General features: G+C 34.9%; 1 protein-coding gene across 1 annotated transcript; it reads left to right on the forward strand.

Annotated features, from left to right (window-relative positions):
- Nucleotides 1-22,247: 22,247 nt before the first annotated feature.
- Nucleotides 22,248-115,407, forward strand: LOC126968218 (uncharacterized). The gene is made up of 9 exons (XM_050813086.1): nt 22,248-22,397; nt 64,975-65,216; nt 82,105-82,313; nt 85,783-85,918; nt 106,099-106,232; nt 106,692-106,997; nt 108,963-109,086; nt 112,617-112,680; nt 115,061-115,407. The coding sequence occupies exons 2-9, from the start codon at nt 65,174-65,176 to the stop codon at nt 115,071-115,073; spliced, it is 1,029 nt and encodes a 342-aa protein (XP_050669043.1). The 5' UTR covers nt 22,248-22,397; nt 64,975-65,173; the 3' UTR covers nt 115,074-115,407.
- The last annotated feature ends 28,772 nt before the right edge of the window (nt 115,408-144,179 follow it).

Here is a 144,179-nt window from a genome sequence, read left to right on the forward strand (position 1 = left end):
CTTGAGTGAAACATGGATCCATTATATCGTCGTCTATTAACTCTTCTACTGTTGCAGCTGTTTGTCGGGTGTCTTTATGGATTCGCTCATCCAGATCCTCTTCGTCATCTGGAAAGAAGGTTAAAGTCAACATTTTCACGGATTCGTACGGGCTCATTACTCTGTTGTTCATCACAAGGGGCAAGTCCTCGCACCTGCTGCCAGTTTTCCTCATTACCCTATATATCCCATCCCACATACTCTCACCATCCTGCTTATTACAAAACTCTTTCCAGCTGTTCAGTTGCGCCTTCTGAGCTTCCTCCTCATATTTTTGTTTTGCTTTCAGATATTGTTCAATGCCTTCTTCGCGGTGCTGCACAGGATATTCTGCGCTTTTTTGTCGCTGTCTCCTTTTTCAAACCCTTTTCGCTGTCTCCTTTCTCCTTTTCCAGCTCCTTATTCCACCAAGGTAAATTACTTTTTCTTTTATTTTTAATTTTGGGTATGGTTTCTTCGCTTGCTTTAGTTACACATTTAATGTACATATTTACTATTTCTTCTAATTGAGTCTTTGATGTCACACTCTGTACCCTTTCTCTATTAATGTTCATTTTCTCTAGTTCTGTTTTAATTGTGTTTCTAAATTTTTCCCAATTTGCTTTCCTTGTATTAAACTTTCTAGTTGACTTAATTTTTCTTTCATCTTTAGATTTGTCCAAATTGAGAGTAAACTTAATGGTGTTGTGGTCCGAGCAAATGATGCCTTGATTGACTTCCCAGTTTTGAATATGGCACAGAATATCCATGCTACATGCTGTAATGTCCACGTGGCTAGTGTATCGTTTTCCACCTCGTATAGTATCGAAGGTGGGTACATTTCCTACATGTAAAATTTGTAGACCCATTTCTTCCAGAGCGCCTGATAGTGCCTCGCCTCTCTGGTCTTCGGTTATGCTTCCCCACCACATGCTCCAGGCGTTCACATCCCCACCAACTATTAAGTTGCGCTCTTTTACTTCTTCTGTGACCTTTTTGAGATGCTCCAGGTACGGTTCTATAGGCTGTGAGTCCTCAAAGTAGATCGATACCAAAACAATAGTCCAGGCTGCGCATTTTATTGTTGCGACTACAATATTTTCTGTAGTAAGCATTGGATGCTCTATTATCTTTAGTTCGTCATTAAAGACCACGATTGCTGCTTTGACAGGTTTCAATCTATTCCGAAAGCATTGCACCACCCTTGTTCCTTTGTATTGTTTGGTTTCTCCTATTGCATCCACATATGGCTCCTGGATAAGGGCGAAGTCCACTTTGTTTTTTATAGATTCGAGATGGAGCTCCTGCGTGGCAAGTTTTTTGCGTTGTAGATTTGCCTGGAAGATTTTATAGCTTTTCCGTCGTGTATCAGAAACTCCAGAGACTATATTTCTAGAAGTCATATCGTTGCCTTCAGCCATATGCCACCGAGGATCTTGCTAATACCTCCCATCTTTTTCGGATCGGGCATTGTTGGTCGAAGGCGTTATGGTCCACCCTCTCATATTTGGCGTGTTGGCAGTTTCTACACTTAGCCGCGTCCCCCGTTAGGTAGTCGGTGCAATCAGCACGCAGATGTGGTCCGCCACAGTGGCTGCAAGCCTCTCTTTCCTCCTTGCAGTACTTTCTGCCGTGTCCGTATGCCAAGCATTTAGTGCACTGTACCAATGGAGATTGGTCTTTAACATCAACTCTTTGCAGATCCACAAAGATCTTTCCTGCAGATGTTAACCGTTGCCACACAGATGATGAAACTTGCATTACTACGTGGTTTGCCAAGGCGTTTCTTGCCTTGCGCCTGTACTTAACCACTAATCTTTGTTCGTCTGGAGTGATGTCACCAATTAGATGACCATTTTGTTTTTGTAATGCCGTAACAATATCGGAGTCAGTATTGTACCCCAGCACATCCTTGAGAATAATGAGTGGCTCTTTATTTTTGATATTTTCCACTTGTAGTTTATTTCCTGTTTGTTTTATCTTCTCTGTTATTCTGTTAATATCTTCTTTTGTTTTACAGCCTACTATAACCTTCTGATCTGAGTGGATAGGATTAGAAAGGCTCTTACCTTTCTAATCCTATCCACTCTGATTCCCTCGTTTTTAGCATCCATCGCCGTTTTTATAAGCTCCATCACGTCACTGCTGGTGTTTATTTCATCCGCGGAGGAAATCACTATTGAGTGTAGAGGTTTCATTGAGGCTGCCTGTGCATATGTCAAATTTTTTCTAACTACTCCAACGTCTGAGGTAGCCTTTATCTGTTCCGTAAATGCAATAGTATGCCTCTTGCAGTCGGACACCACTCCGCTTAACTCTGTTATTTGAGCCATACTCTCTGCAAGCAGTTTACTATGCATACCAAGAAGAGAAGAAATTGTCGTTTCTGTCTCCCTATCCCCTGGTGGCGGTACCAGCTTGGCTAATGACGTCCCTGCCGTTCCTGCAGCCGCTGTTTCTTTCACAAGCTGATACAGATGATCTACCGCTGTTAGTATTCCCTGCTTCAGGTCCGACTTCAGGTTCCGTGATTGGCCTACATAGGCCTTTGCCCTTTGAACCCAGATCCGTGCCTGGGATATCCTGTCTCCCGACCTAGATAGACCCGCGGGTATCTCTGGAGGGACCGCATCTGGCTGTGAATCCTTTTGTGTAGGTGATTGCATTTTTGACGTAGCAGTTTTCGTGGCCTCCCACTGTCCAATGCTGCGCCTCACACTCGTCATTTTAGTTGGAGAAGGCCCAGCCTTCGTTGTCTCGGATTCGGGTCTCAGTGAGGTTTCGGAGCTGTACCACATTATTTTCTTCGTCGGAGTGCGACAGGTTGCCATGTGACGGGAACAACGTCAAGAAATAGTATATTTAGTCAAAATGTAAAATGTATAAAGTAAATTGTAAACAAAAGAGAAAGTATATTTGATATATAATTGAAAAGTTTGTACTATGTACAGCGTCAACAAATATATATTTTGTCAATAAATAATTATAAAAGTGTAGGTATAGAGATGATAATATGTATATAGAATACGTATACACACTTAGATCTTGAGTCAAATTAGAGAAGTGGTGAGGGTTCTGACTCTATTTAAAACTAAGTGAACTGGTCAAAAAACACAGTAAACGAAATAATTGAAAAGACTTTTTTTTTAAATTTTTTTTTCTCTACCAAAAAAATAGAGACAATCTTGCCTCTAAAGATAGAGTGTCCTTAGCAAAGCTTAACAGTACAAGCCGCGCCCCGCTACGACGTCTGGAAGACGAGATACAACGTTTTTAATTTTTTCAATATGGCGGAAAATATGGCGGCCAAAACAAAAAGTTTGTGTATCTTGACTTCCAATCGCCGGACGAAGTCGTGCGAGGGCTCTCCTACCTCGGCGTAACTTACTCTATATGTAAATAATAATAACTCTACCACGTAGAGCTGTCAGTTTTATAATCTTAAAATGTGATTACATTCACAGGGCAAGCTTGGAGAACGTCAACAAAACAAATCGCAGCTACGTAGGACCACGGGTTCCAGAGTAATCAAGCTTTAAAAATTTTCAAAATGGCGGCCAATATGGCCGATATGGTCAAGATTTTCCTGTACTTTTGTCCTACTGAAAATAGGATTACCGTGTTTGGACTTGTTTGAAAGAGAATTTTGAGGCCTATTTATTATTGAAACTTAAACTAAATTTTTCTCCCCCTCCGATTTGATATATCAGAAAATATGTGTTTTTAACATTAAAAATCAATTAAAAAATATGAAACTGCTGTCAAAAATTTGGAAAAAGTTTAAACTGAGTAACATTCATTAGTTTAATTTTTTGGTATTAAAATGAATTTCGTATATAATCCGGAACTACCCCCACGTGTCAAACCTTAATTTTCAAAAAATTATAACTCGAAAACTACCTGATGGAAAATTTTGAAATTTGGTACGTGAATTCAATTAAATAGAAAGCATAAAAAACAATAATTGAAAAGTAGGGTCATTGATCTATCCACTGAGATATAATTTTTTGAAAATTGGGCAAATTTTTTAAATTGTATATCTACAAAACTGTTTGTGATTTCCAGATTCGGCAACCGCCGAGCGTCTGGGGTCACTTAGAGGCACCGAACTGCGCCACACGATCAAGTCCAACACACGCGCAAGTGTGACCACGCTGCCACGTGGTACTTCTTTTTTTCTTGTTTATTCCTCGCTCGTCGACGGGAAAAATCCAAAATCTCTTCTAGAAGATAGATCTCGTCGAGGCGAATCCAGCAACACCAAAAAACAGGTTTCTTACCGCGCTTATTCGCGCAGCGTATTTTTTTGAAATTTTTATTTTCAAAAATTTTCAAGTTTTATCTCACTCCTACTTTCAAATAATTTATTTAAGCGCTAAAATTAACACAGTCTTATAGAATGCAAAATTACGCAACTTTTGACGTATCGCACTAGTAAATACGCACAAGTCTTACCACTTTTCCGAATTTTTAAAACTTTTATTTTGAACTAATTGCACGGATCGAACTAGGTTAAACTGCGCGCGTGTGTTCTCCTCGCTTCAGAGGGTGAAGGGGAAGAGGGGTTAGGTTAGGTTAGGTTAGGTTAAGTTTTTTTTTTTTTTTTTTCTACTCGGCCTGCCCCCCGACACTCGTGGTGCGGGTCGTTGAGCTAGCTACACACTCTTCTACCGTTCATACTTCTCTTAATAAAACAAGAATTTTCTTTTATTTGTAGAATCCTTCCTACTTAAAACTAAAACTTAGCCTACTATTTACAGGATATGATACATACGCTACGCACAACAGAGCGCCTGCACTTCACCGGCAATATTCTCGATCAATATTTATGGGCGAGCGGGATTTCGCTGTTCTGCGGGACCCGCTGCACCTTCGCTTTTGTTTAGTTTCTTCACATATTGTATTATCTTTTCGCAATACTTCTCCAGATGCGATCTGTGACTGGTAAGTATTTCGGGTAACCTCTCCTGAGTAACCCTCATTCCATCCTCGTGTTCCAGATCGCACCATGCGATGATGATCCATCTGATGATGTAAATATTGGGCAGTCAAGAAGAAGGTGTACTACAGTCTGTTCACTGTCGTCGTCACAAATGCAGTATGGGTTATTTTTTACTTTGAATCTGCATAGATATTGTGCAAATGCTCCATGTCCAGTTAGAATCTGCACCATCTGGGGGGTGAAGCGCTTCTCCTTAATTAATTTATATGCTGATCTTATGCTTTTAATAAATATTTTTGTCACATGTGCTGTTTCACCTCCCAGATAGCGCTCATTCCATGTTTCCAAAGTTGTTAGTCTTATCTGTCTTTTTATGTATGACAACGGGTATGCGGTATATTCCATGCGTGTCTTAGATTTGTCGGCCGCCTCCTTTGCTAGCATGTCTGCTCTTTCATTTCCCGGCGTGCCGACGTGTGCCTTAACCCAAAAGAGCTCTATTTGGATATCGTTGTACCGACATTCTTCTAGTTTCCGACGAATAGCCGTCACCTGGGGGTCGAGACATTGTCCACTCGCTATGGCCTCTAGCGATGACATTGAGTCACTATATATTTGTGTGTTACATTTTTTGTGAGTGGCATGTGTGACTGCACTTCGCAGGGCTGCTAGTTCAGCTTGGTAGACGGTACAGTATGGTGCCAGTTTTATTTTCCTACTTGTGACCTTTCTTCCGCCTTTCCATTCCGACCAAGCTGCACCCACCCCTGTTTCAGTTTTACTGCCATCCGTGAATATTTGTGTGCCACCACGTCTATCTATTTCACTCGGATCGTTTGTCATCGAGTACGTACCCCGTATTTGTTTTGCCGGATGCGGGAGATCTATGTATGGAGTGGGTTGCTCCAATTCCTCGCTCTCTATGGGAGATATACCTTTTCTCGCTGCATACACCTCCGCAGCCTCTTTGATACGCAGATCGAGGGGAAGTATTCCCGCCAGCAAAGTGGCGCCATTCAAAGAGACCGTGCGGTAAGTTCTGGCAATCTTCTGTGCGAAGCTTCGTTGTATGCGATTGAGGTGTTTTTGCATGCAAAGCTTCTTTGCAGCTGGGGCGCCCAAACAGCCGCGGCGTACAGCATTATGGGCTCAATAATTGCGATGTAAATGGTCGCAATTATTTCTGAGTTTAGACCCCAGTCTATTTTTGCGGCTTTGGACACCTGTTTGTATATATTTATACATTTTTGGCATTGATTTTTTATATGCCTATTGAAGGTAAGTCCTGCGTCAATGTCTACCCCTAGTATTTTTATATGATCCTCCATGGTGATGGGGGTTCTGTCCATAGTAAGGTGCGGAGTGTCAAACTTAAGCTTCCTAGTTACTACCATGGCTTTGGTTTTGTGGGCAGCAAATTTCAGCTTATTTGACACTCCCCATCGATGAATACGAGCCAAGACTTTGTTTGCTTTATTCTGGACTTCCAGCCCCGTTTCCCCATCGAAGATCAGCAGGACGTCATCCGCAAAGGCTTGAACGTAATCTTCAGTGCTTTCCAGGTCTTTAAGCAGTGGGTCTAGTAATAGTTTCCACATTATTGGTCCCCCGATGGACCCCTGCACACAGCCTTTTGTTGTTTGCTTCTTAATTGTATGACCCGCGTAGTTTAATTTGATACTTCTTCTGGAGAGGTAACTGTCCATTACTCTTCTGATGTTTGTAGGGCATTTCTCTTCGGCGAGTCGGACTCTGATCTTTGGCCACCAGGCATTGTCGAAGGCGCCCTCTATGTTGAGTGAAACGATCGTGACTATTCTTTTTAGCTTCAGCTGTTGGCGTGTATGTTCGACTGCTGCATAGAGGGCGTCCTCGGTACTGCGTTGTGGCATGAAGCCGTATTGTCGCCTACTGGTCCTTGGTAGGAGATGCCATTTCAAACGTCCTATAATATTTTTTTTATACACCTTGCCCAGTATAGGTAGTAGGCCAATTGGTCGGTACGCCTTGGGATCGGTGTAGTCGGACTTTCCTGGTTTTCTGATGACTTCCACAGATGTCATCTTCCATTTTTCTGGAAAGTACCCTAATTCGAGGCATTTGTTCAACAGCGCTAAGTATATTTGTAGATTTATTGCGTATTTATAGCGTTCACGCATATATCAGCTGTGAAGCCATCTTCCCCGGGTGCTTTTTTCGGGTTGAAGCTGTGAGCTGCACTCAGGACTTCCGGCATGGTAATGGGGTCACAGGCAAAGTTGTAGTCCCCTCCATTAACCTCTTCGGCTTTTTCCCTTACGAGCCTATGCTCAACAGTTTCCCCTTCTTCGCTGTCATCTGGAAAGAATGTTTTGGCCAGTAGTTCAGCAGATTCCCTTTCGTCTCTGTATCGTCCGTCTTTTAGTAATGGCAGATCTTCCTTTCTCTTCTCTGTCTTTCTTATTATCCTGTGTATTTTATCCCACATCGATTCTTTTTCCTGCTGCGTACAGAATTTCTTCCAGCTTGCGGTCTGTGCATCTCTGGCTTCTTTTTCATAACTTTCCTTCAATTCTAAATATTCTGCTATGACCTTAGGCTTTCTGCTATCTGCTGCGCATCTGATTATTCGCTTCATAGTGGCGACTCGTTTCTTGAGTGTCTCTAGCTCTTCTGTCCACCATGCCATTTTCGGTTTTGAGTTTTTCCCTATCTTTGGTATAGCCGCTTCACAAGCCTCTGATATAATATCTGTAAATTTTTCCACTTTTTCTTCCACTTCTGTTGTATCTTGGATGTTCTCAATTTTTTCCTTTGTTATCTGTTTCTCAAAAAGTTTCTCTATGATTTTTACTCTAAATGTTTGCCAGTTTGCTTTCTTTGTATTATATTTCCTCGTTCTTCCTAAAATTTTGGTCTTGTTTGGCTTGTTCAACTTTATTTCGAACTCGATGGCATTGTGGTCAGAAGAGGTTAGATCCGGATTAACATTCCAATCTTCTATATGTGGGAGGAGGTCTTCCGTACATAGGGTGACGTCGATGTAACTGGTGATCCTCTTACCACCTCTTACTGTGTCAAATGTTGGGTCTTGTCCATTATTCAAAATATGCAAGCCAAGCTGATTTATTTTGGTTTCGAGGACCTCCCCTCTCTCGTCAACTACAGAACCTCCCCACCATGTGTTTTTGGCGTTTGCATCCCCGCCCAAAATCACTCTGTTTCTCAGTGTAGCAAGGATATTTTCCATCCGGTTAAGGTACGGGTTAATATCTCTCAAATTTGGCTCTATGTAGCAAGAGACTAGAGATATGTTCCATTTCGTCGTCTTAAGTGATATTGGCACAATGTCTGTTGTAGTTTGTGCAGGGTATTGGGTAATATCAATACTCTCATCAAAAACCATGACTGCGGCTCTGACGACTAGTTCTTCCGGAGGATTATGGAACTGTACGATCCTTACACCTCTATAATCCTTCAATTTCCTAATCGCTCCTACATAGGGCTCCTGTACCATCGGCACTGCTATATTTTTTGAGCAGGCTTCTATTATCAGCTCTGATGTTACCAGCTCATTCCTCTGCAGATTAGCTTGTACCACTTTATAGTGCTTCAATTGTCTAGCTGTTGTTGTATCTGCAGGTACTACCTCAGCAATATGCTACCTTGCTTCTCGCCAGAATATCCCATCTCTTTCTTATTGCGCATTCTTCGTCAAACGCTCCATGGCTTTGCTGTTCAATGCCTGCTTTCTTACAGTTTATACAGGTAGGCTTTTCCGCCGCTTTGTACTTGGGGCATTCCTCCCTCATATGCCTTTCCCCACAGTAGGCGCAAGCACAAGTCAGATCTACGTCCTCTTTGCAGTGTTTGCGTCCGTGGCCATATCCCAAGCACTTCGTGCACTGAATCAAGGGTGACTGGTCCACGACCACCACCCTCTGCAAGTCTAGGTGTATCCTACCCACTCGGGTGAGTACTTGCCACATTTTTGCGCTGGTTTGAAGCACTACGTGGCTTAAACGTGGGTTTCGTGCTTTCCTCCTATATTTAACTGCTGCCTTTATGTCTTCCGTTTTCAATTCTTTAAAGAGATGTTTATTTTGAGAATGTAAAGCCTCTAAAATGTCTTCATCAGTATTGACCGCTAAGACATCTTTAAGTTTGATCAACGGATCCTTATTGCTTGCACAGCTTACCATTAACCCTTCTTCTTTTCTTAATCTTTCCGCTATTTTGTCTATCTGGTCTCTTGACGTGCTGCCCATTATAACCTTTTGATTGCTAGCTTTACGTATTTTGTCGACATTTATTCCGGTCTTTTTGGCATCTAGGGCCATCCGTACTCTTTCCAGGATCTCTCCACTTGTTTCGTTTTTCGATGAGGCCACAATAATCGAGTGCGTCGTGTTTCTTTCCTTTTTGTCTGGTTGACTTGTTTCTATTTTAGCCCCTGCGTTGGTTTCTCCCGCTACTACTTTCGCGTACGTCATTTTCTCCATGCCATCATCGATTCTTTTGATGATGGATTCTGTGTTCGATTTGCTTTCCTTTTCAAAATGCTTGAGCTGCAGGTGGTTTTCTCTTAGCCTGTTTCTGTTTTCCTCCAGGATTTCTGTTTGTTGATCTATCTTGGCTAGGAGAGGTGAGGGGATAGGTGTGATGTCCTTTTTCGCATTTTTAAGCTCTTCCTCACTTTCTTTCACCAGACGATAAAAACGCTTAATGGCTGTTGTGACTTCTATCTTAATTTCCGATTTAATATTTTTCGACTCCCCCAGGTGTGCCATCGCCTTGAGAAGACAGTTTTTAGCTTCTTTTTCTCTCTGTTCATTTGGCTCCGCGGATTTGCTTGTTGATGGCGAGTCTTTTGTCATGTCGGAGTCTTGGCTTGCGGCCTGCTCCCACTCGCCTATACTGCGTCTGACCCCCGTGATTATTTTTGCGTTATCAGGGTCTGTTTTGGAGCCCTTAGCTGGTGTCCTTATGCCAAACATAATGAGGTGTCGGGTTTTGTCAAGGCTGTCAAATAGGTAGGTCGAGTATCGTCAAGCCAATAAAATTCAATAGAATAATAATTGGTTTCCTTAAAACTAGGGTCTAGGTCAAATTTCTTGGATACATCGTATCAAAAAACGGTATACAGCCACCAGAAGAAAAGATTAAAGCTATTACCGAATATTCAAAACCGAAAACTATAGAAGGTTTAAGACGATTTCTAGGCATGTTAAATTTCTATCGTGACCACATACTGAATGCTGCATCAATACAAGCTCCGCTAAACGCTTATCTACACCATGTCAAGAAACGTGATAAAACAATAATTGAATGGACCGACGAAGCATCACAATCATTCGAAGAGTGCAAGAATAGTATATCCAAAGCTACCTTACTCGCTCACCCGTCACATGATGCCCCTATCGCAATATTCTGCGATGCGTCTGACAATGCAGTAGGCGTCGTCCTACAACAATACATCGAAAATAATTGGCAACCACTCGGTTACTTCTCAAAGAAATTCTTAGAGGCGGAGAAGAAATACTCAGCGTATGACAGAGAACTCTCGGCCGTCTATAAGTCAGTGAAACATTTCCGTAAGATGTTTGAAGGACGTGAATTAATTATATTCACAGACCACAAACCCCTCACATTCGCTATGAATAAAACACATACTGCAAACGAAACGCCACGCCGAACGCGCCAATTGTTATTCATCAGTGAATTCACAACCGATATTCGACACATCAGTGGAAAAAACAATATTATTGCCGACGCATTAAGACGCATAGAAACAATAACCTCATCACCTACGATCGACTACAGCGAGATAGCAATCGCACAAGAGAGAGACAGCAGCATAACACAACTCATTCAACAACCAAACTTAACCTTCAAGAAAATAAATGTACCTAACACGAACCTAGAATTATATTGCGAAACATCAACAAGTCATATACGTTCTTACATACCTACAGAATTCCGCAAACAAATTTTTAATAGTGTACATAATATTACTCACCCAGGAATACGAACATCACGTAATTTAATATCTCAAAAATTCTTTTGGCCATCAATGAATATCGATATCGGGAAGTGGAGTAAAACTTGTATAAATTGTCAGAAAAGTAAAATACAACGCCACACAGTCAGCAATTTAATGTTTTGACGCAAGCGATCGTTTTCAGCATATACACATAGATATTGTTGGACCTCTACCTACCTCTGCTCAAGGACATCGTTATCTGATAACAATGATCGACAGACATACTGGTTGGCCTGAGGCAATCCCTAGCGACAATATTACAGCCGAGACAATTGCAGATATCATATACAATCACTGGATCTCAAGATTTGGATGCCCAGCGACACTAACAAGCGATCAAGGTCGACAATTCGAAAGCTCTCTGTTTACCAACCTTATGAAAACTATGGGAGTTAAACGGATACGAAGTACTAGCTATAACCCAAAGAGTAACGGAAAGGTAGAACGCTTTCATCGTTGCTTAAAGACAGCCCTTCGTTCAAGGTTAACGAACACCTGTGCATGGGTCAATGAACTACCAACCGTATTATTAGGCCTGCGCGCAGTCCTACGATCGGACACAGGCGTTAGCGCCGCCGAACTAACATACGGCTATAACCTTCGTCTACCAAGTGATTTCTTCGACATAAACACACAAACATCATCTACCTCATTGGATCATACCTACGTTGATAAATTACGTACCCATATCGCAGCTAATAAACCACACTCACCTACTTCACATCGTAATAACAAACACATATTTGTTAATCAAGACTTACATACATGCAGTCATGTGTTTATTAGAATAGATTCAGTAAAACCACCATTACAAACACCATATGAAGGACCGTACCGTGTTATCAAACGAAGCGGTAAAGTTTATACCATTCAGTTACCAGGTCGACAAACAAACATATCAATCGACCATTTAAAACCTGCATATTTATTAAATGAAACTGAAGAAAACAATACATTATATTCATTACCTTTACCTGTACAAGTTACCAAAAACCTTACCGATACCATACCTAACAAACATACCACCAATACCCAAAATACCACGTTACCGGACCCTATGAACAACTTGACGTCCCAGCCTATCAAAATGTCAAGGACAGGCCGACACATCAAGTTGCCGGTGCGTTTTACTTGAAGGGGACTCCTGTAGCTGTACCTACAACCAATAATATCAATTAATACAAATGTCTAATACCTAATTTGTAACGTAGCATTATAGATCGTAGAAATAGTAATCGTGCATAATAACTGTAATAAGCGTATGCCGAAAGATTCGTTCTGACAAGAACATTTTATTTTATATAACGTAGTATTAGCTCTGATAAGAACATTTTATTTTGTATAACGTAATATTAGCTCTGATAAGAACCATTTCATAATGCTGTACATCAACTCATAGAATCATACAGATCACCAGTAGTCATCGCAGTGAAGTTTCAAGCATCGTACTTTCTCTCGACGATCGCAGACATACTCACGTGATCAGTCATATGCTCCGCGTTACACAACCGCACAGCAAGGCCGAGCATCCTCGAATGAAGCGTCGGGACCCGGGGGTCGGTCGCTATTCATGCGATTTTAATCAATGAGCAACAGCCGTAGGTGCGGAATGCTCATTGACATCGTATGATCGAGGTTCGACGCGAGTTTACACAAACTGCGATAGCATTAGTTTTAGAGCGTGATAGAACACATAATATTATTCTCAAATCTTATTGAATGAAACGTTTTACTATTGGTTAAAATGTAAGCTCTAGTATTGGTGTGTATTTTCTGAACTTGTAAATATTTTTTAAGTAACGATTGTAATTGGGTAACTAGTTTTAAGGATTTTGTATATATATCGTGTAACTTTTTAATAAATCGTCACATTCTTGTTCTTGGCCCCCGCGCCGAGCAGACTACTACACGCGTCTGTGCTCACGCCCCGCTACGCCGCCACGCTACACCCACAGCTACGCTACGCAGCTCCGCTACGTGTGGTACGAGGTATACTACGCCAAGTTCGACTGGTTACGTCGAATTCGTTCCGGCCCGCAGCTTGGTTACAGCAATTTTTAATGTAGTAAGTGAGTTGCGTGTCATCGCGGTTGAGCTGAAGGATACCTAACGGTGACAACTAACTCGGCTAACGTTGACCCGGTGCGTTTCTCAGGCCTCCTGACCTGAGAGAAACCGGACGACCCGATCCCATTGCGATTGGGCTTTCCCAAGGGTGACGGTTCGCGGCTTTAACCATTAGGGATAGCCGCGCCACTTCCAACCCCCGTTGCTCCCTGCCCTCGGCGGGGAGGCTTCATCAGCATGGCCCCATCAGCGGACCATGTCAACGCCGTTGTAGTCCAGATTGTGGCTTTGCTTAAAGCCGCAAATCTCCATTTCGACCAGTCACTAGTTGATAGCCTCTCCTCCGTGTTCAACACTCCAAGTCGGCCCCTTGCTGACTCCCCCGGGTCCCCCGATGAGCCCTCCGCTCACAAAACTACTCCCGAGGACATGGAGTTCTCCGACTCCGCCTCCTGCGGCCGAAAGTGGCCAGTCCAGTCCTCCTCTGAGGACTCTGACAACGGAACTGTCACTGGCTCCGTTGTTAACACCTCCCGACGTCCCTCTGGAGAACCTTTCCAACTGGTTCAATCCAGGAAGAAGCGCCAGTCCAAGCGCTCAGCCACCTTCACGGATAACGTACTCTCCGCCCCAACCCCTGCCCCTCTAATGTCTCTCGACATTAGCTTGCCCGAGGTCTCTGTCACCTCATCTATGAAGCCAGCCACGCGCTGCACGCCTGTCCTCCCTGCAAATAAGCCCCCACCGCCTATCTTCATCCGAGACAAGGCAAAGTGGACTTATGTTGCACAGCTCTGCGCCGACAAAAAGGTGCAATACACCCGAGCTACCAACACGTGTGAAGCCATCCGCGTAGTCGTCCCGACTACGGAGGACTTCCGAGTCCTCACTCGCCTCCTCACTCATAAGAGTGTCGCATACCACACTTATGCGCTCCCGTAAGAGCGCAAAGTGAAAGCCATTCTACGTGGCGTCCCTTATGAGCTCCCCAGTGAGGTCATCCTGGAGGACCTGACCATGCAAGGGTTCAAGGCCGAGGCTGTACACAAAAGGTGCAGCCGATCCGGCAAGAAATACCCTCTGGCTCTGGTTATCCTAACCAATGTCCCCGAGTCGAGGGAAATTTTCAAGAGAGAGCTCATCGTATGTGGGCTCTCAAACATCCGAGTAGAAGATCCACACAGACGGGGCTTCCCAGGGCAGTGCCATCGCTGCCAGCCCTGCCTAGGTGCGTCAAGTGCCTAGAGCCTCACACAACCAAGGAGTGCAAACGCACCCGCGATGCGGAGACTCCTCCCACTTGCGTCCTTTGTGGGCTGGAAGGACATCCCGCGAACTACAACGGATGTCCCCGCGCCCCTCGTCCCTCAACAACGAAGTCTGCTAAGAAGCAGTCTTCAAAACCAGGGCCACCTCCGGCCACTGGCGCGAACTTTCCTCATCTGAGGAACAGGACAACCGGACCTTTACTCTCCACTTCTTGGAGACAAGCAGCCCCGGTCTCCCAGACATCTAATGTCAATTCCCGCCCCGAGTGGCCGCAGATGGGCAACACCTCCTCAACCAGACTCAGGAGTGCATAACCCCCTAAGTTTCTTGACGAATGGAGAATTCGACATTAAAGAATTCAACATTCTAGCCAACAAATTCAAAACAGCTAGGTCTCCACATGAGCGCCTTATTGCGATGATAGAGCCCCAAGACTTGGTGAATTCTATGTACTAATGTCCCAATCGCGTAACGCTTCATCACAAAACATGGGGCGAGTGAAGCCTCAGGGCGTATCACTTGCCTCATTCAATACGCGCGGCCTGCGCACCAACCTCCCAGAGATTAAGGAATTTGTTCGCAATAAGGACATCGACCTATTGCTTATCCAAGAAACACTCCTTAAACCCGACGCTTCAAAGGGATTATCGATCCCTTCCTACTCTCTTGTACACAATGGCAGAGCCGATGACCGTCGTGGTGGAAGCACAGCCATTTACTACAAGAGATCCCTTCATTGCTCACAAATCGCTACTCCAGTGCTTACCAATATGGAAGCAACCGTTTGTCAGTTGGGCATGTCAGGACATCCGTCTCTGATCATAGCCTCAATCTACCTCCCTACTCTCAAGATCCCTCGCTAGAGCGACCTTGAGACTCTTCTCTCACTAGGTGACTCAGTCATCTTGTTTGGAGATTTCAACTCCAAACACACTGACTGGAAGTGCCTATCCACAAACGGGAATGGCATCAAGCTCTGCCGTCTAATTAGGTCTATGGACTTAGACGTCCTAAGTCCCACCTCTCCAACACACTACCCGGATAACGTAGCACACTCTCCCGATATTTTAGACATCGCCTTGGTCAAGGGTGTCGCTCTTAATTTAAGGGCGATTGAACCACTCGATGACCTGGGCTCCGACCATCGTCCAGTCTCCCTCAAGCTCGGGCCCCATGCCCCCACCCCTACCACCACTCACCCTAAAACCCTCACCAACTGGGAGGGTTATAGGGAGTCTCTTGCATCAACTTTTGATGCCCCCAATTCACCATATGCAATCTCGTCCAACTATTTCGATAGTACGGATAAGATTGACATCACGGTAAAAGCACTTACTCAAACAGTGCAGTCCGCTCTCCATGACAACGAGCGGGTGGTTAAGGTTAACAACCATAAGCTCCCGCTTGATGTCATGAACCTCATTAGAGCCAAGAATGCAGCTCTCAGAAGAGCCGCCAAGTACCCAACGCCCAACTATAGGTCACGCGCTAACTTCCTCCAGAGCCAAGTTAGGTTACGTCTCTCCGAATTGAGGAATTCCAATTGGGATTCACTCATGGAGAACATTTTCCCTTCACACCAGGCGTATTACAAAGTGGCGAAAGCCCTTCGTACTGACGCAATATTCCACATGCATAAAGGCCTTTGATACGCCCCGACGGCAGTACAGCTTTCGAGGACAGGGATAAAGCGGAGTGTTTTGCTGAAAGCGTTGCTTCACAATGCTCACCCAGCACTTCTTCTTTTGAACCCCTCCACGTAGCGTCGGTGGAGAATGAGGTCAGCCGTCTGAACTCAATGCCTCTCACCAACGATCCCATTCCAACTACTGTAGAGGAGGTTAAATCCATCATCCGTGGATTAAAACCTCGCAAAGCTCCAGGAGCCGACGGTATTTCCAACCTGGCGCTCAAACACTTCCCCGAGCAGGTGATCTTCTTTCTTGTCCTCCTCTTCAACGCCTGCCTCGACCACTGCTTCTTTCCAACCGCTTGGAAAGAGGCCATAAATATAGGGATTCCTAAACCAGGGAAACCCCTCAATATCCCCTCCAACCATCGCCCCATCAGCCTCCTCAAAGATATGGGGAAAGTCTTTTAACGGGTTATTCTGTTCCGTATGAGAAAGCATCTCTTTCCAACGGACGGCCCTCCCTTAATAATACATCAACAATTCGGCTTTCGTGCTAAACACTCTTGTCCTCAACAAATCCACCGCATTGTAGAGTACATCTACAGCGGGTTCTATCCCAAACGTAAAAAGACAATCGCTGTCTTCTTCGACGTCGCCAAGGCTTTTGACAAAGTCTGGCACGAAGGCCTAATACATAAACTCCACGCTCTAGGCCTCCCATCCCGATTAGTCCGCATAGTGGCTTCTTATCTTCACAAACGTACCTTTCGTTTCAGACACGAAGGTGTCCTCTCCTCCCCTCACCTGCTCACGGCTGGGGTACCACAGGGCTCAGTTCTCTCACCACTTCTATACATATCGTATACCAACGATATTCCCATCCCTAGAAATGGAGTCCAACTCTCTCTCTTCGCTGACGATACCGCTCTCTACGTCCAGTCCCAACAGATATCTTCAGTCCTCTCCAGGCTCCAACGCTCAGTTAATGAGCTAGGTGACTGGTTTAGGAAATGGCGTATTGAGGTCAACCCGGATAAAAGCTCCGCAGTCCGTTTTGATTTTAAGTGCAGACGCTTCTGCCGGGATCGACCCATTCATCTATTAGGCTCCCCTATCCCCTTCAGGTCCACAGCCAAGTACTTGGGTGTGACCCTCGACTCCCAACTCACCTTCAGGCCTCACGTCCAGAAGGTGACCGGAACCGCCCGCTTCTATCTGTACCGCCTAAGCAGTATGTTAGGTAGGCACAGTAAAATGTCTTTTAGGAACAAGCGAACACTCTTCAAGGTTTGCATTCGACCGGTTATGACTTACGCCGCTCCAGTTTTCGCTCATGCGAAACCCAATATTATAGATAAACTCCAAACAGTCCAATCCATTTTCTGCCGTAAGGCTGTCAATGCCCACTGGTGCGTTAGAAACGCAGACCTTCTCTAAATGCCTCTAAAATTGATCTGGTATAATTTACAATTCACAGTTTGAGGTCACAGTTTCGAACCTCGAGATTCATAGTTCTGTAGCTCAAGATATATAATATAGCTATTAAATTGTATATAGGTATACATATACAATTTTACGAGCGCACCCTGTGAGCGTTACGACTCTCTTGTCGGTGTCATTCACCTCGAAGAAAGTAATTTGAAACTAGATCTAAAGTGCACCAATTATGTTGTTACACATACTTAAATGAAAATGTTAGATCCTTTTCTAAAATAAATAATTTTTATATTTACATTACAAATAATATAATGTCTAAATGATTTGAGTTTTCTCTAGTGTTAATTCCGCCAATATTTGTTTTGTTTGCACGAGACGATTTTGTGCCAGATTTTGGCGAGTCAAGACGTCCTGAGGATGCATTGCATAAAGGCGAAACACGTGTCGAATTGTTTAAAGACAAATATTGGCGGAATTAATACTGGAGAAAACTCAAATCACTTGGATAATTATGGATTTCCGCAAAGTAACGCCTACTTCAATAATATAATATCTAATCCAAATGCTCAATGTTGCTTAGCGAGATATAAAGACTACACCTCCAGATGTATAATAGTAATAATAAAACTGTATGTTAAATACTTATTAGAAAATATACTCGAAGCATTTTATACATAAAATAAATGAAATCTACAAGTTTTAACGATGGTGTTCTGTAATGCGCTTGCTCTAAACAGAAACATAGTGCAGGCTTTTGTTCTTGGCTCGGAGCTCGTTAAATATTTTAACTTGAAAGAACAGCTTTTAGTAAACCTCTGGTAATATTCTTACCAGTCTTATCATTATCCCACTATACATTTTTAAAACTTTTCAAATGTGATATTTGTGTTAAGTTGAAAGTGGAAATTACCTTCAATTAAAGAATAAAAAAGTTACTTATATAAATTGATATAATGGTTAACCAAAATTTTGCAAAACTTATAGATCCAAATCTAAGACTCCACAATGTTGGTGAATTATTTATGGGGTAAAGTATAAAACTATTTTATAAATTGCCACATAGTATTCTTGACTTGTCTGGTAACATATAAAAAATTACCTTATGATAAAGGTCTACTACAAAATGGAGGATTGTTTTAATGATAAAAATATTTAGACAGGCTAATAATGATATACTTATCTACATTTTATAATTTTTAATGTTTACTTTAAATATTTTTCTTAAAGTATGACGTGAAAAATGTTCTCCTTGAAATCTACTCAAAATAAGAGTTAAAAATTTGAATTTCTGATCTATTGCTCATTAAAAGATTTTACGTTAAATTAAGAAGAAATAACGAAATTACGAAACGTTTATATAGTTTAAGTATTACAACATAAATGACTTTCTTAGTGGTACCACAAATTCAAATTCAAATATTTTTATTCAAAATAGGATTTAAAATCACTTATTGAACGTCAAAATGTACCACCCATTCAAAAGAGACTGCCTCAGACCTGAGAAGAATGGGCGCAAGAAACTCAGCGGTTTTTTTTTTAATATAAAATATGGATTACAATGTCATATCGTACAATAAACATTTTTAATTAAAGAGCCTGAGGGTGTTCGCTTTATTCCCAGTCCGTGGTGTCATTAAGAAAATCGTTTATGCTATAATAACCTTTCCCACACAAACGTTTTTTAACAATTCTTTTAAATTTAGTAAAACATTTGTTTTGTAAATTTTCTGGGATCATATTGTAGAAGCATATACATCGCCCAACAAAAGACTTACTAACTCGACCCAACCGAGTAGTAGGCATAACAAGTTGATACTCAGATTGGTAATATGTAATAATAAGTTTAATAATTGTACGATATTACATTGTAACCATATTTTTTATGAAAAAAAAAGGAGCCCGCTGAGTTTGTTGCGCCCGTTCTTCTGAGGTCTGGAGGCATACATTTTGGAATGGGTGGTAGTTTTTGACTTTCATTATGCGATATAGTATCGTATTTTGAATAATAATATCTGAATTTTTTACTATAATCATAAAGGGAACGTTTAATAAGTGTCACCAGAATCACAAATGTCACATTCCGGTGTGTGTTCCACTTAAAAGCAAATACCGAATACAATTCAAATAATGTACTCCCCAAACAAACTCAAAGGGTTGTCTGTGTTCATGACTTAATATGCGGGCGTTAAACATTTACATGTTTTTGTGTTATTTTAAATGACTAATGAAATTCCTTTGACATTGTTCAACCAAATAGATGAAAATGCTAAGGAAAGTCTTTACAAGAATGCGATTACAACCACTTTGGAAAAGATTGAACAGTGAAAATGAGAAGAAAAAGCATGAAACTGCCTCTCTTAACACAATATTCACAGCTTGTTCTTCAATCTTAAATTTAGTTCAATAGTCTAGTTAAATCGAAAATAAAATAAATTTCAAAAATTTAAGATGCATCAACCCATACAGGCTTTATCTAGGTATTATTTATGTACAGCGTGTGTGAGGTGTTTTTTTTATATAAGAGGGGGCAAATAGGCAAGAGACTCATCTGATGGGAAGGTTAAGGAACCATTTTGAGTAAAACCAGGTGTCAAGACATGCGTTGCCAGCCTTAATATGAAGTGTAAATAACAATAATTGTTATTATATGTAACTGTAAGTCAATTTGTAAAAAAATTACCAACATAAAGGTAATGATTTTCTTGATATATAAGTAAATATATAATGTATGTAAAAATAATAGACTTAGAGTATAATAGAATAATATAAAAAAATAACAAGATGTATTTTATGACAAAAATATTATACACCTATGAAATTGGGGAACAGCAAGTAAGAAATATGTTTAAGAACAGTATTCAACAAGACAACAATGAAGAAAAAAAAGTAAATTATTGTTTTGACAACGAAAATTTGAACTCTCCTAAAAGTAGATTTTTTTTTAAATTGATTTAAACTATCTTAAAAGTAGAAAATAATTTTCAAATGAATGTTCGAGGAGTTCATTAAACAGCAATTTAAGTTCTTTTTAAATAATGATAAATCAGAGAAATTTTTAGCGCTAGTAGAACGAATAAAAGAAAAAAATTGTTTGCCAAAATTTTATAATTTTGTACTATTATATTATATACCAGTAGGAGGCTCCTTTGCATTTTGGAGGCCGGCTAGATTATGGGTACCACAGCGCCTGCCATGAAGCAGTAATGTGTAAGCATTACTGTGTTACGGTCAGAAGGGCGCCGTAGATAGTGAAATAACTGGGCAAATGCGCAGTTGTAGTGCCGCTCAGAATTTTTGGGTTTTTCAATAATCTTGAGCGGCCCTGCAATGTAATGGGCAGGGTGATTCAATTACCATCAGCTGAACGTCCTGCTCATGTCGTCCCTTATTTTCTAAAAAAAAAATATTGCATGAAATGTACTTATTAAGGCTCCATTTGTTTTTATATCAAATACGCCAGCAAATCCTCAAATAAATTGTACTTGTTGAAGTGGATGACAGTCACATTCAAATATTGCGTCACATATACTATACATACAGGCAAACATAATATTAATCTTTAAAAAAAAACACGTAAACTATGCTATTTAAAATTAAAATTCGGTGTTAAATCTTGTATTAAATACAAGCGTAAAGTTAATTAATTTTAAATGTTTCAAAAAGATCTTTTATATAAAATTATGAAGGTTAAACACAACATTAAAGTTTTACACATATATTGGTAGTTTAAAATATAGTGACCGGCATTTAAAAAGGTTATTATATTCAAATTCACTACCATTTGAATATATTAGAGTAGGATTTAAAAATACTTATTACAGCCCATTCAAAAAATCAGTGATACCGGATCATTACTTAAATAAGAAATAATCAAACAGCCATGAAATCTAAAACGTTGATGACCCGGATCTAAACTTTACACACCACGATTCACTCAGATTATCTTATTCATCTTTCTGCCATTTCGTTACCCGTAATGAAATTCATTCAAAGGAAAGAAAGAATTTAATTTAAGTCACATCAGAAAGTATTCAGCTGCCGCGTGCTAGTTATAAATCATTTGAATGCTAATAAATTCGACTAGCTTCTGGTCCCAGGTGAAAACAAAATTTCCTCTCGCCATCCTTGTTTTCAAGAATAATTGAATATTATTATAATATTCTTTATTATTAAATTCCTCTGCAAAGCCGAGGCTTTGGGGTTTACTTTAATATCATAATGGAATTTAATTTGTCTTAAAACTCGACTTTGTGTAACTTTTGTTTAATATTATTTGTGGCAGTTGATGGGTATAAACGAGAATGTAAGTACTCTTAAAACTACATTATTGTGAAAACATGGTATGATATTCCCTATATAATTTTATACCTCCTGAAATTCCCCATCCTACTTCCTTTAAGTATCTCTGGTGTTTACTCCATTTGTAAATATTTTATAAGATTAAGTTTTAAGTAACATTCTTATATATATTGTAATATGTCTGTGTGTTCTTTTTAAGTCATTTACTAATTTTACTAAAAGCTTGTGTATTTGTTTCAGATTTAAAATTAAATAATAAAACTGTTGTATATAAACACTGATTATTACCGTTAAATCTGGAACGCTCTTCAATACCGTACCTTTACTCATTACTTCGTAGCCTACCTCAACCTGAGATTGGCTCAGTTGTGGTGACCTTTCCACAAAAGCCACAATTTAAAGAAAATAATAGAATGGTACGATATTTCTTATTACAAAGTTAATTGGTTGTGATTAAGATGGAAACAAGCTTTGCGAAGGTTCATTCTATGCATCCTGATGTTCCAGAGAGGATTTTGCAAGCAACGCAGCCTTAAAGCTCAGTTTGACGTAGCGTTTCGATGAGATCGCTCGTATGTGGCGTGGTGTAGAGTATGGGCGGGACTTGAAACTGTGACTGACGTTATGTTATGTGCTAAAGATATTTAATAAGTTCAGTGAACTGTTTTAATATGTGTTAAACGTTTGATGGGATAGGATTACACCAATTAGTAAGTTGGAGTAAATTGTTAATTTTAATAAAATTTTGAAATTGTCACTTAAGATTGTATGTATTAGCATTGTAAGTTTTATTAACTGGCTTATATGAGATTTTGTAATGCAACTTATACATTAGATTCGTCTAGCATTGCTTATTTTAGCCCTTATTTGTGGCCTTTGTGGGTTATTTTTTATTGAAGAGCAGGACAAATAAGCATAAGGGTTATTTGATGGTATGTCATTAGCGCGGCCTATGGAGTGCTGCCGACTTTATAAAACTTAAAACTCATTAATAATTGGTGAGGGTTCAACCGTGGTCACTGTGGTGAAAATACAAAGGTTCTCTACCTTTAGCGCTTCGAAAAAACTCAGTAACATTCAAGTTACACATTTTTGTTTCTTGTTTTTCTAAATGCCTAAAATTTGGTTACAAAACTAGTGAAAAAGAATACTTGATAATTCTTGCGCACTGCTACTAAATTTACATTATTTGGTGTTGTTCATTTCAGGTTGTGGAAACTTGATTGGTTAAGGAAAAACATAATTTTTGTTATTTATATGTTATTATTTTTTTGTAAGTTTCCCTTAAAAATAAAAATAAAAATATTTGATTTTTCTTTGAGAACTTTAAATGTATTTTGTTAGATTTGACTTATTATTCTTACTACACTGACTACTACTGACTTACATTCTTAATTAAAAGTAATATGAAAGAATATACTCTTAAGCTTATATTTTTTTAAATAGACGCAAATTTATGATCAATTAAGTAATTTCATTTTAGGGCATTCACAATATTGAAGTGGTATCAGTGTGACTTGAATGCGTAAGTAAATGGTGAAAAATAAAAAAAAATATATAAAATACCCTCTTACCCAATCACAAGTAAGAGAGATAGCAAATGCTCAAAAGCGTCAAGAAGTAATCTTTGCAAGCGCCTTGTATCAATTGTGTAAGTCAATGAAGTTCTAATCTAGTATTTTTTTTTATGGAATAGGAGGACAAACGAGCGTACGGGTCACCTGGTGCTAAGTGATCACCGTCGCCCACATTCTCTTGCAACACCAGAGGAATCACGAGAGCGTTGCCGGCCTTTAAGGAAAGTGTACGCGCTTTTTTTGAAGGTACCCATGTCGTATCGTCCCGGAAACACCGCACAAGGAAGCTCATTCCACAGCTTTGTAGTACGTGGAAGAAAGCTCCTTGAAAACCGCACTGTGGAGGACTGCCACACATCCAGATGGTGGGGATTATATCCTAACTTGCAGCGTGATATGTGTTAATAAGTTTTTGTTACAATACAGTGAAAACCTACCGAAAAAAAAAATTACTTATTAGTTATTACAAAACCTTTACATAAAAATTCATGTGTTCGTGACTCATGAGAATCAAAAATATATTTTTGTGCCGTGTACCAAAACTTTAGCTATCTTTTAACTTAAGCTGAAACGAAGTCACCACTTAAATCAATATAATATATTATTTTAACTTTTTTACAATTAAGCAATATACCTAACTTATTAACTTAAATATTACGTCGATTAATTGGCAAAACGATAAAAAGAGCAAAAATCTATAACAAAAATTTTTGTCAATATAGTTTAAACTGTATATAAGCCTGTAATTTTTTTGTGAAAACATAAATCTTATATCATCAAAAAACCTAACCTCTCTATTTTTAGTAAAAATGGACTTTCACTTCACTAAATCCGATATTTTTACCATAAATCTGATATCTTTTTTTATGACAATAAGGGACGAGACGAATAGGACGTTCAGCTGATGGTAATTGATACGCTCTGCCCAGTACAATGCAGTGCTGGATTATTGAAAAACACAAATGTTCTGAGCGGTACTACAATTGCGTTAGTCTCCTTGAGATATAAGATGTTAAGTCTCATTTGCCCAGTAATTTCACTAGCTACGGCGCCCTTCAGACCGAATCACAGTAATATTTATTCATTAGTGTTTCACGGCAGAAATAGGTGCCGTTGTGGTACCCATAATCTAGCCGGCAAAGGAGCCTCCCACTGGTCAACTACGAAAATTGTCGGTGATTACTCGGAATAAATTCAGGCTACACAAACCATTACTTTCTCTCAAGTACAAAATAAATTAAAACAACTAAAATTGAAAATTAATTTATACGTTATTTAAAAACTGCGTAGGCATTTGTGGCTCAACGTCTAAAAACTAAGCTTAGACAAATCTATAGTAAATTAATTCCCTGAGGGCCTGAAAGCTCTCAGCGATCTCATTTTGTTCAATTTTATTCAAGAGAATAATATTAAGAGCTAGAATAATTCCCATAACTCATTATAAAGTTCATAATATTTGTAGTCAAAGGTAATATTAATATTTGAAATGTGTACTGATTAGAATTGTTTTTAAATATAAAAAAATTGGCAGTTGTAGAGTCTGCGGATAGAAGTGAGAACTCATAACTTTTAGTATTAAAATTTAAAATTTCTTTAGTTTAGAAACAATTAAATTATTAATTTCAATTTATTTTCGAACGTTTTTATCAATAATACGTTAATAAAACAAAATCACAATATCCTCAATACACAGTATGTAAACTTTGAACTTTTCACTAAATCGTAAATACGTCAGCTGTATAGCTACAGATATACTGCTATAAGCAATTCGGTAACGTGAACCCGTAAGATTTTCCCCTACCAAAAAGTGCCCAACGCGGCTAAAGAATTATTCCTTTATAAATAATATTCTAATAATATTATTAATCTCAATAATAAAAAAACGTTTCATTTCACAACGAAAATTTATTAAATTTATTTTTATAATTATATATATTATTTATTTCCATTCCTTACTGAACTACAGATTTTTTGTACCTTATCTAGTTATAGCTATTAGTTACCTTATTAAAGCCTAACAAAGAGAATTAGTTTTATGTGTATTCGTTGCTATTTTTAGTTTTAATTATTAGTGATTATATGTTTCCCCCCTTTGGGTGAAGGCCTCATCCATTTTCTTCCATAGCATAGTATTTCCCAACAGCAGCCGGTTTTTTCCGTCAGGTTCGAGAAAAAATCGATAGCTACCATCAATTAGGTAACGATTATCTTCAAACCGGAACATGATAATTCTTGCTCATTACTGCAGGCAGAAAAAGATGGCGCTGTGGAAACCATCTAGCGGACATCCTAAGCAAACAAGGCTATGATTCTTAGAAACACTCTATAACTCATGCATACCCCCTTATCTTGTCTTATATATAAAATTCTCGTGTCACAATGTTCGTTCCCGTACTCCTCCGAAACGGCTTGACCGATTCTCATGAAATTTTGTGAGCATATTGAGTAGGTCTGAGAATCGGCCAACATCTATTTTTCATACCCCTAAATGTTAAGGGTGGTCCACACGAATTTTTTTTTAATTTTTTCTGACATTTCTTTTCAATTTATTTGATTATGAGTCAGCATTAAAAAATACATACAACTTCAAATTTTCACCCATCTACGATCAACAGTTACTTTTGTATCGCGATTTTAATATCGGCAATACAACGTTTGCTGGGTCAGCTAGTATTATATAGGTGTCACTGATAGTGCCCTATGCAGAGGCTGCCTAGAGGCAGAATGAATACCCGTCCATTTTGTGATGGAGCACTTGGGCTCACTAGGCGCTCTTCAGGAAGTCTTCGGCAATTTTACGAATTTGGGTGACTTCCTGGAGATGCATGGCTGGTTTGAGTAATCTTAACAACCATTGCACGCAAGGGTTGAACATATGACGTTTAGTTGCGGAAACCGCCCGTGAGAAGAAGAAGTACCTCTATTCCATAAAAAGTCGTTTTCATAACAAGAGAAACAGTCAACTTATAAACTAAAAATAGATTTTAAAACATTTCTAGTAAAGTTCAGATTTGGTTATAGCAGTAAATTAATAAATTAATTGATAGTAATAGCTGGACTGTACGGCAAGCTAAAACAATGTATTTCTAGAGCGGTTACCGTAGCGATAACATTCATGGCGAGAGTTTGTAATATATCTTGTTGACAAGCCGGGATCTCATATACGTCACAGAAACTGTGGCACTGAGTTAGCAGATTAATTTGTCACAGTCTGCTTCACGCTTTTACCCTTTTAACACAACAAGTTAAGAATATTATTATTTATTTAACGCTTTATAAAACGTTATTTACTCAGACGTTTAATATTAAGGACTCAACGAAGGGTTGGTGTCATACGCCTTGGGAAAAATATGAAATTTTGTGTTAAAGTCCAAGCATCAGTCTCGTTTCAAAATTCGGCAAGCCAACTTCTCCTGAAGATGCCTCGTGTATAGGCGAAACACGTGTCAAATTGGTAAAAAACAAGACAAAACAGCAGAATTAACACTTAAAAAAATATCGTTAAATTTGGATAATTATGGGTCTCCGCACGCTTTATTCATTTTTTTATACATTTACCTATTATTCAATTGGCAGATTCTTTGTATAGGTACTATGCCGGCTAAGTAGGTATCAAGGGAAGTATTTTTGTGCCGTGAAGTAACAACGTCCAAACATTGTTGTGTTTCGATTTAAGGGGTGGGGGAAATTACTGGGCTAATTAGAATTAGCATCCTACGACACAAAGTGATCTTGACTCCAAACAACAATGGGAGATATTGAAAGATTACTTAATAAACTTACTTCTTCAGCATACGTGGTTAAAAAGGTTAGACAAATAACTGACATAGATACGGCGCGACTAGTATACTTTTAGTTATTTTCATAGTGTTATGTCTTATGGTATATAGCTATGGGGCAACGCTGCCGATATTAATACAATATTTGTGCTGCAGAAGAGGGGGGGTATTCGCGCTATTTATAACCTAGGTCGTGAATAAACATTAAGGCCATAATTAAAACCATTTTAACTGTTGTCTCTCAATATATTCTACGTAATGTTATGGTGTGTACATAGGTGATATATGTGAATTTCGACTGTCATTTTCATTAGGGACTGCTAATGAACGCTTTTGGTTAAAACGCTTTCGTGATGGAAATTTTGATTTGAAGAACAAACCACGTGGAAGACGGGCAGTCTTACACACTTATACAATAACAATGAATTGAAAGAGATGGTGGAAGCCAATCTGAACCAAACTACCCAGGAATTAGTGGCATAGTTTAACGTAACCTTACCAACAATAATGACTTCCTTGTTGAATCGATACAGAAATGAAGGAATATTGGATAGAATTGTGACATGCAATGAAAAGTGGATTCTATACGATAGCCGTGGTGCGAATAATGCAATGGCTGACCCCAAGTCAAACGACGCAACAGTGTCCTAAAGCAAAGCTTACCAATAAAAAGGTAATAGCAACTGTTTGGTGGTCTCAACATGGTGTTACTCACTATAGCTCCAATCTGGTCAAGCAATAACGGAAGATATCTACTATGCTGAACTCCGAACAATGATAGCGAAACTAGCAGTGAAACAGCTCCGACTCATGAATCGATCTTCACCAATATAGCTCCATGATAACGTGAGACCTCACACAGCACGAGATACCGTTTTAACTCTACAGGAACTGCAATTAGAAACCATTCGTCACCCTCCGTATTCGACAGACATTGATCCAACCGACTCCCATTTTTATCGTCATTTGAACAATTTTCTACGTTATAAAATCTTATCTTCTCAGGAGGCAGTACAAAATACTTTCACACAGCTTGTCGAATCAAGTTCTATCACAAATATAAACACTATAAAACGACCTTCCTGTTAGAAGGTAGCAATGTATAGATAATAATAGTAATTATTTTGATTATATAAATATGCTAAATAAAACTAAACGAATTTCAATATAAACTTAGAATTCGGCCATTAAAAATACTAATATGAACATTTAAATGAACACTCTAGAATTATCGAGCTAAAACAATTTGGAATGCATTATGCTTAATTTAAGCTAACACCAAGTGATAATATTGTTTTAAGCTCGCTGACATTAAGTGCTTGATTTCCATGTTCATGAATATATAATATAAACATATTGAATTCCATAAAACGTAAATATTTTCATTGCGAGTTTCGTCGGATCGCAGAGATGTCAAGTGTTTTCAATTGAGTATCATTTAATTTCTCGCATAAACAGATAGGGAAATTAAATTGGTAATTTCGTGCGTGCTGCAAATTGCTTGAACCAATTTAATTTAGGTTTATAGGATATTATAAGCCGTTTGTAATTATTGGATTAATTACTCGAAACAAGAGTTTGCGAAATATATTTTCAATCTTCACTTTACTTGAAGTAAAATTTTGATTAGCTGCGGGTTAGTTTGATGCTGGTTTGAATTCCGGTAGATGCAAACATTTATATAGCGCATTTGAATGTTTGTTTGTGACATTCAAAATTTAAATATTTTTATTTAAAATAGGTTATGACATCACTTATTGAAAGTCAAAAACTAACACCCATTCCAAAAAGAAGGCCTCAGACCTGAGAAGGATGGGCGCAACAAATTCAGCGGTATTCTTTTTGAGTCATGGATATCATATTGTATGTTTTTTTATTTTTATTTATTTATTATTAAAATACAAGTTTAAATAATGGCTTCAAAGCAATAAAGAACCACTGAGGCTTGTTCTATTTCTACATTAGAGTATAGACTAATCTATTAGTTAATAGTTAATTTATAACGCTTAAAATATACAAAATAAATAATATAACAAACAAAAAGGAATTGTGTGGTTTTATGAAACCACGGTAAAAGTGAAACTTTTTTCACATTTTAGACATTTAACTAAAATTTTTTGGAATAATATTTCATTAAGGGTATAAAAATCGCATTTTCAATCTTAATTATATACTTGGAAAATTGGAATGATAATGGGAAATAATAAAAGTAGACTAAGTATCCAACTAATATTTTTATTGAACTCTATGTCTTAGCCTTGGTTAAAAATATTGATTGAAAAGGATTACATAAAACACTGACAAAAACAAACAAAATAGCGTGGAGCACTGGCACAAATGAGTAATACTCTATACACTACACGGTCAGCTGCTGCGAACTATAGGCGCCGCCCGACCGTCACGCGACATGCACCACACAGACGAAAAAGTTGCAGACGATGTAATAAAAGTTTCACTTTAAAATTAAAGTAATTACTACAATTAATTCTTAAGCATTAGGTAATTCAACTTGATTAGGTTGGATCGGTGGTCAGTCATGTCGCAAAAAGTATTTTTTATGTAAATATTTATATTGTGTTCAGTGTATAGATGTCTTGCATCTTTAATACAAGTACATGCCTAGTCTGGGGCAAGATATTTATAAATTTCTGTAGATAGTGTCAAAAGAATGTTAAGCGAAAAAAATCGAGAAATATTATTACCTCATAAAGGTAACCATTTACCACGAAAAAGAATAAATTCTAAATATATAATTTATATAATTAGTAGATATTTAATTCAAAAAAATAAACTAGTGTAAAAGCGACACTGAAAGTCAATCTTGTTTTACTTTTATTTAAGGGCCAACCGTTGCTAACGCAGGATATTGCAAAAGTCACTTAAGGTCCGTATTCACGTTTGTTTGTATATTATGTCACTATCTATATTATAATAAACTAGCTGCCCCGACAGACGTTGTTCTGTAGATAGTAAAAATACAACTGTTTTATATTTCAAAACATCAAAAATTATTTCGTAAATATGCTCCCTGTTGTTAGAATGAAATTGTTTCACAGCGGAACTGTCAAACCGTGCGTCACTAAATTCTCTCATAGAAAATATGTCCATACAAAACAAATATTGAAAATAAAAATATTTATGGGTCCCAAATCGAAATAAAAACTACCCTATCTCTCAAGTTGGACCAAACTAGTGCAGTTTTTGGTGTGCATTGGTGTCCTTCCGCCGCGACCCGCTCTCGCCTCTCGCCTCCTCACGACTCAAGCACATCTCACCTATAACTATGTATGTAGTTACAAAACCTATCTTGGATGACACCGACTCCAAAATATTACAATAATCGTTACTAGAATTAGATTAATTAATTAGATTTTATAAAAATACGCAATTATTTTTATACTTTTTAGTGCATATTATATCTATAGTTTTGGAATAGTGTTTTTGAAGTCTGTTGTTTTTTTGTTAAAATATTTTTGATTTTTAGTAAATTAGAAGTACAGTAACTAACAATTTATCTAAATATGTGTAGATATTAAAAAAAAAACTTGAGCAATGAACGTAAGCGCTTTGCAATTTGATTACAGACATTAAGATATTCTGCCACAAATCGCACCCTTACTGTAAGTCGTTAAGGAGTCCCATTGATCAACATATTCGACTACGACAATTACTTGACCATAACTATGTTATGGTAGATGACTTAAATATCCGGATAGCATAAGCAGGTTCGGCAGAGTATCGTTAATTTGCTCCTAAGAATTGAAGAGTTCCGTTACTTTTTCATGAATTCCGTAATCAGAACCTTACCAAACTCTCACCAAACTATCTTTGAAGTATATCCTTTCCAATCAAAAAAGAATCATCGAAATCGGTTGGCGCGATACTGAGTTATTTGTACATTTATCATCCACTTTGCTATATACGTATGTGGAGCACTTTATTGGTTTTCTCATGGATGCCATTGTTAGATCTGGACCAAATTACAACGGGACCACACGGTCAGAATTATCAAAATCGGTTCACCCAGTCGAAAGTTTTGAGGTAACAAACATAAAAAAAACATATCGACGAATTGAGAACCTCCTCCTTTTTTGAAGTCGGTTAAAAATTGGAGTGTCTGTTTGTAATATTGAAATAACCGTTTTTTACTACTTGTATATGAATATATAATTACCTATACGGTACATACACCAAAGTAACATTTTACAATTTTTGTCCGTCTGTTTGTTCCGGCTTATCTCTGAAATACCTGGAGCGATTTTGACTAGAATTTTATTGGCAGGTAGCTGATGTAATAAGAAGTAACTTAATCTACTTTTATTTTAGAAAAATAATGTTATGTTGCAATGTCCAAGAAACGGTCTAACTCTAAAAATAATTTATATGGCAAAACAATGTTTGCCGGGTCAACTATTATGAAATATGATTGAAAGTTTAATTAAATATTATAAATAATTTATCATAAAGTTTCGCAACGTGTGCCCTCATTATCAACTCGCGATAAATGTACAGATCTCAAATGGAATTCACTTCGCAGTTTGAGCGAAGTCAAAGTTGCAGACGGGAAGTGTGAAGAGTAAACTTGAAAGTGACAAACTCGTACGTGATGTATGCAGGTTTAATGGAGCGAATATTTCGCTAATATTTTGTGAACATCAGTGAAAATGTAGATGTGTTTGTACAATAAGTTATTCGAATATAGAAAATTATTATCTTTTAAATAGTGTACTAACTGCCTTATTCATATTAAAACGCTTAGTAAATATAACCTGATAGGTTATATTAGTTAAAATATGTTTTAAGCCATCGAACGTTCGATTAAATACTTTATTCATAATCGTTGTAAAACCTCCGATAACTAATATGCAATATACATAATAATAATAATTAATGGTCTTTATATTATTATTCTTTTGGTATCAGTGAAACTTTTGTAGGATATATCCAATAATGTATTTTTTTTATATTTTATTTCCGTTTTTTTAGTATAGTGGATGTATCTGTTAGTTTCCTTAGTAAATACATAAATAAAACAAATCTCACAATGTCAAAAAGTAGTCGAAAAGATAAATTGTCAAAAATTAAAACAAAGCAAAGATGTTAAATTTATTTTTATTTATATTCGTTTGGTTTACCTGGTTTGATTTTAATAAAACAATAGTAATCTAATTTCAAACACCAATATTCTTTTTTCGCTTCTATTTAAATTTTTTAGCATTAAGCCTAATATGACCCTAGCTTATTATTTTGAACTGACTGACATCAAAAAACCAACGTCGAATACGAAGAAACTGAACGACCGACTATCGTGGGTTTTAGGCTTAGCTTCTGTGAGTCAAACAATATTTTCTGAGAGATAATATTAAGCATTTTAACTCTAATATGAGATTATAAATACTTATTTTAGACAAGCTCATATCAACATTTTTATTTTAAACATCCGATAGGTCAGAATAAGACCACTCCTATTTCGAACAAAAGGTTGATTAGTAAATAACTTTCTTCTTTTACATCTCTTTCTCTTCTTATTCTCGAACCCGATTGCATTCAAGTTTCTTAGATGTATGTGTGAACCTTTATATAAAATGAAAAGGAATAAATCAGCTTACAAACAAAAACTCGAGAGTTCGCAACTCAACCACAAGAAACGCTTCAACTTTAAATAAGTTAGAAAGAAGCGTATTTTTCTGATGAATAACGTTTTAATATATAACGGACATGAGGAAAAAGTAGATTTTATCGAACACTAGCTTATACCCGTGACTTTGCATTTACCTGTGTAATCTCGTTCGTTGTTATTAGATGATGTTCCAATGCTCAGCACCAGTGGGAGGCTCCTTTGCACAGGATACCGGCTGGATTATAGGTACCACAATGGCGCCTATTTCTGCCGTGAAGCAGTGATGTGTAAATTATGGCACCATAGCTAGTGAAATAACTGGGCAAATGAGACTTAACATCTTACGTCAAAAGGTTACGAGCGCAATTGTAGTGCCGGTCAGTATTTTTGGGTTTTTCAAGAATCCTGAGCGGCACTACTGAACGTGCTGTTCGTCTCGTCCCTTATTTTCATAAAAATATATATATATATATATTTTTATGAAAATAAGGGACGAGACGATATAGCAGCTAGGTAGCAGTGATTTTGTATATATATATATATATATACAAAATCACTGCTACCAGCGCCACTTATCGTAGGTACAAACGTCACTATGTTCGTCAAAGTGGTCATATCGTCCGTCCTTTATATGTGTGTAATGTTTCATCTCACTTGTCCTGACGCTACTCGAATTTTACGTAAACTTATATGTAACACACACCTATTCTCTTTTATTATAGAGCTTAGCGTAGCGTAGCCAGCCTTTTTTTGCATTATACATATATTTTTTTAAGGTACCCATGCATCCAGTTATCGTCCTGGAAATAGCGCACAAGGAAGCCCATTCCACAGCTTGGTTGTACGTGGAAAAATATTCCTTGAAAACAGCACTGTGCAAGAACTCCAAACATCCAAATTGTGGGGATGAACTGTTAATTTGTGGCATCCCGTGCCAAGATAGAATTGGTAAATAGAAATCTAAGTTAGAAGTGGTGAACTATAAATATATAATGATATAGTATAGGTTACTTTGACATTCTTGATCTTCTAGCGTAAAGGATAGTTTCACCTTTAAGGCCGGCAACGAATCTCGTGACTTCTGGTATTTTGGATGTCCATGGGTGGTTGCCTCACAACTTTGCATTACGTCAAGAGGCTCTCTTGTCCGATAGCGCCTATATATAGTAAAAAGGCTGTCCTAGATGAATAAATTAATTACAATGATTCGATTTGGGGACAAACTCGCATTCCACTTCATATCTTCCTCATACACAATAGCTTTCACGGAAGCTTTCTTTTTTATCACTCCCGTACGGACCGGACCGACGAACCGGATCTAATATAAAGACTGTTTGAAGATTTTTTTATGAAAGAAATCACCACGACCCATAACATTCTCTTGTAACACCAGAGGAATCACAAGAGCGTTCCAATCTCAAAAGTGTCGAAAAATCGTGCATTATGAATTCAAAAATCGAACACACATTGGTACATGACGGGCGAGGGTCGAACCAAAGGCTACGAGCCAACAGTTCTAACTTTTCAGACATTTAATAGTTAATATGATTTTACTCTCAATTATATTTTATGCATCAAATTTTACCCACGTTATTTTTTTTTTCATAATAATATGAAATGAGTATGCAAGTGTATCATTAGCAAGTCTATTGTTATTTTGAAATAATGCCACGCTGACTTAGCTACAAACAATAGCCTCCAAAAATAGTGTCACCTTAATTATAAGTGTCACCTAAATATTTTATAATACACAAGTCATATTTTGAATTTTGCTACGAAATACTACTATGAAATTACTACGAAACGTAGTATTTCGTAGTAGTATTAACTTTTCAGCTTTTTAACTTAGGTTTTAATAACTTTTTTCTCATTAAGACCTATTGTCACTACATCTAAATTTTAACAATGAAAGTAGGTACTTACAAACAATGATCATGGTAGGTACAGAATGCAATACAATGTAAGGCAAATAGATAAGACATAAAATAACCTACAGACATAAAACTTTAACTATAAAGCAATTGTTCTGTTTTTAAGATATTTATTTCACGGATAATAGTTATCCTTTTCAATTTACTCTTTAATATTGACCAAGTTAATTTTTACAACAAATTGTTAGAGCAATTTGAACTTTAATTGATATGTTACGGCCATAAAAATCTTAATAAGAAGATTATAGAATTAATGTTATAATTGTTAAATCCTTGTAAGACAACAGTCATCCATATATATGAATACATTATTATAATTATTTCTTTATAACTGAATCTTGTTTGAAAGGTTTGTTTCCCTTCAGATGATCCCAGTGCCTGCACCGTTGCAGTAGGCGATGTGATACTACAGGGCATGGATGTTTTCATACCAAGCTCTGTAGTACCGATCGGAGGCAGATCACAGCCCTGGTTCGATGCGTCAGTTAAAGCAGCATCTGACTGCAAAAAACAGGCGTATCGACCTTGGGTTGCGGCGCTGGGCTCAAATGATCCGAACTGCAAAGTTCTGAAGAGGGAATATAACCGTATCCAGATTTATAAAGCGGTAAATCGCCAGTGCGAAATCGAAGCACGTCGTCAAAATCGGCGAGCAGCTTTCCAGTTGCCCGACTGGAACACGCAAGTTCTGGTCGTTGTCGAAAGCTGCTCTTGGTAACTTCAACCAGCCGTCTCTGCCGCCGTTGCACATGAGGAATGACACCCTGGCCCATATGGCGAAAGAGAAAGCCAATCTCCTTTGCGCTGTTTTTGCCTCCAACTCGACTCTTGACGACAACGTAGAAACACCGCCGAGCATCCCGCGGTGTCATAGCTCTATGCCTGAAGTACAGTTCATACAGAAAACTGTTAGGCGAGCTCTGTTTTCGTTGGACGTCAGGAAGTCGAGTGGGCTGGATGGCATTTCTCCAATCGTACTTAGAACGTGTGTGTGCCCCTGAGTTGACGCCGATGCTAACGCGTTTATTCCAGCACTCATATACACAAGGCGTAGTCCCAGACCCATGGTCAGCCTTTGTCCATCCGATCCAAAAAAAAGGTGACAGTTTGGATCTGGTAAACTACAGGCCTATAGCCATTACCTCCCTGCTCTCCAAAATCATGGAGAGCATAATTAACAGTCAGCTCATGGTATACCTAGAGGGTCACCGGTTGATCAACGACCGACAATACGGCTTTCGGCAAGGTCGATCGGCTGGTGATCTTCTGTTATACCTAACACAAAGATGGGTGGTGGCTATCGAAAGCAAGGGGGAAGGCCTGGCAATAAGCATGGATATAGCGAAGGCCTTTGATCGTGTATGGCACAAGGCGCTTCTCGCAAAACTTCCATCATTTGGGCGAGCATATGCACGTGGACCTCCAGCTTTCTCACTGGGCGCAGCATTCAGGTCGTTATCGACGGTCATGGCTTGTATCCCAAGCCCGTGAACGCTGGAGTGCCCCAAGGCTATGTGCTATCTCCCACCCTGTTTCTTCTGCATATCAATGATATGTTGGACACCTCCAACATACATTGCTATGCAGACGATAGCACGGGCGATGATATTTACACGGGCCATGGTCTCTCTCGGGAAATCGTCGTGCAGTGCCGGGAGAAACTTGTATCTTTTATCGAATCCTCACTTGAGAAGGTTGTTGAATTGGGTAAATTAAACCTTGTCCAATTTAACCCCCAAAAGACTCAAGTTTGCGCGTTTACCCCTAAAAAAACTTATTTGTCGTATCACAGCTCTTCGACAACACTTCCTTTACAGCCTCGCCTAGTATCGGAATTCTGAGTCTCGATATCTCGAGCGATTGCCAATTTCGAGGCCATCTGGAGAGTAAAGCCAAATTAGCTTCGAAGAAACTGGACGTCATAAATAGAGCACGGCAATACTTCAAGCCAGCCCACATTCTAGCGCTGTACAAAGCGCAGGTCTGGCCACATATGGAGTATTGCTGTCATCTCTGGTCTGGCGCACCCCAGTATCAGCTCGATCCAATTGACCGCGTGCAACGCAGAGCAGCTCAAATTGTGGGGGACCCGGTGCTCTGTGAACGGCTGGCTTACTTGGCGTTGCGTAGAGACATCGATTTATTGTGTGTCTTCTACTGCATTTATCATGGGGCGTGTCCCGAAGAGCTGTTTCACCTGATTCCTGCCGCCAAATTCCAACTTCGCACGACACGCCACAAGTTAGGATATCATCACCACCATCTGAATGTGTGGCGGTCCTCCACAGTGCGGTTTTCAAGGAGCTTTCTTCCACGTACTATAAGCTGTGGAATGAACTTCCTTGTGCGCTGTTTCCGGGACGATATGACATGAGTTCCTTCAAGGCCGACAACGCTCCTGTGATTCCTCTGGTGTTGTTAGATAATGTGGGTGATCACTTAACACCAGGTGAACCGTATGCTCGTTTGTCCTCCTTTTACATAAAAAAAATCTACCAATCCATGTTCGGAAACAGTAGACCTCATGAGAAGAACATACAAGAAACTCAATGACCACTCTTTTCAATCAATAGAGTATTTTATAATGGCTGTAATATACAAAAAAAAAATTAGTTTGTAAGATGCTGCATCCAATATTTGAATCGTGTTTAAATTAAAAATCGTTTTAAATATAAAATATTTTATAAAAAGTAATAAAGAATAAATTGAGAGCTTGAATTCTTGAACGGTAAGGATGCTTCGTGAACATGATGGTCGTGATTACTGTCATAATTAATAATCGCATCCAACTATTAAAAAAAAATCAAAATCACTTTATTCATGTAGATCAGGTAAATGACACTTATGAATATCAAAAAAAAATTCTTATTGAATCTACTGCTACTTCGTAAAGGGCTGAGCTAATGAGAAGAAGTAGCAAAAATCTCACTGCCACTCTTTTAAATCAAGATTTACATTTTCATCGTTTTACAAAACATTTTAATTACCATATAATATGTAAAGTGTTGGAACGTTGTTGTTGTATTTTGTGAACCGCATTAAGATTTTCACACAAAAATAGAAAAAAAAAAACAATAAATTTTGGACATATTTAGAACTCAAAAATATTTTTTTCATCAAACGCAGTGGATTATTTATGGATTGGTCTTCAAAAATGATATTGAGGTTTCTAATAACCTTTTTTTTAAACTTATTTGTTTGCGCGAGAGACAATACCAATGTGGTAAAATGTGTGTAACATCTAAAATAAGAGAATGATAAAACTAATAAAAATATATGATGTACATTATTAATCAAATTTCTACCGAAAATTGGCTGGAACGAGATCTAGTAATTTGTTTTCTTTAATATGTCATAAATCCTATCATCTATAACTTAATTAAAAAAAAATACCCTACAACGAACTTATACTTATACGTTACTTGCTGCTATGGAACCCTTCAATGGCGAGTCCCACTCACACTTGGTCGCTTTTTTTTCGAAATTACAACATTCTTTAACCATATGTATTTTGAATAGTAATTTTATGTTCCAATATTATTTATAGAAATATCTAACACATTATTGTTTAAAACCTGCATCGTGAATAGTGGTTTAATACTTCGATAGTTAGTCGCTAATGTGACTGCAGATACAGCTCGTTACCATTATTCGATATTGGTCTAATTACCATTGCACCAATATTCACGAGAACCAACTGCACTAAACACTGCAGTATTCGGACCATTGAAATTTTATTTGCGTATTTTCTAATTGAATTCGGAAGAATAAACGAGTGGAGTATTTTTGTTGCGTCAATTTACATATTATATTGTAATTAAAATTATTTGTAAAATGATCAAGCTGTAAATTTTGATTTAAAAGAGATTTTACTAACTTATTAAATACAGGAACTAGAACACTTCTAAATTATAATACTGACAAATCTCTTTCGTTTCATTTCTCATCGATGGTTAAAGGCATAAGTATTGAGTTAAAGTGCTCTTGATGTCCCTTGAAACTTCATTGGAACTGTTCTTTAATCTACATTTTCCTCTATTTGCAAGTTCCAAATGAGCAAAGTTTTTTTTTTTTAATTCTTACCATAGAGCATCGGTTTAATATTATAAAATATTTCATTTTTAAATTCTAAGTTTCAAACAACCACCTATTTTATAAGATATTTCATATTATATTTTAAAGTACCTTTCTCGACGTTATATTTAAAACTTCACTCATCAAATTTTGCAATTTCTGCCAATTTCGTGAGATTGCTCAGAGACAATACATATCTGTATAATATAATTTATTTAGAGCAAAGAACTGTTTATTTGTAATACCAAGTGAAGTAGAATTGTTTTTACTATACATAGTCTTGCCATAAATACTGAAACAAAGAAAATAACCTTTTTTTACTTTTATAGTGTTAGTTTAATACATAAATATAAAACAATTTAAAAAGCTTATTCAAAATGGTCTCCATTGGCTGCAATACAGTCCTTTAAACGTTGAGGCCAGTTATCAATAGAAACACGCAAAGAGTGCGTGGGAAAATTCGTCACTGCCAATCGTACGGTTTGTTTTTGGACACCAAATTATCATGGCGCTTAGAGCAAGCCGTACTCTCTAAAATCACAATCACAATCCAGCGGATTAGCATCGGGACTACATGACGGCCAGTCTTCAGCTCTGATGAAGTCCGAAACGTTCGTTTCCAACCAGCCTTGATATAAATGAACCGGCGCCGAGTCTTGCTGGAAGGACCATTTTTGGTTATTGAACATGGTGTTGTTTCTTAACAGCGTCTTGGCTGCACTACCTTCTCAATGGTATCTTGATACACTTGTGCCGATGTTTTGATACCTTTTTCCCAAAAGTATGGCTCAATCACTCCTTCATAGCTAATACCAAACCATCACTGAAGTCGGATAGTGCCCACGTTGCACTCTGTCAACTAATTGGGAAGCTTTTTTGGAGCTTTGAGCATAAATACAGTCATTTTGATTGTTAAAATGTTTCTCAATTGTAAAAACATTCTCATCCGTAACAAAATTTTTAGTGACCCCCCTTTGCGTACCGCTTGAGTAGTTGTTTCGATTTTACCAACCTATTTTAAAGGGCTTACGAGGATAGTAGTTATTTGAAAATTTTTGATGTTCATAAGTCATAGCTGTCAGTTATAAGTGTCATAATCACTTTATTCATGTAGGTCCTGGACTTAATAATTCCTAAGAATATAATAAAATGGTTTTGATAAGATTTGATTTACTACAAGCTATTATTTACATACAAATTAGCTGTAATTTACAGAATGGAACAGGTTTGGAATTCAGTAAAGCTAGCAACGCTGGGGAGGTTCAAACGTAAAAAGAAAAATCTAATTAGGAAGCATAGAGATGAGATCTCGGTTTATAGTCAGCCTCAAGTAGTTACGGCGTCTTTTCATACTTCGCTACACATCACAAAGAACTTGAACTTTATAAATGTAGAGCTGAGCGAAGTCTGCTAATTGAACATTTTTATGGTTGCGACGTTCGAATTTTGAATCATAAATATTGGTACACTATCTGCAGCGCAGATCTGTTGTTTGTTGTCACTGGCTGTAAATACAGTTTAAAAAAAATAGTTGTTCCCTGCGAATTTGTCCTCATTTTTTTTATAAAAACAAGGGAGGAGACGAGCAGGATGTTCAGCTTATTTTAATTGATACACCTTGCCCTTTAAAATGCAGTGCCGCTCAAGATTATTGGAAAACCCAAAAATTCTGAGCGGCACTACAACTGCGCTCGTCACCTTGAGACATAAGATGTCAAGTCTCATTTGCCCAGTAGCTTCACTAGCTACAGCGCCCTTCAGACCGAAACACAGTAGTGCTGACATATTACTGCTTCACGGCAGAAATAGGTACCTTGTGGTACCCATAATCTAGCTGGCATCCGGTGCAAAGGAGCCTCACACCTCTTAAATATACCAATCAATGTTATCATATTATTTGTGTTTCCAATGCTATATATAGCTTTTAACATACACAAATAACCTGGCTTTCTCTTGGTAACAGAATTTTTTGAATCCGTTCAGACGCTGTGGAATGAGCTTCCATGTGCGGTGTTTCCGGGACGATACGACATGGGTGCCTTCAGAAAAAGCGCGTACACCTTCCTTAAAGGCCGGCAACGCTCTTGTGATTCCTCTGGTGTTGCAAGAGAATGTGGGCGGCAGTGATCACTTAACACCAGGAGACCCGTACGCTCGTTTGTCCCCTCCTAAAAAAAAAGAATATTATTTCAGTATTACATACTCGTAGTTCATACTATAACTACCCTTCATAGAATATTTACGACATAAAGATACAAGATTCCATCGCGAAATTTTATCCGAAATAATCCTTTAGGATAACTCATAAAATAAACATAACATTCCTTTATCCCTAAGCCCTTCTACGTTGTAATAACCTTTATGAGTGATGATTACACAGGTGCACTTATAATATTATAATATGAATTTGGGAAATCCTTTAAGTACGTACGCCGGCAACTGATATGTAAGCTTTTAGCTAAATCGCTCATAAATTAAGTTAAAGCATTTTAAGGGACCAATTGCTGTTGGATATTTTTGGGGGAAATCCAAAGAGTTATTGAGTACCATGATTTCAATTAACAGTAAATTGGTTTACTCTATTGGAACACCAGCTGTTTTATTAATAAACGCAATGAAAAGCTACTCTAAGTTTGAAATTACTTCTCCCTGTCATGTAATTCTGTAGTGACAAGACTTACGGCCTTAGAAATAATTTTGGTATAAAGTTATACCTGAGAACCAAGAATATGCTTAATTTTTACAAATAGACATTTTGCTTATGATTGGTTTATTCTGACACGTAAAGTTTCCCGCGTTTATTTGCAAAGCTGGTCGAGATTCGGAAAACTTCATAATAATAGTATTGTCAGCGATTCAGTTGATCCCAGAAAATGTACAAAACAAATGTGTTACGAAATTTATAAGAATTGTTAAAACGTTTGTGCGGGAAAGGCTACTATAGCATAAGCGATTTTCTCAATGATACCACAAACTGGGAATGATGTGAACACCCTCAAGCTCTTTAATTTTATAATTAAAGAGCTTGAGGGTGTTCGGTGTGAGGTAGTCTATTTTGAATGGATGGCAGTTTCTGAAGTAATTTTGAATCCTATTTTGAATAAAAATATTTGAATTTGAATTTGATATAGTCAACATTTTACATATTCTTGGTTTATTCTCAGCTATAACTTTACACCAAGTTTATTTGTAATCCCGAGAAAGTTAAACTTTTGGAATAAATTTACTTATAACTAGAAGTAAATTTATATATTAATAATACAACAGAGGTGCTAAAGTGAATAACAACCACCAATGACATCATAAAAAGTATTGATTTTTTCATAATTGATTCTTTGAGAATTATTTTTGATGTTAAAGTTACTGACACCGCTTCGGAAACAATTGACGGTCTGAGTTATCTTCTCAGAAACGGTACGAGAAACTCTCCTTGAATAACTTTTTGAGTTTCTTTAATAATATAACTTGAGCTAGAGGGATTTCCTCGACCGTTGGGGGCACTTGGATTTTGAACGTTAGATGCTAAAAAGAAAAAAGTGTACGTGATGTATACTCTTTCTATTATTGATGCCATTGTCATCCTGACCCATATCTGACAATTATGTGGAGGAATTCCCTACCTGACGGTTTGAAATTGGTTTGAAACTTTGTGACTTTTCCATCTGCGCAATACTTATTATCTGCTCAAATTGACAGATTATTAAAATGCCACTCCATCAGTGGTTGGCACCTTTGCACAGGATGCCGGCTAGATTATGGGTACCACAACCGCACCTATTCTGCCGTGAAGCATTAATGTATAAGGATTACTGTGTTTTGGTCTGAAGGGCGCCTTACTACTGGGCAAATGAGACTTAACATCTTATGACTCAAGTTAACGAGCGCAGTTATAGTGGCACTCAGAATTTGTGACTTTTTCAAGAGTTCTGAGCGGCACTAAATTGTAATGTGCAGGGCGTATCATTATCATCACGTCAGGCTCGTATCGTCCCTTATAATTGTCATAAAAAAATGTATACTTTACTGCATATAATAAACTTACCTCTATCGAACGTGCTCGGGTTTTTCTAACAACAATTTTTTTTTTACTAATATGACAGGCTGCCCTAAACATTCTATCTGGCAGGGCTCTGGTATGATGGGAATATTTCACAAGGTGCAAGTTAAGGCATCTTATCTTATTCTGACGCGTTCAAATAAACTACAGTACTTAATCAACAATTCGGGAAAAAATACGTTAGGACTGGAAAGAACGTTCGTTAGACCGCATTCTTAGCAGCCGAGTTATACGCGATCATTGTGTAGAGATTCGAGTCTGAAATTGATTCAAATGGATTCCTATCAAATAACACTGATATTCTGATTATTAACAAGCATAAAAGTTATTTCGTTGACACAATATGATAACATTACTTATATCTGCAATACCGTACAGTACCTACACTCTAAGGATGAAGATTCGTTGTTTCAAGATAGAGTCGTTTGGGAGTATTCTTACCAGCAACTGTTTTTACAACTTGTCTATGGTTTTTGATACAAGACAATGGGGATATTTCACATTTAGATGCATTGGTAAAATTTGCCTCACCAATAAATTTAATAAATTTTAAAGCACTTAACTAAAGGAAAATTATGTAAATAGATTATAAAATAGGAAAAATATTATTATGCCTTCTGAGTTTGAGTTGTATGAAACTGTAGAAAGTATATTAATTTGGTTAATTAATTGGTTGCGCCAATTACCTTCATCGCGTAGAATGAAAGGGCTAACTTGGATCGCGACGTCATTCGCGAAGCGACCGTGAAGAGTGTACGTTGACCCCGGCATCTCAATCCGTGCGTTCGATGCGCGCGCGCACCGCTATCTTATATTATAAACTTTTTATTTAATATTTTGAGCTCTTCATAATTCATATTAATTTTAAAATAAGCTGTGTCTGTGGTGTTATAAATTGAAGGACATCTTGGCGGGGCCTGCAGAAAATATCAAGGTCTGGTCTGGACTTTTACTGCTCTGAGCTAAATAGTATTATAAGGAGACGAACCCTGTGACCTTTTTTCCATACAGTCCACTAAAAATAATCTTTTAGATTACCCATCATTCAAATTCAAATATTTTTATTCAAAATAGAATGTGAAATCACTTATTGAAAGTCAAAAAAACTACCACCCATTCCAAAGTGAATGCCTCAGGCCTGAGAAGAATGGGCGCAACAAACTCAGCGGGCTTTTTTTTCATCAAAAATATGTTTTACAATTAAAGTAACATTTACAAAGTAACATTGTACAATTAAACTTATTATTTAATAGCCTGAGGGCGGTCGCTCCATTCCCAATCTGTGGTATCATTAAGAAAGTCATTTATGGTATAGTAACCTTTACCACACAAACGTTTTTTAACAATTCTTTTGAATAACGTAACACCTTTGTTTTGAACATTTTCTGGGATCTTGTTGTAAAAGCATATACATCGCCCCACAAAAGACTTACTAACTCGACTTAGCCGAGTAGTAGACATCATCAGTTTATGTCTATTCCTGGTGTTAACATTATGGTTATGACAGTTTCTGGCAAATTCACTTATGTGCCTATGAACATACATTACATTATCAAGAATATATTGAGAAGCAACAGTCAAGATGTTAATTTCTTTGAATTTTGCTCTCAATGATTCCCTAGGACCTAGGTTATAAATAGAGCGAATAGCCCTCTTCGGCAGCACAAATATTGTATTAATATCGGCAGCGTTGCCCCATAGCAATATACCATAGGACATAATACTATGGAAATAACTAAAGAATACTAGTCGCGCCGTATCTATGTCAGTTAATTGTCTAATTTTTTTAACCGCGTATGCTGCAGAACTAAGTCTGTTCGCCAATCCTTCAATATGGGGGCCCCATTGTAATTTCATTAACATCGCGACCATTAATAAATTCGAGACTCAGTTTCTCGTGCCAAAATTTAGTCAACATCTCCTGAGGATGCCTCATGTAGAGGTGGAACAAGTGTCGGATGAACTGAAGACGAACCTTAGCGGAATTTTCACTCAAGAAGGCTCACAAGATTTGGATATATTTTATTTAAGTTACTTATTATATTACTATGATTTCATTAAATTAAAACTATCAATTACGGGGAAATGTAACAAGAACACTGGCAACATTACCGCGTTGGATAACTACGCTGATCCGTTATAATAATAATAATCAAAATATTGACACACTTTTTACACAAATAATCTTGCCCCAAGTTAAGCATATATAGCCTGTGTTATGGGTTCCAAGACAATGATATATTTAATACAATATACTTACTTAAACATACATAAATTCATATAAACATGCATAAGTACATTTAAACATCCATGACTCGGAAACAAACATCCATATTCATCATATAAATGCTTGCACCTACCGGAATTCGAACCCGGGACCTCTAGCTTAGTAGGTAGGATCGCTAACCACTCGCCTATACAGGTCGCAGGTTATATAAATGTTATATTTTTTTTTGTACTATGTAAATATTGAATTAAAACGTTAAAAATTTTAACGTATCTTAAGCAATGTTAATAAAGAGAATGTTTCTCATTCTTAAAGAGAAAATGCTCGAGGTCGGGTAGCATTTATTAAGACATTAAATCCCTTTAATGGAATTCGAGCGGCTCCGTGTCTTTGCATAATATTATATTTAAATATGGAAAAAATTCCGGTGATTTAGATTTCATCTGGAAGACGCTACGTAATTATTTCGATAGAATAATAACAAAATATGTGGTACAAATTAAATTTTTACCAAAACTAATGTACAAAGCGAATTCGAACCAACTATCTACAGAGATAGAGATAAATTACTTCCTTCTACTGTCAGTAATTACCTGTCAATAATCTGAAGCTGTCCCAATATACCCGATAGGTCATCCTAATCACCTTATATTGGGACGCGTTAATTGCAATTTCCATACAAACTTCTATCGCAGGCAAGCTATATCTCATTCCATTGACAGACAGCGTGTACGGATAAGGTGAATTACCGTCGTTAAGTTTATTGGGACAGAAGAGTCAACGATAGTTACGATTTTTCTCTCAAGTAGGCCACAACCGGAGATTAACTGAACATTGGGAACGGACGTAAGTCGACAGTAGAATACGCCTTCTTTTTAATATCAGAATTAAGGGAAATCACTTTAAAACATTACATTGTCTAAAAAATACAATGCTTCAATGCAAAATACATACTCAACAATAGGATAGGATCCAATCCTATATATAGGATATAGGAAATATTCGTTACCTATACCATAGCCAGATTGCGACAAACCTGTTGTTAACCGGTACCATGCACCTATAAACAATTTGTTATTTTTGAAAGTGATAACTCCCACTTCTGGGATTTATTATACAAATTAAATTATGAAACCAAAATTTATGAACGATGCAGGACTCCAGATGGAACCTGCGACCTCTCAAGTTCCATCCGAGTATAACAGTAAGATGACTAACATGAAAAGAACAAGAACCAAAATACATATTTTTCATAAATATACCAGCCGCAAGTGATAAATAAATTTAAATATTTTTAAAGTTCTAAGCGATTGACTATCTGAGTCTAAGTTATGATAATGATTAGTAGATAGCAATAATAAACATACAGAATAATATCGTATATTTTAATAAAGAGCACAAAAAGATTATTGTGAAAGTGTCGTGTACCGTTTCTTCTCTCTCTCTTTGCTTCCCAAGAGGGTCAGTGTTTTAATTGGCGTTAAAAAGTATTTGCATTTGGCGTTAAGAAGTTATTTTTTAGAAAATAAATTACTTTTTACGACTTTTAACAAGTGCAAGGTGCAACACGTTACACTACCATTCATGTGCCGAAATCATTACTCATTTATTAGACAAGGAACAAGAAAAATATTGATAATTACAGCCGGTTCTTTAGCTATAAATTAATCTATCGAACAGCGCCAGGAAGTCTATGAACTGATTGATCTATCTTATAAATATTCATTGAAATAATAACCTATTTATCCAAATTGCAAACTCTGCTCGATAGACGTAACTAGGGCACAATGGCTATAAGGGAGAATATAGTTCAATTACTAACAAGGAAAATATATACTGTTGCTTCATTAAAACTATATATTATAATATGTATTTACTTCAATTTCTGCCACGGCATCGATACAAAAGTAATAGTTAAGTGATAACATATTGGAAAACAACTGAACTGAGAAGCACTTACTTCGTACGTTCAGACGTCGTTGGACTGACCCTACGTGGGACAGTTTTTGTACAGTCGGGCACCCAGTGCTCTGTGAACGGCTGGATCACTTGGCGTTGCATAGAGCCGTCGCATCGCTTCATTGTGTGTCTTCTACCGCATTTATCACGGGGACTGTTCCGAATAGCTCACCTAATTCCTGCCGCCGTATTCCACGTTCGCACGACACGCCACAAGTTAGAATATCATTCCCACCATCTGGATGTGTGGCGGTCCTCCACAGTGCGATTTTCCAAGGGGCTTTCTTCCACGTACTACAAAACTGTGGAATGAACTTCCTTGTGCGGTGTTTCCGGGACGATACGACAAGGGTACCTTCAAAAAAACACCGCGTAAGGCTCCGTAAAGGTTCCTGTGATTCCTCTGGTGTTGCAAGAGAATGTGGGCGGCGATGATCACTTTACACCAGTTGACCCGTACGCTCGTTTGTCCTCCTTTTCCATAAAAAAAAACAGATAACGCGCGAGTTGAATGCAGAGTTCAGGAATTCGTTAGTGATGTGACCTAATTATAATTGATGACCAACATCATGAGTGTGTCGATAAATTTAAACAATCGGTTTCAGTTAACCAATTTAATAATAATTAAATCTCAAATTTTTGTTCTTCTTTTCTTCAAGACATGTCTAAAACATTTTTCGTCACTTCTCATTCTTGGCGTTGGATAAAGACTCCTTTTCTTGGAACGGAACTTGATGGACTTGGATCAGTCAGTAAGCGACGACTACGACACAGCACTACACTGTAGGTGCACGAGGCGAGGCTTGAGGACAGCGGGGGGAGATGCTCCCGCTCTTTACCACAGGCCCCGACTGCATTCAGCTCGCGAGCTATCTGTATGTAAATGGTGCCTGAGTTTCTTACAATTGTGAACCGATTTTATTGATTATTAGCAGCAAACTTTGTTTTTCCATATAAATGATTTTTAGAGTTAGAAGATCGTTTCTTGGACATTTCATCATTACTTTTTTTTTTCTAAAATAAAATAATTTTGCTAAAGTAAACGTAGCGTAAGTTACTCCATATTACATCAGCTACCTGCCAATAAAAGTCCCGTCAAAATCGGTCCATCCATTTCAGAGATTAGCTGGAACAAACTGACAGACAGACAGACAGACAAAAAAAGTAAAAAATGTTATTTTGGTGTATGTACTGTATATTTATTCATATACATGTAGTAAAAAACGGTTATTTCAATATTACAAACAGACACTCTATATGTTTACAATTTATATGTATAGATGAACAGATTTAAAAGTGATATATTTATATACATTTCAGACTGTATTTAAATCAATTATTAATAAAATCATTTTTTAATAAATTATTAAAGAACTTTCCTTTTATTACCATGTGAAGAATCGGCTCTTTGCGGTCCATAATTATTATGTTTTCATCTCAAGTACTTGTATTGGGAATACTTACAAAACAAAAAGGATAGCTGTACTTAGAGATTTTAACATTCGTAACGTAATAAAAGGAGCATGTAATGACGTACTGAATATGTGCTTGGAATACGACTGTAATAAACACGTTCAGAAGGCCTACGACGAAATGTGAGATATTATCGGTTTGCACGAAAATGAGATAAACAAAATTATTGCAATTGCCTCCATATTTTCCATTTCCTTACTAACTGAACTCTTATGTCATATTGAATATACATAAGCTTACTATTTATTTTAAGAGTTATTAAGACCCAAAAAATTTTTAACAAAAACACAACTGACTTCAAAAACACTATTCCAAAACAATAGATACAATATTCACTAAAAAGTATAAAAATAATTGCGTATTTTTATACATTCTAATTCTAGTTACGATTATTGTAATTTTTGGAATCGGTGTCCTTTCGCCGCGACCCGCTCTCGCCTCTCACCTCCTCACGGCTCAAGCACATCTCACCTATAACTATGTATATAATGTATATATAACCAAAGATAATTAAAATCGTATATTAATATAACTTTTACATCTGTCAATGCCCCACACAACAATTACTAAGAGATTTTTTTTGTACCTTTGTACCGTGCGTGTGAAATGCAGAATCATGAGTTTCACTTTTATTGTTGTAGAGACAGATGGGAATTAAATGTAAACCGGTAGATTATTATATCAGATTATATATCAATAGATTATTATATCAATATATATATATATTGATATTACATCGGTTAAAACTGCATTCAATTCATGCAGTTGTTTTACGTAATAAATGGTTACACATATTGCGGACGAAGAAAAATTTATAAAAAATCATTTTGGCCACTGTTGCTCTAATAAAGATCCATATTCGTTTTTCTTCAACATCTATAATACAGACGTATGCCTAAAAAAACAAAAGAAAACACAGCCAAATAAATTAACTATTAAAATATGTACGAAAGTGTTGTTCATCGTAATAATAGGAGAGTAAGCCGGGAACTGCCTACTTGACAGCCCAAAGTTATCAATCATTCATCGCTTCGCCACACAACAGATAATTGTCCAATGTAACCATACCTCACGTTTCACACATTATATACTTAATTTTATGAAAGACTAAATTTATTCAAACAAAACAAATCTTATAACTATATTTACAATACTATGACTACATAAAATTAAAACTATCATTAAGTGGAAGCGTACCAAGAATACTAAACTTATGGTTACAGATGTACATTTACTTTCATACTACTTAATTCCATGTTTCTCTCCTCCCGAGGGTGCGCACAAAGATATTTTTAGTTAAATAACATACAATACAAAATAAAAACACTATACCTACATAAAACTACAATATACAGAATCATAAACACAATAACTTTAATTTACTGTTTCATTAAAATTCCAATCCCGATACTAAAATTGGAACGAAAATTTTAACATAAATTTTATGTCTCAATATAATCGAGACACCTAGAGCTGTAGAGAATATACGGTTTTCATTCGATGGAATTAACTTCTTTACATAACTTTGGAATGGATTTTATCTCGATTCGATGTGATAAGCACAAATGTACCATAAATTCTTACTGAACTGAGGAACAAGACTTATGTTTCCGTAGTGGCTTTTACTTGGTAATTATGAATAAAAATGTTGTAACTTAATCTGTAGTTCTGTATCTAATTAAAATGTCTCTGGTCTTCTTACTAATAAATGATTTATTACTCTCTGAAACATGTTATTTATGAAAATTAAGTCTGTGATCAGTCTATGTGTACTTGTGTAACTCTAGTACAGTATAACGGATTTTGCTATAATAGCGTTAAATTTATATGGTACAAGGTCTAGCTTCTTTTTTTTAATGAAAATAAGGGTCGACGAGGAGGAAGTTCAGCTGATGGTATTTGATATGCCCTGCCCATTACAATGCAGTGCAGCTCAATATAATTGAAAAACCCAAAAATTCTGAGCGGCACTACAACTGCGCTCGTCACCTTGAGACATAAGATGTCAAGTCTCATTTGTCCAGTAATTTCACTAGCTACGGTGCACTTCAGACCGAAACACAGTAATGCTTACACATTACTGCTTCACGGCAGAAATAGGCGCCGTTGTAGTACCCATAATCTAGCCGGCATTCGGTGCAAAGGAGCCTCCCACTGGTTCTTTATATACATCATATTAAGTCTATGGGGGAGCTTAACGATACAATTTTGAATATATTTTGTCGTTTTCCTCACTGGGCACTGAGAATATTAACTTGTGTTTACTTAACGGTTATAAGAGTAATGCTCATATTCATAGTAATGTTGCCTATAAAAGAATAGAATGCTGTTATTTTATAATACTTTCATTTTCATTATTATATCTTCTTCTTAGTCGGACACTCTTGTCAGAGTGGTCGTGATTGCCTTGACGAGGTACACGGTGGGGTATTCGGTGGGTCGATATCCTTTCTGAGGGTAGCTCTCCTGGCGATGTGCTTCCATTTCTGACGGTTAGAGGCGTTGTGAGTATACTGGAGCATGGTGGACTCAGTAGCCTTTGTGATGGCGTCTATCCAGCGGGTTGGCGATCAACCTGTCTTTCCTTCCACCTGGCCCTGAACTACCAGTCTCTATATCGAGTCCTCATTTCTCGAGACGTGACCAAAGAACTTCAGTATTCTTAGTTGCACATATTTATATTGCACATTATTATATATAACTCTAGAAATAGGGAATTGCTTGTAACTCAATTTCAATTCAATTTCAATTTATTTAGTAAGAGATTATTAAATTACAGAATAAAAACAATAATACAAGTCTTACTTAAAAGCTAGATAACACTGTGCCTGAACTAGGTAATCCTGTGCTTCAGGCGTAAAGAGCTGATAATAAAAATAAATATTCACAAAAAAGAGAAACTTAATAAAGTAAAAAGTTATAAATTAATCTACAGGTTAAGTACCTAGGTAACACTGAAAATGTTTAGAAAATGAAAAACGGCTTAGTGTAGAAAGTTGCCCATAATTGTTTTTCGAAGAAACCTCCGTTCCTCTCTACACATTCGATGGAACCACTGAGAAAAGCAGTGGGCCCATTCTTCCTTAGGGGTCTCTTCTATGGCATTTTCGTACGCTTCCACAGCATCTTCAGGGCTCGTAAAGCGAATACCTCGAATTTTATCTTTAGTTCTTGGGAATAAAAAAAAGTCGCAGGGCGCCAGGTCAGGACTGTATGACGGATGACTCATTATCTCGACACCTGCCATAGTCAAATATTCAATAGTCCGTTTTGCGGAGTGCACTGAAGCATTGACGTGGTGAAGGAGGATCCTGCTTCGAGGGCGCAGCTTTCGAATTTTTTCCAAGACAACAGGCAAACAGCGCTTGACATACCAGTCTGCAATAACTATCCTTCCATCTAGCACAACTGTCGCGAAATGACCTTTCCGACCAAAGAATGAGGCAATCATCTTTTTTCCTTAACTTCTCCCTTTCTTTACCTTAGTTGGCCGATCCTGGAAAAGAAACACCCACTGAGCTGATTATCTTTTGGTTTCGGGTTCGTAGCAATATATCCAGCTTTCATCACCTCTGACGATGTGAAATACAGCATTTGAGTCACCGCCGTTGAAATTATCTAACATTTGGCGACACTAGTCCATGCGAAGGTGTTTCTGGTCGTTGGTCTGCTGATAAGTCACTCTCTTATCTTCCTCTATCATGCGTCGCACAGCAATGATGTTATCTTCGGTAGTCGCTGTTTAAGTACGTCCCTCACGCGGATCATCATTGAGATTGCTACGTCCACGCTTAAACTCGTTTAACCAATTGTAAATAGTGGCACGATATGGGGCTCAGTTAAGAAATGCTGATCGCAGCATATCATAGCTTTGTTGTTGAGTAAGCCCACATCGAAAGTCATAATAGATCATTGACCGAAAATTTTCTCGCTATAGCTTAATTTTTACGTTTATTAAGAGTTTTAGATTTGCCGCCAATTCACAAAATCAAATGACAAATGAATGCAATATACTATAGGTATATTTGGTTACCAAATAATTCTAAAAATGAAATTCAAAAAAGTTTTTATTATCAATGTTTCTAACTGGCCAGCTCTAAACAATTTAAGTGTTACCCTCGTATATAAGTAAACAATGTCTTCAATGTAATGACTATTAACTAATTTACCCGGACGTAAAATACGGACTTTAAATTCCCACATACTGAATGAACATGAGTTCTGTACCAAAATCGTTTAACACGCCACCAATATAATTAATAGTGTTGATTCAGGAAGGTTTGCTTCTTAATGAATTTGGACCTTATGTTAACCCTAACGGAAACCGCAACCATATACAAGCTCTTAGAATCACCCTGTTTATCTAACACCACGATTAATAACGAAAAATATAAATAACCTTAAGTCGTAATACCATTATCAGTGGGTTATTGGTACCAAAACGGCGCCTATTCTACCGTGAAGCAGTAATGTGCTAGCATTATTGTGTTTGTTTCGGTCTGAAGCGCGCCGCAGCTAGTGAAATGTGTTTCTTATATGTTCTTCTCGCAAGCTCAACTTTTAACGAACATAATATGGTAAATTCAGTAATTTAAAAGAAATATTTATAATGACGATACGGAACCGCTTAATTTAAGCCTATTTAAATAAAGTTTACTTGACTTTGACTATGTCTCATTGGGACGAGCGTAATTGTTGTGTCGCTCAGAATTTTTGGTTTTTTCAAGAATCCTGGGCAGGACATTTCAAATACCATCCGCTCGACGTCCTTCTCGTCTCAATCTTTAATGTCATAAAAAAATAAAATAACACTTTTGTAATGAAATTTTTTTATGGAAGAGGAGGAGAAATAAGCCTACGGGTCACCTGATGTTAAGTGATTATCACCGCCCACATTCTCTTTTTACACCCGAGGAATCACAGGAGCGTTGCCGTATTTGTGTGTACACATTAAAAATCGTGGAAACAATAATACTGATTTCGAAAGCCACGATAGGCTTTATTATTTAAAACTATCTTGGATTCCCTTAACAGTTTTTATACGAAGTACAGTTTTTAAACATAGACAACCAACAAAAAGTAGATTTACTAATTTTACCTCATTTTTCCTAAAAACATAAAACTATTTAACCTAGTTGCGTGAAGCTTCATTAAGACTTGTTTAATAAATTTGTGTCATCTGTCAAAAGATCCTAAATCTGTGAATGTTTATTATATATTTTAATCTTAGATTAAGGATGAGCAATCCTTAATATCCGCTGTGCTGCAACAAGATACCGCTGGAACAGTCACAAAGTGCGGCCACTACGCCCAAGTGGGCGTATTCGAGCCAGTCTCGAACAATGCCGACGTGCCACATGTTCTGTTAAACTCTACAAATAATTGAAACTAAAAATCCGGATTACGTAGTAAAACTTTGTAAAAATAATACTACAAGAAATAAGAAAGACACTTATTAAAATCACATATGGTGATATTATGGCGATATATTACTGGTGAGTAAGTATTTTTTATTTTATTAATTTCAACGTAAATAACACGAAGCGTTTGTTACAATAAAAACTAAGCTAAAAAAACCGACTTCGAAATCTGAAAAGTATAAAATAAACTTAAAAAAAGATTTAATTTAACACACCTTTTATTCAAATCATATACCATTAATATTAATAAAATACTATTATTATATTATTTACTATTAAAATATATATTTTGACTCACATATTAAAAAAGAACCCTTATTTTCAATCGAAAATTCACCCAATTCAAAATATCAGCTTTTTTCAAAAAGTTCGTGTGCTTTCTATTTGTTGAAATCTCTACTTTCCGATGGTGGAAAAAAAAGAATATACATTATAATGGTAAATGTTCGGAAAATTTAAGCTTATCAAAAGGCATTTCATAGAGAATTATTCATACCTGTTATTTCGTAGCAGCAAAATTATCGACCCTGGTCTATCTTAATTAATAATCACGTTAGCGAAATACAATGATTTATTAACTATAACAGGTCGACTAGGCACCACAAGCAGCACTCGTGCACAAGTTTACGCTTGGAAACAGATAGTAGAACCTGGTTTCATCCCGCACAAAATCAAATTGGCCAGGATTTGTACTAGGCCACGCTTCAAAACTATGATATAAAAGTATTGTTTTCGCCTGCAAAGTCACCCGAATTCTATTACTTTTTGAGGACACATCACTCTTTACATCGAAAAACATTGAGAGATTTCCTCCCAATATTTAACAAAGGAAATCAAACTTTTCCAACATTTTGAAGTACTTGGGACTGAATACCTCAGCAACACTGATCATGACAACTTGATTATAAGTAAAATTTATGTCAGAGGAGGAAATAGCGACATGGAACAATCACATTTAATAATTTCTGATTTAATAAAAAATATAAAAAAAAACAACCGACTTCAAAAACACTATTCCAAAACAATACATATAATATGCACTAAAAAGTATAAAAATAATTGCGTATCTTTACACAATCTAATTCTAGTTACGATTATTGTTATTTTTATAATGGGTGTCCTTCCGCCGCGACCAGCTCTCGCCTCCTCACGACTCAAGCACATCACACCTATAACTACATAGTTATAGGTGAGATGTGTCGAGGATATGTATGTAGTGAGAAACCTATCATGGATGACAACGACTCCAAAAATTACAATAATCGTAACTAAAATTAGATTAATTCATTTGATTGTATAAAAAAACGCAATTACTTTTATACTTTTTAGTGCATATTATATATATTTATTTGGAATAGTGTTTTTGCAATCGGTTGTTTTTTTGTTATAATATTTTTAATTTTTTTTTGAACGTAAGCGCTTCCGTTACTTTGTCATGGATTTCGTAATCAGAACCTAACCAAACTATCTTTGAAGTATTTCCTTCCAATAAAAAAAATCATCGAAATCGGTTGGCGTGATATTGAGTTATTCGTAAATTTATCATCCACTTTGCTATACGTATGTACAGCAAATTTAAGACTTTTATGGTTTTCTCATGGATGCCATTGTCAGATGGACCAATTTACAATGGGACCACACGGGAAGCACCAGCTTTCAAATAAATAAAGAATTATCAAAATCGGTTCACCCAGTCGAAAGTCTTGAGGTAACAAACATAAAAAAACATACCGATGAATTGAGAACCTCCTCCAATTTTGAAGTCGGTTAAAAATACTAGCTGACCCGACAGACGTTGTTTTTTTTTATAATTAAAAAAACTTTTGCGGGTGGAATTTCTTAAATCCGCTTCTAAGTTGACCTCTGCTCGGCGACAGGAATATTCCTACCAAATTTCAAATGTCTACGCCTTATGGTTCCAGAGATATCGCGATGAGTCAATATATAGGTGGAAATCTCTTCTAATATATGAAATTCTCATGTCGCGGTGTTTGTAGTTAAACTCCTTCGAAACGGCTTGAACGATTCTCATGAAATTTTGAGTGCATATTGGGTAGGTCTGAGAATCGGACAACATCTATTTTTCATCCGCCTAAATGTTAAGGGTGGTCCACGCCAAATTTTTTTTAGGGTTTTTGACATTTTTTTTAAATTTGTTTGATTATGAATCAACATTAAAAAATACATACAACTTAAAATTTTCACCCATCTACGAACAACAGTTACTTTTGTATCGCGATTTTAATATAGGCAATACAACGTTTGCTGGGTCAGCTAGTATATATAAAAATATAGTTAAATAGTTATTCTCAGGATACTTCCAATGGAAAGCACATCAATTACAATATAAAATAGGCATTCCCTACGACATAACATTAATCTTGATATAAAAAGTCTGTGATCTAAAATCTATAGCAGCATTTTCTATTCAGATCGCCTTAGTAGCTTCAGTCTGAAGGAGATAAGCTATGGTTCGGTTCTAGCAACGAAGCGTGGCCAACTTACGAATCCGTATCGAGTGTGGTGTAATGGTCCGATAGAACTTGAAGATATTCCCTATTTCTATTTTGTATGTAAAATATTTGCTTAAACAAGCTTGAAACGACGATTTTACAGTTCGTTGCATTTAAATACATAAGGTAAATTACAAAAAATAAACAACTAGTGCATTCTGAAATTCTACAACTGCACTAGTTTTTGCCTTGCACAGCATTTGTATAATGATCTGCCGTCTTTTTAACCGACTTCAAAAAGGAGGAGGTTCTCAATTTGAAGGTATTTCTTTTTATGTAACCTCAGAACTTTCGACTAGGTGATTTTGATGAGGCTTTTTATTCGAAAGCTGGTGCTTCCCGTGTACCATTTCAAAATGGGAAAACCATAGAAGTCTTAAATTTGCATTAAGCATGTGCGAGGCAACTTTCCGTGAGGTGAGCCACTTAATGGAAAGTAAGAAAAGAAATTGGAAATCGCGTGTTTGTCTAATTATTTCCTTTTACGTTATGAGGAAATTGTTTATTTTGAAGAGTTGAAATATATAAATGTTTGTTAGAAATCAACTAAATTTATAAATATAACATAATATCATAAAGTTAGTTTTGTGCAACTAAATATTTTGTTTAATCATTTACAAATTTCTGACGTTGACTAGAACATATTTCGAAGCTTGCGTAGTTTTCGACCACACTAATTGTTTCAATGCAGAAAATTTATTCATCCTATATACGAACGAATGGTAAAAAAAGTATATTTCCTGACCGTAAATTGTCATACACAAAAAATACGAAACAAATTACAATATAATTTTACGTTTGAGTATTCATGTTGCATCACTTCATCATATAATCCAATTCAAATTCAAATTCAAAAACACTTTATTCATGTAGGTCACGGAAATGACACTTATGAATGTCAAAAAAAAAATATTGTTTCTTATTGAACTTACTGCTACTTCGTAATCTGTTTTGAAAAGAGCGACCTTAGACTTTCTTGCTCGCTCGAAAATTTGCTTCCCGAATGAGGTGTATGAAAAAAAATTATATATCTTAAGTGTAATATGAATTACCTATGATTACCAAAATATTTTAGATTTGATTTGATAAGTATTCAAGCATGGAATGGAAATTGTCTATACTCCGGGTTGATGAAATATTTCAAAGTGCATAATCTCGCTCAGTTCAAGGCGCTGCAAGTTAATGAGTAATGACCTCCTTCACTTTCTATATTATACATTAAAGCGTGTATATTTAAGTTCCATGCCGTTCCTAACGAAGCAATTAGTTAGACAGCTTTCCAAACAACCTCAAGCTCTAGTCGCTTGTGTTTACTTCCAGTTTCCTCGTTAAGAAAATCTACAGTAATTGCAGGGTAATGCTGTCCTTGTGAGAAGAGGTATGAAGTAGATATTTTATGAAATATTCTTTTCACTAAATATATCATATTAAGCTTGTTGTTCAATAAAATAATATATTAGTTTATTTTTATATGATTTGTTTTTTATTGGTTTATACTGACCGCTTGCTGTCACTTAAATGATACAATATTTTGGGGATATTTTAAGCCTTTACAATTTTAATATATGAGTTAAACTTAACTAGTAACCCCCTTATTCATAATAGTCTGCTAACTTAAAGCATTGCTAATTCTCAATCTGTCTTCTTCTACTGACCTAAGTCAGAATGAGAAAAACACTCCTAAGTGGCTGTTTAAAGTTAGTGGACCATTATGAATAAGGGGGTAAGACTTTACTAGTTCTATAAGTGGGGATTTTTTGCACAGGGTGCTGGCCGATCAATGCGGTGTCTTTTTTACCGCAGTTTGAAAAGCGCTGTAGCTAGTGTTAATACTGGTCTAATAACACTTCACATCTTATGTTTCAAAATGACAAGCGCCATTGTGATGGCACACAGAATTCTGCATTTTACATTCAATCAAGAACGCTCAACGACACTGCACTCGCATTGGCTGGGCGTATCACGTATGGCTGCTTCGGGTGAATGAATTGCTTATTTTGTCACTTATTTACATAAAATCGCGAATGAGTTATAACGAAATGATGCAACTAAATCCCTACTAATAATATAAATGTGAATGTCAGTTTGTTTGTAACGCTTTTTAACCTAAATAACGGAACGATTTTAAATGAAATTCAGTACAGAGATAAACTAGAGCTTGAAAAAGGACATTGGCTACCATTTATTGCGAATATTCGGATTGGAGGGGTTGAAACAGAGGTTGGACAAATTGTATGGATGTTCGTCACAATCGATCGTATCGAAGCTACCATGTAACTTTGAATTTAGGCATTTGTTAAGAAATATATAAATTTATGTTCTAGCGTTTTTGAAATATCGACCTGTGTGGGATTAAAATTGTCAATTAACAGAGTTTAAACAGGAGTCAAGTAAATTGTTTCTGTGGTAAGTTTCTTATTTCTAGAGGTAGATAATTAAATCATTTTATACACATTGCGTAGCTACTATTAAGGTATAATGTTGTTCTGGGACAGTGGTCATAAACCAGTCTATCCGCTAATCTGGTGGAACGAGAATTCAATTGAATCGCCCTTTAAATAAATGATTATTTTGTTTTACAAATTTTCACGCTTCAAATATACAATTGTGCAATGTCAAAATATTTAACTTCTTAAATAAGTCTTAACATGAAAGTGTTTTATTTTTTAAGTGATAATATTGTTATTATTTGTTTATTATAAACAGTGAATCATTCTACAGGTAGACTGAATAGATGTAGGCCTCCTCCAAAGAAATCCAAATTACTGTATCACGGGATAAACTGGTATTGTTTAGTCAACAACTCAAGTTGTGTTCTGAGCACAAGCGATAGAACTGTTTGATCAGGCGAATAATAATATTATTAAGTTATTGTTTAATATAACTTTTCTATTAGTTTATTTTAATTGGTATTTCGTCTTGTTGCTTGTTGTTGTTTCGACCTTTACTCATTGTAAATGTTATTATTATAAATTATAGGTTTATAGTACAGCTATTTGTATTATCAATTATACTGATTTTAGAACATCAATTATTGAGTTTTATGCCGACTATTTGATGATTCACAACAAAAGCGGCGTAGTGTAACCAATTCTATTGACGACTATTTATAAGTCTATAAAAATATGTTAATAAAGACGATCTATTTATAGTGTTCAAAACTGTTTTTATAAACTTACTAGAACGAAAATAAATAACTGCCGTTGATTTATTTTTTATCCAGAACAATCCAGCTATGGTTTTTATTTCACCCTCCCATCTCGTCCAAGGAATGCCTCTGTTTCTATTTCCTGGTGGACGGCGCCACCTTTGTACTTCCTCAGTTTCAGTTTTATTTGTCAATTGTACAAAATGCTGGCTTATTTCGACTTTGCATAAAGTTTTTGCATAAATCAAAACATCTATTGCTTTAGATTTACGTCTTATTATTTTGTGTGTTCATCCTATATTGAGCATACCACCAGTTGGAGGCTCCTTTGCTCAGGATGACGGATAGATTATGGGTACCACAACGGCGCCTATTTCTGCCGTGAAGCAGTAATGTGTAAGCATTATTGTATTTCGATATGCAGGGCGCCGTAGCTAGTGAAATTACTGGGGAAATGAGATTTAACATGTTATGTACGAGCGCAATTGTAATGCCGCTCAGAATTTTTGGGTTTTTCAAGAATCCTGAGCGGCACTGCATTGTATTGGGCGGGGCGTATCAATTACCATCAGCAGAACGTCGAGCCCGTCTGGTCCATTTTTTTCCATAAAAAAATACTACGTTACATTCCTCAAAGGCATGTGTTTATTATATTTTTTTGCTTTTGCGGTAAAGTTACAAGCAACCAACCAACTAATGTCAATCACGTTCGTCAAACGAAATCAAACGATTCGTGTTCAAGAATTTTGTTTTAATGATTGTTGGAATGTTGCGTTCTACTGCGTTTGCAAATAAAACCAACTACTTAGTTGCTTTCATTTGCCAGCAGTGTTGGCCAGTTACTCCAACCAGCCTAACTCCTTCCAGAAGTTCAGAACAATTCTGCGATATTCACAGACTTCTCAATCACCCCGTACATACTAAGGTTTATGTTCGTTATACACTAGAACCCGATTATGAGTAAAAAGATTATTATTATTGTTTGAATAGCTAAATATTGTTTTGTCTTATATGTTTTAATAAGAATAAGAATAAGAATAATTTATTTAAATCGATCTTTTTACAAATGCATTTTCATAAAATTACATTTACGTACATGCAAGAAATACAGTTTTAAATTAAAACTCAAACAGTTTATGCTAGATCATCAAAAAAAGCAGGAAACACTGAGACATGAAACCAGTATTTTATAAAAGTATATTGCTTAGTATTTTCTATTTAATAATATTATAATACAAGGTGCACGCACACTCACCAAGAGTGTCTTCTCCATTATCTATGTCAGGTAAAGTTTTATTTTACATCTCAGTCCATTAATATTAACCCATATTTAAGTAGTGCAATTATGAGTAGGTACTCTACTTTTGTCGTTTTTAGTTATATATAGCTGGTTACTTTTAATTAGTTAATATTTTTATGTATATTCTTTTTGTTTCACTCAAAAACAAACAATAATGAATAAATAATGTAAATTGTAAACTGAATACTGATCTGTGATCACATATTATTACTGTAATGTTTCGAACTCAGATTGACATTTAACAGAGCTGTCAACTTAGAAACTTCAGAAATTGACAACTCAACTTGTTTACTCAGTCTACGCATTAGTAGCTATATAATAATTATCTTTAAGGCGACGTCACCAAATGGCCCAACGGAAGACCAGCGCTGGTTTTCAAACCAGCAAATATGCTGAGTTGGGACCACTTTGTGACGTATAGAAAATAATATTTCTCAATTTTGTTTTATGTTTTATTGTACTATCGTCATGAATAAACTTTTTCTTTCTTTCTTTCTATTTACAAATATTTTACAAGCTTTTAATATATTATATGAATAAATTGTGATTGTCATTGAATCGCCACACTAGTCGGAGACTGTATCGTGGGATCAAATAGAGGTATGATTAACAGTAAACCATTATCTTGGTAGTCATCATTGGCATTACTAGTTTTTGTCATTGAAAAATTAAATAACAACTATGCAACGTAAGAAGACGTGTATGTTTTCAAACAACAATTCTGAGAAATATTACATTTTCGGTGATAATGTCTTTGAAAGAGTTACGATGTATTGACAGCAAGAAGCTTTTTAGAAATATAATTATTACTAAAAAAAAAAACTAAAATTTAGCAATACTTTTTTAACATTTTTAACTTTATTTATGTAACGTTCAGTATTTGGTTTTTTCTTCATACATAATATCTTTTTATATTTTCTTTATTTATTTTTCAACCAGTAATCGTAACATTTACGAAATGTGACAAGGTAGCTGCTGAAATTCTTAAAATCTTCTTCTCAAAGTATTTTAAAAGCGAACGAATAAGAATTTTGCAATCAGTAAATCCTTTAAGATTTATTGTGTAGATTGGAAACGAATAAACCCTGAAAAAATCCACTCATTCTCGCGAAAGATTGAAATAGATTATTTAAATTCCGCACTTAAAAGCTTGGAATTGGAAAGAACATGACGACCAATAGATAGATTAAGCTTGTTGGGTTCAGGGGAGGTATTTATTGAATACGGGGGCGACGCGTGAAGCCATTAGTACTCTCGTTCGCTTCGAAAGTGTCGCCGACTGAAACATTGCGCTTGGGAGCCGGGCGCTTTACAATTTGCGAATTTATTTTACTCGAGTCCAATCGATCTCTTGACAACAAAACGCACGTCTTGTATAGAGTGTCTCGTGAGGCGATATATCACCGACGTCGAAGATATGTTTAATAAAAAGCTTCTCCGTGTTTACTCTCAGAGCTATTTCATGTACATACAGATATTATATACGCAGAGTAGTTTTGTATATTGTATTGTAGTAAATGGCTTAGATTAAGGATTGGCCTCCGCTGCGCTTCAACTAGATACCGCACTAACTAAGAACAGTAGCTCTTTTATTACGGCAACTATTAGACGCTTGTATGCGTGGCATCTTGACACTCAATGCCATCTTTAAAATTTTGTATCATACGCTTCGTGTTATTTTACATTAAAATTCATAAAAGACAATATACTTATTGATATGTGATCCCATTGTCTTATTATTACTTGTAGGCAACCCGGCATTCTAGTTTCAACAATTAGCAAAGTTTAACAGAACATGTGACACGTCAACGTGTGGGCGTAGTGGTAGTTGCCGCACTTCCAATCCTTAATGTAACTTAAAAGGATTATATTTATAAGACGTATGTCGTGCATGGGCATGTTTCGACAATCGAAAGCAGCGAAAGTCACGAATTTACCGGTCTCAATGAGTCTTTGTGGTGGTTGGTATTGCGACGCACATCGTACTTAGTACTATCTACACGTCTCGATAGAGCTACTGGAATCAGAGCTGGCATCTATTCCAGCCAGCCATTTACTATGCTAGTGTTGCCAGTAGTTATATGATGAGATATTATTATATATACAGGCGCTATTAAGTATTGTAATAATGAGCATAGCCTGGGTGTCTCATGGTCTCATTTTTTCATTATTTCTTTTGTTTATCTTTATTTTTATTTGGTTTGTCTCCTTTGCTATTTAATTTAGTCATGTTATTATATGTAAAAATAATTTGTACTTTATTCGGTTAATTTTAGATAATTTATTCAATATTAAAATATTCTAAGTTTAGAATAAGTGAACTCGCTATTCCTCACATAAACACTTAAGTTTCCTGAGGATGGCTTAAATTGTTCAAAAGTTTGTTTTTTGTAAATTTTTAACAATAAATAAAAAAATAAGCAATATTGTCGTGACATACTTAATATACAAATATAATATGTGTCAGTATATCCAACCTACGAATTAATATATAATAATAAAATTTTAAAACACAGACAGTTTGGACAAATGTGTAAAATGTTTTCACGACAATTCTTCATTACATCTATGTAGTTAAAGACATTTTAATGCTTATCTGTGTAACAACTTAAATATGTTAGCAACCAAAATAGGTACAGACTTCATGAGAAAAGCTTAAAATAGTTGAGTTTGGGTTTCTAGCTGGTCCAGATCAAAAGCTATTCAGATGCAGACATTTCCCATGGAGTTACATTGGAAATAATAGAGTGTATGGTGCCAACAATGGCGGAAGACACAAAGTCAAAATTTATATTTGCATAAACATGTTAGATTGATGTTACATAAATATTATTAAGTACATGTTTGCCACATTTATGGCGTGCAAATTTTATAAAATACATTTCTAAATCATTAGTAACAATAATATCAATTTAACAAAAGATTAGTAGCAGTATTATATGGTATATAGTCAAGTTTTTGGTTAATAATCTAATGAATATAAGCAGTTTTTACTAAGGTATATTTTCAATTTAGATGAGAAATTCCTATTTGACAATACCTCTCTTATTATTTTTGGGATGTGATTATAGATTTTTATGCACATACAAATACAGTTTCTCTGAAATAATGTAGTTCTACAGCAAGTGCTTTCATGTTTACTGAATTCGCTAAAATTTTTTCGAACAAACATACAGCACTCAAATATGTATAATTCAACAATTGTTAATAAGTTACCTTTTTATATACGGGTTTGCAGCTTTCAAGGGGTCCTTTTCCCGCTGCAGCCCTCAAAAAAATTTTTTTTTGCTCTATTAAGACTCTATTTATTACAGTTGAGTTACCCCATATTATGATACCATACCATATACCATACCCATATTAAAGCCTCTTTTTCCGATATAGTGTTGACATGTGAGGGATCAACGGGTCGTCAACAAATGGATTGGTGAATTAGATGTTTAACAAGACCATACTGTTACGAAACAGCTACATTACAGAACTGATCTTAAAGTGGTTTTAAACTAATTCAATGCAATTAGCTTGATAGTGTACTGAAATAAATATTCTGTTTTGTTTTTTACTGAAAATATTGAGAAAATAAAATTGAACTGAAAAATTTATACTACTATTTAATATTTTTTACTACTGTATATAAAATAATATCATAGCCTGTATACATTTATGTAAATATATAATACATATAACAATAACACATAATTTGAACGCTAGAAATAAATACAAGCTTATAGTGCCCCCTACTAGGCTCTGTAAAATAAACAATTCTTTTGCATGCGATGGTATTAATTTTTACAATAAATTATCAAAAAGTGTCTCTGAATTATCAATAAATAAATTTAAATCTTTTATTAAACGCAGACTTATGTCGAATGCTTATTACTCAGTATTGAAGATTACGTAAACGATATTACAATATGGAATTGAATAGTATTATAGTTTTTTTTTTTATGGATTTTATGGTTCAGCCTTGTGTTGTTTCACTGGATTGCATTGTTTTGAAAATATGTTTAAACTTTTGTGTAATTAATATGTATATGTATCTGAATTGTATTTTTTGTGATTGACGTTGACGAGCAATCTTTTGTTTTTATGTCAATAAGATATTTTGACTTAGACTTTGAGTAAATTTCATTTATTTTTATATTAAACAATATACTTCTAAAACTAGTACAAACATTTGTTGATATAAAATGTATTTCCTTGTTCCAGGTTCACTGTACCCGCAATGTTCAAATACAAGATTCACGTTTAATAATAATAGCTCAATTTAGTAATTACAAGAGAAAATCCAATATTAGTGTGTGAGGTTTGAAAATGAAGGAGGTAGTGTGGAGGCGGCGTTGGAAGCGTCAAGAGGCGTCTACGTCTACCTACTTGACGACTGTGACACAGATGTCCCAATAACATAATGGCTTCACAATTGACTGCGGTGTTAGTCTGGCTCATCGGCAGTGAGTATTTTCTATCATTATAATAATAGCCTTGATTAACAATCTATCTATAAGTACATTTATATTCCTTATCTTCAATTTACTAAATGTTTTAATTTTTCTATATAGGTAAATAAAATTATCTAGGTAATAATTTACTGTATTAGACACCGGTTCCTAGATTGTCATGGTTTCCAGTATAAGCCTTCCCAGTGTTCTCCACAAAGATCTTTATCTTACTTTCCTCATCCACACTCACTCCTATATCATAATCTAGCCGGCTCCTTATAAAACAGTAATGTGTAAGCATTATTGTGTATTGATCTGAAGGGCGCCGTAGCTAGTGAAATTACTGGGCAAATGATACTTAACAATCTTATGTGTATGTAGGTGACGAGTGTAATTGTAGTGCCGCTCAGAATTTTTGAGGTATTTCAAGAATCCTGAGCGGCACTGCATTGTAATGTACAGGGCGTATCAATTACTATCAGCTGAATATCCTGATCGTCTCGTCCTTTATTTTCATAAATATATCTAAGTCGCGCCTGCCACCTTTGGAATATCATATTCCTTTCTCGCTCGTTTTATATGTCTATAATAAAATCTTAACAAAGTATAAACTATATTTTAAATAATACTTACTATAAGTTCTATAAGCAATACCGAAGTCGAAAAAGTTGTTTATAGTATTCATGTCTGTGTGTCTGTATGTACGTCCGGGAAAAATTAAAATTAAAAAGATTTAATTCAAATATAGGCTACATATAGTGAATGGTTATACTAGATGTGGCAATAGTAAATTTGCTGCTTTAAAGCTTCCTAGCCGACGACATTGAGGGCAGCAGCTAGTAATAGTCTTAAATCCAAATAGGGAACGACGTTCATCCATCCGTTTATCAAATTAAAAATGCTAAGAATATATCGTGCACACTACCTTATTATGACCGTATTCGTAAATAACTTATAAAACTAAAACAAATACATACATTCAGACAGAACACACAAATAATTGTACATATTTTTTAATTTTACTTGTAAAATGACTACGTTTAAAAATTCGTGTATTGACGCTTATGAAAACAATTTCGACTCACTGTGGCAGTCATAGAAATACCTCATAGCGAAATATGTGTTCTGTATTTGATATACGACAACAACGAATTATTGTGGCCATAGAGACACGCCAAGGCGCGTCCTGAGTATAGTTGGTAGTATTACAACGTACAGATACTAAAACGTTTTAGGTATTGTTATGAATATTCATCAATCAAGTCTCTTTCAGTCATTGCCACAACGCGTCGTGATCGGTTTTCTTAAAAGCCATACCACAAGTTTTTCTATGTGGACGATTAGTAGTGACCTCAACGTGTTGTGAACTGCTTTTTTTTGGCTAAATTAGCGTTTTCAGTCCTTGACCTTAGCATTAATAAAGTATAATTAACCTTCACACCAAAGTAACCCATAAGCGTTATCATTATCTTGCTTGCTATAATCCTTTCTCACGAAGACAGGGTGGAGCCAATTCAAATAAGAAGTACTGCTGTCTGGACTTGTGATCTTCTAAGATTATCCTTATTTTTGTTACCTTCAATATAATAAAAAATTGTAGCAAATTCTTTTTATCATTTGTCCGAGCGAAAAAAGCGAATTAACGGCAAGTGACGGAAATGATATTTGTTCTCTTTTTAGTAAATATTTTGAATCCGTTTATGAGTCACCTTTCTTAACAGACCATTATAATTGTGTAAGTGCTTCGAGTAAGAATAGCTCTGTTAGCATAGGATCGGTTTCACTTTCACCTATCATAGTTAATAAATACCACAGTAAACTGGATATAAATAAGGGATGTGGGCCCGATGGCTTGCCTCCTATTTATTTGAAGACGTGTCGTAGCTCTCTATCGCTTCCTCTTTATTTATTATTGCAAAAATCTATTTGTAGTGGCGTTACGCCTCAACTGTGGAAACAAAGTTATGTGGTACCAGTTTTTAAATCAGGTGATAAGCACAATGTGCAAAATTACAGACCTATATCCAAATTCTGTAGTATAGCTAAACTTTTTGAAATAATTATATTCGATTGTGTTTTTCCTTTTCTCTACCCATTATTATTCCTCAACAGCATTCATTAAGCAACAGGTTTCATTAGCAATAAATCTGTGGAGTCCAACTTACGTGAGTTTGTTCATCAGGTAGCTACCGCAATGGATCAAGGTTTCCAGGTGGATGTTGTGTATACTGGCTATTCAAAAGCTTTTGATAAAATCTGTCATCTAATCTTAATTCGTAAAATTGAAGAACTCGGTATACACGGCGACCTCCTCCGTTGGCTTACTTCATACCTCAGGGATCGAAGCCAGGCTGTTACAATTAAAGGTTGCTGCTCTACGTTCTTGCCTGTTACTTCTGGTGTTCCTCAAGGATCTCATCTTGGACCCCTTTTATTTAATCTATACATTAATGACATTATTGCAGTATTTAAACATTCTTCAATTCTTCTCTATGCTGATGATATGAAGATATATTAAACAATAAGTAAACTTTCTGATTGTAGCTTATTACAGGATGACTTGAATGAATTGTGTAAATATTGCAATGATAATCTCTTTCAACTTAATATTAAAAAATGTAACGTAATATCTTTTTCTCGCAAAAAAAATACTATTAAATTCAAATACACTTTAAATTAAAATCATATCGAATGGGTTTTATGAGTGAGAGATTTGGGCGTTCACCTTGACTCCTCGTTAACCTTTATTCATCACTATAGATGTATGACTGCATAAGCCTATCGCATGCTTGGTTTTGTTCTTAGAGTTAGTAAAGATTTTAAATTTTTAAAGCGTTTAAAATTTAGGTGTTCCGCTATCGATCAATGTGTTCCTAACTTAATCTCTCTGGAAAAACTTCGTAAGGTAAAGGATCAAACATTTCTGCTAAAATTACTTCATAATATTATTGCCTCTCCACTTCTTCTTAATTCCCTTAATTTCCGATGTCCAAGACAATCTTCGCGAATTAATTCTTTATTTAACTTACATACTACACGCACTAACTATGCACAAAATGCCTTCATTAATCGTTCTTTTTTAGTATACAACAAAGAATACTGTTCAATTGATTACTTTTCAGGGTCGTTACAGAAGTTGATTGAACAAATTAAGAAAATGTCTTAGTTTTAATTTATTCTCTTTAGTATTAAATAATTTTGCTCTTTATTACCTTAAAAATGTATGCTATTATTATTATTATTACTAAAACTATCAATAATTTTCTTTAAATATTTTATTATTTTCAATTCAATGTTATGTTTAATTAATGTTTATTATTTTCAATACAAATTTAAATTGTAATTAATTTGCTCGCATTTTTCTATGTACTATTTAATTGTGGAAACTTTTATTGGTCAGTGATTTATATTTTAAGTTTTAATTTTTTAAGTGTATTAAGTTGTACTGTTTGTTTCCCGAATAAAATAAAATAAAAAAATAATAAGTATTTTGTTTAACTTTTTAGACTTTCGTTCCAGAAAATACAAATAAAAATACTAGGACAAATCTTAATGACTCGACCATAGATTCGACAGTCTTTCAAAACTAAACTTGAACGTAATAAAGTTACTTGTACTTTTGTACCTAGCTAGTGTTTGGGAAGCGAACAAAGTAGTCCTTAACAATTTAGCTTCAAGATTTTGGGTTATTTTACATGTTTTAATGTTATGTGGAGGAATATTAATGTTTGAATCGATCTTTTTTATTCATATAACACTATCTTATTTGTAGATAGGAAAATTCTTTGCATAGTGCTCCATAGAAACAGATTCTCATGTGCAATTAATTTTAGTGTATAAATGGCCTATATTATAACATTATACAATTGTATATAATGAACTTTCTCTTAATTTCGGTACTAAAATAACTCAATCTAACAAAGTAAATCTTAAAAGCAATTCTAAACTAATTAAACTCTTGAAACTTTGGAAATCACGTTGAGTATGTATACCAAATTATCCTCTTACTGACTGACATTAATTACTCTTACGCTTATGTAGGCAAATAAATGAGAATCTTAAGCATTGTAATAAATGCCTTTAAAATCATTTTGCTACTACTTAATTAATCGTTAGAAAATATGTATTTATAGTATATATGTATTTTACTTTTTGTTAGAAGAGGTGAAATTATAAAATTTCTATTTCGTACTGAATACTGTAATAAGAGTGGGTATGAATGTCCTCCTAAGAGGACACGTCCCCAGGTGGCGGATACTAGCAGCTGGATGAAGGGCTAAGCCCCCATATGGAAATAAAATATATCCAGCGGAGCACAAGGCTGGAGATGGATACTCAGTTATCATATCCCGCACGCAGGCTTCTCCGACAGAGGATAGAGTGTTCGGAAGGGAGGAGGAGAGGGAATACGAGGATTATTAGGGCTTTCCCTTTAAGCGATGTGGGTGAGGATGGAATCCCCCATAAACGACAAAAGAGCTAAACAGCAAGGAAGTGGCATGAAGACAGGACGTAATGCCGAACTTAGTGCCATATTAGAACGACGTCTCATAAATATCTTCTGTGTACAAGAAACAAAATGGCAAGATGCGAAATCATCACAAATTGGGAGGGGTTGTAAGCTCATATATCACGGTACTGAAAGTGAAATAAACGGGGTGGGGATTATTTTAGATCAAAATTGGAGCCAGAAAATAATATGAATAAATGGATTCAGTGACCATATTATAATGTCTGCAAAACTAGCCGTGGAAAACTATGCCTGCTTCAACAATGTTTCAGTTTACGCTCCTTAAATCCACTGTACTTAAACTATGGAAAGCGTCGAATTCGCCGCAGGCTATGGTCTTCAAGGTCACCGATCTCATGAGATCTTTAGCAAATTTAGATACATTCTAAGTTCAATGACAGATCATTATATAATAGATTTGTGTTTTGGCTTTCCCACTTTTATAATTATTAAGGTGTTCCTCTTGCTTTTGAAAGATTGGGTTTAATTACTACATTTTAAGACATTGCAAATTCTAATATCGCTGTTCCTTCTTTATTTTGCATTTTGTAGCCTCCATGATAGCTCTCAAGCCCATCTGCACCACTGCTCACATGTCCGTTAAGGCCTTCAAAAGTAATTCTTTGCTCGATTACGGGTAAAGTGTTTATGTGCATCATTATTCCCAGAAGTTTTATTTATTTGTTGCTGTTTTTTTATTGCTGTTAGTAACATTTAAACTCAAACAGCAAATTAAGCAAAATCTACACTGGGTATCTCGAAGGATCCTCTGTATAATAAGAAAAATGTCAAATAATGGAACAATAACATCAAAGCTATATAAACAGAAAAGTCTTTTCGAGATATGGTAAGAGAGACATGGAAGGATAAAATAGGGTACAGAAGGCGGAAAATATTGCAAGAAGATCAGTTGTGATAGTTAATCGTTCAACACGAAGCACGTGCCGTTTTTAATCAGATAAAGGTATATGCTCTCTTTTCTTTATGTATATGATCGGTGTAAAAGTATTGTTAGACAAGAAGAAGCATATTATTTTAAATAAACATAATTAAACCTAATTAGGAAAATTAAGAAGGCAACTTTTCCTTCTGTCAACCACGCAATACGACCTCAGCAATTAAGCTTTTGATTACTCATTATCAAGGCACTAACAAACAATACTTCCGTAACCTAAATTATGTAACTGTGCATTTGTAAATATTTTATAATAAAGTGAAATCTCATGTTCTAGGTTTTGTTACAAGACACTCGAACGAATTACTAGTAAAATTTTTGGTGTACTTAGTACGTACTCAACTAAGTGGCTCCACTATGGGACTTGTCAGATTGGTCCTCGATCTTGCAAGTAAGAGTAAATCGTAGTGTGCGTAAACTAATTTATCAATGTATTACGAATCCAACGCAGCTACGAGCTGAGTACGATTTAGAATAAATCTTATAAGCTGGCACTTAAAGGTGAAACTAAGTGAAACTTTTGTAGTATTACTCTTTATGCTGTGAAAATGGGTTTAATACGTGGTTGGTTATTAATTAGATAGTAAATGATTACTAATTCACTTTATTGTGCCCTCTAAAATGTCGTTATGTTACACATTTGATTTCTGTACAAATTAATCCCTCCTAAGCCACGACATTGTATAAAGATTTTGTAGTCATGTTTCTTATCTCGTATCGCATAGAGCCGATGAATTATTAAAATCACTCCGGCTACAATTGAGTTTGGGACCCAATCCCTTAAGTAAAGCTGATTATCGGAATTCCCGGAGCGCTTCAAGTCTCGAAAATTTCTGTAAAGTGCCAATGGTATCTCAACCTGACGAACGATAAAATTATTGGCTCGGGGCACGCAATTCCCTCCATCTATTATGTACACAGTTTTGTGCCCTTCTGTAATTTTGCCCGTATCATAACACCTAAATCCAACTTTACGAAACTTTCACTAAATTATTCTCGCTCTTTGACATTTATACGGCTAAGAGAAATGTGTTTTGAAATTAAGTAACCATATTACGATGGCAGTTTTGCTGATGAAACGAAGCCTTAGGATATAAAACTATTTTCGGGTGGGATTTATTGCGAAAGGGTTGCCTGCAAACAAATTGAATGAAAAAGTTTATAACATTAGGGGCACATAGTTGCTGTTTTGCCCATTATAACATTTTATGGCGTTGACATAAATTCAATTTAGGTACATCATTATAGGCATATTATTGTGAGCCGTAAGCATATATAAAATACATTACTAAGCCTTACGATTCATAACTTATAAATAGTGTAGGGGAAAGTCTTTTCGCATATAGTATCTATAAACTTGTAATAAAATCACTTCGGCTCTAACTTTTTGTGCTTACTGGTTTAAATGATATTATTAAAAAAAAAATCAACGTTAACAAATAAATGTTGTTTGTAGCTATTTTTCATTTGTTTTTCTTTCTGTCATTGGGAGTGAAACTAATAAATAAATTCGATATATTATTTAAAATTTTTAACCGACTTCAAAAAAGGAGGAAATTCTCAATTCGTCGATATGTTTGTCGGTATGTTTTTTTTATGTTTGTTACCTCAGAACTTTCGACTGGAAGAACCAATTTGGATAATTTTTTTTTATTTGAAAGCTGGTGCATCCCGTGTCTCATTTCAATTTTGTCCAGATCTAACAATGGTATCCATGAGAATACCATAAAAGTCTTAAATTTGCTTTAAGCGATTCTTTTTTTATTTTAAAGGATATACTTAAAAGGTAGTTTGGTGAGAGTTTGGTCAGGTTCTAACTATATGTTTAATTTTCGTAGTCGGATATGATCAATGTAACTCCTTAACGACTTACAGTAAGAGTGCGATCTGTAGCAGGATTTCTAACTGTCTTATCTAATCAAATTGCAATGCGCTGACATTCATTGCAGCATTGCAAAATTTAGTAGATCTACATATATTCAGACAAATAATTAGTTAGTGTACTTCAGATTCACTTAAAATCAGAAAATAAAAAAATATTAACATAAAAAACAACCGATTTCAAAAATACTATTCCAAAACAATAGATATAATATTCACTACAAAAGTATAAAAATAATTGCGTAAATACGCATTACATATACGATTATTAATATTTTCGGAGTCGGTGTCAGCCAAGGTAGGTTTGTAACTACATATAAATCTATAGGTGAGATGTGCTTGAGTGGCACACGCGATGTGAGGAGGCGAGAGGCGAGAGCGGAGCCGCGGCGGGAGGACACCGATTCCAAAAAATAACAATAATCGTTATTAGAATTAGATTAATTAATTTTAAAACGATTAAATTTGTAAAACTATGTAGCTGTAAATATTGATTAAAAAGGGTGGCAATAGTATCTTGCCACTTCTTCTCATTAAAGCTCAACCTTTTTCGAAGTGATGGTAAATTAAAAAAAAAAGAAATATTGAAATGTATTGGTGTCATTTCCTAGACCTGTATGAAAACTGTGATTTTGATTTGATTTCATTTGAAAAGAAAACGGCCAGAATTAATAAATAAAAGGATGTATTATGCCTTTTATCACGATTAAGATTTAAAATTTTGCTGAGTAGCGTTACGGCCGTTCCCAATATACTATCTTCAGATAGAGACAAATTACTACCATCTACTGTCAGTAATTAGCTGTCAATATTCTGAAGGTGTCCCAATATACCCGATAAGTCATTCTTATCGCCTTATATTGGGACGCGTGAATTGCAATTTCCATACAAACTTCTATCGCTGGTAAGCTATACGTCGTCCCATTGACAGACAGCGTGTACAGATAAGGTGAGGTACCGTCGATAAGTTTATTTTGACAGAAAAGTCAACGATAGTTCAGATTTTAATCTCAAATTAGAGATAGACTGAGTATTGGGAACGGCCGTAAGAAGACCTTCAGATTATGACCTGTTTCATTATTTTCTGATTTCCAAACTATTGTCTGGCTTTAGATAAGAAGTTCCAAAATTTCTAGAGCAACAGCATCATACCACTAAAACTTAAAATTTATAGAACAAAATGTCACATATCATTCAATGTCAATAGTTTTGAAAAAAGTGTTGAGGTTTTATATAATTACTAGCTGACCCAGCAAACGTTGTATTGCCGATATTAAAATCGCGATACAAAAGTAACTGTTGATCGTAGATCTGTGAAAATTTGAAGTTGTATGTATTTTATAATGCTGACTCATAATCAAATAAATTTAAAAAAAATCAATAAAATTAAAAAAGAAAATTTGTGTGTGGACCGCCCTTAACATTTAGGGGTTTTTTTATTATTAATTTTATATATAAGATGTATCATACCAATACAAAAAAATATCCCCAACCTATAGTATGATAGAATAATTAATACCAGCTAGAAAAATATATCTTACATATAGTTAGGCCGTTCCAACAGAGGCTGTTAGAACGGCATGTCTCAGCTCGCTGAAAGCTTCTCGAAGTTCTAGAAAAATCGAGGAAATGTTTCCTTTAACCCATCTACGAAATAATTTATTGAAAATAAATATTTTTTTATGAAAATAAGGGACGAGATGAGCAGAACGTTCAGCTAATAGAAATTGATGCGCCCTACCCATTACAATGCAGTGCCACTCAGGAATCTTGAAAAACCTAAAAATTCTGAGCGGCACTACAATTGCGCTCGTCACCTTGAGACATAGGCTGTTAAGTCTCATTTGCCCAGTAATTTCACTAGCTACGGCACCCTTCAGACCGAAACACAGTAATGTTTACACATTACTGCTTCACGGCAGAAATAGGCGCTAAATAACATAATAAGAAATCATTGAAAGATATCCATGGGCAGTTGTCTCTCATATGACACCAGGTAAGCCAATTTGCCCCGTCTTATAAAATTGATTTACTTGCTGGATAATATAATATAATAGTTCTACTCTATGGAAGAGGAGGACAAACGAGTATAAGGGTCACCTGATGGTATGTGAACACCGCGACCAAACTTTCTTGTAACTTCAGAGGAACCACGAGAGCCTTGCTCACCTTATAAGGCGACAAACCATCATTGATGTTACTATTTTAATAGTGACTTAAATAAAAACGTTATAAATATAATTTAACGTTAAATTTATGTTAAGAATAACTATCCAAAGAGTTTTCTTTAGTGTTAATTCCGCCAATATTTGCCTTTTAAACAATTGTTTTTTCTATTGTATCCTATTTCCTTTTCTATACCACTGACTATGTGTGCACAAAACCACGAAAATGGGTATTAACAAAATACTACAACGGCTATAATGAATATTTGTCTCTAGCAATCAAAATATTGTAATTCACTCATGAAAATAAAGTAAAATTCAATATTTACTTTGGGTACTGAGTAAATCATTGGTTTTAATACTGAGACCCTAATGACCCTTCGACCCAAAACTGATCGTATCATCGTCGGTTTGTTAAATCCTATCCTAAATGAAATTTGGGGTCCCTACCTACTTGTACGAGTATGTTTTCTTGCGGTCTATCGGTTAGCAACTCATCGATCTGCTCCGAATTGACGCAAGTAATCAAATCTTAGCCTGAAGCCGTACTGAAGGTGGTCGGAATACATAAATCAAGCGGAGAGGACGTGATCGAATTGAAGATCAACCCGACACACGAACTCGACAAGAACTCATTACAATGTAACCAAATTCAATTTACGTCCCAATCCACATAATATTACATCTGCCACGTCTGTTAATCCCGCGTTTTAATCTCAAATCTTTCGCTGATTATTATTATCTTATTTGGCAGATTTATTTTCAATATTTTTCTCCGAAATGTAATACATTCGTTCAAACTTCTTTCGTTATTAGCTACAATTTTATCGTTGTAGTATATTTATACACTCTTTTGCAAAAAAACACACACCTATGAGCACCTATGTAAAAAACGTGTTTCACTGGCATCTTCTGATTATTTTATAGTTCTAAGTAGCTTGTATCATCGTAATGCTTTAAATAAAATATAAGCAAAAAGTAATTTTTGTCAATTATTTCGTCATTACATTTCGATGGAATTAATGAAAAATGATACCAGAGTCTAAACAGTTATGTTTCCTCTCTGGCTAAGATGACAGCTTGTATTCGTCCGGGCATGCTATCGATGCTATTTTTAATTGTTTCTGCTGGGCAATCCAAACGAAGAATACCTACCTCTTGAATATACGCTTCTACATCGCCAGAACTGTGAGCGTAAGCGCTATCGTCCATAAAAATCAACTTTTCTCCAAAAACCGTTAATGCGGGTTGTACGCAACTTCTGATATAGACCGGTGTGAATTCAAAGTGCCGTTTTCTATAATGACAAGCTCCGTACGGTCCAATACATTAATTACTGCCAAAACGTAAATTAGACTCCACTATATGGAATTATTTCTACAAAGCAAACTTCTGCGAAACGTTCCCCTTGCCTTACACGTCTACGTCAGTTCTCACCATATAGTGATATTCTGGCTTCATCCAAAATAATGCAATACCCCAGTCCTCTTGACTCCTCATCGCACAATTTCGAGCGAAGCTAAGTCTAGCAACTCTGTGCTCGCTGAGTAATTTAGGGTCACGTGCTGGATGGCAACTCCATATATTAGCAGCGAGAAGCCTCCTCCTGACAGTCCGCAAGCTGATTTGAACATCTCTCACTTCCTCTAGTCTTTTTGAGGTCGACATAGGAAGATTTGCGATTTCTCAATGCGTGGTTCACCAGGAAGCGGTCATCTCGAGCTTCTGTGCACGGTTTTCTTCCAGACTCAGGCCTTCTACTAACGTAACCAGTCTCTTGATATCGTTGCAAAGTCCTCTGGATAGTTGAACGACTCACATTTAGACTCTGGGACACATAACATAACTGATTTAGATTTATTTTGTGATCCACCTGTGTGTGAATGTACTAATATTATGATGTGTAGTCATAGACAAGATTATAATTTATATATAGATAATTATTACAGGCACATTGTCGACGTCCTGCAGGGTGCAGCTATTGTAAGTTCTTCTCCATGTGAACATAAGCAGACAGGAAAACCAACGAGACAAAAAAGAGTACCTGGTTGGAACTATCACGTCAGGGATAGCCACGCAAAAGCTAGGCTTTATTTTAGATGTTGGACATTGGCTGGCAGGCCTTCCAGCGGACTAGAATATGATAACATGCGGAGAAGTCGTACTGTATTTAAAAATAAAATTAAATGGTGTCTTAAGAACGAAGAGAGTATTAAAATGAATATTTTGGCTTTACATAAGAGAAATAAGAATTTTGTAAAATTTTGGAATGCAACCAAAAAACTAAATTATAAACAGACCTTACCTGTGTCAGTAGAGGGTTGCCAGACTCCGTCAGATATAGCCGAAGTATTTGCAAAAAGGTTTAAAGTTAACCCTCTGACTGTAGAGTATATGTCCGAGCCGAAAACATATCATAAAGATGATGATATAGAATTCACAAGCAAAGATATCGCGAAAGTCATCATGAGTATGAAGAGAGGCAAATCTCCGGGACACGATGGGCTCAGTATCGAGCATATACTCTGGGCCAGTGATAAAATATTTAATCATTTAAGTTGTCTTTTTAATCTTTGTATCAAATTTGCATACTTACCGGAAGCTCTAATGCATACGTTAGTTGTACCTATTGTCAAGAATAAAACAGGCGATCTTAGTAGTACAACGAACTATCGACCTATCTCCTTAGGCACTATAATAGGTAAAATATTAGAACGTCTTATACACCCTGTACTGCTTGAGAACATTAAGATTGATGATGCTCAATTTGGTTTCCGTGCCGGTCTTTAGGTTAGAATGTGGAGTTCGTCAAGGTGGGGTGACCTCTCCTGATCTTTTTAACCTGTATGTGAATGGTTTGATCGAGGAGCTCAGAGGTACCAAAGTCGGCTGTCACGTAGGAAATGTTTGTGTCAGTAACCTTAGCTATGCTGATGATATGGTGCTTCTCAGCCCCTCGATCAAGGGGTTGAGGAAGCTGCTTTCAGTCTGTGAGCATTATGCTAATGCTCATGGTCTGAAATATAACGTTTCCAAAACCAAAATGATGGTGTTCCCTACAGGTGGAAGTCCGGATATGGTACCTGAGGTGTATCTAAACGGAACGGTTATTAGTGTTGTTAAGCAGTTCAAATATTTAGGTCACGTGCTTACGGAGAGGCTGCAAGATGACGAAGATATCGAGCAAGAACGAAGGGCCCTCGCTGTTAGAGGAAACATGCTTGCACGATGATTCGCTAAAGACAGTAGGGATGTAAAGACTACCCTATTCAAAGCTTACTGCCTAGGCATGTACACCTGTCAGCTGTGGGTAACATTTACACACAAAGCATTTAGAAGAATAAGGGTCCAGTATAATGATACATACAGGGCCTTTATGAATCTTCCGAGATGCTGCAGCGCATCAGGCATGTTCGTGGAGGGTTCGTTCCCTGACTTCTTCGCTGTAATAAGAACAAGAATCGCGACATTTTGGAGTCGATTGCGCAGCTCAAAAAATAAAATCCTCACGGCTATATCTGACGATATCAGGAGCCCTATATATAAACGATGGATATCTGTTCACATGGAGAATAACAAAAAATAAATTGGACATGTAATTAATATTATGAATTTTTATATTTTTATATTTTGGACACCACACCCTTATACAGTGATGGTTTTCTAGTTTTTAAGTTTACTTTTAATTATAATAAATAATTAATGTTAACTATGGGACGTAATTGGCCTGAAATAAAAGAATTATTATTATTATTATAACATTGACTACACCCTTCCTTAAGTAGCGCTATAAATTTGCTCGCTGTTATAGTTCTGTCAACCATTTTATAGACCGCTAAATAATAGTATCAAGACTTAAATATATCAAGGAAATAGGACAATCCAATAATAATTATCTACAATGATTTAGATTTAATAAAAAATACGAACTATCAACGATTCCCTACGCAATACGCGATTAACTACAATTTTTGTTAAAGTCCGACTATATCTTAAATTTGAATTTGGAATAAACTTTTTTATGCCCCACAACAATCTATGATAAAATACATTTATTTGATACTTAATCACACTATTTATTTTAGTTTAATTTTCTTTAAAAGCGTGTTTTTTGTATTTTTTTTTGACTATTATTTATTTTTGCTTTTTTCGTCTTAAAACGATGATAATGTCGTATCTAGTAACGAATTTTGTCACAAAGACACTACCGGGTATCGGCAACTATCGCTTATCCTGAAAATCCTGATAAGAAAAATGGAACTATAAACTAAATTGACACCATTGATTGAAAGTATGTGAAAATTAGGTTCTAAATTTCCGTTACATACTTATGAAGCTAATAAAAGTGTGTTAAAAAAGCTAACTTCGGTTTTCACTCTGTTAATATTATACTAAGCATATATATAAAGCTGCAGTGTTTGTTTGTTTGTTTGTTTGTTTGAACGCGCTAATCTCTGGTACTACTGGTCCGATTTGAATGATTCTTTCAGAGTTGGGTAGTCCATTTATCGAGGCTATGTTTTTTTTTTCAAAATTAGGGATCCGTAATAAAATTGCTATTTTGTAACACAAGGTGTAAAATCGAAAACCTATTTTTGCGTGCGCTGCAAAAACTATTGACAATAGAACAAAATGATGTACAGGCTATAATATAGGCAATATTTTAGTACTTATAAAACTATCGCGTGAATTATACTTTATATGGCAAAACAACGTTTGCCGGGTCAGCTAGTAATATATAAGGAGATAGATCTGATATGAAAAAATAAATGTGCCTAATAATATAAAACAATAAAAAGTAAGTATGACTATATTTTGACGGCCGTTCCCAATATTCAGTCTTTCTCTTACTTGAGATAAAAATGGTAACTATCGTTGACTTTTCTATCCCAATAAACTTATCGACGGTAACTCACCTTATCCGTACACGCTGCCTGTCAATGGGATGACGTATAGCTTACCAGCGATAGAAGTTTGTATGGAAATTGTAATTCATGCGTCACAATATAAGGTGATAAGAATGATCGCTTATCGCGTATATTGGGACAGCTTCAGATTATTGACAGCTAATTACTGACAGTATAAGGTAGTAATTTATCTCTCTCTGTACATAGTATATTGGGAACGGCCGGAACAGCATCTGACTTCATCTATCAGCATCTGATCTCTATGATCTAGACGTATTAATTATTTAAGACATTTTTTTTATGAAAATAAGGGACGAGCAGGACACACAGCTGATGGTAATAGATATGCCCTGCCCATTACAATGCAGTGCCGCTCAGGATCCCAAAAATTCTGAGTGGCACTACAACTGCGCTCGTCACCTTGAGACATAAGATGTTAGGCACGGCAGAAATAGGCGCCGTTGTGGTACCCATAATCTAGCCGGCATCCTGTGCAAAGGAGCCTCCCACTGTTTAAGACAACATACTTATACGGCTGTGTAGAACACCTGTTTGCTTATAATGTATTTTAATGTTAGTAATACTACGTGCTGAAGTGCGACGTCTCCAAATATTCTTCAGTTTAATATTAAACTTGTTAACATGAACAATAATACGTGACTATTTCGTGTAGACGAGTGTACTGTCTCATTTACTTTTATTAGTATTACTCTCCGAATATGTTTTCTTATTACTATCGCTAATTTTGTGTTTAACTTATGTACAATTTCTGTGGGCTTAGGGATTATTTGTACTTTCCTTAATTGTTTGACTTATATGTTCATAATCAATCGGAAATATTTTATCTATTTTGATTACTAATCACGAAGTCTATTTGTACAAATATTTGAGAGGGAAAACTAAAAAAGGGTTATCACTTTAAAAACATAACATATTGTTTAGATTTACAAGAGCGACATCTCAAGTCAATTTCCTAATATGCAAATATTGGGGTTGAGCAGGTTATCAACTGTAAAGTAGATTCTGTAGATGAAGCCACAACCTGAGAGTTGAACAAAGCAAACAGAATTTTATAACGAGGCGGTACTCGAACGGTTAGCTCAGTTGGTTAGAGCAACGGCACGGAACGACGGAGGTCGTGGGTTCGAATCCCGGATCGTTCATAAAATTTTATTTGTAAACTAAAAAATGTAATGAATTGTGAACAATGTACAAAATATAATTTTAAAACGACAATGTTACATACTTTAATAATTAAATTTGACAGTGTCCATGATTATTTTAAAGAGAAAAATCTATAATAAATACGGACAAATATTGGTTGGATGTCAGTAATAGAAAAATCCCAAGGGCTCCAGATAAAGTTATTCCAAATTTAGTAGTTTTTTTACCCTACTATAAAATAAAAATTTTTGAATGTCGCCTTTACCGCGAAATATAAGCTATAGTAGATATTTATTTATAAACCCTTTTTAGTACGTTGAACTTATAAATAAAACAATTTCAGTGGGAACGCTTACAGAAAGTAGTAAGTCTCGCTCCTTTCAGTGTATGCGAAAAAAAATTACTCTCGTACGAAACGACTAACCTTTCACCAAATTATATTCAATATTTTACTTAAGTATATCTTTAAGCAACTCTTCTACAACTAATATAAAAAAAAAAACAATCTTTACATACTTTTTTTGCACTTTCATGTAACGGCTAATTTACAAAAGAACATTATATTGTTATTAAGAGTATTACATACAACCAATGGAAATATTATATTATACCGCATAATTTAGTTAAATACCGTTTAAGTTTTTTTAACGTTTAATTAAGTAACGTTTTTACAATTACAAAAAATGTTTTTTACTATTGTACAACTAAAACAAATCTTATAACTTATACAATACTACGACTACATAAAATGAAAACTATCATTACGTGGAAGCGTACCAAGAATACTGGCAGCATTACCGCGTTGGATAGCAAGGCTGATCTGTTGACCGAAATAGCTGCCAGCGCTTGGGTTTCCAGTAGCCTTATTGAGGCGCGAAGATAGTATTTTGAACATTCTCCGTGGCTCTGAGCCCCACGAGCCAAGTGTCTCGACACCAAACGGCACCAAGATGTATGACTCACTGACGCCAACATATTTGCGACGCTTGCTGTCTTCGGCAGTCGAAGCAGCAGCCCCAGCACCAACTGACGTAACTTGGACATGAGAAGGAGCCAGAGTGTCGTATACTTTTACAACTTAAACACATTTATTTAATACTCGTCCATTGGTTGCGGTTCAGTAGAGATATGAGTTACAAGAGGCTTGACAGCTGAAGTATAATGCAAATGGTCTAGTTGACCAGCTAACGTCAGGATGTCGAATTTGCGTGTCGGTGTGCGCGCGCATCGTAAAAGTTCACTCTGATATTTTTTCCGTAACGCGCCAAAATATATGATTTCAAAAACTGTAATATAAATTAGTAATTATTTTCAACAGGTGTGCTCGGCCTTCGAGACATTCAGTTGAGCGTTCCAGAGGCAGTCGGTGTGGGATCCAGCGCAACATTGGGGTGTCGCTGGGCCCTCGACACCGGAGAAGCTTTATACACTGTCAAATGGTATCATGGGGCTCAGGAGTTCTTCAGATTTGTGCCCAAAGAAATGCCTAACACCAGGGTCTTCTCGCAGACAGGAATAAGTGTTGATGTAAGTAAAACGTTTTCTTATTATGGCTCACGTGATAGGAAGTGGTGAGGTAGCCGCCTCTGGACATCCGCAAAACCAGGAGTCAAGAGATGCGTTGGCGGCCTTTGAGGTGGGAGTATATTCAATTCTTGAAGGTCACTATGTCGTATCGGTTCGGGAAAACCTCAGTCGGTAAATGATTTCACAATGTGTTTCCAGTCGTGCTTTTTTTCAGTTATTATTATAAAACAACACAATAATTGAACCTTTTCGTAAGAGCTCGTGCATTCTGGTCAATCACTCAGGCTGTCCAAGGAAACTTTCTTGTGCAATCTGTTATAGTAAAATAACCATAATCTATATAACAACTTTAATCAAACACGTACAATTATACGCTCGATTAAAAGAGTATTGGATACTTACTTTATACTGTTATTTGTTAAGGAGTTGTTCTCGCAAAAGCCGAATTGGATTCTAGGATTGAGGTCTGTTTGCATTTGAAATAGAACGAACCTTGAGTTAAAACAAGTCCTGAAAGTAATTATCGGTTGTTTGTTTTGACAAAACCGAAGTAAATGCGGTCCGTCTTGAAGACAACAGACGCTGAATTTAAGAATAAATTGTTTCAGTATTCGGAATAAAACACCCTCAATACCTATTTAAAATAATTATATTTGTATATTATGTTATTTTCTTGACTTTGCTTTTACAATTTTGCATCATCAATTTGCCCTTGCTTTTGTGTTATATTTATTCTTTAAATATGACTTAAGTCGTCTGCAGTGAAATAAAAAACGAAGACTGTATAAACCATACAACTTTAGCATAATATTACCAAAGAATTAAGCCTAATAGTACAAAAGATTGACACAGTTAAACCTTTTTAAGTAATAGCTACTTTCTTTTGCCCTCAAAATTTGTTGAAAGAAGATTTTTTGAATTCAAAACACATTGACGATTGATTTTACACAAACTGTAATATACACTTAATCATGGCTGAGGCTCATAAGAAAGACAAATGACACCATTTTAAGTCAGTGAGCGAGTCTTCTTAGTCCACTCGAGTGGGCTAAGTAATATTCAATACCAACCTCGAAATATAAAGAGTTAAAAATAAGACTACTATAGAAAAGCCTGTTGCTTAAATATCGTTGATAAATTGAGTCGTATATTAGCAATTTCGATTATGTACCTACCTATTTGTAAAGAGGACTACTGGTATTAGGAGAAAGTTTATTTAGAATATATATGTAGCTTACGAACATACAAATCCATAATATTAGCCACGCGTTTCCAGCGAACTTCTTCTTTCTATTTTTCAAGTACTTATGTTTGGAGGAAAACATCAAAATTTAGGTCACTCATAAAGTTTTATTCCAAAAAAATCACTTAACAGTCTGGAAAACGCCAAGCGCATTTAACTATTAGTGCTGGCACAAAGCCACTAACCACCACACAACGTTAATATCGTGCCAAAATAATACATTAAAAACTACTTTCAAAGATAACGAATAGTCAACATTTAAAAATACCAGGGTTTCTGAAAAGTCTTCTAGAAAAGTGTTTATATTAACTGCATGATTTAGTAAGATTTTCGTGTAAAATGAACTACACAGAATTATAAATAAAAACACATAATTCTGAAACTACTTTAAATAAGAAATTATTTCCAAAAACTCCTCCTCCTCGCGTTGTTTTCCTCATAACTGAGGGTCGTGACTCCCCTGCTGCATCTGTTTCTCGCGTACGATTTCCCTCCATCTGCTGCGATCCTTAGCTTCATGAAGGGCACTGTTTAAGTTGATGTTCATAGAAGAACAAACATAAACTTGTAATGCCTACTACTCGGTTGGGTCGAGTTAGTAAGTCTTTTGTTGGGCGATGTATATGCTTCTACAATTTGATCCCAGAAAATGTACAAAACAAATGTGTTACGAAATTTAAAAGAATTGTTAAGAAACGTTTGTGTGGGAAAGGTTATTATAGCATAAACCATTTTCTTAATGACACCACGGACTGGGAATAAAGCGAACACCCTCAGGCTCTTTAATTATAAATGTTTATTGTACGATATCACATTGTAATCCATATTTTATATTAAAAGAAAAAAGCCCGCTGAGTTTCTTTTGAACGGGTGGTAGTTTTTGACGTTCAATAAGTGATTTTGAATCCTATTTTGAATAAAAATAATTGAATTTGAATTTGAACGTATTTGGTCCATTTCTTGGGACTGCGTACTCTAGGACGATTGCCATCTATCTTGCCTGTCACTATCAGCTATTTAAGATTGTGAACCTCTTTACGAGAATTCCAGCACCCTACAAAGGCATATAGTGGAAAGTCTAGTTTTGACATTAAGCTCTCTCAGAATAGACATGTTGGTGCGAAAGGCGTTCCATGAAATCTAGCATTTTCTCCAGCTCCACATTTCAAAGGCGTCTATTCGGTCTATGTCAGCCTTTTTCAGTGTCCAGCTCCATAACTGAATATGGAGAAAACTAGCAAAGTCACCAATATGATTCTAGTTCGCGTGATGTTATGGTCTCTCCATATCTTATACAACTGGGATATTACATTTTTTGCCATCCCTAAGACGTATGTAAGGAGACGTCTTTATCTCTTTTTTTGCATAATCCTATGTTGTTAATGTTAAACTAATTAATGTTAATGTTTACCAAAAACTATCTACTGGTGTTTTTGAATACTATAAGAACACAGTTAAAAACATTCTAATAATAGTGAGTCCTAAAATTACTGAATATTGAAACGAATATAAAAAAATAAGAAAAAAAAATTACTGATTATAACAACGACTGTCAGTTGTATCGTCGTCAAACATCGCAGATTGATTTGGATCTCGCCACTTTAAGACGTTAAATCTTGTTAGTCCAGTAATTTCACTAGCTACGGCACTATTTAAACTGAAACAAACACAAGTGCTGTGAAGCATAAATGTGCAACCTAATGCTTGAAATGAGTAAAATGCATTGCGAATTACGCATCCTATGCAAAGAAGTAACCATTGGTAAGCAACTGAAGAACGGTTTAAGAGCAAGTAACAAATCACATCGAACCAAATCGAATCAACTTAATGACATAAATATTTTTTTTTATGGAAAAGGAGGACATACGAGCGTACGGGTGCGTGTGAAGTGATCACCGCCACCCACATTCTCTTCCAAAGGAATCGCAGGAGCGTTTCCGTTTTTAAGGAAGGTGTACGCGTTTTTTTTTAAGGTACCCATGTCGAATCGTCCCGGAAACACCGAACAAGGAAGTTCATTCCACGGCTTTGTAGTACGTGGAAAAAAGTCCCTTATAAACCACACTGTGGAGGACCGCCACACATTCAGATGGTGGAGACGAATCCTTACTTGTAGCATGTCTGCGACTTTTTCGCTAAGTTATAAATTTCGGTGATTAACACAACGAAGCGCCTTATTATAAGAATATGTCTTGCAAAACAAAATATGTGTTTTTTTTTTCTCAGATATCTCGATCTGGAGCCCAACAAGTCGTGTTACGTGATGCTACAAAAGGTCTCAGCGGCCGGTACAGATGCGAAGTATCAGCGGACGCGCCATTCTTTCACACGACTTACAAGAGTGCTACTATGCGAGTCATTGGTAAAACAGTATTTTTATAATGAACCCAAATATGGCAAAACTGTATACAAAATTTTTTTTTACGAAAATAAGGGACGAGACGCGCAGCTGATGGTAATTGATACACTCTGCCCATTACAATGCAGTGCCGCTCAGGATTCTTGAAAAACCCAAAAGTTCTGAGCAGCACTACAATTGCGCTCATCACCTTGAGACATAACATGTTAAGTCTCGTTTGCCCAGTAATTTCACTAGCTACGGCGCCCTTCGGACCGAAATACAATAATTCTTACACATTGAATGGTACAACCACACAAACGTTTTTTAACAATTGAATTGTTAAAAAACGTTTGTGTGTTTTAACAATTGAATTTTTAAAAAACGTTTGTGTGGTTAAGGTTGCTATAACATAAATGACTTTCTTAATGATACCACAGATTGGGAATGGAGTGACCGCCTTCAGGCTATTAAATAATAAGTTTAATTGTACAATATTACTTTGTAAACATATTTATTCGATGAAATAAAAAAAAGCCCGCTGAGTTTCTTGCGCCCATTCTTCTCAGGTCTGAGGCATTCATTTTGGAATGGGTGGTAGTTTTTTGACTTTCAATAAGTGATGTCACATCCTATTTTGAATAAAAATATTTGAATTTGAATTTGAATTACTGCTTCACGGCAGACATAGGCGCCGTTGTGGTACCCATAATCTAGCTGGTATCCTGTGCAAAGGAGCCTCGCTGGTAAACTTTTTCAACGATTTATTTACACTATTACTTGCTGACTGTATGTACTGAATGCAATCATCTTTAATATACACTTATTATTATGAATCCTTTATTGCGCTTAAAATTAATGTACAGTATTAATACAATAAATAATATAAGTCAAGTGTGTTTTTATATTTACATGGAGGCCGATTATTAATTGGCCATCTTGATCTGTTTTATAAAATGGTCGGCAATTACTGCCGCTGTAACAAGGAACACATTGTATCAAAATTTTAGCTTCAGATGGTCATCTTTATCTTAGTGAACGGTTGTTTTTTGAGTACGCTTTGTAATAGGATCCCTAAAAAGTAGGTTGATGCGTATTTTTCTTGATTTTAAACATTAGTTAAGGAAAAAAATATCTTCGCATTTTAAGATGAAACCTCACGACATTTTTTTAAACTTAATTTAATTTAAACTACACTCTAGACATTTTCAGACTTCTGATCAAAAAAACCGCTACAAGTAATTTTGGCAGTCTTCTTTTGATATAACCTTGATATTGTGTAATTCTAAACATATAATAACATAAATGAGAAACTGGAGATGACTACATACAAGTCACCCTATTTAATTAGTAAATTTGGAGTTCCTCAAGGAAGTCTTATGGGACCCTTACTGTTTTTAATTTATTTGAATGATTTACCCGATGTGGTTGACTATAACTGTGTATTATTTGCAGATGACATATCCATAATTATTCCTGACGAGCATAAAGCGATAAATAATTATAATATGACTATTAATAAAAATTTAGAAACTATATTGACATGGTTTAATGAGAACAATTTATTCGCTAATATGACAAAAACTAAATATATACAATTTTCTAATTATAAAACAATACATAAATCTCTAAATATAACACACAGTGACCTAACGATTAAAGAAACAAACACAATAAAATTTTTAGGCATTATATTAGATTGCAATTGTAACTGGAAAGCTCAATGTGATACAGTGGCAGGCAAAATAAATAAGTTCGTTTTCGCTTTAAGAAGGCTCAGACAAACTGTATCCTTTAATGCTGCACTTACTGCATACCACGGTTATATTGCGTCAGTTTTACGGTACGGGTTAATACTATGGGGAAACTCCACTAATATTTCAAATGTTTTTCTGGCACAAAAAAAATGTATAAGAGCTTTATGCAATGTCAGTCCTCTAGAATCGTGTAGACCATTATTCAAAAAGCACCGTCTGTTAACGCTTACTGGTCTATATATATTAGAAATTTGTATGTTCATTAAAAAACATGGTGAACTTTTTAAACCAGCAAAGGACTATTCCATATTAGGATTAAGAGATCCAACTCGCCTTCTGATGCCATACTGTAGAACAGCGCTTCATCAAAATAACGCAAATGTTATGTGTATTAGGGTATTTAACCACCTTCCAAAGAATATTAGAGAGATGCCTAAAACATTAATGCATAAAAAATTAAAATTATGGCTAATAGATAAATGCTTTTATAGTTTAAAAGAATTCTTTAGCCAAAAATAATAGTATTCAAATGTAATTTTTGAGAGGTACCTACAAACTAATGTTTATTTTATATTATCTCATTGAATTAAAGCTATGTAATGTGTATTAAGAACGTATAAGTATAAATTAAATATGATATTCCAATATTGACAATCAAATATTTGTATGCCGATATATTGGCGAATTGTGCTGTACACCAATTAATTGTTAACAACTATGTTACCACGATTCATACAAATAAATCATTTCATTTCATTTCATTTCATTTCATTTCATTTCATTTCATTTCATTTCATTTCATAAAGAAACCGAAACACATGGTATTCTGAAGGGGCAAGGTCAGGGATATATGGCAGATGATTTATTAACCCCGGATTTGCCACAGTCTGTGAAGCCTAACCGACTTTTAATCACAACCTTTTTCGGACGTTGGTGTGATACGTCAGTTCTGAAATCTCTGTTCAAGGATCTCTTCAAAAAAGGTTCAGTTTCATTACTTTTTAATAAAGATTCGTAAATGAGAACACGGTTAAATTAATGGGTTTCTATCAGTGAAGTGTGGCACCAAACTATTGAACTTTTTGTGAACGTTGTTTTTGTTTCACACGAGAAAAAACTGTTTGTACTATATTTTAACCTTTACACAAGGATCAGCGGGATTAATTAGGATAGATTGTATGTATCGCGTCACACGAGGGCGGCCATTAAGGTTTTTACAGATACTAAATACAGATGTTTCTTAATTAATGGCGAGCGGCGTACTGGCGTGCTGATTGTCCAAAGGAGGGATAACGACACTAGGGAATGAAAAGCGATACACAGACAGCTTAATTCATTATATTCTGTTGTCTAGTACCAAGCCACAAATTAGCGCGAATTTTGAATGAAATGCAACAGTTGATTAACAGTTATTCAGCTAAGACATAATTAATGATATGCACTTCATACTCCATTTTTTTTAAATGACATCCATTTGATATGTAACAGGTGACCATAGCAAGGTAATCTTTCATATCAAAATTCCAAGAGTATAAATGCTTAAGGCAACTTTGTACTGCTCTTATTGCCACTGCATTATAAACTTTTACAAATTTATTGGCTATTCTATAAGCGCACATCTGTATTAAGAGCATTTTACTTATTCGTATAAGTTTCAAACTGAAACTTTTGAATGCACGCTCGCAACTTTTTAATGCGTGACTAGAGCGTTACGCGAACGATGATTTCTCGCTTTGAGGAGTAAGTTTTCTTTAAACTGTTCTGTACTTACGAACGAACACTAGCGTTACACGAACGATGATTTCTTGATCATTTTATATATTTTATTTATATAAAATTTGTTTTAATTCAGTCGTGTGTTTTCAAGCAGAAACGCTTTTCTTTATAAAAGTAACCTTAATAATATCATCTTAACCAGCCAGATGCTAAAAGTATAGCCAAAGATATTTTATGACATACTTACTATATGCGAGAACACTTCTTCCTCAACCTATTAATATAATATTATATAAATTCTTCATGACAATATTAATGGAAGTAATTACCGAGCAGCATTTTTTATGTGAAATGAAACACAAACATCAATGTTGTTTCAGAAACTATTTAAATTTTATGCTGCTTTTGAAAATGTTGAAATTTATGCTAGAAGCAGTTATTAAAATTAAAATGAATAGAAACTTTACATGCATTAAGTATACATTTATTTAATAGACAAGGAAACACATTGAGTGCGGCCATCCGAATAAAATCATATGTCATGATGTAAAAAAATGGTACAAAAGTTTCACGTGATGGGAAGTACTGAGACAACCGCTCATGGAAATAAGTAACACCAGGGATCAAAAGATACGTTACCGTCGGTATGCTTATGTATTATTTCAAATTTTCTTATTTTTCTTAGTGAAAATGAAAAAAAAAATTTAGTAACGTAAACTTACAAAATGCATCTGTAAATAGGTATAAAATGTTCACAAGTGCACAAAAGCCTCAAAAAGTTAATTACGTAAGTAATTAAAAATACGTCAGTGAATGCTACAGGGTCGCAGAGACTCGAGATATGCATGGTACCGTACTCCAAATTTATTTTGTCCCCTTCCCTATAATATGGTTGAGGGAGGCGATGGCTGGCTCATGCGTCATGCTCGTGAACGGGCGCTACTTGTGGTGGCAGGATGATCATAATGCTGGAGGCTCGGCTATTTGAGGTTTGAGTATGTTAGTTGCGTCACTTTACATATTAAATTATTTATTGAAATGATTTGATAAACGATGAAAATGTTAATCTTGATTTGAAAGAGTGGCAATGAGTTACCCGCTAGTCCTTCTCATTAGCTCAACCCTTTACTAAGTAGCAGGAGATTCAATAAGAAAATATTTTTTTTTGACAATAATAAGTGTCATTGATTTTGATTTCGGTAAAGAAAATATTAAGGCATGCAAATCATAACCCTACTGTATTTGACTCACATATTTGTCAATTGCACTTAACGAATGGCACACTAGTGGTTCTATTCGTAACTAAAATGTGAAAAATAAACAAACATTTTACAAAAAACATCGACAAAAATGCATTTTTTTGTCAAACTTTTTGTTGACTTGGTGAACTTAATATTCAAAATAATTATTCACTAGGAACGGATTGATTTCTTACAGTGCACTATCTGAGACCATTATATTTAGCATTTGGATGATATTACCTTTCTGCAAAAAAACTTTTACTTTGTGTCTTATGCTTAAGTACATAAGCAATTAAATTATGATAAGTTAAAGTTAAATAAATATATAAAAAATATATTTTAGTAAACTTGCATAAAATATTTGTTGAAATCCATTATGTTGTAAATACACATACTTTTTTTAAACATAGTAAAAAGTACTTTTTCTGAATGATGGTTATGTACATTACCTGTAGGAGGCTCCTTTTCACAGGATGCCGGCTAGATTATGGTGCTAGATGTGGTACACAACGGCACCTATTTCTGCCGTGAAGCAGTAATATGTAAACATTACTGTGTTTCGATCTGAAGGGCGCCGTAGCTAGTGAAATTACTGGGCAAATGAGACTTAACATCTTATGTCTCAAGGTGACGAGCGTAATTGTGGTGCCGTTCAGAATTCTTGGGATTTTCAAGAATCCTGAGCGGCACTGCATTGTCTTGTGCAGGGCGTATCAGTTACTATCAGCTCAACATCCTGCTCGTCTCATAGAAAAAAATGTAACAATATCAATATACTTCCGTATAAACCGTAAGATATTTATGTGACATATCTCTGTGAATTGTTTATAAGATTCAGTAATTTTGTTAATTTTACGAACATCAAGATATAAATAATTGCTGCAGCAAATTCAGAATGATCATTTTATTCCATTTTTGATCACATATTCAATTGACATACAAATTCAACCTCGTGGAAATTTATAAACCACTTAAAATGTTTGACGTTTTCATTTAAAAATTCCATTCGCAATGTTTTCCACACTTTATTTCACAAACAAAGCCTATAATGTTATTTACTAGGTTTGGCGATTGGTACAAATCAAATTATGAGATTCCCCTCGCCAATTAATATTTATTTATCTTTTGACGTTCGTGCAACGGCCGAGTTGAAAGGATTAATGAATATTCATTGTATTGGAAAGTGGCAATGAACGGTGCGTTTGTTATTTCTTTTTCATTTGATTTGTTTTAAAAAATGATAACAAAGTAATATTAATATATCCGTACATATTATTACGTATATACTTACAAAAAATGGAAAAGGTGTTTTCATTATTTGTCGTTAATCGAAGACCCTGTATTATGACTTAATTCCAAATGTATTGTTTTCAGACTTTTCCTATATTTTTTGTATAATACGGTATTTCTTGCCAAATTTCATAGTTACAGGTCAACAGATAAATACCCTATAAGATTAATACTCTGTAAGGGATTCCCTTGAGAGTGTCGAAATATACGATTTTTGCGGCATAAACAGCCTTATCTTTTTTTTTTACGTTAAGTGAGAAGTTTGATTTTTTTACAGTTTCAAAAAACTGTATATTTGAGTACCTATATTGATTAATTTCAACACAGGTTCCCTACATAAAGAGTCTTGACAGACGGACGAACAAACGGACAACAAAGTGATTTTATAAGGGTTTCTTGTTTTCTTTTTGAAGTACGGAACGAAAATGGTGTGTGCTTTATATCACACGCTAAAAGGGAAAATTTTCATCCAAGCGAAGATAACAATATCTAAGTAAATGCAACTATATTTTTGTTCTTTATTCATAAAGAAATAACATTTATATTATATTATTTAATACTAGCTGACCCGACAGACGTTGTTCTGTATATAATAAATAAAATAATGTTTTTATATGAATTTGTCAATAATATATCATAACATCAAAAATTATTTTGTAAAATATGCACCCTGCTGTCGTAATGAAATTGTTTCACAGCAGAACTTTCAAACCGTGCGTCAATAAAATCTCTCATAGAAATTATGTATGGACACATCAAAGGAAAAACAAATTTGTTGTTTTTATTTAATTTAGCAGCATTTTCCTATTTATTCAGCTTTTAAACCTTGTCTGGACTTCCACAAATAATTCAAGACCGAAATTAGCCAAATCAGTCCAGCCGTGAATTATCGGCCTGAATGAATTATAGCCTAAACACATAGTCGGATGTACGGTAGTATAGGCGTAGGTGGGCGCCTAGCACCTATTGGTCCACCGTCGTACTCGGTACGGTGAAAATAATTATTTTGTGCGATGGACAATGCGACATAGCATCAAAGTCAAAGTTTTTATTTGCATAAACATGTTAGATTGATGTTACATAAATATTATAAAGTACATGTTTGCCACATTTATGACGTGCAAATTTTATAAAATAAATTAATTCTAAATCATTAGTTACAATAATATCAATTTAACAAAAGATTACTAGCAGTATTATATAGTATATTGTCGAGTTTTTAGTTGAAAATATTCGTCTAATGAATATAAGCATTTTTTATTAAGGTATATTTTCAATTTAGATGAGAATTTTCTATTTGACGATACCTCTCTTATTATTTTTGGGATGTGATTATAGATTTTTATGCACATACAAAAACAGTTTCTCTGAAATAATGTAGTTCTACAGCAAGGTACTTGTAGTTTGGAATTGGTCCGGTACCGGACCGCTTCAAATGGTTCGCCCGGACCAAATCCGACCAAATGTTAATGCTATTAGTGCATCGGAAGTAAATAATATCTTCATACTTCAAAAAAGAGCTGTACGTGCCATATATCAAACGAGCCCACGAGAACCTCTAAGGGAGAAATTCAAAGATATTCATATTATGACCATGTACGGCCAATATATTTATAGCAATCTCCTGCACGTACATAAACATTATAATTTATACAGTAAAATAAGCGACAAATATAATTTGAACACTAGAAATAACTACAAGCTTATAGTGCCCCCTACTAGGCTCTGTAAAATAAACAATTCTTTTGCATGCGATAGTATTAAATTTTACAATAAATTACCAAAAAGTGTATCTGAATTCTGAATAAATAAATTTAAATCTTTTATTAAACGCAGACGTATGTCGAATGCTTATTACAGTATTGAAGATTACGTAAACGATATTACAATATGGAATTAAATAGTATTATAGTTGTTTTTTATGGATTATATGGTTCATGGCCTTGTGTTGTTCCACTGGTTTGCATTGTTTTGAAAATATGTTTAAACTTTTATGTAATTAATATATATATGTATCTGAATTGTATTTTTTGTGATTGACGTTGACGAACAGTCTTTTGATTTTATGTCAACAAAATATTTTGACTTTGACTTATTAGACGACTCGAGTTGTCTACTGTTATACGGATCGTCCGATGGTCCGACCATGTGTTAAGGATATTAAGGCTTTTATATTACAACCAGTCGTGCGAGCTCAGTATCATTAAACATCTACACAAGTTTTAGTTCAATAAACAAGATGACCTTATTCAAACGTGAAATCATTACGTAAAGAGCCAGTTATAAAAATCCACATAATAAAACAACTTTTATCTGCCACTGTATCACATTCTTCTGAAATTTTTTTTCACTTTTGGTATTAGTTCCGTATATAAATTAAGACTTTTTATTTGATTACATTATTGCTATTAATGTCACATGATTGCAGTATATGTATCTGATACAGTCATCTGTACACATGTAAACTCATTACCAGATATCAAAGCACCAAGAAGAACGAATGCTTAATAGTTTCAGAGTAAACTAGATGATATGGAATATAGATGCTGAGAATTGATACGAATCAACAGAAAGCCACGGCTTTAGAGGAAATTAAATCCCAATAGATTCATCTAAAGTTTCCTCGTTGTTTAACTCGGTTGGATTAATAACTATCGTTTAAATAACATAAACAATCCCTAAAGCGTTAGTAAATCGTAAATCAGGACTATTGTTGGGCAGTAAATGTGGAAACAGAGCATTGGGAAGGTTTGATTAAGGTTTAGATTGTTTAATTTATGGTTACCCAAAGGGCTATTGTTTATTAACCATCAAGTTGCCGACGTGTTCAATTTGTTTAATTAACAGTGTTAAAAAGCGTTTGAGAAAACTAATTTGGTATTATTATTTAAATTTGTTCATAAGGATAAAAATTTATTTAAAGAACTGGTGCGTTTTCCAAAATAGGAGCATAGGTAAGGCAGAGCAGTCCCCCTGAAAACATGCTCTGATAGGGTAACGAAACGTCGGGTTAGCTAAAATAATAAAAAAAAGATTAACTGTTCCATAAAAACTAATGTAAGAAAACAGTTACAATTACATGCGTTTAAAAATAATCATTTAAAAAGTGTTTCATTTATAATTGTAACACGTAATCGCGTGTGTAATCGCGTGAATCAAAGAAAATACTAGAAAAATTAAAGTAAAAACTAGGTTTCAATAAAGAAAATTATTATGGTTAAAATCTATTACATTCACTCTTGTCGATAGCCTTTTTTCGGGGTGGGGGATCTGACAAATATCACACCAAAAATAAAATATATTACTTATCAGTAGTCGGTCTTATATTAGATTTATTCCCGAAAAAAACACTCCAAAACAAATTGCGATGCAAAAACCGTAATGGAATATAGATCACGAAGACGTAAGACGGCAGTCATAAAAACTTAACCATATCATAGATCCTTGTGAGGTCCGACATTACTTGCCCGAGAACTCTCGTAAAAAGATACGATGCCAATGCCAAATAGAATACGAAAATAAGCACATAAATACTATACGTAATAATATATGTTGTTAGTATAACCTCAATACAATGTCTTTTATATTATTGCGATGAGGCTTTGTTAAAACACAAAGAGAGTTAGGTTGAAGTGATCATAATATACAAAATATTTGCTTATTCGTACAACAACAAACTTCAATATGTAGATCTGAGCTTATTTTTAGACTTCGTTTTCAGAATTCAGGCAAGATAAACAGTAAATAAAATGTGTGCGGTTCTGAAATCATTGTCAGGAACGAAGTAGCTCAGGATATTTCGTTAAATCCGAATGTAATTTGTAAGGGATATTATCAATAACTAGCTGACCCGACAGACGTTGTTCTATATATAATAAATAAAATATTGTTTTTATATGAATTTGTCAATAATATATCATAACATCAAAAAATATTTTGTAAAATATGCACCCTGCTGTCGTAATGAAATTGTTTTGCAGCAGAACTGTCAAACCGTGCGTCAATAAATTCTCTCATAGAAATTATGTATGGACACATCAAAGGAAAAATAAATTTGTTGTTTTTATTTAATTTAGCAGCATTTTCCTATTTATTCAGCTTTTAAACCTTCTCTGGACTTCCACAAATAATTCAAGACCAACATTAGCCAAATCGGTCCAGCCGTTCTCGAGTTTTAGCGAGACTAACGAACAGCAATTCATTTATATATATAGATTTTTCACGACTTAAGAAACAAGTGTTATATTTCCTTCATGCAAATTTCTTTCTCTGTGTAATTATAGTAAGTGCAATGTTACGAATACAATCAAAATAAGTGTGTGTATATTTGTGTACTTACACAAGGTAATTTGGCGTAACAAAACAAAATTCCTTAAAACATTATTTTACGTTTGTAGAAAGAACAGTATTGTAATAAAAAAATATGAATTCACTGCAAAATTTAGTTAATTTAGATTGAATTATGACACAAATGTAAACCATTTGACCAATTAACGTGTTTGAGTGTCGGTGTGAGAGCGTATCGTAAAAATTCACTCTGATATTCCCTAATGCGCTATAAGAAGTTTAACTTTACGCTGCATTTAATGCACGACGGTCAAGCGCTGGAGGTTCGGAACGATACGATAATACCCCAAATATATCGCACCTACCCTCTTCTAACAAATGTTCGTATTCCATATAGTTTATCGTAACAACATAGTAATCATAGACTAATATTTTGATTATTTTTTACGATGTTATAGTGAATGAATTATGCACAAACCTTGAAAAACTAAATATTATCTGTGCTATGTCGTTGTTAAGTGTCAAAAGTCAAAATATAGTTTAGGCGGTAAGAACCATGCCAGACACTGCACCACTAATTTGCATCAGTTAAACAAAATGTAAATATTCTAAAATTATGTAATGAATATAAAATGACCATTTAAAATTGAATAAATAATACAAAACTTGCGGATAGTAAAATGTAAAAAAAAGTCACGCAACCCTTCTCGTCGACTTCCTATTTCTCAAGCGGCCATTTGCATTATTTTCTACGCAAAAACGATCAACAAAATGACTTAAATTACTTGGTAGTAAAAAAATCCTGTTGAATAGTAAATCACATATAATTATTTAACATATGTGTATATTGTATGCCAAATATATCTATACAACTTGAAACGATAATAGCAACGACAGCCTAGAAGGTGTCGTTGAGATTATCGTAAATCGTAGTCGTCTCTGACATTTTCAACTAAGAGTAGGGTAAGGACCGATACTATTGAAAAACAGGTGAAGATAATAAAAAGCGTGTTAAAACAAAATACTCAACATTCGATTCGAAGAACCCTGTTCTATATAATATCTGTTGGTAGATCTATTGAGCTACTGATAATATCAAAACCCAGCTGATATTCAAATTCAAATAGATTCAATATTTCAAAGCAACAAAATGTACCAAAACAACATAACAACTATAAATCAATAACAGTAGCGGATTAGAAGGACCTCGCAACAATCGAGAGATTCGACTCTTGTCATTTGAAAATCGTCTTATTTTATACCATTTGGGTAATTAATAGATTCCTGCAAAATAATAACTAAATCTATGAAATTTATTTGCAGTACCTATGAGCTGTATCAATAAAGTAATTTAGATTAATTTAAAACTTGCATATAATGGATAGCAAACATAATAATAAGTTTCAGCTGTAGTATGTATAAATATACTCAGGATTACACAGGAACATTTGAAAGAAAGACAGAAAAATATTTATTTATACACACACACACACACACACACAAAGGTGTTTAAAAAGGAGCCACTCAGCATGTGTTCTATCACAAATGTGTTGCAACGCTGATCTTTTGTGGCTCCCGCGTGACACATGACTTCAAGGAGGACACCTCGCCTGAATAAAATTGTAATTAACATAAAAAACAATTACTACTAAATTTAGAAACTAGAACAAAACATACAGATTAGAAAAAGTAATTACAAATTAGAACGAATACAAAGTCATAAAAAATAATAAAATAAAACAAAAATAAAAAGCTCCCAGTCTCTTTGAAGGCAACTAAGGCTGGAATACTGACTGACTGTTGGATTTGATACAAGAAACAATTAATCCTGTTCAATATACGCTTAAACATTTTCAAATTAAGGAAGTTGGTGAAACTCGCTCTCACTAATTGGAGTTTGCAAAAAGCGACAGAACAAGAATGTTAACACTTAAACTTTCCGTACAGAAGTCTACCAGCTCCAGTAGTCTTCATTAATTAATATTATGAAAGTTCATCCATCCTATGATGAAATCCATCGCCATACATGTAGAATTTATATAAAACTATTTTTATAGAATATCTATAATATGTATTACTTTTATCTTTATTATAGCGGGTAAAAGCTAGTATATACTAGCTTTTACCCACGACATCGTACGGGTGAAATAATTGCATTGTACAGATTTTTTTATTTTTCAAGATACCTTGCAAATAATACACAAACTGCTGTGGTTAATACATTTTTATAAAGTACGTTTTCTTTGTTTTGACACCCTTTGCTAAAACCTAAAGTTTTTACGGGTTTGATACTCGTGAGCACGCCACATAAGGTGGCCCTTGAGAATTGATTTATTGATTTAATATTAAAATCCTCGGTATGCTTACAGCAACGCCAAATCGTATACCGAGTCAGAGGTAATTCTTGGTGCTGAGCAATAAGGCCATTAAGCAAGGTCGGGGCATTTTCCGAAAAAGTTGTCCGCGTTGATGCTAGATGAAAAAACAGCAAATGCCTGCACGAACGGACAGCCCTACCAAGCGCCCTCACCTCTAATGCACATCTACAGATAGGGTATCAGGGTTATCAACTTTGCTTTGGAGTAATAGGTAATAGTGAACCAAAATAGCTCTGGTTCTCCTTGTTTGCAAAGTGTCTAACCCATACAAAAAAAGACGGATACAGGTACGGATAATATCCGTAAATTTTTTTATACAAGCTGCGAACAAATTTACGCTGTACTTTTTCTATGGCTAGAGTAAAATTTGCGTGTGGTGGACTCCACACTACGGAATTATACTCGAGCTTACTCCGCACGTTCGCATTAAATAGTGTGATCATTATACACGGATCGGTGAAACGGCTACTTTGGCGCAAAACAAATCCCAATAGTTTTGCGCTTCCTTACATATGTTATTGATGTGGTCGCTAAAAGTAAGCTTTACATCAATAGTTAGACCAAGGTCTCGAATCTATGAAACCCTTTCCAGTAATACGCCCGATAAGGTATAGTTAGAGACGGTATTTAGACGATTGCGAGACAAAGTTATGATTTTGCATTTAGACTCATTAAACTCCAAGCAATTATTTTTTCCCCAACCTAGGACATTATTGATACCCTGCTGGAGTTTATTGCAATCTGAATTATCACCTATGTGGAGAAATAGATTTAAATCATCTGCAAACATTAAACATTTGGCATGCTTAACAACTTCAGGCAGATCGTTGATCATGATTAAAAATAGAGTGGGTGCCAAGGTGCTTCCTTGACTAATGCCTGAAGATGTTATAAAAGGGTCAGATTTGAATTCATCATACGAGGGATAGCTTCTTCGATAGGACATTAGTTACTACTCTGTCTAACGCTTTTTTAAAGTCAAAATAAGCAACGTCAATTTGCCGACGAGAATCCATTTTTGTTATGGCGTAGTCTACAAAGTTAATGAGGTTTGTCAAAGTGGAGCGATCAGTTCGAAACCCATGTTGCCAATCAGATAGGTTGTTCTTGGCTTGCTGCTTAATCTGACTGTTGATAGCTATTTCGAACAGCATAGCAAATACAGAGAGAACGGCAATAGGTCTAAAATTCTCGATTTTGTTGCTAGAGCATTTGCATATAGTGACTCTCGATATTTTCCAGACATCCGGATATGTCGATGTGTTCAAAGATAAAAAAAAGATTTTAGTGGTTCAACTAGAACGCGCAGGCAATCTTTTTGTATAAAAGGTGGCACAGCATCTGGCTATTAATAGAGATTTTTTTTTAAATATACACCTGCAACTTTAAGCGTATATCTAAGGGCAAAGACAACGTATTTTAAAATTGATATGGTCATTATAAAATGTTGCTTGGCTAGCTTATTATGAAATAACTTAAGATAAGTCCTTAAGTTAGGACTGAATATATTGACCGAAATTATGAGATAGACTGAGTTGCGAGACTTGTTTTTTTTACAAGTTATTTTTTTTTATATGACAATAAGGGATGAGAGGAGCAGGATGTTCAACTGATGGTAATTGATACGCCCTGCCCATTACGATGCAGTTCTGCTCAGGATTCTTGACAAAACTTTAAAATTCTGAGCGGCACTACAACTGCGCTCGTCACCTTGAGACATAAGATGTTAAGTCTCATTTACCCAGTAATTTCACTAGCTACGGCGCCCTTCAGACCGAAACATAATAATTTTTACACATTCCTGCTTCACGGCACAAATACGCGCCGTTGTGGTACCCATAATCAAGCCGGCCCATTGGTAAAGTAAGTCATTTTATTGATATAATAATAATAATAATAATGACATACTTTTACACAAATCATCTTGCCCCAAACTAGGCATAGCCTGTACTATGGGTACAAGACAACGATATATTTAATACTATATACTTACTTAAAAATACATAAATACATATAAACATCTATTACTCGGAAACAAACATCTATATTCATCATATAAATGTTTGCAGCTACCGGGATTCGAACCCGGGACCTCTAGCTTAGAAGTCAGGGTCACTAACCATTCGGCTATATGGGTCGTCGTGATGGCATTTATTTTGTCAGTATAATCGTTTTGAATATTGAATAACTAGGAATTTATGTTTCAAATAACACAGAAATGGTATCGCAACGCACATCCAACCTATAGTTTGTTACTGCAGTACAGTAGAAAATTTTCCATTTCCATATGAAAGATGAATATGCCACGGTAGCGTATAAACTGAATCTCGAAAGCGCAACCTTACTGGATGATTTATTTCTAACAGTATTTTTCATTCTTGGTTGACGTTGTTTACGTTAACTAACATCATGATAGGGTGGAAAGTAGGTGTATCACGCGAAGTTTTACAACAGTTGAGGGTAAGAGTCAATATAGTTTATTTTAAAAATTAATTCTTTTTTTACAACAAGCTATGCAACGGGATCGTACGCATAGAGGCATTCGATTTACGACAAATGTTAATTTAAATTAATTAAATTTGAGAATACAATGCTAAGACATACATACTCATTCATTTCGCATCGTATTGTTATATCTATTCGATTTTATTCTATGCATGAAAACCCCTTAGATCATGACGTATTCCTCTAGTAGTAGAAAAAAAAGACGTGTGGCACTCGGGGACTGCCGCGGTAAAGCTATTGCATAGCATTTTTATCAACTTATGCATGTATAATTATTTATTTATTTTATTAATGCAGTTTTTTTTTTGATAAAATTAATTTAAAAAATAGCAAACGGGAAGTGAGTTAAATTTAACTTGCAAGATTTGATAACATACAGACAACGGGACAGGTGAAACTAAATAAAAATGCTAGTCATAATAATAAAAATTAAAAAAACGTGATAAAAAAATAAATAAATTAAAAAAAAACAAGACGTACCCCAGGCTCGAACCTGGGACCTTCTACACAAAAAGCATACGTGATCACCGCTGTTCCACGGCAACTGCAATGACCGTGACGAAATATCTATATACATCTAGTAGGAATTTCTGGATTCGGTCTCCACGCTCAAGGCCCGCGATAGAAGCTATGCAATAGCTTAAAAAATTCGTCGAGGGTGACAGTTAACCTCTTTTTTAAGCAATTCACGCACATCACCACAAAATGACATACAAATCGTGAGTGTAACACGTAGCTTGTCACGCACACTAAAGTATTGTAGCGCGAGAGTCCTCGCTCACACCCCGTCGTTGCACAATTAATTTATATTCTTCTTTTTTAAATACGTATATTCCTTTACTATCTTTTATAATACATTATAATATTACTTCATTTAATATAAAATCTGGGGCCGAAGACCGACCATTCTTACTTTACTTAATTCTCTAATATCTCTTTTTTCGATTGACTTCGCATCCGCGTTAATATTCAAATTAGGTATAAAATATTATTTATTAGCTTGACGGCCAACCATATTCAAATTCAAATTCAAATTAAAATATTTTTATTCAAAATAGGATGTGAAATCACTTATTGAAAGTCAAAAAAACTACCACCCATTCCAAAGTGAATGCCTCAGGCCTGAGAAGAATGGGCGCAACAAACTCAGCGGGCTATTTTTTTTTCATCAAAAATATGTTTTAAAATTAAAGTAACATTTACAAAGTAACATTGTACAATTAAACTTATTATTTAATAGCCTGAGGGCGGTCGCTCCATTCCCAATCTGTGGTATCATTAAGAAAGTCATTTATGTTATTTACCTTTACCACACAAACGTTTTTTAACAATTCTTTTGAATAACGTTACACCTTTGTTTTGAACATTTTCTGGGATCTTGTTGTATAAGCATATACATCGCCCCACAAAAGACTTACTAACTCGACTTAGCCGAGTAGTAGGCATCATCAGTTTATGTTTGTTCCTGGTGTTAACATTATGGTTACGAGTTTCTGGCAAATTCACTTATGTGCCTATGAACATACATTACATTATCAAGAATATATTGAGAAGCAACAGTCAAGATGTTAATTTCTTTGAATTTTGCTCTCAATGATTCCCTAGGACCTAGGTTATAAATAGCGCGAATAGCCCTCTTCTGCAGCACAAATATTGTATTAATATCGGCAGCGTTGCCCCATAGCAATATACCATAGGACATAATACTATGGAAATAACTAAAGTATACTAGTCGCGCCGTATCTATGTCAGTTAATTGTCTAATCTTTTTAACCGCGTAAGCTGCAGAACTAAGTCTGTTCGCCAATCCTTCAATATGGGGGCCCCATTGTAATTTGGAATCTAGAGTTATGCCAAGAAATATAGCAGATTCTACCGGTTCTATCACCTCTCCATTTAACAAAACATTTGCATTTACATTTTTGACATTTGGTACGGTAAATTTAATGAATTCAGTTTTCTTGCTATTTAACAATAGGTTATTAGCGCTAAACCAGTACACGATGTCAGATAAAATATCGTTCACTTCGTCATACATAGCTTGGTTTCTTTTCACTTTGAAAATCAGTGAAGTGTCGTCCGCAAACAATACTACCTTATGTTTTTTCTCTATAAGATTAGGAAGATCATTTATATAGATAAGGAAGAGGAACGGTCCAAGAATAGACCCTTGTGGTACCCCCATACAGAAAGGAGTCCCAGGAGATCTCCTGCTATTCACATCGACCCTCTGAATTTTATTGTTTAGATATGAAATCAGAAGATCGAGCGCAGTTCCTTTTATGCCATAGTGGTATAGCTTCCTGACCAGCGTTGAATGTTGAACACTATCAAAAGCCTTAGATAAATCACAGAAGATGCCAAGTGCATTCTGCAATTCCTCCCAGGCATCAAAAATATTCTTGATTAGCTCAACACCTACATCCATTGTTGAACGTCCCCTAGTAAAGCCAAATTGTTTCAAATGAAGTAACTTATGAGAGTTAAAGTAAGTAAGCATTTGGCTTAAAATTATTTTTTCAAAAATTTTACTAAGGGTCGGCAAAACCGACACAGGACGATAGTTGTTCGGGTCAGAAGAGCATCCCGACTTAAATATTGGTGTAATTTTACTATGTTTCAGAAGGTCAGGAAACACGCCACGATTAATACAATAATTAAATACTATTGCAAGATATGGTGCTATGACATCAATTATTGAACTTATTATTTTAACAGAAATGCCCCATATATCAGCAGTTTTTTTCATGTCTAGAGATTTAAAAGTTTTAATTATTTCTCCAGGGCTAACAAAACTAAAATTGAAACTTTGTTGACATCCTATAACATTTTCCAGAAGAAGTGACTCAGCAACACTGGTGGAGGAGACAAGAGTTTTTGTGATAGAAACTGGAATCTCAGAAAAAAAATTCTCAAAAGCAGTAGCAACTTCCTGCTGAGATTGAATTATTGTATTGTTTATTGATAGATTATATTCAATGTTGCGGTCTTTCAATCTTCCAGATTCCCAGTTAATAACATTCCAAGTCATCTTTATTTTATTTGATGCATTTTTAATTATCTGTCTGATATGCATAGACTTTGCAATAGAACAAACACTTTTAAATAATTTAGAGTATTTTTTAACATACTCGAGAAAAGATGCATCATGATTATACAATGATCTCTCACTATACAGTTCATATAGCCTTTGTCTGATCCTATGAATGCCAGCTGTTGCCCAATCATTAAATGAGACCACCTGCAAACTCTGTTTTAATTATTTTAAATAACATATCATACATTTCATTTGGATTAATATTATATTTGAATAAATCCAAATTTGAGAGTTTAACTGACACATTGCCTCTATATTTCTCCATTCGCCTATTATTCACAGGAACAAACGTAAACTTTTTAATTTTAGTACATTTATTGACCTCAATATTAAAAGAGGCTAACTGACCAAAGTGGTCTGAACTCAGTTTGTTAATTATTGCCTGAGAAATGGGTTTATAATTGGTAAATATGTTATCAATACAGCTTTTGGAGGTGCCAGTTACTCTAGTAGGCTCTAAGAAAATATTGGTTAAATCATATGATTTGAATAAAGATCTGAATCTAATACTGGTTGAGGATTTTTCTAATAAATTAATATTAAAATCACCACATGTCATGATATACTTCTTAGACTCAGATAATTTTAATAAAACCTCCTCCAATACACTTTCAAATAATTCATATACTGCATCTGGGGGTCTGTATATACTAACAACAATGACGCTCTGCACAGGCTATTTCAATTGTACGTTCAACAGAGAGGCCCACAATATCTTCTCGTTCTTTGAATTTAAATAATTTACTTACAAGAATAAGAGAGCCGCCACGTGTAGCTTTTTCTCTGCTAAACGCACTTGCCACCTGATGACCACTGAAGTTAAAATATAGAATATATATTTATATAGAACAATGAGTTCTTATATACGGCTAATAACTTCTTGTTACAGTATTAAACCTGGCGTGTATTTATCGGTTGAAGAGCAGCATGAGGGTCTATCTTGTCTAGACGTATAAGTGATCTAAGAAAAACTCCTTTCTAGTAAACTTCTTAAACTTTTTAAATATTTAATTAAATCATGATTGATTGAATCATGATCAAAGCCTCTGAAAGTACGCCATGTTTAAAAACTGTATTGAAAATGAATATTCCTTTAATTCCTGTAATGACGTTCAAGGTTCTTAAGGGTTTCCAAAGTTCAAGTCAAAGTCGAAGTTGAAAATAATCAACTCCTCTGATGAACTTAACTTTTACTGGCAAAATAAAGATTAATAATGATCACCATATTATTTAAAACTAAAAATTTATAAAAATCAGAGAAGCAAATAAAGTTAGAGGCGACTAAGGGCATTTAGCAGTGGGAGGCTCCTTTGCACAGGATGCCAGATATGTTATGGGTACCACAACAGCGCCTTTTTCTGCCGTGAAGCAGTAATGTGTAAGCATTATTGTGTTTCAGTCTGAAGGGCCCCGTAGTTAGTGAAATTACTGGGCAAATGAGACTAATCTTATGTCTCAGGGTGATGAGCGCAATAGTGGTGCCACTCATACTTTTAGTTTTTTAAGAATCCTGAGCGGAGCTGAACGTCCTACTCGTCTCGTCCTTTATTGACATAAAAAAAGATTAAAATGCTTGTGGTAGCTGTAATCTAGCCGGCATCCTGTGCAAAGGTGCCTCCCACTGGGAAAAATATAATAGAATACATACAAAACAAATAAATACGCAATTTTATTCATTACATAATTTTATATTTGTGTAATAAGGAGGCATAAAAAACACTTTTTTGGTAACTAATTTTATCACCAATAGGTGACATATTATTTCATTCATATTAGATAACATTTCATGTTTTATTATTTCTTTATAAATAGTTAAGCCACAAGTGATAAACCCCGTGAAGAGATTTAAAAAGTATTAGACATGCAAACGTCTTTTGTGATTTTTCTCTTCTATACACGACAAAAGTGTGTTAAAGTAGGTTATGCTCCACAGAACTGCCGGATTCGCAGCCAATAGTCCGAGCACAAAAGAGCTGGTATTCAGTGGGGGATATGTTACGTGCAAACTGTACTTCGTCGCCCGCCGACCCGCCTGCTAATCTTACGTGGCTTTTGAATGGCTATGAGGTAACTAAGCTAACTTTGTAATTGCATTTAAGTTTTATATCCAGCACTTTAACTTTTTAGTTATAGCACGTTTTGTTCGAATAGTCTCTCGTAGACAATTACTTGGTGCAATATACTTTTATCGGACTATACTTTAACGACTTAATACAATATAAACTTTTAGCAGTTCTCAATGTATTGAATTCAATGGGTATCAATATTAAGTATTAATAAATAGAAAGTATTTCATTCAAATTATTCTTAGTACTTAAAAATTACGAACATATATATCCATCGTATTGTGAATTTATATTGTGAATGTATTGTGGTCTTTGAAAGAAAATCTTACTAGATCAGATGTAAATGGAATGGAAAAGCAATCCCTACATTTATCAACATACATCGTAAGAATCAGTAAAAATGTTAGTGCAGAACATAAGTTTAATTTGTATTTTTTTGTATTTTATTTGTGTTTCAAAGGTTAAGGGCCTCGATATACCTGTGCCGGAGGTGTCTTACAATAGAAAACAATCGTTCATTAGCGACGCTTCTCTAGAAGACGCAAACAGAATCATATTCACTCCATGGGAAACTCCTCCGGGGTATGAAGAAGTCCAACCTGAAGATGTTACCCCAAGGGATACGTTTGAAGAAAACATTGAAAGTACAACGCACTTTTCTAGATATGATTTAAGTAAAAATATAAGTAATGAAGAAGAAAGATCAAATAAGACATCGTCGTTTAGTCAACTTATTATGAGAGTTCAACCCACGCATTTTCAAAAGGTAAGGATCTGTTAAAAGCATTGTCTTTTATATTGATAACATTTTTATTGGCTTTTTACGTGATTTGTATTTTTTAAGTGATTATATTCCTATGTGAAAGACCACGATGTACGGTGTTCTGGTTACAAATTAATTTATGTTTGGTTCATAAATTAAACTAAACTTAAGAACAATTAGTTTATTGAACTAAGTCTAAATGGTTGAAATGGTAAATGGTTATGAGCACACGGTAACCGATTGATGCTCGAACGTAAACTTGGGGAAAATGTGGAAACACGGCAGGCGCCAGCGCAACCGCTGACAGGGCGTAACGTGATGTGCGATGTTCCACTCGTACATGCTTCACTACTAGAAAATACACAAATTTAATGTGAATAGCAAAATTTATTGATGATGGATTAGAATGGATGCGCCCCAGCGCTTTAAACACTGCCAAACGTTCTACTGACGAATAGATCTTAGTATATTTGCTAGACTTTACGTTTTGGCGTCATCTATCTGTTAAAACTCAATAATTAATATAAGAAAATTAATTTGAGATATCCAGGTTCACCACTTGTCCATAGGATTTGGTATATAAATTAAATTAGTATTTTTTTTTTATTTTTTTTTATTCGGGAAACAAACAGTACAATTTAATACACTTAAAAAATCAAACTTAAAATATAAATCACTGACCAATAAAAGTTTCCACAATTAAATAGTACATAGAAAAATGCGAGCAAATTAATTACAATTTAAAAGTACCTTTTTTTACGTAATTCTTCTCAATTGAATATTACCGCGCACGCCTTATAATAATATTACAACGTACTTTTCTAAAACGAAAGAACCATAGAGCTTATTTAAACATATACTTGAAAATATATTCAATATAGTCAAAGATTTATTCTAGAAAAATCGTAAACTGTAAAATTTGCACTGAAAATATTTTAGCGATCTGAGTTAGTTAGTTAGTTGCCAAGAGTTTGAGAGTCGGACAAACATTTCTCGAAAAAACTGAGATTTATGTGTTCATTTAGTCATATTGTGTTCTCGTGAATTGTGACTTTAATTAAGCATGCAGTTTGAGTAATTTTTCCTCGTATGTTACGTGGATATTGTATTTCCACTGTCTTTGGGTAATCAAGTCTTTGTTATATGTTACATTACTGTAAAACAGAATAGTTAAACAAAGAAATGAGAATTAAGATAACTGAATAAATAAAGAAAATACTCTATAATTATACAAAAAAATATAGTTTTTAATAAATTTCTCAGATGAGGGCGAATATCTCATATTGAAATAAATAGCTATTTAAAGGCTTATGTTGCGTGTATAAACCAACAAACTAAATTCGATTTTCTGAAATAATTAATTTAATAAAAAATTGAACCATTAACACGCTTCTTAGTCCTTTAAAAACTAATTATAATATTGTCAATAATATATTGAATGCAATTTATTGAAGTAGGCGTTACTTTGCGGAAATCCACAATTATACAAATGATTTAAGTTTTCTTCTGCGAGACAATACGTCCTGAGGATGTCTCGTGTAGAGGCGAAACACGTGTCGAATTGTTTAAAAATAAATATTGGCGAATTAAGACTAAAGAAAACTTAAATCATTTGTATATTGAATGCAATTGTTAATTTCACATATTGAAATAGTAAATGGTATCCAAATGTTTTGAGTATTATTCTGTTATCTGTTTCGCCTCTATACGAGGCATCCTCAGGAGATGTTGACTCGCCAAATTCTGGTATAAAACTTAATCTTTAAGCAATTCGACATATGTTTCGCCTCAACACGAGGCATCCTCAGGAGATGTTGACTCTGGAACGAGACTTGTTTAAAGACAAATATTGGCGGAGTTAACACTCAAGAAAACTCAAAACATTTGGATAATTATGGATTTCCGCAAAGTAACGCCTACTTCAATATTTTTTTAGTATATGTTTGGAGTATAAGTTTCATATTACAGGGGCGTTTAAATGTAACATGTGTTGCTCGAGTACTGACAGTATGGGCTGGTAGTGGAGTGATTCTACTAGACGAGGAGCGGCCCCAGATCGCACCCGTCATGGGAAGCCGGGATTCTAATAACGGTAATATTTACATGTACCTACCTACTAAGCTAGAGGTCCCGGGTTTGAATCCCGGTAGCTGCAAGCATTTATATGATGAATATAGATGTTTGATTCCGAGTCATGGATGTTTTAACGTATTTATGTATGTTTATATGTATGTATGTATGTTTAAGTAAGTATATTGTATTAAATATATCATTGTCTTGGAACCCATAACACAGGCTATATATGCTTAACTTGGGGCAAGATAATTTGTGTAAAAAGTGTGTCAATATTATTATTATTATTATTATTATTATTATTATTATTATTATTATTATTATTATTATTATTATTATTATTATTATTATTATTATTATTATTATTATTATTATTATTATTATTATTATTATTATTATTATTATTATTATTATTATTATTATTATTATTATTATTATTATTATTATTATTATTATTATTATTATTATTATTATTATTATTATTATTATTATTATTATTATTATTATTATTATTATTATTATTATTATTATTATTATTATTATTATTATTATTATTATTATTATTATTATTATTATTATTATTATTATTATTATTATTATTATTATTATTATTATTATTATTATTATTATTATTATTATTATTATTATTATTATTATTATTATTATTATCATTATTATCATTATTATTATTATTATTATTATTATTATTATTATTATTATTATTATTATTATTATCATTATTATTATTATTATTATTATTATTATCATTATTATTATCATTATTATTATCATTATTATTATTATTATCATTATTATTATCATTATTATTATTATTATTATTATCATTATTATTATTATTATTATTATTATTATTATTATTATTATTATTATTATTATTATTATTATTATTATTATTATTATTATTATTATTATTATTATTATTATTATTATTATTATTATTATTATTATTATTATTATTATTATTATTATTATTATTATTATTATTATTATTATTATTATTATTATTATTATTATTATTATTATTATTATTATTATTATTATTATTATTATTATTATTATTATTATTATTATTATTATTATTATTATTATTATTATTATTATTATTATTATTATTATTATTATTATTATTATTATTATTATTATTATTATTATTATTATTATTATTATTATTATTATTATTATTATTATTATTATTATTATTATTATTATTATTATTATTATTATTATTATTATTATTATTATTATTATTATTATTATTATTATTATTATTATTATTATTATTATTATTATTATTATTATTATTATTATTATTATTATTATTATTATTATTATTATTATTATTATTATTATTATTATTATTATTATTATTATTATTATTATTATTATTATTATTATTATTATATCCGTATTCCACACAGCGTGTACGTAAGCCATCAAGAGGTCGGGAACAGATCGCCTGTAATTAATTTTTACTTTCAGTTTTGTTATTTTATCATTTTCAAAGGCTTCGGCATTATTGGTCTATAAGTATTTTTTTGAAGTAAAACTTCTTCACGCCCGCTTGACTTCGGGAGTAAGCTGTTGAATACGTGACTAGAACGTTACGAACGAACGCTAGCGTTATGCGAAGCGTTTAACTTGGGTAGTAAGTTGGTGAATACGTGACGAAATCGTTACGAATGAACGCTTCTAGCGCTACGCAATCCGTGATTAATTGATTATTTAGAAATTTAATTTCGTTGTTGAACAATTTAAAAAATTTATACTTTGTTTTACTTCAGTCGTGTGGACTAAAGGACACTCGTTTTTTTTTATAAAGAAAAGTGACGAGACAAGCAAGACTTTCAACTGATGGCAGGTGACACCCTATTGCATCAATCTCATCATAATCATCCCAATGCCCTCATCACGTAGTCATGATCACAAGAGCGTTGTGGACTTTATAAAGCGTCGAATAAATTTACTTATAAATTCGAAAACATAAAATACGTTGATACGTAGCGGACGAGAATCGAACCGGGGTTCCGTGGTGACATCCAACGGTTCAAACTATTGCGATTGTTATACTTGCACATTACTGCTTTACGGCCGAAAAATGCCCCGCTGTGCCATCTAGCCGGAACACAGTCCAAGGAAGCCCCCCATTTGCAAAAAAAATGTGTGTGTGTCCTTATGTATGCACGCAAGAAGTTATACTTCTTTGGCTTAACAAAGCAAAAATCATTACAATGTGTTCCTCGTGCTATTCTACGTTTTTAGAAAGAACGATTTTGTAAAAATCTTGGGAAGTTAATTATTAAATAATGAATACGGATGTATGGGTTGAACCCTTTGCCTGTCCTAATAATGGACATGGAAAAAAATAACGAATGACGTCAGAAAATTTTAGGAACCAACTTCAACCTATTACTTTTGTGTTACAGTGATGTGCGCGCATCTCAAAATTTCACTCTCATAATTTTATAACGCGCCTAAAGAAATATATATAACTTCAAAATTAAACAATTGTAAAGTATTTTGTCGCCTTTATTACATCGCACAGTTACGAAAACACAATTCATTACGGATTACGTCTCAAAACGACTTCTAGAAACAGAGCTTAGTATCTAAATTATACCGTAAGTTTGTAACTTTCTGGATTTAGATCTAATTAGGTGGCCTGGAATATTCTATTATGATTCTTGTTGATGTAGTATTTTCCTGTACATTAATTCGTTAATTATTTGAATAATCCATTCGCAATTAACGTAAAATACCCAAATAAGTCGGAATAGAATATCTATATTATATCTTATCTCTCGTTCATGAAACTATAATTTTATATGTACTTACTTGATTATGAATCCTTAAGTCAAGTTATTCATTTTCCAATTAAAGCGTGCATTTCTGTCTTCTAAATAATCATACGAGTAATGAAAGAATCCATAATTCGGTTTGTAATTTTTGAAAAATATTACATTTTTAATTAATTATTTACTATTTAGTAATAGTATGTTGACTATACAAATTTATAGAGCGAGTGTAATTCAAAGGGTTAGGAAACATCGATATAGACGTATATACATGAGGGGAAAGGGCCAGGTCAGGTCAGTGCCAATAATAGAAAACTGACGGAAGTAAACGTATAACCGTAGCATATCAAGTTATGTAATATCTGCCTAGCCATACAGAAACAAAGCATCATCATTTTTTATGACAATAAGAGACGAGACGAGCAGGTAGTTCATCTGATGGTAATTAATACGCCCTGCCCTTTACAATGCAGTGCTGCTCAGCACTACAATTGCGCTCGTCACCTCGAGATATTTTAAGCCGGAAAGCCCAGTAATTTCACTAGCTACGGCCCTTCTGACCGAAACACAATAATGCTTAAACATTACTGGTTCACGGGAGAAATAGGCGCCTTTGTGGTAAAACTACCCATAATCTAGCCGGAATTCTGTGCAAAGGAGCCTGCCACTGGAATATTACATTTAAATGAGTAATCCTTACTTATATGCTTTATTGACTCACATTTTATACTTCCAGGTGTACCTGCGTTGCAGCACTTGAACATTTTATCATGGTTGTGTTTTTGTGTAACATTGAATTGGTAAGCTATGGTATATATATATATAGTACGTGTTTTTTTAATAAATATATTTAATTGTCCCTATACCGATTGAAGGTGATAATAGTGTGGTGTGGTTGATTCTTCAATGTTTATCTAAATTATCGATATAGGCTAAACTTACCCCTGCCCTACCAATTTTATTTTACTTCTGTATCACAGTGGCATTTCATAAATGAATGCACTTTTATTAATTGTTCTTGTTTCTTACTTATAATAGGTATAAACTGACTTGCAATATAACATTAAATAGTGTAATTGTATTTGTTAAAGAATTCATATTATCTTTTATTATCTTTTTTCATATAAATATTAAGTATACAGAACTAAGTAAATATAGAAAAGCATTTTAATCTTTACCGTTTTACTCGATGTTGTTTTGAAATCAAACAACTCATAAATATAAAGAGAAATTGGGTATTATTAACTATATCGCAATGTTGCCAAATTATCTGAACTTGCCTGTTACATTGGAACTTTAATAATACAATTTAAATTTTAGTGTTTGAACTCTGGCGTCAATATAAATAACTTTAATCTTCGTCTTCTCTGTGGTGTCATTTTTATCTATATGATTATTATAAAGTGTATGTAATATGTGTGAATGTTATTTATTTCAATTATTAAATCCGGACGACCGAGTGACGAGCTTTGCTCGGATTTTTAAGAATGTACAAAACTTGAACAAAAACAAAAAACTAATAGGAAATCTGGATTCGAACCGGGGTCTTCTGCTTTCCGGATCACCCAATGTCCCATCTGAGCTATACAGTCTTGTATATAGTGGCGAAATTTGCCTTTATATTCTAATGTTAATGTAGCTGTTTCTCATTAAAACACGGATAATGCTACATTTTTTTAAATTGAAACTAGATCGATTTATCATCCCCGAAATCCCCTGTATACTAAATTTTATGAAAATCGTTGGAGTCGTTTCCGAGATTCACAATATATATATACAAGAATTGCTCGGTTAAGATATAAGATTAATGTGATATGTTCATTGGATCTTTGAAAATATGAGATATTTCTTATGATAAAATAAAATTACGTCATTTCTTTTTAATTTTGGTCCCTTTGTTCATACAAATAGGCTCCCAGTTCGATAGCTAACATTACAATTACAGTGATATAAATTCTCTTTTGCTTTCATTTTATGAAACTCGTTTAAAGTTTGTTTATGCTTATTACCAAAATGCAGTCTAACAGGACACACTGACCATTATAATGCATCAAATCATAAACTTTTCGCAACCAGAGCAATAACATTGAGGAGGATGGAAAGTAATTCATATTTTGTACTGGATGTGTTCAAATTATATTCGGTGATACTGTTTTATTCATTTAGACACGCCTGCAAAATAAATAAAAATAAAATAAAACAGCCTTTATTATTACTAGTGACTTAATTTTTCTTACAAATAAAACTTAGATTATCTTAACTAGTAATTTGTCTCTCGACAAAGACCTCCTCTAAAGACTTCCACCATATTCGGTCTCTGGCTACTCTCCTCCAGTCCAGTCCTGCTATTCTTTTAAATCGTCCTCCCACCTTCTAATCTGTCTACCTTTCCTTCGTTTCCCGTCTCTTGGATACCATTCTGCAAAATAGACACAGTTAAAAATAAGATGTTTATTAATTAAAAATAGTTACTTTATAAAATAAAGTTACAGAAAACAGAATCAGATATTTGTTTCTTTTTTTTTTGTTTTAATAACTTGATACAGCCAGACTTTACAGTTTGATAGTCTGCTTATAATTTATTTCGGAGCTACATTTTAAAACGAATTTGACTTGGACAGCGACCAGCCTCGGCAGCGTACGACGTGTCACTCAATAGTTTTGTCTTCCCAAGATTGCTTAGCGGCCGTGTTAATCGTGTGTATGTGTGCGTGTGTCGATTCGGAAGCTATGCTGTTAAAATATTGTTCTATTACTGTACTGTGCCAGTGGAGTCACAGTAGCGAGTAAAGTATAATTAAATTAATAAATGCAAAACAGATTTGTACGTGGCGGGTGGGGATTAAACCGGGGGCTTTGTCGTGAGAGTCAACGGTTCAACCTATTGCGTCTTGGCACTTTTATATAGTCACCCAAAATTTATTGAGTAATTATTTAAGCTTACTGACTAATAGGTACTTTAAAATCACGGAGTATGTTCTTCAGTTAAGCCTATTACTAAAACATATATGATATAAATGGTATGATATAAAAGTTGAACAAGACATATCAAGAAACGGTTGGCTCAGTGAAAGAGGGTTCGCACGGAACGCGACGGTCGTGGGTTTGAGTTGCGCATTGTTCATAAAATATTTTCTTTTCAAATTGAATTTGTGTAGCTAATATATTTTTTCTTTCCAGGATCGTACGATGATCAGGGGTCCTAGCAGAGAGAGGGAATAACTTAATGTCGATCTGTGTTAGGCTAAATAATTAAACGTTGTAGTCTAGTATTTATGAAGTAATGTAACTGAAGTTATAATAATGTTTTTGTAAAAATATTTTAAAACTGTCGTCTTTAATGCCTTGTCTATATGTATTATAATAGATTGTACACAAATTATTAGTATTACAGAGTCAATTAAATTGTGACTCATTAAATAACATTATTCGTTTAAGACATTTATTGTACTTGTAAATAGGAACATAAAAGTAAATTAGAGTTTTTAGTACATAAATCATATTATAGTAATGTTTGCTTCGTATGTAACTGCTAAATTAACCATATTTTAATTTGAAGTAATTAAAGAAGTCTTATTTCTAAAGGTGTTTTTCTTAATTTTTTCCGTTTCATACCCGAAGGATAATCGACGAGGTCCCTTATCTTGTCCTTCTCTCCATCCATCCGTCTGTCTGTCTGTCTGTCTTCATCTCATAAACCGCAATATTATTTTAAGGAAGAGATAATGATAAGTGATTACCACCGCCCATATTCTCTTGCAACACCAGATGCTTCTGGAGCGTTTCCGATCTTTAAGAATAAATAATAATAAACTTTAACATAAAAACAGAGGTTCACAACACTTAAATATATAAGCACTACGTCTTAAAAATTAACTTATCCTACTTCCTACTAATATTACAAATGTGAAAGTTTGTATGTCTGGATGTATGTTTGTACTTCTTTAACGCAAAAAATACTGAATGGATTTTGACGAAACTTTACAATAATATAGCTTACACACCAGAGTAACACATAGGCTATAATTTATAAAAGTATAATGTGAATTATCCAAAATGAGAAAAAACGGTCAAACACTAAAAATAATTTATATGGCAAAACAACGTTTGCCGGGTCAGCTAATCTTAAATAAAATACAGTGTTGAATTGAAACTCTGATAACTATGATAAGATCCAACTTGTGTTATGGGTACCAGTGTTTGAGTAAATCAATTTATATTGGTTTAAGATAATAATAACATTAAAATGAAGAAGCACGCATACATCTCATTCAAACAACATTTTACAATCATTCATAATATATTATGTAGAATATTTCTATGTTGTAAGCAGTATGTACTCAATAGTATTTTTTAGTTTTATAAGTTACATATCTTGAGGAGATCTTCAGTTTCTGTGTATGTTTTTGATAGGAGCCATTTATTAACAACGGATTTACAGGAAAATTTTGCAAGAGTATATATGTGACATTGTTGATTTATTTATTATAGAGATGACTTGCGATTACTTGGAGATGTCGACTGGCTAGAGAAGTTCTAAAATTTGGAACTGGACAAACTCTTTGCGATTTTCTTCTTTTACTTTTGTTTTTATCGTATGAGAGTGTGGTGTGTTTTCTTAATATGGAATGAAGTATAAAGAGCTGTCAAACGGTCAGAACTCCAGATTCTTTGTAAAGCAAGCGCGTAGAGTATCTAAAAGGTTTACACGTCATTACCTTGATAAATTGAAATATTGAAATGCAATAGCTGAAGGTGAACTGGCACAGAGCAAAGTAAATTAATTTTAGCGTATCACTATCAGCGACTGACCTTATCATTTTATATATGTATATTAATTTTCGTATACCCGAGGTGAGTTTTTCCAGGTGAAATTTCCAATTTAATTGGTTATCAATATAGATTCCAAGATATTTGATATTATTAGACCTAGATAAAGTTGGGCAATAACATGAAGAAGGTGAGAAGCGATTTGTGCAGGAGTGAGCCTTAAACAGGAAGATTTCTGGAGATGGTTGACCTGGAGCTGTTATCGAAAAGGTTAAATAGTTGTCTTTGTAAGGTTAAGGGTCAGGAGATTATTAGAAAGCCAGTCAAGTACGTTTCCGAGAGCTTGTTCCGCTAAAGCATAAGTGGTAGGCCAGTGGCGTCCATCGACTAGGAGGGCTGTATCATCTGCATAGGTGATGATCGAGCAGTTAGTAAGAGAAATATTGCAGAGGGCATTTACATATATGAGGAAAAGGGTAGGGGGCCTAAGATAGAACCTTGAGGAACACCAAAAGTGGGAGATACTTCACCACTCACAAATGAGCCGATTTTTACGCACTGACTCTTTTAAGAAGGGTGAACCCGCTTTTTTTGAAGTGCCTAAACGTCCTGAAACACTGCACAAGGAAGCTCATTCAAAAGCTTGGTTATATTTGCAAGAAAGTTTCTTGAAAACCGCACATTGGAGTACTTTGTAATTTGAAAAAAAAAACCGAAGTATTACCTCAAAATATACGGTAACAAAAACTTTATATTGACCCAGAGTGAAACTTCTCAACTTCTATTTAAGTAATATTGCTCCCGCGATGGAGCTTTGGTATAGTTTTAACTTTATATGAAGAAGTGTGTTAGGCTAAAAATATGTGACATGAAAAACAATTTCTTAAATTATAATGATAGCAAACTAAATAATACAGACTTAACATTATTGTCATACATTCTTAAAATGAAATTCTATAGGCACATATGTGAATTTGCCAGAAACTGTCATAACCATAATGTTAACACCAGGAACAGACATAAACTGATGATGCCTACAACTCGGCTAAGGCGAGTTAGTAAGTGTTTTGTGGGGCGATGTATATGCTTTTACAACAAAATCCCAGAAAATGTTCAAAACAAAAGTATTACGTTATTCAAAAGAATTGTTAAAAACGTTTGTGTGGTAAAGGTTACTATCACATAAATGACTTTCTTAATGATACCACAGATTGGGAATGGAGTGGCCGCCCTCAGGCTATTAAATAATAAGTTTAATTGTACAATATTACTTTGTAAACATATTTATTCGATGAAACAAAAACCCGCTGAGTTTGTTGCGCGCATTCTTCACAGGTCTTCAATTTGGAATGGGTGGTACTTTTTTGACTTTCAATAAGTGATGTCACATCCTATTTTGAATAAAAATATTTGAATTTAAATTTCAATATATACCAAGATATATATATATATATATATATATATATATATATATGTATATAGAGGTATTCGTGAACTTTAAATAAATGAGGAATTGTGGTTAAGTTTATACTTGAGGGTAAATTCACACAACAATAATTATAAGTACTAGTTTATAGTTTTGTGACTTAAATCCTATTAGAAGCCTATGTTATATTAGGTTACATGACATAACAACTTGACAGTTAGTGTATTAATGCTACAATAGTAACACTGATGTTAATACTTCAAATATCTTTGTTTAAGATTGCACAAGATCTAGAGAATTTTTCCTGTTCCAATTCCAATCCCGCATTTAGGTCACACAGAATCTTTGGCTTAGAATGCAACGAATCTCGAGTGTTACACATTCTACACATGCTTTAGCTATTTCCTTTAGCTAAACCTTACTTGAATATCTACATTACTTAAAAAGTGTAAATAAATCAGAAGAACAGTTACACATTATACATGAATATATACATAATTAAACATGAAAATAATAAACGCTATTTTTAACATGCAGTAAAGAATATGTCATGTTTTTAAAGTGATAACCCTCACTTCTAGGATTAATAAACAAATAAAATTTGAAAAACAAAATTTTATGAACGATGCGGGATTCGAACCCACGACCTCCGGCGTTCCGTGCCGGTGCTCTAGCCAACTGAGCTAACCGTTCGAGTAACCCCTCGCTATAAAATTCTGTTTGATTTGTTCAACTCTCAGGTTGTGGCTTCATCTACATCTTCGAATCCCGCATCGTTCATAAAATTTTGTTTTTCAAATTTTATTTGTGTATGCAGTAAAGATTTAAGTTTGTAGGAGACTTACCGTGATAACTTACGATTTAATTTATACGATATTCCGAAACAATACGAAAATATTGCCACGTACCTACATACATTAAACGAATGTTTTATTGCGTATGAACTTTAGTACAGTAAAAGTATGAAGTATGAATCGCTCTACATTTTAAAGATATTTTTATGCCAATATGGGACGAGACGAGCAGGACGTTCAACTGATGGTAATTGATACACCCTGTCTATTACAATACAGTGCCGCTCAGGATTCTTGAAAACCCAAAAAATTCTGAGCGACTCTACAATTGCGCTCGTCACCCTGAGACACAAGAGCCTTCTTCGACAAGTCTCTAGCATTTTGGTGAGGGAGATATGAGACTGTGTGTTACCGCACCCGACCATCATTAAACGACTTCGTGATGTCCTAGTCATTCTTATGACTGTATTACCTTCGCGAACGCAACACCGATACCAGCGCATACGCTAGACAATCCATGCACTACAACGCCTTCGATGGTATAATACAATAAAATAGGAGCGTTTCCTTGAAATTTACACGTAAAACCTACCTACGTCTGAGCGGAGCGCTAGAGTTGGTACATACAAAACATGGCGCGGTGCAGCTAATTTAGCTCGGACAGCGACCAGTCTCAGCGGCGCACGGCATGGCATTCAATAGTTTTGTCTTCCTAAGATTACTTAGCGGCTGTATAATTCGTGTGTATGTGTGCGGCACTCAAGTTGAATTACTGTTCTATTACTGTCTTGTGTCGACGGCGAACGCAAGATTCCTATTTCGGTCGCTCGCATACGTTATCTAGATGCAGGTCAGCGGTCTATTAATTACATTTTAATAATTGTTCTTCACTTCCATTTAGCGTACAGATAGGCTCAGACAAGAGTCTCGTAAGGGATGCTCTTTACTGTACGCTTAAAACACACACGGCGACGCTTTGTACCAACCCTGCTCGGTTACATTGGAAAGGCCATAAAGTTAATTTGAAAAAAAATAATCTAGATAAATTATAAGGTATTAAAGGAAAAAGGGGTATTAAGGGGAAAAAAGGTGAAAGACACGGACATCTGCCGATAAATTCTTTCATATGTGAGAGTGATATCCGAGTTGTAGGGTGTCGTGCAAAGATGAAAATGCACAGTCCGGAAATATTTGACAGAGATCCGTACCAACCTGTTCATACTCCAAGATAAAAAACCAAGCAGCTTCTATCGTAACAGTACAGTCTCGTACTCTCACATTTTCTGGACACGTTTTGAGAGTTGAAGAGTTGTCCATAGAACCTTATGGTGCTAGGATGGTTGAAGGACACACGCATGAGGTTCTCATCACCTATGAGATGTACTGACCAAATCGAAACAGCTTTGGAGGGACTATTGTACGAATTTAATACGTTTAATACTTGCCTACATACATTAAATAAACGTTTTATTGTGTATGCACTTTTGTACAGTAAAAGTACATTAATTGAGCGAGCGATCCAAAGAGCCTTTTTTTATGCCAATACGGGACGAGACGAGCAGGACGTTGAACTGATGCCCAATCACAATGCAGTGCCGCTCAGGATTTTTGAAAAACTCAACGGTACTACAATTACGTCCGTCACCTTGAGACATAAGATGTTGCGTCTCATCTGCCAGTGATTTCACTAGCTACGGCGCTCTTCAGACCGAAACACAATAATGCTTACACATTACTGCTTCACGGCAGAAATAGGTGTCGTTGTGGTTGGTACCCATAATCTAGCAGGCATCCTGTGCAAAGGAGGTCAAAGAATCCTGAGCGGTACAGCATTGTAATGGGCAGGGCGCATCAATTACTATCAGTCGAACGTGCTGATCGTCTCGTCCCTTATTGACATAAAAGTTAATGAAAGAGTTATCGTTTTATATTTGACCAGAAATCGTTCAAGTTATGATAAATACGAAACTATACAAGAACACTGAAAAAAATATTTCTCGGAAACTACTGAAAATATATTTTTGAATATTTAATCAAATTTATAATTATTAAATAATAGAATGAATAACGAAGGCATAATGTACATTTAAACGAGACAAAGCGTCTAGACTTAGGCTTCTATTACTTATCATAGTTTGTGCGGTTAAAGAGGCCTTTATAAGATCAAACGCTAACTTTAATTAGCCATCAAAGAGTCTTTAGAAGTAAATTAGGACTTATAAAATACTCCAGCAACGTTGAAGAAATTATTAATAATGTTACTAATAATTAGCAATTCTGTTGGTATTCACTCATATTCTTAATGTTTTATTAATAAAATCTTACGTGGCACTTACATTATGCACGCTGTTAATATTTTTGTGTTGATAATCCTTATTAATATGATTATTATTTTTGAAATTTTAGGATTAAGAAAAGTTTAACGATTGACTGACACCAATTCGTCGATTTTCGCAAGTCTGTCCGTATTTTTTAATGAAAATAAGGGTCGTGACGAGTAGGACGTTCAGCTGATGGTAATCGACACACCCTGCCCATTACAATGCAGCGCCACTCATGATTCTTGAAATACCCAAGAATTCTGTGCGGCACTACAACTGCCCTTGAGACATATATATAATATTTTTTTTATTTTTTATATAATATTGATACACTTTTTACACAAATTATCTTGCCCCAAATTAAGCATACATAGCCTGTGTTATGGGTAACAAGACAACGATATATTTAATACAATATACATACTTAAACATGCATTAATACATATAAACATACATAATTAAATTTAAACATCCAATACTCGATATTCATCATATAAATGCTTGCACCTTCCGGGATTCGCACCCGGGACCTCTAGCTTAGTAGTTAGGATCGCTAACCAAGTCTCATTTGCCCAGTAATTTCACTAGTTACGGCGCCCTTCGGGCCGGAACACAATAATGCTTACACATTACTGCTTTACGGCAGAAATAACATATATAAATGCTTAATGCTTAATGTAAACGAAAGAAATTCGACGTAAGATAGTTTTGTGAAGTTTCAAGTACCAACATGAGTTTTATATTCATACGCCTTCATTATTTATTTATTTTTTATGGAAAAGGAGGACAAACGAGCGTACGAGTCATTTGGTGTAAAGTGATCACCGCCGCCCACATTCTCTTGCAATACCAGAGGAATCACAGGAGCGTTGCCGGAAACACCGCACAGGGAAGCTCATTTCACAACTTTGTAGTACGTGGAAGAAAGCACCTTGAAAAGCGCACTGTAGAGGACTGTCACACATCCAGATGGTGCAGATGATATCCTTACTTGTGGCGTGTCGTGCAAAGGTGGAATTCGGCGGCACGAATCAGGTGAAACAGCTCTTCGGAACATTCCTCGCGATAAATGCGGTAGAAGACACACAGTGAAGGGACGTCTCTACGCAACGCCAAGTGATCCAGACGTTCACAGAGCACTGGGTTTATAATTGATAGTTCTGTTATCGTGCATTTGAAATAGTATAAGCCTAGGTTTAACATCCATTAAGCAACAATGGAACTGGACATCAAAAATGGATACCACTAAATAAGTGTTTTCTGTTTGTATACTTGAGTAGCTTCAGTGGGACAAATAGTGCAGTAATTGCACAGTTAGCTTGAAGAACTGTTTCTGAACTGACCCACGTCAGTTCAGAAACAGTTCCTACCCCACGGTAACTACGGCATCCATCAAAGGAGGCGATATAATTCTACAGAGGTTGCATTGATAGGAAAGTTAAATTATTTCAGTTGCATTTATTATAATTTGATATTATGGAATAAATCTGTAGATTTATTTAAAATATTAACTGAATTTGATCTCAATGACTTATCAGGCATAATTTATTGCGGCTATACTTCTTTAGGCGCGCTATGGAAAAATGATGTGAGTAAAATTTTAAGATGCGCGCGCATCTCTGTAACACAAAAGTAACAGGGTGAAGTTGGTTCCTCAAATTTTTTGACGTTTGCGACATTTGTTAGTTTTTTTTTTGGATTTTTCGTCCATTAAAGCCATTGTTGCAAGATTTTTACAACAGGTATTGTTCTTTCTACGTTCGTAGAATAGCACGAAGAATAAGTAATTTTAAGAATTTTTGCTTTGTTAGGCCAAAGAAGTATAACTTCTTGCGTGCATACATAACTACACACACACACTTTTTTTTACACCAATTCGAAGATGATGTCGGAATGTGTATTACAATTTAACTTTGATGATAGTTTCACCTACGTGTCTGATTACGACAGAGCAAATTTATGACAATCTCTTATAAGTGCCTTACCTAGCAACAGAATACTTTTTGTTTTTTAATATTCAACTTAAGGAGAGTGTCCCGAAGGGATGTTTGATCTGACGCTTTCCACCGAACCCTACCCTAAACTTAAACTTCTTTCTAGCATTCAAAACAAATCTTATAACTATATTTTCAATACTAAGACTACATAAAATAAGAACTGTCATTACGTGGAAGCGTACCAAGAATACTGGCAGCATTTCCGCGTTAGATAGCTAGGCTGATCCATTAACCGAAATAGCTGGCAGCGCTTGGGTTTCCAGTAGTCTTACTGAAACGCGAAGTTTTTAAGTAAACTTAACGTAACGTAACTTTGAACATTCTCCGCGCCTCTGGGCCCCACGGGCCACGTGTTTCGACACCAATCGGCCCAAAGATGTATGACTCATTGGAGCCATCATATTTGCGACGCTTGCTGTGTTTGGCAGTCGAAGCAGCAGCCCCAGCACCAACTGAGGTAACTTGGACATGAGAAGGAGCCAGAGTATCGACGCAAGTTGCGTCCCAGACCAGCGCCCTTCACCAGAGTCATTCCATCAGGACGCTTGCCATCGCGGCGGGTTATACTATTTGGCTCTTAAACAGCTGGTATATTAAGAGCGGCAAATGCCCTGCGGATGACTTCATTGATTAACTTAATTCTAGCATTTATATGTATTGTGTTCCTCCAGTGCGGTTAAGGGACCTTCTTCCATTCCAACTTAACAGGGGAATGTCTTTCATGTGTGGATATCCAGTGTAATACTATATACATTTTAAGGGACAGCAACGCTTCTGTGTATTCCTCTGGTGTTCTAAGAGTATCTGCGATAGTGATCACTTACCATCAGTTGACCCCATCCGTACGTTAATTTCTACTAAGAATATATAAGCATGAGATTGAAAAATCATACGTTTTAAATTAAATGTCCGAAGTATCTATTACATTGAAACCAGATATAACTTAATTGTTCATTATTAATTCTCCGGAGATATTTCAGCAATACAATGAACGATAGTAAATGTCATGTAGACGTAACAATAGCTCCCTAACTAGCTAGGTTCTATGTTGTATTGTATTTGATGGTCATGTCCGGTGTCCCTGAGGTATTTATGATTGTAGTTGTATTTGTTTTCTTTAATTAACGCGACTGACTATCATAATAACAAAATAATTTTACATTGGACAATTGGAAACGCTTACAATTTTTCATTTAACATTTTATTTTATTAGATCAATATAAGAAGAGACTTAGTAACCCAAACTTACAGAACTTGCGTGACAAATAACATATTTTTTTGAAGTTTTAGTAGTATTTTATGAAGGTTCAATAACTAATGTTTTATTTATTTGTTTTTTGTTTTGAAGGGTCCGTAGCTACTACGTAAGTCGGTACTGGCTAGGAGTCGATGTAATTCCTAGCCAACGGATATGTTTAAAGCATTTAAGCAAATAGCAATCATATATCGTGAACTTATAATGTCAGACATATATTGTCAAAATTATTAATTAGCCCTTTTTTATTTTCACGGGACTTATGGATAAAAAGAGCAATGCACGGAGAGCCCTGGAACAAGCTGGAAGATACCCAGAAATGGGATCCAATCAATAATGACGAAGACAGTACATTACAATAGTTTATATAATTATTTAGATTAAAATATTATATAAATAATAACTATCTATACTAATAAATGAGGAGTCGTTTTTTTCCTTCGGTTGTAGCGGTTATATATTCGCAATTCAAATAATTCAGTCAATGACACTTCATAAATTTCTATGGCAAGCGTTCTTTAATTTATATGGCATAACAGGCCGTTTGCCGGGTCATTCGTTCTATTATACTCAAGTAATCTTTTATTACGAAATGTATTTTCGATTATAATGGATGTAATTCTAGATTACAACTGTTATTTAACAGTAGCATTGTCATTGTAACCTAATTATGGATTGGAAATAAATGGGTTTTATTATTATGATTTAAACTGGTGCAAGACTAAGATGCGTCGACACTCTGGCTCCTTCCCATATCCAAGCTACTAGAGTGACTGCATCAACTGCTCCACGTGGCAGACGGTACAAATAATATGTCAATCAAATGGTCTTACAAGCTCTTGATAAAGTTCTGTTGTATGTTTATTCGACTCAAATATTGCTTCTGAATTCTAATTCGTAAGCCAGCTACCTGCAAAACATGAAAATAAATTCTGTGGTTGTATTAACAGGTGCTCATAATTTTGTATGGTCTCTAAATGAATTATTTTTATTATATTAATACAGTATTTTTCTCATTTTTACTAAATTCATTAACATGTTTCGGTACGAACATAGCACTCTAGCACGTTTGTGCACTTTGGTGTCGAGACATAATGTGGCACTACATGTAAAATACTCATGCATCGGCAGTTATTGTGATCAGTGGATCAGCCTAGCTTTCAAGCTTCTGACGTGGAAATTCACTTATATACTTAACCTGTAGACTAATTTAAACCTTTTTACTTTATTAAGTTTCTCTTTTTTGTGATTATTTAGTCTTAATATAAACTCTTTACGCCTGAAACACAGGTTTACCTAGTTCAGGCACAGTGTTAATAAGCTTTTAAGTAAGACGTGTATAATTATTATTATTTTGTAATTTAATAATCTCTCAGTAAATAAAATTTAAATTGAATTCAATTGTTAGTTAGTTTTTGAATAGCGTAAACTACGTCAACTATAGTATAATGTACAAGAGCGGTTTTTTTGTCCGAAAAACAATCTGAGTTACTCTCAAGTCAACTAAAGAAGTTTTACATCAAAATAATCCCGCTAATTTAAGTTAGGTTATTTTCTATCTGTTACCATCGAAAGGAAAACTTTGTGATGCGACTAAACTATAGTTCCACAGTAACAGAAACCACAAAATACGAAGAGTTTGCCAAATACCCAAGTTCCATCTAATACGATCGAAAATTCTTATCTATTGAACGTTTTTTTCATTTACGTTATATAATATAATAAAATAAGGTTGCTATAAATAAAATTCTATTATTTTCTTACATTCCATTGCTATGGTTATTTGACATTTTAATTAATACTAACTTTCACTTATGACATTATAAATATAATAATTAGCAGCCGTTTAATATTATATTATATTTATTATTATATTTAGTATATTTTTAGTAATTCTCTGACTGTGTAATCACGTGTTAAAGTGTGACGCCACCTTTTTATGAATTTGTGTCATTAAGTTGGTAGTATAAGATTTTACTGGTTATAATAAGTTGGTAGTGACGGTCACTAATCGGCTAATCGCTAGCAGTTTAGAGATGAGTTCTCTGGGAGCAGTCCAGGGTTGGGACAGACGCCTTAAAGCGACGTTTTCAGAAGACTGTAGTGCCATCTGTTAGTTAGGTGTCACTTGCTTTGAAACCTTTTAACTTTTCTTTATTTGTGTCACTGCCCACTGGTCATAAAATGGCGGCTACTTCTAGCGTTTGCGCATGTATGTAGCTCTCGTGTTCCATTTTGCATATTTACTACACTAAATCTGTCCTTTATGTTCTATGTTGTGACAAAATTAAATAACTAACTCTACGCGCAACTTCAACATGGCAAAAAAATGCAATACCTACATAAAAAGTAGAGTTAGTTATTTAATTACGTCACAACATCAAAAATGAATTTTTTAATTTGGAGCTTATATATAGTTAATTTCGGGGCCAATCTCCAGATGGCGCTAGTTTTCAAATTGACAGCTCATAATGCGTAGAGAGGGCTCTCATTTCCCTTTATATTATTATTCTCTTTGGAGCAGTCGAAGGTGGTGGACGTGTTGGTCACCCGAGTGCCCTAGTAAAATATATCATTAATGTATTACTGTGCACTTAGTTGTGATTAGAATAAAAGTATTAAATATATGTTCTACTGAATTTATCAAGAAGTTTCATTATACAATAATAAAAAGTGTCAATAAATCTTGAAAATTATATTAATTGAAATCAACTACTATACAATTATTAAAATTCATTTTATTCACTTATTACAATATTACTATATCCGAATACCGAACGGCGCTGACGTTAATTGTTTTAGGTATAGCGAATAATAATTAACAATGAGAAGTCACTGACAGCTAAACACAGCTCATATTAGTTTAGCTGTCTTTGGTTCCTGTATTGTATGTAAATAACTAGTAACATAATAGAGAATAGATAAGATATTTAGATACATAAAAAAAAACATGCTTAATTAACTTTATAGAAACATATTGTTGACTCGTCACATTAACATTTATTGCGATCGAACGAACGACAACGAACGAATGAACGTTTTTAATGGATCCAACACTCGCAAGCACAATTATAATCCAATAACCTAGAACTCATTTTCATTGTTGACTTGAAAGTTTTTCCAAAAACAATTTGAATATATAAATTATTTACACTCTATTGTTATTGGCCTCTATGTTGAGACTTAACTAGTATATAGAATCAGCAGTTAGATAAATTTATTACAAATTGAAGTTCACACAATAAGGGCATTATTGTTATTCATAAGGCAAACCATTACGTGAAAATATGACCTCGTAAATATATGTTGATAACGAGCGGATCCTGCAAGAGATCACTCCAGCTCCATTAAGAGCCATTTGATCGAGAAATTTCCATTAGGTGTCGACAGACGCGTATGTTTTATGACTAAAGTGTTTTAGTGAAAATTGAACTAAATTCGATAACTTAATAGAGCTTCGTTATGAACTTACTGAAATATAATTTAATTATAAAATTATTAAACTGTAATTATACTAATTACTTTCCAGCGTAATTACTGCACTGACGGTCGCATCTACGCGGTTGAAAATAAAGGGGAGTTGAAGGGGTGGGTGGCTCCATGTACGTCTTCAGCAATCTCTTGCCGAAGCATCCACAAACTCACCTCCTCCAACCACGTGGTCTGAGCTACACCGCCGCCTAAAAGAGATGCTCCGTTTCGACATTTCATCGCGCAGTTGTCACCGTCAATTATCATCGATACGACTTGAAGCGCAGCACACCACTAAGGAGTGCCCCCACCCGTTGTAAGAACAGTCGCTCACGCAAATCGCAGAGCTGCCAACGCAGTAAACAATATGCTTTTCCAGGGCTTTAAGGCGAGCACATTGGTACATATGTAAATAGGATAGTCACTTAATGATGACCCTAACTACAGCCCGTTGAGATCGATATACAGTCCTTACTTTTGATTCATTTACTATCTTTTAGCCTCAGGTGACGTAATTCGGGTTGTCACATAGTATACACGGTGTTTTTATGTATTACGATAAAGATAGTGTTACGTAACTTCTTGAAAAATTCCGGAGATTGTCGTAAACGTAAAAATAATAGTTTAAGCTACGTCTAATAATAACACTAAAAATAAAGAATTTCACTAATAATCTAAACAAAAAGACCAATTAAAGTTAATTAAAAGATATCTGACTATACCTTATTTACTAGCTCAGTCAGTTAATGAACGACCGACAAAACGACTTTTGCCATGCACGATATGCCAGCGATCGTCTATAATATCTAACAAGAAGATGTGCGACGACTATCAAAAGTGAGGAGAAGACCTGGATATAGCGAGAGCCTTCAATCGTGTATGACACAAGGCGCTCCTCTCGAAACATCTGTCATTTGGTCTATTCGAGAGCTAATGCAAGTGGAGCCCCAGCTTCCTCAGTTGGCGCAGCAAACAGGTCGTTATCGACTTCTTTTAATAGAACCCGAAGTACGTGAACGCCGGAGTTCCCCAAGGCTGTGCGTTATCCCCTATACTGTGTATTCTGAATTATAATTTGTTGGATCAGTCCCACATGCATTGATATGCGGATGATTATACTGGAGATGCTTTATATACCGTCCATTATCTTTCATATTTTTGAAGTTATACTTTAGGCGCGTTATAAAAAATGATGAGAGTGAAATTTTAAAGTGCGCGCGCATCACTGTAACACAAAAGTAATTGCTTGAAGTTGGTTCATAAAATTTTCTGACGTTTCCGTCATTCGTAATTTTTTTAGCTTCTTCGACCATTATTAGGGCAGGCAATATCAAAAGCAAAATCATTTTATGATTTTTGCTTCGCTAGACCAAAGAAGTATAACTTCTTGCGTGCGTACATAAGTACACACACACTTTTTTTTTGTAAGTTTGAAGCTATGTATAATGTGTTTTCATATACATATAAATATTACAATACATAAAAAATAAGTTAATGATATTAAAAAAAATTATTAAGGAATCCTCATTTAAGAAGTTTGATTTAATTTTTAACGTTTTGGCAACTAAGTGATAAGAGAATATTAATCCTTATTTCTTTGTAATAAAACTCTATGCGAATCTAGATATAAGGCTAAAACTTTATAAAGAGTACACGTGTTTGAAACAGTGCTGTTATAATTTCCGAGAGTTGAGGAACTTATAAAGTTTATCTCCTTTAGCTAAGTTGATATTCGACTTCGCTTTACCTACCCAAAGTCGTATCTTTATGAAGCAACAACAATGGAAATTCAGCGCTTAGATTACTTGATTTTAATGTTTGTTTGTTTTGATATATTGAATTGAGAATATTTTGAGCTCCATAATTTGATTTGAATTTATGATTATACCGTTACCAGTATTTTATTGTATTTTGTTTTAAAGTGCGCCGTAGCTACTGAAATCATTCGGCTAATGGAACTCAGCATCTTATGTCTCAAAGTGACGAATGCAATTCCGAAGTCGCTCATAATTGTGAGGCTTTCAAGAATCATGAGCGGCACTCCATTGTAATGGCCAGGGCGTATTACCGTCAGGTTTCTTGCTAGTCTTATCACTTTTTCTTATGAAAAAGCAAATTCCTATAATCTTTTGATATGTAAAGTGTGTAATTAAGCACAGATCTATCCATGCTGATATTTTACTTACTTTACACACTTGCACGGTTAGTCAGTTGATAGGACAAACAAAGTTTATTTTTTAGGGTTCCGTAAAACCTTAACCTTTAAAGGAAAATCGGTATTTTTTTTATGAAAAAAGGACCAGATGAGCATGACGTTCAGCTGCTGGACAATTCTTAGCGGCACAACAATTGGTATCCAGGATAACTTTCAAGACTAGTCTCATGAAGCTGTGAAAAAATTAAACATTTAAGTTAACGTAAAAAAAGATACGACCGTATATACGCAATATCGTACGAGTATATTCCGACACTCTCAGGGGAATCAAAAATATAATATATAATAATAATAATAATAATAATAATAATAATAATAATAATAATAATAATAATAATAATAATAATAATAATAATAATAATAATAATAATAATAATAATAATAATAATAATAATAATAATAATAATAATAATAATAATAATAATAATAATAATAATAATAATAATAATAATAATAATAATAATAATAATAATAATAATAATAATAATAATAATAATAATAATAATAATAATAATAATAATAATAATAATAATAATAATAATAATAATAATAATAATAATAATAATAATAATAATAATAATAATAATAATAATAATAATAATAATAATAATAATAATAATAATAATAATAATAATAATAATAATAATAATAATAATAATAATAATAATAATAATAATAATAATAATAATAATAATAATAATAATAATAATAATAATAATAATAATAATAATAATAATAATAATAATAATAATAATAATAATAATAATAATAATAATAATAATAATAATAATAATAATAATAATAATAATAATAATGAAATATTTTATTTGCAGCTAAAAACACACACAAAAAATGAAATAGGACTACCCAGCACCAGACAGAAAATACCTACTAAATATAAAAACTACTATGATTACAAATAACTACCTAGTTCGGATGCTAATCAATTCACAAATTAATAAATATATTAAGACCAAACCTGAACCTACCCTATAATACACTATAACACACGAGAATTAGATTTTAAATTGATCTACAACTATGGCATTTGGCAAATAATACCGCCTTATACTACAAGTATAGAGAAAAGTTTGAAAACTATTACATTTGTAATGAAATAATAAAATAGTAGGGTCTTTATGCAAGGAATAGAGAATTGAGTAAACCGTATCATGTGGGGTATCGTTCATCGTGACAGGGCTTCATTGGCACAAGCTTAATTATTTTTATGGTGAGTTTCCGATTTATGACGACTGAAAATAAACCTTTTCCCTTTTATATAACGGTAGTAACTACTTTGGTAGTATCTAATAATATTATACAAATGATTTAAGTTTTCTTTAGTGTTAATTCCGCCAATATTTGTTTTTAAAACAATTCGACACGTGTTTCGCCTCTACACCATCCTCAGGACGGGACTATTACGGGATAGTCAAAATAATAACTCCTATCACGATGATGCACAAAACACGGTCCACCAATTTTATACGCGCGTCAAAAATCTATCAACAACACAACTTTCTCCCCCTGAAATTTCATTACTACAAAAAGGCCTTAAATACAATATCAGACCGGGTCTTAACCAAAAAACGCTTGATACATTGGCAGTGGATTCATAAGTGGCGTGTGTTAGAAGTCAACAAGATATGGCCGTTAGATATCAAATTTCAACTCTTTTGAAAAAAACCATCGTGTACCACATATAACCAAAACAGTTCAGATAAACATGTTTTTACTTCTTTACAAAATAAATTAAATCAAGAAAATTTAGTCATTTCAAAAGCCGATAAAATTAATTGCATTGTTATTCTAAATAAAAACGATTATGAACAGAAAGTAAATGATATAATACAAACCGATGATTTCGAACGTCTGAACTCAGACCCCACTAAAAACTTTACTTCAGACACGTCCTGCGGATGCCTCGTGTAGAGGCGAAACACGTGTCAAATTGTTTTAAAAACAAATATTGGTGGAATTAACACTAAAGAAAACTTAAATCATTTGTATAATTATGGATTTCCGCAAAGTAACGCCTAATTCAATAAATTTTCTAATAATATTATGTACGGAACCCTTGGTGGGACAGATATTCTGACTCGCGATATTAAATAATAACATCCGGATGACCGAGTTTGCTCGGATTTTTAAGAATCTATAAAACTTAAACAAATAAATACTTTTAGGACATCTGGATTCGAACTGGGGTGTTTTGCTTTCCGGATCACCCAATGTCCCATCTGAGCTATTACAGTAATATGTAATTGTAGCTGTTTCTCATTAAAACACAGATAAAATTACATTCTTTAAAATTGAAGCAACCTAGCTAGATCGATTTATCAAACCCGAAATTCCCTGTATATAAAATTTTATGAAGATCGGTGGAGCCGTTTCCGAGGTTCAGATTATATATACAAGAATTTCTCGTTTAAAGATATAAGTTTAGAGTCCATAATTTTAAGAGAAACATGTCATCTTTGGCTGACAAAATATGAAAAAGAACCAGACCTGTCAGCAGACCACATAATTGGAATAAGATAAAGATAACTGACATTATATTTCGAACGGACAACATGGGGTACATGATGGAAGACAATTCAGTTAATTTTAACTTCTAACATGAAGCCGAAATAAGAAATCTCTTATAGCCCCATACTACTTAGTCGTGAAGTACGGTTCAATGGCTTCAATTTATTTTGACAGGCAATATTCAATCTTCCCATCGGGGATGGAGCCCGGAACGTTTTGATCTACAGGAAGACATTTATATTTCTCGGACAACGGATTTTTTTCCATTTTTTCAACATCGCATAATTATTGATGTTTTAACTGAGACGGCGTAGATGGGATTGAATTGAGGACGGGACAATTGAGCACGTTCTTATTTTCTGAAGCAGTGTAGTTGAGACTTATAATCACTTAAAAATTGCTTCTCTCTCCTTAAACTGTTAAAACAATTTTTCTTACATTATTTACTTGAATAGTAGCGTTTAATTCTGAAGATCATAAATTAATCGAATTAATTTAATCCTAAATGTTTTAGAATGAATATTACTCCACATGCTACTCATTATAAATAACAAGTGGCAATTAAAAAATATATAGGCTGTCCATAATTCTGATATCCACCTACAACAAGATGGTGCTCGTTTTAATTTTCGGCTAATTCTCTATTCGTTTCGATGTGTACAGATCAACTAAGAATAATAATAATAATAAGGATTTCCCTCACCAAAATTTTAATTGCAACGTCTGACCCACTTACAATTACTACCAGTGCTCTGTGAACGGCTGGATCACTTGGGGTTGCGTAAAGAGGTCGCTTCATTGTGTGTCTTCTACCGCATTTATAACGGGGAGTGTTACGAAGAGCTGTTTCACCTGATTCCTGCGGCCGAATTACACTTTCGCACGACACGCCACAAGTTAAGACATCACCCCACCATCTGGATGTGTGGCGGTCCTCCACAGTGCAGTTTTCAAGGAGCTTTCTTCCACGTACTACAAAGCTGTGGAATGAAGTTCCTTGTCCGGTGTTTCCGGGACGATACGACACGGGTACCTTAAAAAAAAGCGCGTACACCTTCCTTAAAGGCCGTCAGCGCTCGTGTGATTCCTCTGGTGTTGCAAGAGAATGTGGGCGGTGGTGATCACTTAACACCATGTGACCCGTACGCTCGTTTGTCCACCTTTTCCATAGAAAAAAACTAACAATTAGGCAAGGTTATGGTGGATAATGCAGCCCTCGCAATGCGCCTCCACCTGTCACGGTCTTCAGCGTTACGGATCAGCTAGTTCAAATATAATTATTGTTTTTACTATAGACCATTTATATGTATGTCTAGACAGACTATCACAGCTGTGAAAATGTCGAAAAAAAATGAGTTTAGAGTTAACCTCTATTTTAAGCAATTTACGCACACTAACTCATAGTCACACAAATCGCGAGTGTAAGACGTAGCTTGTCACGCACACTAAAGTATTAAACCTGGCCTGTTTTTTATCGGTTGTCTAACAGCAAGAGACTGTCCCCCTAATTCATAATGGTCCGCTAACTTTAAACAGCCGCTTAGGAGTGTTTTTTCTCATTCTGACTTAGGTCAAGAGAAGAAGACAGAGTGAGAATTAGCAATGCTTTAACTTAGCAGACTATTATGAATAAGGGGGTAAATCTAGACGTATAAATAATCTAAGGCTTTTTACTGACTTAAGAAAATTCCTTGTGAAAGATTTTTCAACTTCACCTTGACGCAAAAGTAGCCTTGCTGTAAATAAACCATAAAATATAGTAACGGCAATAAGGAAGAAATAACACAATTATTAATGTGATTCATTGCAGGAGTAAATGTATTGTGAAATCAAAGGAAAACACAATCTTCAAACTTGATTAGATAATATGTCTCTGTCTCAATAGATTGTCGAATTAATCCAATTGTGTATTATATTATCCAATGGTGTCTGCGTAGGATAATGATTTAAAGTAAGTGAGAGAGAGATTTAAATATCTTGTTGATTTTTCTCAAGTTAAATAAGTTTACTCAGTTTCATACAAAGAAAATTGATTTAATCACAAATACTAGTTTAAAATGATTTAATGCAGAATAAGGCAATAGCTGATTCAAACATGTTTATAAGAATGACGAAAGAGCCTACCGGTGACCTGTAACTATTTCATGGTAAGTGATCACTTCTGCTCTAAGTGACCCGTTTTTACAATAATAAAGGAAATCTATGATAAGACAACAGACAAAAAATTTATAGTATTAAAGATAAAAAAAATACCGATCGAATTGATAACCTCCTCTTTTCGAAGTCAGTTAAAAAGTAGTTTAATTCTCACTCCACGTTGATATAAAACAAAAAAAATGCAATGGAAATTGTCAAACGATTGGTATTCAATGTAAATATAAAATATTATTGGCCAATCTAAAAACCGAAATAAAAAATTCATAACGCAACTACATTCCGCAACGTGTTCCGTGTTATGTTCGACTATTAATAAATATGAATTGCAGTTTCGTTGAAAATACCAACAGAATATAAAATGTGTTTTTCCGTTTTATGTTTTAACGAGAAACTTCTATAGCAGGTATAATACTACAATAATTAATAGTGGCTTCAGTGTTAAATTGCCGCTTGGCTGAATTAAAATAAAACCTTGGTACGAGATTTAAGAGTAAAACTTTTTTTACATGACAGCTAAAACTTTCTATATTTCAGAAATGTTCCATATTGGATTATTTGATTTGTAATTTTAATTATCTTAGATCATGAGACCGTGCCAGCTGTGAAAAGTCGATAAAAATTAAAGTTGACAGTTCATCTCTGTTTTGAGCAATGCACACACACGAACACAAAGCGACATACAAATCGCGTGTATAAAACGTAGCTTGTCACCCACACTATAGTACTAAACCTGGCCTGTTTTCTGGACATCTAAGTTATCTAATTCCATAAGAGTAAAGAAGTATATTTTTGGTTTCGAGATCTGGCGTTGAACAATCGCAGCAGAAATTGCTCGGAATATCAATATTGTGTTTGCGGCGGACACGATTACTAACGCACATGAATTTGAGGAAGATCAACCACTAAAGTGCAGATGAATCGAATGTGGTGGTGGAAACCGATTCGCATTTTTTTTATCGAATAGGAGGACAAACGCTCATCGCTTGATCACCGCCGCCCACATTCTCATGCAACACCAGAGGAATCACAAGAGGGTTGCCGGCCTTTAAGGAAGGTATACGGCTTTTTTAGAAGGTAACCATGTCGTATCGTCCCGGAAACACCACACAAGGAAGCTCATTCCAAAGCTTTGTAGTACGAGAAAGAAAGCTCCTTGAAAACCGCACTGTGGAGGACCGCCACACATCCAGATGTTGGGGATGATATCCTAACTTGTGGCGTGCCGTGCGAAGGTGTAATTCGGGGGCAGGAATCAGGTTAAACAGCTCTTCGGAACACTCCCCGTGATAAATGCGGTAGAAGACATACAATGAAGCGACGTCTCTACGCAACGCCAAGTGATCCAGCCGTTCACAGAGCGCTGGGTCCCCGACAATTCGAGCTGCTCTGCTTTGCACGCGGTCAAATGGATCGAGCTGATACTGGGGTGCGCCAGACCAGAGATGACAGCAATACTCCATGTGTGGCCGGACCTGCGCTTTGTAGAGCGCTAGAATGTGGGCCGGCTTGAAGTATTGCCGTGCGCTATTAATGACGCCCAGCTTCTTCGAAGCCAATTTGGCTTTGCCCTCCAGATGGCCTCGGAATTGGCAATCGCTCGAGATTCCGAGACCCAGTATCCCGATACTAGGCGAGGCTTTAAGGGAAGTGTTGTCGAAGAGTGGTGATACGACAAATGGGGTTTTTTTTTGTGGTAAACGCGCAAACTTGAGTCTTCTGGGGGTAAAATTGGACAAGGTTCAGTATACCCCATTCCGCGACCTTCTCGAGAGAGGACTCAATAGAAGACACAAGTTTCTCCCGGCACTGGTCGACGTTTTCCCGAGAGAGACCTGCATGGCCCGTGTATACACGGGGGCATGCCATATACGGCATCACCAGTGCTGTCGTCTTCAAAGCAATGTATGTTGGAGGTGTCCAACATCATCGATATGCAGAAGAAACAGCGTGGGAGATAGCACTTAGGGCTTGGGATTCGAGCAAAAACCGTCGTCAACGACTTGTATGCTGCGCCCAGTGAGGAAGCTGGAGGTCCACTTGCATAAACTCTCGGAAAGCCCAAATGATGGAAGTTTTGAGAGACAACAACTTCGACAACGACCAGAATTTGCGTGTTCCGGTCGGGTAACTGGAAAGCTGCTCGCCGATTTTGACGACGTGCTTTGACTTCGCACGGGTGATTTGCCGCTTAAAAAATCTGGGGGCACGGCTATATTTCCTCTTAAGAACTTTGCAGTTTGGATCCTTTGTGCCCAGAGCCGCAACCCAAGTTCGATACGCCTGTTTTTTCCAGTCAGAAGCTACTTTAACTGACGCATCGAACCAGAGCTGTGATCTGCCACCGATTGGTACTACAGAGCTAGGTATAAAAATATGCAAGCCCTGCAGTATTACATCGGCTCCTGAATGGCCTCCGGTACTCGACACTAACCTATGCGAAACATAGCGGCACTAGGCTGCGACTTCACGCCAGTATTCTGTGCGAGTGTGGTAAGTAACCCGGATGAGTCTGGCCCGATTGTGCTGACGTCAAAAGACGGTAGCGTGACTCTCCCAATTTCAATAAGCCCGTAGTCGCCTCTTACGACACCCTTGGGCCTGGGACTACCCTATTCTTTTTACGCCCCGGGGAAGCACAGGACATTAAGGAATAAGTGGCATGATTGTATGTTATCGTACCCTATAATCGCAAGCAAACAATACAATGGCTGACTCCGAATCAAACGGGGCAACTATGTTCAAAAGCTAATACAAAAGTAATGGTGGCTCTTTGGTTGTCCCCAGAAATCTAACGAAAAAAATAATTAAACTTCGGAGATGGCAGAGATATATTTCAGATAACGATTAGATATGATTGAGTATTTTACAATGGCTGTAATATACAAAACAAATTAGTTTGTAAGGTGCTGCATCCAATATATGAATTAGGTTCAAAATAAATTGCATTTTAAATATCAAATATTTTTTTTATGTAGGAATGCTTCGTGAACATAATGGTTGTGATAATTACTAATTCGAATTCAATTCAAATTCAAATATTTTTATTCAAAATAGGATGTGACATCACATAATGAAAGTCAAAAAACTACCACCCATTCCAAAATGAATGCCTCAGCCCTGCGAAGAATGGGCGACACAAACTCAGCGGGTTTTTTTTTTCATCAAAAATATGTTTTACAATTAATGTAACATTTACAAAGTGACAAAGTAACATTGTACAATTAAACTTATTATTTAATAGCCTGAGGGCGGTCGCTCCATTCCCAATCTGTGGTATCATTAAGAAAGTCATTTATGTTATAGTAACCTTTACCTCATAAACGTTTTTTAACATTTCTATTGAATAACGTAATACAAAAGTATTATGGATGTAGTAAAATGTTTTGAACATTTTCTGGGATCCTGTTGTAAAAGCATATACATCGCCCCACAAAAGACTTGCTAACTCGACTTAGCCGAGTAGTAGGCATTATAAGCTTACGTCTGTTCCTGATGTTAACATAATGGTTATGACAGTTTCTCCTAAATTCACTTATGTGCCTATGAACATACATTACATTATCAAGAATATATTGAGAAGCAACAGTCAAGATGTTAATTTCTTTGAATTTTGCTCTCAATGATTCCTTAGGGCCAAGGCTATAAATAGCGCGAGTAGCCCTCTTCTGCAGCACAAATATTGTATTAATATCGGCAGCGCTGCCCCACAGCAATATACCATAGGATATAATACTATGGAAATAACTACGGCGCGACTTGTATACTTTATATACGAGTCGCGCCGTATCTATGTCATTTAATTGTCTAATATTTTTAACCGCGTATGCTGCAGAACTAAGTCTGTTCGCCAAACATTCAATATGGGGGCCCTATTGTAATTTGGAATCCAGAGTAATGCCAAGAAATTTTGCAGATTCCACCGGCTTTATCGCATGAAACATGTACTTAAATACATTAATTAAATAATAATATATTATTTAATTAATGTATTAATTTATGTATTCAATAATATATTATTTAATTAATGTATTTAAAAAGCGGGCAAATGCGATGACAACAATCTTTATACTTAATTTGCCAGTAATTGGCTTACATTTATGCAACAATTGCTCATTGTAAATCATTAAGAAATCATGATTATACATCAACTTTTTTTTTTGATACGACTGATATAGTAACTCAAAACATATGGTTTTCTTTAAGTCTTATATCTTTTATTGATGATTTTGTGTTGCGGTACTGATGTCTCGGTTGACATGACACAAGTAGAGGACGAAGCATGCAATAATCTTTTCTCGTCATCATTATGATCATCATATCAGAAGACGTCGATTGCTGGACAAAGGCCACCCCCAAAAGTGTCTATTTATATGTAATATTATTAAACGGATGCTTTGATTAATATCCATGTTCGCTTGAATAAAATAATATTGTAATCTGCATTTCAATATTTCAATTAAAATTTTCAAAGTCACTACCCATTATAATAAAATGGCTTAACATTCATGCAAATATCAATCAAAAAATACCAATTTATCATCGTACAGATAGATTGTTCACCAAAAGGATTAAAAGATCGGTTATTGAAATGCCAAAAGCACTAAATGGATTAAAATAATAGTTTCAGATTTTAAGCGGTAGAATATACATAGAAAATGGACTCTAGACAACAATATATTGAAATATGAAATAAGTAACATTACTTTGATTTAACAGAGAAAAATAATATGTGTCACTTTATTGTAATACCAGTGAGTATCAATTTTAGACTTAGTACCTACTTATAGACTTTACCGAAAATCGCAAATTTTCTACCTAAAGATGCATTGAAAAACCAGTTTTACAATTATGATACAACCAATGAGTATGCTTAGGAATTAATAAACTATGATATAAATAGTGACATATTAATAAAAAAGGTGTTGGTTTATTTATTATGCAATAGTGATCTAGACAAGGTTTAACACCATTCGTTTTAACATGAATGCTGCGGTAATTACTTCATTAAATATAATATTATCACGCACAGAATAACGCCGGGAGGCTGTTATAAATAACCACAATTTAAATCAATTTTCATTTAATTTTGTGTTCAATGAGATACGTTGTTATAATTAATATACAATAAATTTAAAGTACAACATGCTTTTGTTATGTATTCATTTATACTAAAATAATTAAGAAGAAACATTTATTGAAGAAGCCGTTACTTTGCGGAAATCCATAATTATACAAATGATTTGAGTTTTCTTTAGTGTTAATTCCGCCAATATTTGTCTTTAAACAATTCGACACGTGTTTCGCCTCTAGACGAGGCATCCTCAGGACGTGTTGTCTCGCCAAAAACTGGCACGAGACTGAATCAAATGAACCGGAAGCCGCTCTTCAGCAGCCAGTATTCACATATACACAACAGCCGACCAATCACAGCGAGGGTTTATACCCTTGTTGTGACATATTACCCCCGGAAGAGATACGTAACAATGGTGAAGGGACTAAATTTGTTTGTTCATTCAACAATGTAAACATGTTATTTTTGTGTTTTATTATTTCTAATTGCTCTAATACATTCAATCGAAATCTTTTTTCACATGTATGTAAACTATTAAAATTATTATTGTTTCCGAGTGAGTGACCGGTATCAATTGAATGTTTCGCGAAGTGTGATTTTTCGAGATGATTATTTCTGAATGCGGCAATATGTTCCTTTAATCTAATTTCGAAATTTCGACCTGTTTGACCTATATATACCCCGTTACAAGTATCACAACTTAGTTTATAAACGCCGGATTTTTCGGAATTATTTAATCGATCTTTGCCATTACATATTCGATTGACATTGTGATCCGTTCGGAAGGACACATTAATAATGTTTTTCCTATCTTGTTGCATGAACAAACAAATTTAGTCCCTTCACCATAGTTACGTATCTCTTCCGGGGGTAATACGTCACAACAGCCGACCAATCACAGCGAGTCATTTCATGGGTCGAGGGTATAAAATAGCGGCCGAATAAAATGAGCCGGAACATTTGATTTAGTCTCGTGCCAGATTTTGGCGAGACAACATGTCCTGAGGATGCTTCGTGTAGAAGCAAAACACGTGTCGAATTGTTTAAAAACAAATATTGGCGGAATTAACGCTAAAGAAAACTCAAATCATTTGTATAAGAAGAAACATTACGAGTGTGTCATTACTTTAAAATCAAATGTTCATATTGTAAAATTTATCACAGTAACATTTCTTACAGTACTGTCCAGGAAACCTTTTTGATGAAAACTATACTGAGCAAATATTTTTGAATTAAAACTTGCTTAGACTACGACTACGACTACGAGGTAACTGGACGACCTGTTGTTTTTCTGTACCATCCGACTTTTTTGTTTCTTCGTCCATTATTAGGACAGGCAAAGGGTTGGAGGCCATACAGCTATATTCGTTAATTTAATTTTTTTTATTCTAGGTACAGAACGAAATTCCAACTTTGCTCAACAGATGAGTTTATATTGGCAGCGTTTCAAAGTTAGAGTCCGATTAGACGCACGCACTTTTTTTATTTTATCTACCTATACGATAAAAAGTTCTAAAAACCCATTTTGTCAGTTAATAAGGGTACTTTATATATTTTAAAATAATACACCATTTCGAATTTTAAAGTAAATTAAGCCCTTACTTTCCTTTACGACTCATAATATGATAGACATTGTTTGTAGGGTGGGGAGTCGTGGGCAGGATTACTTTATAATATAACCAGGGAATAATGGCTGGTCTGTGTGTTACGCCTGTGATTGGTTATTGCTTAGCTTGTCTAGTGGATCAATTCATCGCGAATTCCGTTTTCATTTAAGAACAAGTATTTTTACTTTATTTTTTTAATAACTTCTGTTGTGTTAAGTTTTCATTATATTTTAATTACTTATAATATGCTCATATTATATTTGTTCCTTTTTGAGTGTTTTTTATAGAGTTATATTATCTTTCATGTAATTGACGAGCAAGCGTACAGCTTACGTGATGTGATGTGTGTTAGTGATTTTACCAGTGGGAGGTTCCTTTGCACAGGATGCCGGCTAAATTATGGGTTACACAACAGAGACTATTTCTGCCGTGAAGCAGTAATGTGTAAGCATTACTGTGTTTCGGTCTGTAGAGTGCCGTAGCTAGCGAAATTACTGGGCACTTGAGACTTGACATCTTATGTCTCAAGGTGATGAGCGAAATTGTAGTGCCGCTCAGAATTGATGGGGATTTCAATAATTCTGAGCGGCACTGCATTGTAATGGGCAACGCGTATCAATTACCACTGCTGAACATCCTGATCGTCTCATCCCTTATTATCATAAAAAAGTGTTGTATGTGATTACCGCCCCCAATAATCATTTGAAACCTCGGAGACTTTCTTGCCCTTAAGATAGGTGAATACGCTATTTCTGTATGTGAACATGTCATTTCAACAAGGATACACCGCGCTTATTCCACAGTTTAGATGAACATGGCAGAAAGTTCTTTTAAATCTGTTGATAATTATAAAACTAACAACTTATTTTTATTTATTTATTACATCACTAACAGCAAGCAATTAAAAAAATACATTACATTTGCATAATGAAAAAAAACAGAAGGGAGAAAGCAAATAAGATTATAAAAACTAAGTTCATTATAAATTTTTATGAGTACATTGAATCTGATTTTAGTGGAAAAATAAAAATAGCCAGTTAGTAGCTTGAGAACAATTTCACTGTCGCAGGCTTTATACCATAAGCGCTAATAATTGAGGGTAAGAGGGAAAGGTTGATAGCTACAAAGGCGCGCGAGAAATCAAGGAGCAAAAAATATAAATCCTTGACCATGTTTACGAGCATATAGTATGTTGTCAACAATTATATGCAGGTAGTAGATGTACCTTGCTAAAGCCAGACTGACGTGCCGGAAGAAGGTTATTATTTTCCAAGTAAGTCGCAAATTGCGTAAGTCTTTCAACTCCGCGACATCTCCTGTGTTTGGTAATGATATAACGACGGCTGACTTCCAGGCGTTAGTAAAAATTTTTGTCAGAATGGATGCCTTAACTATATGAGAGATGGTACTTAAAGATTATGGAACAGATAGAAGTATCATATCAAGATCTAGGTCGTCGCTTCTAACAGCTCTTTTATTAAATAGGGCTACTGGAAACCCAAGTGCTGGCAGCTATTTCGGTCAACGGATCAGCCTTGCTATCCAACGCGGAAATGCTGCCAGTATTCTTGGTACGCTTCCACGTAATGTTAGTTTTAATTTTATGTAGTCATAGTAATGTAAATATAGTTATAAGATTTGTTTTCTTTTATCTTATTTTAAATCTTTTGTTGTTTAAGTAAACCTAAAAAATTATGAATACAGGGTTATACAACTGAAAATATTCAAGAACTCAGGAAAAATATTTGCGTTTATCAAAACATAACAAGACTGAGAGGTTGTGTCAACAAAGAGCTCGAAGAGAAACATTGATTGAAGCAACTTACTGTTTTCCTGTTTTATAAACATTTCGATATAACAGTTAAAAGTATAATAAAGTACTTTTTCTTAATATTCATGTTGCTAACGATATAATAACTGCCTCTTAAAAATAGTTTGCCCATCGTAGTATGCTAGAAGCAGAATACATATTAGTATTAATTTTATTAATATTACATGTATGGAGTCTCCCCGCGATAGCTGACAGCATAGAGGTTTTTAGTCGGTAGGGGTGTCCACTTACTCGACCCGAGCCGACCTATGAGCTCCGTTTCAGGGTCTTCAATACGTAAATGTATTTTTGTCCTCTCAATAAAATATGCTAGGGAAACTTTTGTTAATCCATGTTGATGAATCACAAAAGAGTCGCTAGAAGACATGGGTATATTAATTACTAATATCTAATATGTTGAAACAGTAAATGATAATTGATATTCTCACAGCAATGGTGGAATATAACATTTAATTGTTTTTTTTATTTGTAGTAATAATAGACATAATCAGATTGCGCATTGTATTCACAAACATTAATATGAACGTAATTGTTATTGCTCACAGTACTATTTCGATAATGATCTCCATTTCTGAGTGAAATTCCTTCGAAAATAATAGTTACCTTTGTCAACGGCGATTCATGATTTATAAGACTACTCATCAAATAATGTTCCTCAGGAACTACAATAGAATCCATGTTAACACTTCAATTATTTCATTTGGCTTTGGTAAAAAAATTTTTAGAAATTGAGAATTTCTATTTAGTCTTATACTGTCTTTATACAATCTGCATGAATAGTCACAGTTCTCAGACTTGTTTTAAATCTGCGATAATTGTAAAATTTTCTTTTTAATCATTCTTGTTTATAGATAT

The sequence above is a fragment of the Leptidea sinapis genome, chromosome 15 (assembly GCF_905404315.1).
Source record: "Leptidea sinapis chromosome 15, ilLepSina1.1, whole genome shotgun sequence".
NCBI classification, from domain to species: domain Eukaryota; kingdom Metazoa; phylum Arthropoda; class Insecta; order Lepidoptera; family Pieridae; genus Leptidea; species Leptidea sinapis.

What these genes read in the sequence shown, in the direction of transcription:
- LOC126968218 (XM_050813086.1), top strand. Translation starts at nt 65,174, where the DNA reads ATGGCTTCACAATTGACTGCGGTGTTAGTCTGGCTCATCGGCA. An exon ending in GTTAGTCTGGCTCATCGGCA is followed by an intron (nt 65,217 to 82,104) that starts GTGAGTATTTTC and finishes TATTTTCAACAG; the next exon opens with GTGTGCTCGGCCTTCGAGAC. An exon ending in TGCTACTATGCGAGTCATTG is followed by an intron (nt 85,919 to 106,098) that starts GTAAAACAGTAT and finishes TATGCTCCACAG; the next exon opens with AACTGCCGGATTCGCAGCCA.